Consider the following 128,639-nt stretch of genomic DNA (forward strand, 5'->3'; position numbering starts at 1 on the left):
TTGGTAAACCCAGCTATTGGTAGATATGACTACTAGCGAATGTAGCTGTACGTGGATGTGTGGCTTTGTGTGGATGTAGATGTGCCTCTATGGGATGAATGTGTCTATCTATCATCACAGACACAAAGGCGACTCTCTCCCATGGTCCCACTGCTGTCAGAGGGAGTAGCTGTTCCTTGCGCATTTCTCACCGCCACTGTCAGTAAAGGGGATATAAACCCACAAAGAGCTACGAGTTGTTCTCTGACCTGTTGAAATCTGGATCTGCTTGTCCTGGGTCTTAAGCCCCAGGCATCCAATAGTTCCAGACATCTCTCTTATTTTCTTGTGACTTGGTAAAATCACTGCTTCTTGCCAGCCTCATTTGACAGTTTGAGCCTTTGACCTCAGTAAGACATACTGAGTGTTAAAAATGACTTTTCACATGTTTTCAAGTATGAGATAACTTTCGTCTAATCTTAAATGCCACTTCACCCTAAGCAGATCCAAGTTGTGTGGTGCTTACTGCTCTTAAAATTTGGATGATCTTCTGTAAAAAATGAATACAAAAGTAAGAACAAAAGTGAATCATGAAACTTAAAAATTTCAAAAAAAACCTGATGATACCACAAAATCCAGAAAAATAACATAATACTTTATTTAGGTGCTTGCACATCCCATAATACTTTTTCCTTTTTTGGGCTGTATGCTGTAAAATTTAGGGGAGGTTGTGGATTTGGAAAGGGCACCTGCACTGGACCAACAGATCCAAGTAACATAGATTCTAATTGCAGTGAGTTTTGGTTGGTTGCAGAAGGCCCTGTAGCCAATTAACAAACTAAGCTGTAAACAATTGACTAATTACACTGCAACCAATTGACTAGTTGACTGAATTGTAGCCAGTTAAGTTGCTTTCTATGCTTCACCTCCGTTTTGGTATAAATACTGTCAGATCACATTTTTTAAAAAGGTTTAGTTATTTGAGTCATTGTTATACAGAGAGAGGAGGAGAGGTAGAGAAAGAGAGAAGGGTCTTCCATCCGCTGGTTCACTCCCCAGTTGACCTCAATGGCTTGAGCTGCGCCAATCCGAAGCCAGGAGCCAGGAGCCAGGAGCTTCTTCTGGGTTTCCCACATAGAAGCGGTGACCCAAGGACTCGGGCCATCTTGTACTGCTTTCCTAGGCCATAGCAGAGAGCTGGATCGGAAGTGGAGCAATCCGGACTCAAACCGGTGCCCATGTGGGATGCTGGCAGTGCAGGCGGTGGCTTTACCTGCTATGCCACAGATCATATTTTTGGTTGGAATTTTCAGACTCTGCTCTGGTTCTACAAGCTGCCTAATTCAAGAATTGTGTTTTGTTTTGCTTTGTTCAAATAAACTCTAATAGATTTAACTTGTTTAAGGAATTGCCTTTTTAACAAAAACCTTTGCTTCTTCATATAAAAATTACTTTGCAATACTCATATATTCCATAGAAAGACAAAATTCAATTTCTTCTCTGTTTATCCAGATTAGCTTTTAAAATATAATTTAGGAATATAGTTCATCTTGATAATTCAATATAAGTGTTTCTAATTGTTGTCAAATTTGGAAGGACTGCTAATAAGTCCTGTTTAGCCTGCATACCAAGTCAGTGGGCTTGGGTTTGAGTCCCTACTCTGCCTCCTGAATATAGCTCCTTGCTAATGCACCAGGTGATGGCTCAGGTGACTGGCTTCCTGCCACCCACACGGGAGATCTGGATTGAGTTCCATGCTTTTGCCTTGGGTCTGGTTCAGCTCCTGCCATTGTGAACATGTGGGGAGTGAACCAGAGGATGGGAGCTCTCTGTGTAAGTATCTCTTAAATAAAAGCAAACAGTTTATGGAAACCTTATATTATGAGAAAACTATGCATGAATTTAAACATTTTTGCACCAAAATAAACATCTTTCAATTCCATTCTCCATGATCTTTTTGAAGTATCTTCATATTTCTGGACTCTTGATTTTATTACATTGATCAAGCACCACACTGATCATTGCATCTTTGTAGTAAGTTTTGAAATTAGAAAGTCTAAGTTATCCAACTTTTTTTTCAAAACTGTTTTTATTCTGGGTCATTCGAGTTTCCCTGAATTTTAGGATCAGTTTGCCAAATTCCATAAAGTCGTTTGGTTTTGACAGGGATTTCATTGGATCTGTTGATCCATTTTAGGAATAGTGTCTTTTTATTAATAAGAGTTGGGAAACACTGTTTTTTTTTTTTTTTATTTGATAGGTAGAGTTATAGACAGAGAGAGAGAGAGAGAGAGAGAGAGAGAGAGAGAGAGAAAGATCTTCCTTCTGTTGGTTCACCCCCAAAATGGCCGCTACAGCCAGCACTACACCAATCCGAAGCCAAGAGCCAAAGGAATAGTGTCTTAATATGAAGTCTTTAAACTCATGAACATGGAATGCCTTTCAATTTTTTGGGGCCTTTAAATTCTTTCAGTAATTTTCCATAGTTTTCAGTGTATAAGTCATACAATTATTTTATTAAATTTATCCCTAAGTATTTTATTCCTTTTAAAGATTTATTTTTGGGCCAGCGCGTGGCAAAGCAAGTAAGGCCACCGCCTGCAGTGCCAGCATCCTATATGGGCACCAGTTGGAGTCCCGGCTGCTCCATTTCTGATCCAGCTCTCTGCTATGACCTGGGAAAGCAGTACAAGATGGCCTGCTCCTATGTGGGAGACCCAGAAGAAGCTCCTGGCTCCTGGCTCCTGGCTCCGGATCAGTGCAGCTCTGGCCATTGACATCAATTGGAGAGTGAACCAGCGGATGGAAGACCTCTCTCTCTCTCTGCCTCTCCTTCTCTCTGTGTAACTCTTTCAAATAAATAAATAAATATTTTTTAAAAAAAGATTTATTTTATCTGAAAGGCAGTGATGAAGAGAGGGACAGAGAGACCGAGCGAGTGCTTCCATCTTCCGGTTCACTCTCCAAATGCTCACAACAGAGGCTGGGCTAAACCAGGTGCGTGGAACTCAATAGAGGCCGCATACTTGGGTGGCAGGAAGCAAAGCACTTGGGCCACCCTCTGCTGTCTCGCAAGGGCATTAGCCAGAAGCTAGATTGGAAGTACTAATTAGCTGGGATTCAAACCAGGTACTCTACTATGGAATGCAGGAGTGCCAAGCTGTAGCTTAACCCACTGTGCTATACCAGCCCCCCGAATTTTTATTCTTCATAATATTGCAAATGGAATTTTCAGTTTAATTCTTGAAGTATACACTGTGTGTATGATTTTTATATGTTGCTTTGTCTATCTTGCAACCTTAACAAACTCATTAGTTCCGGTAGCTTTGCTTTAACTTCTTTAGTTTTCTATTTATAATGATCTTGTATATGTAGAAACTTCACATTTTTAAAATAGTTTACAGCTTTTGGAAATTCTAAAAATTATATTTAAATTTGTTTACTTATTTTTTAGGTAGAGGAATAGGTAATAAAGAAAATATTTTCAAGAATAAACCCACACACTGCATTGAGATAAAATTTCACAATGTGAAACGGAAATGAGTTGAAGAAAAGGAATACAATTTGCTCCTGCTAAAGAAAAGCTTGCTCATGTATCTTGTACATTATTATGGACATCACATTGTCTAATGAGGGTAAAAATTCATCTGAAACAAGTCACTGCCATCCCTAGACAAGTCACTTAAGCATGTTTAAATACCAGGGCATCACATACAGATTTATCTAAGGAAGGCTTATTCACAAGTATGAATCTGTCATCACAGCATTGTACCACTTTTAAAGAACTTTTGAGGAAAAGTAGACAGGATGTTTACTTTTTTCCGTTTAGCATGCCATATTCCTAAATGGTATGGGCAAGACTGCTCCTTTATCCTTTGGAGTCCGAAAGTTAACTTCTTGCGGTACGGATACGGATGTTTAGCGCAAACAAGCAAACTTTGAACCTTGCTGCTGTGGGCAGCCTTTTGGAGACTCAGCGCGGTCACAAGGACAAGGTTCCAAGGGGAGGATTAGCCATTGTTCTCCCAGGTGCAAAGTGTTCAGCTCTGTTTCCAGCGGCCGCAGGCCTCGCAGCCTACCACCCCGTCCTAGTCTCTCCCGAGACCGCGGTGAGCGGGGCAGAGAGAGTGCGCAGGCGCGGGGCGGGCTACACTGCCGCTGGAAACCCCGGCTGGGGTCCCGGCCGAGCCGCTGACTCCGCGAGGTGCTCGCAGGCCTCCCGCGCTCGCTCTTTTCCCCTCCTGGCGGAGTTTCACAGCGACTCCTGGGACTGAAGCTGACTGTCGTCTTCCCACGCGGCAGTTGGAAGGTCAGCGTGGACTGAACCTCGTCTGGGCGGGCTGGTCACAAGTCCGCGGGAAACCGCCGACCCGTGAGAGCAAGTCTGCGACAGCCCTGCCGCGCGGTTGCGGGGGCTGGCGCGCGCGCGTGACGTGGCGCCGCCGGGGGCGCGCGGCCTGGAACACTTTGTGAGCCCGCGGCGGGCGCGCGCGCGGGAGGGCAGGGCGCTGGGCACCTCGGGACTGTGGCGGGGCGGAGCGCGGCGCCGCGGCGGCTCGTCCGAGGGAGCGGGTGCTGGGCAGCGGCGGCCGGGCGGGGGACACTCGGGGCGGCGCTGCGGTCTGGAAGGCACAGGTGGGGCGGGGAGTGGCTCGCCCCTGCGCGGCTTCCGGGGCGGGAGGGCGGGCGTGGGTGCCCTGGGCCCGGTGGACTCGCTGTGGGACGGGGAGGGCCGGTCTAGAAGGGCGGAGGAGGCCGGGCCGCTCACCCGGGTCTCCTTTAGGGAAGGGGAGCAATTCCGAGAAAGGATAGTTTGAGAAGTTGTTTCTGTTGCTCCCCGTCTCGTACGAGAGGCACCCCACACCCCTTGCGCCCCAGTTTGCTTTCTGCGTGGAAAGTGCCCCCGCCCCTCCAGGAGCATCCCTGCCCGCCACTCCCCGCTGTTTGTTTTGGCTTTGGAAATTTTTGTGATTGTTCACCCTCCCCCCAGCGCCTGGGGGTCTTTGCAAAAAGTCCCCAGCCTGCTGCAGTTGCTTTTCGCCGTGGAATACGTGTGTTCCTGTCGACTAGGGGGCACAGCTCAGGGGCCGTCGGTCCTGGTTCTGCGTGCGCAGAAAGTTTCTGTGGGAACGCGCATTGCTTCGTGACACGGCATTATTGCGTTTGCTGCAGGCTCGGCCCAGTTTCCGCGCTCAGATTGCAACAGATTTCTCTGGTGGTCTCTGGTAGGTCCCCGAGGTGTGCTTTGTTGTATTGTAATCAGTCAGTTTGCGTTCTAGAGCCTTGTTGCCTCAAAATACTGGCTTGCAATATATTTGCAAATCAGGAGGCGATACAAGAAGGCCCAATTATAAACAGATTTTCTGAATCCTGATTCTTGCTCCTCTACAATAATGCTCTTAATTTGGAGGCTTTGTACCGGGATGACCTGTTCGAAACAGAAGCCCTTGCGTTACCTGGTATGTGGTTTACTTCTCACCTGTGGCACATAGTTTCCCTAACAGGTCAAAATGCAGTGGGACTTGGCAGTTGCATCCAGGTTTTAGAAAAAGCCCCCTGACTATCCATCCCTCATTCTCCCCACCTCAGTAGGAGGATTAGGTTTGATTTTTCTTTCTGAGATACATTGCACAGCGTGGTGAATGTAGCTAATAGTTGAATACTGTATGTTTCAGTACTGATGAGAGTAAATCTCAAATCTGTTCTCATTTCAAAAAATATCAAATATTTGACTTGATGGATAGGTTAGCTTTATTTAATATTAAAATCAAGATCGCTCTGTTTACTGTAAATATAACTTGTCAATTAAGAAATAAAAAGCCCCTTTTTTGGTAAAGGTCCAGATAGGTGGACGTTAGAACAACTTTTGTTGCTAGCTTTAGAGAGGTAAATGCTGTATTATAGGAGACTGCTTATGTTCACCATTAAGCATGATTATTTACCACTTCCAGTGTTTATGAGATTTGAATTAATATGCTAAATATTTTGATTTGGAATTTTACCTTTGTTGTTGAGCTTTTTAAAAAGCATATACACAGAAATATGAGTAGCTCCAAAAAGTTCATGGAGAATGTATGTTATGAAAAACCTACATGGCTTTCAAAAATTTTGCATCAAATAAGGTTGTAATTTAATTTTCCATAAACTTTTCAAACCTCATATTTATGTTTGAAATGTGTTTTTATTAGAACATTTAAAAATCATAACTTAAGGTCATCATTGGTATCTGGTTTTGATTCTGATTTAGATTTAACTATTATACTTTTTTAATACTTCAGGTTGACATTTCAAAATTTTTTTCAGCTTTGAAAATTAAATATTTAAAGTCATTTAATAGTTATTTAAATCTTTCAAAGATACTTAATCAGCGCTTACTTATGTTTAGGAATATGATAAGCCTTGAATGTATTGCTTAATTTCTTAAGAGCTCTGAAGGTTGAGCTTAGAATTCTTTTTTTTTTTTTTTTAAGACTTATTTACCTACTTGAAAGGCAGAGAGACAAAGATTGATATCTTCAAAGGCAGGAGTCTGGAACTCCATTCAGGTCCCCTATGTGGGTGGCAGAGTCCCAAATACTTGAACTGTCATCCATTCCTTCTCCAGGAGCATTAATTAGCAGGAAGCTGGATCAGAAGCAGAGTAGCTGACACTCCAGCCAGCACTCTGATACTGGATGCTGGCATCCCTAGTGACTAACCTGCTGTGCCACAAGGCCGTCCCATGTAGTATAGAATTCCTTTTCTGAGGGAAGAAGAGGGAATTGGGGTCTATGGAATAGAGAAGGGGTTCCAGTGACACAACAGGACAAAATTCCAGGGAAGGGGAATGTCAGCTTTGATAGAATTCACATAAGGCAAATAAGGAGGGTCTGTAAATGATCATTTGTATAAGGTATTTTCTCAACCATGTACTGAATATATTCTGTTGATTATCATGAAATTGCTGTGTGATAAGAGTGATTAATAGCTTATTTTTCAGGTTAGGAAGCATAGCTTTTTATCACTAACGCTAGATAACAGTTTCTGCAATGCCTTCATGTTCCTGCCATGATAAGTTCCAATGAGAACATAGGAAAAGCATCTCTGAAATTGCGGTGTCCAGTATAGGTAGCCACTAGACACATGTGGGTATTGAGAACTTGCAATGGAGCTGGTTGGCATTGAGATAAACTTTTTTTAAACAGGACAAATATGATCTTGATTACTGTCTCATCAGTACTGTTTTTATTGATGACATGTGAAAATAATATTTTGGATGTGTTTGAATAAAATACTATCATTGGAATTAATTTTACCTGTTTCTCTTTGACTTTTAATGTGGTTATTAGAAAAATGTGTTAATTACATATGTGGCTTGCATTATAATTCTGTTGGACAGCATGGAATTAAAATGTTTACATCATTCACATAGTTTAAAGAACTAAATATTTTTACAAATTTTGTAGTGAAAATCAGAAATCCAACTATTCTAAACCCTCCCCTATCTCCTAAGACAGCTTGTATCAATTTCCCTATCGAATTCTTTTGGACTTTCTATATCTCTATAAACATTATGCTTTTATTGCTACTTTTTATTTTGTTTTAGGCATTTTTCCACTAACATCCTAGTAGGAAAGATGAAGTTCTAACTTGCTCTTTCTTTACCACATGCACACAAAACTTTATTCGTTGGTCTTCCCATCTTTTCAATATGATATCATAATTTTATTAATAAGACAGTAAGTAATCAAAACTGAAATATACTGTCTACTGGGGTTCCTTTTTATTTCTGCCTCCATATCTTGTTTTTCTTAGAGTTAGTAACTAATAGTCTTAATTTTCCATGCATTTGTCACAAATTAAACCCTGAATCCTCCCACAGTTGTGTATATCATCTTAAAACAAGGAAATACATTGGGTGTTTCATCAATTTTAGTTTCTGGGAGAAATCTATTCTGGAGTTTTATTTCTACTCTGGACAAGTTACATATTTGCCATCTTCAGAACTCTATCATCAGCCTTGAGATTTCTTTCACCAAACATGGTGTCCAGGAAATGGAGGATACAATACCTGAGCAGTCATTTGACTGAGTTTGGAAGTTTTTTGTTTTTACTCAGAATTATGAATTAATTGTGCTATTTGAAATTTTAGTTGCTATGTAGAAATTTCTTACCGCTTATAATTCTCACTTTTTGTATAAGCCGTTTTAGATGGTCCTTTGGAGCCTAGTGTTCTGACTTCATGGCCTGTTACTTGGCAGGTTTTTTTTTATTATTATTTTTTATCCATTTATCTTTAATGGAAATTCATGTTTTCCAGTTAATGAGAAATTCTGTGAATTATTTCTTAAGGTCTTTCATTCTTTTTATATCTGGAAGTTTTATAATTCAGGACCTTGGGTCCTGATTTTCTTACGTGCTCTTTTCTATTTTTTTTTTTAATTAAATAATTATTTATTTGAAAGAAAGGGAAAGATCTTCCATCCGCTTAGTCACTCCCCAAATGGCCACAGCAAAGCCAGGAACCAGGAGCTTCCTCTGGGTCTCTCAAGTGGGTGCAGGGGCCCAAGCACTTGGGCCATCTTTGACTGCTTTCCTGGGTGTGTTACCAGAGGGGGATCAGAAGTGGAATAGCTGGGACTTGAACCTTCTGTGCCACAGCACCAACCTCTCTTTCCTGTTCATCATCTCTATATTTTGCTCTGCTTTCTGAGCTTTTTAAAAATAATTACATAATCTTATGTTTTCACCCCTGTATTGAATTTTTCTTTCCAAATATTTTATATTTAGTTTTTAAAAGTTCCATTCATTTTTTTGAATGTCCATTTTTGGGGGTATGCATGTTCTATTTTTATCTTATGAATGCAGTCTTTCTCTTCATGTTGATATAAATGATAGGGTTTTTAAAAAGTTTTCCTATACATTGTCAATTTCAACAAAACTGCATTATTCTTTAGTACTAATAAGAATAATGAAATACTGTTTTATCTGTAATACTTTCCTCAAATTTGTGATTCTTGGCCGGCTGCATGTGCATGTGTGTGCACACACACACACAGTTACTGCTTGTCCTAAGGAGAGATGTCTCAGGATCACCAGTGTGTCCCTGAAACCATAGATAATATTGAATTTTATATCTATTATATTTTTCTATACACACTTAACCTGTGATAAGGTTAATTTACAAGTTAGGCACAGTTATAGATTGACAATAATTTTACTAATAAAACCTTATAACAACATACTGTAATAAAAGTTATTTGAATATAGTCTCTTGAAAGAGTCAAAACAACTACAGTATGTTTTCTGACTGTGGTTGACCTTAGGTAACTAAAACGACAGAAAGCAAAACTAATAAGGGAGGACTACTGTGTTTGAATGATTGGGGCACTGGGAAGCTGATTTGAGACACTGATGTAGAAGTTATCAGCTGTGGCTTTCTACTGGGGAGTTACCTTGACAGTTTTCCTTGGGGAATGCTCAGTGTCACTGTCTGGATCTTTTTTCTTGACATGCCCCAGACAAGACATTTCCAGCCTCCTTTCTGGAGAGGTCTAGGACTGCCATAGCTCCTAAGAACAAAGTTGGGGAAGAAAGTTGAGAGTTTAATATCTACTATGTCATATTTCAGTGAATCACCTTGCTTTTGGTATTTACCTTTAATCATGCCTGATAGCCTCCCAGCCAGAGACTTCATTTTCCACCTTTCTGGTTTAAAGCTTCCTGTCTTCCTTCCAGGCTGTAGTGAAAGTGTGTCCTAGGTGCTCAGGGAGGAGAGATCTGAGGGTGCTGCTTTGTAAGAGGTTTCAGTTCTCTGCTTTTCAGCTATTCCCTTTCCAGGCAGAGATTGGATTCCATCTATTTCTGTGCCATGTAGAGGTTCCTTGATACTGATGTAAATGGTGCTGCTTCTCTGATGTCTTCACTGATAGGATAGTTTAAGCTTCTGCTCTCTCAAGTCTGTTTTAGGAGTTGCTGCTCGTCTGCCTCCTTTTTTTGTACCAGGCACGGTTGACTCTCTGTCCTCCCTCTTTGTCTTTACGAGTGATGGCCTTATTATTCATCTGTTTTGTTGAGGGATAACATAAAGTGCATACACTACTCTTGCTGTGCTTCAGTCTTTGCATCCAGAATTGTGTTGGAAACTGAATCCCCAGAGTCATACTATGTTAGTGGTATTTGGAAGTGGGGACTTTTGGGAGGTGACTGTGTCATGGGGCTTTGTCCTGAAGAGTAATTAATCCATGATTGGATTAATGGGGTAGTGAGGGAGGGAATGAGTTAGTCATCATGAGAGCATGTCGGTTAACAAATTTGGCTGTCTCTCATGAGTCCCCTCGTGACTTAGACAGTTTCTATTTACTATAACTGCATACTACAGACTAATTTATAAAGAAGTTTGTTTTCTTATGACCTGAAACCTGAGAATTCTAAGGTTGAAGAGCCACATCTGGAAAGAGCCTCTTGCCGGTAGGGATTCTCTGCAGATTCCAGGTGGCAGAGAGCATAACATAGTGAGATGGACAAGCTTGCTAACTTGGGCCCTATTCCTCCTCTTACAGAGCCACTAATGCAGTCATTGGTCTCCATACTTTAAAAAGTTCATGAGAATATGTGTTCATGAAAATGTGTACTATCTCTACCTTGTTTCTGCACACTGTTGAAGCCCCTTAAATGTGTGCTTTTCTTTTATATGATCAGTAATGGAGTAGGTTTGCTTAGTAAGGAGCATCACCAAAAACACATGAGTAATGTGTTGAGCTACAATGAATCTAGGCGATAGGAGCTTCTGAATTCCACTTACAATCTTATGGGAACCATTGTTGTATATATGGCATATTACTGACCAAAGTGGGAAGCATGACTGTAAACACCCATGTAATCACCCAGAAAAAGAGAACATTTCCAAAGATCATAGAATTTTGTACTGTCCCTTTTAAAGTCTGTGTCCTCCACCTGTAGGCACTATTTTGATTTCTGTCATCATAGACTAGTTTTGCCTGTTCTGTAATTCATTTAAATAGAATCATACAGTATGTAGTTTCACAATGAAGACTTTTGTTCTCCTTTTTTTTGTTCAAAGAATTGGTGAGATTCTTTGGTATTGTTAGCATTAGAGTTTTTTTGTTGTTTTGTTTTGTTTTATTTTGACAGGCAGAGTTAGAGAGAGAGACAGAGAAAGGTCTTCTTTCCGTTGGTTCACCCCCCCAAATGGCCGCTATGGCTGGCACACTGTGTCGATCTGAAGCCAGGAGCCAGGTGCCTCCTCCTGGTCTCCCATGCGGGTGCAGGGCCCAACCACTTGGGCCATCCTCCACTGCACTCCTGGGCCACAGCAGAGAACTGGACTGGAAGAGGAGCAACTGGGACAGAACCGGTGCCCCAACTGGGACTAGAACCCAGCGTGCTGGCGCTGCAGGTGGAGGATTAACCTAGTGAGCCATGGCACCGACAGAGCATTAGAGTTTTTTGATATTAAAAAATTTTCTGTGTATTACTGCATTCTGTGAATGTACCACTTATGTATCCAGTCTCCTCTAACTGGGTATTTAGATAGTTTCCAACTTTTAGCTTTTGTGAATATAGCTGCTGGCAGTATTGCCATAAGGTGACCCCCCCCCAATCCATTCCAAGACCAACAGTGCATATCTGAAACTGGATAGTACTGAACCATGTATGTGAATATCTTATGTGTTTCCTGTACATATATACCTGTAGTTAAGTTTAACTTAGAAGTAGACACACTAAGAGATTATCAATAACTAATACTAAAATAGAACAATCATAAAAATGAGTATAATGTGATAAAGTTATGTGAATGTGATATCTCTCAAAATAGTTTACTGTACTCTCTTCACCCTTTCCCTCTTTGTTTTGGATGATGTATGATGATATAATACCTGTGTGATGAGATGAATAATGTAAGCATTATAATGTAGTGTTAGGCTACTGTTGATTTTCTGACTGTCAGAATGGAATATCATCTGTGCTATGGTTTAAACATGATTTGGGTCTCAAACTCATGCAGAACTTTAAACCCTAAAGTTTAAGTTAATGACACAAAGTAGGTAGAAAATCCATTTATTACATTTAAGGGGTGTGCCTAATGTCAGGTCCTCAGATCATTCGAGACAAGCCCTGAGAAAGTGGTTCTTGGGAAAGGGTTGATTATAAAGGCAAAGCTCAGTCTCGCTGGTCTCTCCAGTTGGCTTGCCATGTGATTCCTCTACAAATGCTACGCCATTGCCATCTACCACCTTTACCAAACCAATGGGGCCACATGATCTTGAACTTGAACCTAAATAAGCATTTTCTCTATGAATTTAGTTGCCTCGGGTATTTTCTTGTAGAAACAAGAAGCTGACTAATACTGTCTGTTTCCAGTGATCCTGGGTCACCAAGCCATGGCAATGTCCATAGTTAAATGTCATGAGTAAATGATGTCAATGTTTGGAGAACCTTGATAGTTCAAGGATTTTTTTTTTTTTCTGCCAAAACCTTTTGGGACAGTGTATTTAAAAGTTTTTGTCCTTTCATGGTTTTCCCTATTACCTGCTTTGCACTTTTATGAATGTAGGTTCTGTTGGGCTGCTACTTTAAGAAGAGCGTGGTTTCACAATTGAAGACATTGTTTGAATGGCATCCTTTCTCCCTTCATCAACTTTAACTGCACTGGAAATGTGGCATCAACTTCTTAACCGTCAGACACAGCCTCTCCATTTATTTTTACATGTTTTCAGTTCAAACATGTTCCTGGATCTATGTAACATCCCTTACTTGTAGTAAGTGGGTCAGTGACATTTGTTTTAGGGGACCCCTTGCTGAGTCTTCATATAGATTCAGTGTTGTCTGGTACAATAAGCTGCCATCAATCAGAACGTATTTTCTGTTCATATCTTTCAGCCACAAATTTAATGTCTTTTCCATGTTACCTGAGCACTTAACCAGTTGCTGTGGCTGTGACTTTTGTTGTTTGTTGTGTCACAACAAAACAAGTGCAGATTTCTTTTTCCTTTTTCAGTTTTGCAGACAGAAGATTCATTCTTACCACAGATCTTAATAACCTCAGCATATATAATTTTTCTTTTCAAATCAAGAACTTTCATGTTTTCACTTACTGGAAGCCCTTACAGTTCCTCTTTGGCACATCCAGATTGTTGGCATCACCACTTTGGCACTCTGGAACCATTATTAAATACAAGTATTACTTGACATAAGCATTGTTATACTGTGATTCTCAATCTGGTTACTGAGACAGCTCTATAGGACTAATGGGCATATAGTGATACAACATGGAAGCACTGGACAAAGGGATGAGTCACAAGATTTCATCACACTAAGGTCAAAATTGAAAACTTGAGAATTGTTTTTCTAGAATTTTCTACATAATTTCTGATCAGGAATAACTGAATCCATTCGAAAGGAAATTGTGGGTAGTGAGGATCTACTGTACATGTCTTTGGCATGCATATGTATCCATTTCTCTTGGCTATATATCCTGCAAGTAGAAGTGCTAGGCAATAGAATAGGTATATGGTTTAACTTTAGTAGAAATTGCCAGTTTTCCAATGTGTCTATACCAATTTTAGCCTCCACCAACAATGTATGAGAGTTCCACTTGTCATGTCTATCACTAATCAGTGTTTAACTATCCAGTAAGTGTTGGTATTGTTACGGATATCAATTTCTTCTTCCTAGAGAATAGTGTGTTGAGTGCCTTTTCACTTGCTATTTAAATACTGTTTTGTGAAGTTCCCATTCATGTCTTTACTTATGCCTTTTTAATCATTTTAAAGTCATTTTAAAGGGATTAGGTGAGGGAAGCAGACTAAGTGCATGTGGGTAACCTGCCACCTTTAAATGGAAGTAAGGTAATGTTAAAGTTTCATTTGGATTTTCTGCCATTTCTGTCTTCCCCAATGTGTGGTTCAACTGTCTATAGTCTGGATTTATATGATAATAAATATTAGAATGAGTCTTTTGTTCTAACCCTAATTATACCATGATTTTGAGAAACTAGAGTAAGAAAATTATTTAATAGATTTATTTTTTATTTTTAAATTAGCTTGTTCAAAACCAAAAGCACTTACTTATCTGTTCAATAAATACATATTCATAGCTTTCTTTATGTCAGACCTAGTGGTAGGCTTAGGGAATGCAATAGTGAACAAGACTGGAGATAAGCAAGGCTCCTGTTCTCTTGAAATATATTTGGGTAGGAGAGATGGGTAATGGATAAGTAAACAGATAGCTAACCAAAATCATTAATGATAATATTTCCTGTTTTGCAGAAATGGAACAAGAACCACAAAATGGAGAGCCTGCTGAAATTGAGATTATCAGGGAAGCATACAGGAAGGCCTTTTTATTTGTAAATAAAGGACTGAGTACAGATGAGTCAGGTCAGAAGGAGGAAGCAAAGAGTTACTATAAGCAAGGAATAGGACACCTACTCAGAGGAATCAGCATTTCATCATCAGCTGCTGAACACACAGGCCCTGGGTGGGAATCTGCCAGACAGATGCAGCAGAAAATGAAAGAGACTCTACAGAATGTACGCACCAGGTTGGAAATTCTAGAGAAAGGTCTTGCCACTTCTCTTCGGAATGATCTTCAGGAAGTGCCCAAGTTATATCCAGAGTTTCCGCCTAAAGACCTGTGTGAGAAGGCACCAGAGCCTCAGCCCGTTAGTGCATCTCAGCAAGCTGAAGAAAATGGAAGCGCTTCGGCTGCAGGGGCAGGGTCCCTTGCTCTGCCTGCTGCTTCATCCTTACCATCTCAGAGTTGTCCAGCAGAAGCTCCTCCTGCTTATACGCCGCAGGCTGCTGAGGGCCACTACACGGTGTCCTATGGGACAGATTCCGGGGAGTTCTCATCAGTTGGAGAAGACTTCTACAGGAATCATTCTCAGCCGCCTCCTCTTGAGTCCTTAGGGCTAGATGCAGATGAGTTGATTTTGATACCAAATGGAGTACAGATTTTTTTTGTAAACCCTGCAGGAGAGGTTAGTGCGCCTTCATATCCTGGGTACCTTCGAATCGTGAGGTTCCTGGATAATTCTCTTGATACAGTTCTGAACCGTCCTCCTGGGTTTCTTCAGGTAAGCCAAAGGAAAATGTGAACATAATTTGAAATCTGTGTAGAATATAGCAGTTTATTAATATTTGTGTCCAGGGTGATTTCTACTTCCTTTTTTTTTTTTTTTCAGGCAGAGTTAGAGAGACAGACAGAAAGGTCTTCCTTTTTTCCATTGGTTCACCCCTCAAATGGTCCAGTGCGCTGCGCCAATCCGAAGCCAGGAGCCAGGTGCTTCCTCCTGGTCTCCCATGCAGGTGCAGGGCCCAAGCACTTGGGCCATCCTGCAGTGCACTCCTGGGCCACAGCAGAGAGCTGGACTGGAAGAGGAGCAACCGGTACAGAATCCGGTGCCCCAAATGGGACTAGAACCTGGGGTACCGGCGCTGCAGGTGGAGGATTAACCTAGTGAGCCATGGCGCTGGCCTCTACTTCCTTTTAAAATGTATTTTATGAGTCTTGTACATCTATGTTTTGTTTGTAGTATTTTCTGTTTTTTAAATTGTGAAGTTTTGCGTTGGTGTTAACTCTGTGAGGATAGGACCTGCGGAAAGTCAGAGTCCATCCTTAAATTTTTAATTCTTTATCTGAAGAAGAAATCTAATAATCTTAATTTCAAGAAGAAATTGTGTAATTCATGTTGGTGTATAACTATTAATACCACAGATGTCTGGCCGGTGCCGCAGCTCACTAGGCTAATCCTCCGCCTTGCGGGGCCGGCACACCAGGTTCTAGTCCCGGTCGGGCCGCCGGATTCTATCCCGGTTGCCCCTCTTCCAGGCCAGCTCTCTGCTGTGGCCAGGGAAGTGCAGTGGAGGATGGCCCAAATCCTTGGGCCCTGCGCCCCATGGGAGACCAGGATAAGTACCTGGCTCCTGCCATTGGATCAGCGCGGTGTGCCGGCTGCAGTGCGCTGGCCGCGGCGGCCATTGGAGGGTGAACCAATGGCAAAGGAAGACCTTTCTCTCTCTCTCTCTCTCTCACTGTCCACTCTGCCTGTCAAAAAAATAAAAAATAAATAAAAATTAAAAAAAAAAAAAAAATACCACAGATGTCATCAAGAGCCAGCTAGGATCTGAACTGGGCTAGTCAGAGGTTCTCATCCAGGGACAATTTTTACTTACTCCAGGAAACATCTGACAATGTCTGAAGACATTTTTGCTTGTCACAACTGAGTGGCGATCGCTACTGGCCTAGTAGGCAGAGGCTAGGCTTGTTTCTGATCCTTCACATTTATATTTTTTTGATCTGAGGTGATGGCAGTTTATCAGAATTTCTCATCTGGATGAAATCTCTCATACACTTTGATTGTGTTCATTGCACAGAGTTTTGATAATGGATTAATCAGTCTCCCAAGTTCCTTAATAGTTAGGCAATGTAGTGGATATTATCAATATTACATTTTAGTAACTCATTTGAGTTGCTGGAATTTCTGATTTAAACTTAGTCTGTTCTTAATTCAGATAGCCAGCTTAAGTCTGCATGTAATGAAAAGCTGACTTCCCCAGATGACATTGCAAAAGTATGTTATTTTGCTTTAACTTCACGATAGTGAATCCAAAACATGCTTTACTCTAGCTCTGTAATGTCAAGTTTTCTAGAGACTAGCAAAAATCATTCTGTACTTTAAGTGCTGGGTTTCTAATTAAATTAGTTGTTTGGTCCACACTGCATGTGGTCCAGTGCTAGCTCCATTTTTTAGCTGCTGACTGCACAACCTAGTGGCCTTATCTGTGCCTCAGTTTTTTGGTACATAAAATGGCAATATTAACTAATTTCATAGGATTGCTGTGGGAATTCAATCAGTGAATATGAGAGTACTTCAAAAAGATATCTTGGGGCCGGCACTGTGGCGTAGCGGGTAAAGCCGCCACCTGCAGTGCCAGCATCCCATATGGGTGCTGGTTCGAGACCCAGCTGCTCTACTTTCAATCCAGCTCTCTGTTATGGCCTGGGAAAGCAGTAGAAGATGGCCCAAATCCTTGGGCCCCTGCACCCGTGTGAGAGATTCGGAGGAAGCTCCTGGCTCCTGGCTTAGGATTGGCACAGCTCCAGCCATTGTGGCTAGTTGGGGAGTGAACCAGCAGATGGAAGATTCTCTCTGTCTCTCTCTAACTCTGACTTTCAAATAAAATAAATAAATCTTAAAAAAAAAAATATATCTTATTTTGATGAAAAAATTCAGAATTATGACTTTTTCATAATGCACATTTTCTGTTCACTTTTTGAAAACCCTCATACATATATAGTATTGGGGAAAACAGTTTGAGTTTACCACAGAGTGATGTCTAATTTGAATAATTTTTTTAAACCTTGATTTACTTTGTTATTTATTTAAAGCTAGAATTATCGGTTAACACTGGACTGTTTAATGCCATCAATGTTGAGACTATATAATTGGTAAAGTAGTGACATTTTTAGCGGTTTTTTTATTGAATGATTTTATGAACAAATGTTTTTATTTCAAACTTATAAATACTTACTTTCTAATAAAACAGTTTCATTAAAACCATGGTGAAAATCTAATTTCATTCATTTTTTGTTGTTCTGGCTAATCCTTTCAGGTTTGTGACTGGTTGTATCCTCTAGTTCCTGATAGATCTCCAGTTCTGAAATGCACTGTGGGAGCTTACATGTTTCCTGATACAATGCTGCAAGCAGCAGGATGCTTTGTAGGGGTCGTCTTGTCCTCTGAGCTACCGGAAGATGATAGAGAGCTCTTTGAGGATCTGTTAAGACAGATGTCTGACCTTCGGCTCCAGGTAACTTGAGTGATTATCTTTAGGATGAAAATCTGCTTTAACATCAGCACTTCTGCTTTTAAAGACGTTGTAATAACCTCTAATGTGATCAGAGTTAGGAGACAGAGTATATAATTTGTATCTTCACAACTATATGTTGGGAATTTGCTGTAAATACTGTTTAACTTTGTGTTCTGGAATCAAGTTGCCTGAGTTTGGATTCAAACTCTTCTACTTAATAGTTATTTATTAACTCAACTATTACTGATCATCTCCATACTTGAGTTTCCTAATCATAAAATGTGGATGCTACTAATAACGTCCACCTCATTGTACTATGGTGAAGATTAAAAGTTAATCCATTAGGGGCTGGCATTGTGCACAGTGGTTTAAGCCATGGCCTGCAGTGCTGGCTTGCCATATGGGCGCCAGTTTGAGTCCCGGCTACTCCACTTCTGATTCATCTCCCCGCTAATGTGCCTGGGAAAGCAGCAGAAGATGCCCCAGATTCTTGGGCCCTTGCACCTCTGTGGGAGACCTGGAAGAAGCTCCTGACTCCTGGTTGGCCCTGCCCTGGTTGGTCGTTGGGACCATTTGGGGAGTGAGCCAGTGGATGGAAGTTTCTCTCTTTTTCACTGTCTCTCCTTCTCTCTCTCTTTCAGTCTGACTTTCCAATAAACAAATATTTTATTTTAAAAAAGGTTAATCCATTAAACCATTTTTTTCAATGCTAACAGATTAAAATGATTATCTGTCATTTTCTGTTTACTTCTTGGTGGGGAAGGGGGACTGAATGGTGAAGTGAAGGTAATTTTAGCACATGGCTTATATTGGACATTTTGGGAATATGATTGGCATTTTGAGAAAGAAACATGTTTTGTTTGAGAAAATCATCTTTTTCTGGTACATGAAGACCAAATATATGGAAAATACAATGAGATTTAAAAATAAGATCATCCTGTGAACTTTAGCCTTTTCTCTGCCCACATGCTTATTTGTCACAGGAAGTTCTAATAGGTTGTTATGAAGAGGCTTTCTTTAGGTGTTCTGCCCATCCTACCATATGGTAAGAAGAGTGGAATGTTTTGATAATGATTAGTGACAGTTATCTGAGGTTGAGTGAAACTGACAGCATGATAGCATAAACTTGTATTCTCTCCAGTCAGTAGGTGTTTGGAATCTTTTTTAACCAAACATTAACTGCTAACATGGTGGGATGGGAAGAGTGAGAACATGAGAATAAAACAATTTATAGAATAGCTTCTGTTCCCAAGTATGTGAGCATGACCTGGTGATCAACAAGCCAGTACTCTAGGACAGCCAGCAATAATTTAATCTGTGTTAACAAAACACATGGATTGCCACACAGAAGTTTGTAGCCTCAGTGTGCTCATGGAGAGTTCAAAGGACATGGTAAAATGCATCTGGATTCATCTTAGTTTTGCTGTGTACTGAGTGAAGTGACACTCTAGTGTGGAGCTACTTCTCCTTTCATTCATTGACCTGGTTTTGTTGAGCTTTAGGAAAGAAATTAAATAGACTTTTACATTAATGTATATGTTTTGTCTGTTAATTTTATTTTAATTAACATGTATTTTTAGTTGGCTCTCTTGTCTCAGAAATTCAGCCAGAAATAAAAGCTAGTTATCGGCTATAGTTTTTACTTTAAAGCATCATTTAGCAGAATATGTACTTGCAAAGTACTTTAATGCAAAAAACAAAGAAAAGCAAAATAAGGCTTTCAGCAATGCAGAGTAGTTAAGACCTAAGTTTTGCTAATTACCCTTAAGCTTGTTTTAGTCATATATAATACATATGTGTTTCCTAAAATTTATTATCAATTATTTAATTAAATTCAAATGTAGTTGCATCTGATTTAAATATTACTTACATTAACAACTGTTTTATGTTATCTCTTATACTTTGACATTTATTTTAAACCATGTTGTCTGAACCAAAGAACTCAGAGGTTTGTCAATTGGTGATAAGATGAAACAAGAGTTTAGGGATAGAAGTATAAGTGGTTGTTATTGACAATTGAACAAGTGTGTCACTAAAGCATAACGCAACACATCCGGAGAAAAGTAGTCTGAGAAAATTCTGGTTAATGCTTAGCTTAGTCCTTCACTCCTTAGGCCAACTGGAACAGAGCAGAAGGAGAAAATGAATTCCAGATCCCTGGAAGAACAAGACACCCTTCTGACCAACTGAAGGAAGCCTCTGATACTGATGTGAGACAGTTGGGTCCTACAGACCAAGGCAGTAAGGATGTGCGTCTTAAAGGAAAACGTGGAAAAAAGGTAAATAAAGGAGCAGTGATAGTGTGTTCTAGTACCTTTCATCAGTTTCATGTATTATACGATCTTTTCCTCATCTACTAGAGCAAAGAACTTGTTAAGAAGTGAGATGAGTGACATAGGCCTGTATCATAGTGCTTATGAGTTCAGTTAACCCTCACTTTACTAATATTGGCTCCAGAGCAAAAGACTTGGTTGGAAATTTGGATATGCCAAAGAGGAGCCGTAGCGTTTCCTCCAAGAGAAAAAGTGAAAGTTCTGGACTTAATAAGGAAAGAAAAAAAATCTTATGCTGAGGTTGCTAATGTGTCAGATAAGAACAAATTTTTGGTTTGTGAAATTGTGGAGGAAAAAGAAATTTGTACCAGTTTTGCTATTGCAAAACATTCTTATAATTGTTCTATTTTTATCATTGGTAATCTTTTGCTGTGAATAATTGTTAAGTAAACTTGATCATAGGCTAGTATGTGTAGGATATATCTATATCTGTCTGTCTGTCTGTCTATTTGGGACACAGAAATCAGTACTACCTGGTTTCAGCATTCACTGGGGGCATTGGAATGTGGAGAAACGAAGACTACCACTTTCCCTGTAATTTGGCCAACAGAGTGGGTACTCAGTCTTTCTGTGTTTGGGCAGTCTGATAGATCAGAATGATGTATTAAAATATCTAAATTTGTGTTGATTTCAGTTTGAATAATGTTGAGCAACATGCTTAAAGTTTCTTTGAATTTTGTGTTCTGTATATGGTCTTTTCATAACCTTTGTCTGTTTTTATGAGTGGGTTGTTAGCCTTTTTTTTCTTCTCAGTTTCCAGGAGCTCGTTATAACTTAGAGATATTGGCCCATTGTCAGAAGTTGCAAATATTTTACCCAGTTTGTCTCTAGATTTTACTTGTGTGTTATTTTTCCTTCCATGTAGAAGTTTTAGTTTGTTTAAGGTGTGTGTATTTAAGTGAAATTCTTTATATTTCTTTAAGCACTTTGATTTTTGAGTTAGTTTATAACTCTGTAAGGTCTGAGCTCCTAAGTACTTAAAATGAATTAATTTAACTTTGAGATTTTTGGTGCTGACCCTTGCTCTTATTGCTGTTAAATTAGCAAGGTGCAGGTGTTTCTGTTTCCCATTTCCATTTAAATGGAATAGCAGATTCTGTATTAATATGTATTAGTTCTTGTTTCAAGTTGGATAATTTGCTTGCTCCATATAAAAATCAGTTATTTGGATAAATCCTTACAGATTGAATCATTTGACAGAAATCTTTTAACCTTACTGTATACTTGTGTACCTAGTAATACACAGGGTTGGTATCAGTGTGAAAAGAACTCTGTCTAGTCAAGAAAAGAAGAAAATAATTAATTTAAATATGATTTGACAAATGCTATATTGGAGTTAGTTTAGTATTTAAATCTTATCTGTGGGGTATTTTATAAAACCAGAACAGTTTTCTGCTTCATGGCAGTTCTGTTATTGTGCTTAAAAATACATAAATTATATATTATAAATAGTATTTGTTAATATTTTATTACATAATACTTACCATTTACCTGTTAGTACTTAACTAACTCATATTTTGAAACATTTTTACTATTTAGACTAAAGATACTTCAAGTGAAGAAGTTAATCTGAGTCACATTGTACCTTGTGAGCCAGTTTCAGAAGAAAGAGCAAAAGAATTACCTGAATGGAGTGAAAAAGTGGCTCAAAACATTTTGTCAGGTATTATAATAATGCTAATTTTCCCCCCTATAGCTTGAAACCTTTGGAATGCAATAAAAGTATTATTTATGTAAAAGAGAATACTTAGAAAGACAGTGTTTTGGGGTTTTTGGTTTTAATTAACCAATTTAGAAAACTTAAGAGTAGAAGATTCTAGTCTTAGGACATCACCTACTACCATATGGGGATAAATTCTTCCTGGCCTATTATTCTGTTTTACATTTGAGAAAATTGGTAATGAGAAGCTTCAGGAATCCTCACATCTCAGAATAGCTCTGAACAGAAAACCAAGCTGCCCCTACCTCTGCCCCTGCCAAATTTGGTTGAAATCTTCTCTCGAGGTGATGATATTAGGGGGTGGGGCCTTCAGAAGGTAGTGGGTTTGAGGCAGGAGCCATATGAGAATGAGATCAGTCCCCTTTGAAGAGGCCCCAGAAAGCTGCCTTGCCCCCTCTGTGATTTGAGGGCACAATAAGAAGGCACCATCTGGGAACCAGGAGGCCCTCACCAGACTGCAAGTCTGCTGGCACCTTGGTCTTGAATTTCCCAGTTTCCAGAACTATAAGAAGTAGATTTCTTTTATTTATAAGCCAGCCACTTATGGCATTTTTTTGAGTGGCATAAGTGGCATAAGTGGACTAAGACACTCACCAAAAAAATGAAAAGATATTCACCCATGTTTGGCAGCAGAACAGCACTTCCTGACTGCACAACAATGCAGGCATGAAAAGATCAAGTCTTAGCCGGCGCCGTGGCTCAATAGGCTAATCCTCCACCTTGCGGCGCCGGCAAACCGGGTTCTAGTCCCGGTTGGGGCGCCGGATTCTGTCCCGGTTGCCCCTCTTCCAGGCCAGCTCTCTGCTATGGCCAGGGAGTGCAGTGGAGGATGGCCCAGGTGCTTGGGCCCTGCACCCCATGGGAGACCAGGAAAAGCACCTGGCTCCTGGCTCCTGCCAGGATCAGCGCGCTGCGCCGGCTGCAGCGGCGGCCATTGGAGGGTGAACCAGCGGCAAAGGAAGACCTTTCTCTCTCTGTCTCTCTCTCTCACTGTCCACTCTGCCTGTCAAAAAAAAAAAAAAAAAAAAAAAAAAAAAAAAAAAAGATCAAGTCTTGACCTATCATTTAAACAACTGTCAATTCAAGTTTCTATCTTTGTAATAAAGCAGAGGAAATAGTCAACATAAAAAAAAGAAAACAAGCTAGAATTATTAAAATGAAGGAGGTGGTACAATACTTTTTATAGTGCCAAAGAACTGTGCTTGAGACAAGAAGAAAAGATAAAACCAAATTTTCTAATATATTTGCAATACTTAAAATTGAGCCTTGAAAGAGATTTGCAAAGAAAGATGTCTTCACTCTTAATGCCCTGCCCTTAACTTTACAGGCTGCTGAGCATTATCAGATGGCCAGTATTCAGAAGACTTTGCACTCACACAGGTAGATTTACTAGACTCCAAGGTCATTTCCCCATTTGAGTTCATACTGCTACAAGTTTGTTTCATTTACTATCTTTTTAAAGATTTTATTTATTTATTTGAGAGGCAGAGTTACAGACAGAGGGAGGGAGAGACAGAGACAGAGAGAGAGAGAGAGAAATAAGAGAGAGAGAGAGAGAGAGAGAGAGGTCTTCCATCTGCTGGTTCAATCCCTAAATGGCCACAACGGCTGGAGTTGGGCCAATCTGAAGCCAGGAGCCAGCAGTTTCTTCCGGGTCTCCCTTGCAGATGCAGGGGCCCAAAGACTTGGGCCATCTTCTGCTGCTTTCCCAGGCCATAGCAGAGAGCTGGATTGGAAGTGGAGCGGCTAGGACTTGAACTGGCGCCCATATGGGATGCCAGTGCTGCAAGCGGCAGCCTTTCCTGCTACACCACAGCGCCAGCCCATTTGCTATTACTATATGACAAACCAGAGGTGTAAAATAGCAAACTTTGGTTTCTGCCTAGGAGTTCTGTGAACCAGGTGTTTGGAAAGGTCACAGTAGGGATGGCCTGCGTCTGTTTGTGACGTGTAGGAAGTCAGCTGGAAGACTCAGACCTGACTCCACAGCTAGGGGCTGGAATCATCTGAAGGCTCCTTTGTTCGTATTTCCAGCATCTGGTGGGGAAAAGCTCCAAGTTAGGAATCTCCTGATAGATTGCCCACATGTGGCCTCTCACAGATTGACTTCTCATAGTATGATGGCTTCAGTCATGAATTGCCATGAATTGGCCAGAAAACAGGCAGAAGTTCTGTTACCCTTCTTATCCATTCCTGGATATGTATAGTAAGTATTACATGGTTATAAGCAAGTAACAGCCTGTGACATAGACTCTACTACTCAGTGCAAAAAAATGTCAAAGTCATGTTGAAAGAACAACATCTAGAATAACATACTGTTCTGGGCCATCTTCAGAAAATACCACGTGCCATAGTCTTAAGCCCCTTAGGACACCATGCATATTCTAGCCACTGATACCGCAGGAAGAGGTAGAGCATCCCGAAAGCCAGTGAAACCGGGAAGAGATCTCTCTAGACATTTCAGAAGAACTTTCCGCACTGTATCTTTTAAAATGAGCAAAGACTACATTCTGGTAATACTTTCAGAGGCATTTCTTTATTACTAAAAACCTCAGTTTCTTCATGTCAGTAATTCTTCCTTTTCATCCTTTATCCTTAGGGCTGGAGTTCTACCAATAGCCCTCACTGTTGATGACAGTAAAATCATGTAGCTACCTATTGACATGTCTCTTTGTGAACTTTTTGATGGTATAGAATAAATAATAGCTACTTTACCAGATAGTAAAGGTACGAGTCAAAAGGAAGAAAGAATGTTAAAGTTTTACTCCAAGGGTGAAATATCTGACATGTCAAGTGACTATTTCTACCTGACTCCATGTGGGATTAATATAAAAGTGAGTGGCTAGGGATCTAAATTGAGTTCCTTCACCCTAGCCTGTGGAACCTGTCTACTGTCAAAGAATAAGTAAAGATTAGTGAAAGCTAATTTTAGATTTTATGAATGTAAAATATGGAAAAATGAAATAACTGTGCTTAAAAATAACCTATATAGAATATTTGCTAGAGAAGCCAGTACTAAGAAGGTAACTGCTATTCATTTTTGATGGAGTTGGGTCTAGTAAGCTAATTTGGGAGGATATAGAGAGTTGGTAATAATAGACTGAAGGCCACCATTGGAGTAGCCTACCTTAAACAGTTCTGGAAATAAAGCATTCTTGGGATGTCATGTTTAGATTGGGCTTCTTAGTGAATTAATACAAATGATAGGAGCAGATGTTTTAGAGGTTGTTAAGAGAACAAAAAAATCATTAAGGACATTTGAATGTGCTTTCTCAACTCCTCAGTTCAAAGAGTGTGGATGTAGGACTCTGGAACTCTGCAAATAGTTGGTATGTCGTAAGGGGGAGTGATTACTTTCTGCCCACCCTTCTAGCCTATCATCCTAGGACTAAGAGCAGAAGGGAGCCAATTATAACGCACCCTTAAAGTTTCTCCAGAATTACGGTGTTTTGTTTTGTTTTGTTTTGTTTTGTTTTTAACCAGCATTCTGTGCCCGTAGATCCTGGCAAGGAGTTTTCTTGCTTGGTTAATTCAGTCAGTTAAAGAATAGCCACAAAAGGGTGGGTGTTGTGGAACACTGGGTTATGCCAACTTGACACCTCTGCTGCACCCCCATATCCCAGATCTGAATGCCACTGCAAGCCCTGGCTGCTTCACTTCTGATCCAGCTCCCTACTTAATAAGCTTGGGAAGCAGCCTGTGATGGCTCAAAAACTTGAATTTCTGTTATCCATATGGGAGACCCAGATGAAGTTTCTGGCTTCAGCTTGACCCAGACCTGGCTGTTGAAGCCATTTGAGGAATGAACCAGCAGGGAGAGGATCTCTCTCTCTTCTTCTCTTTCCCGCTCTCTCTCTCTCTCTCTCTCTCATTTTCTCCCTCCCTCTATGTATGTATGTGTGTGTGTGTTGCTCTGCCTTTTAAATAAATACATCTTTAAAAAAATAAGAGTGCCCACAAAAATACCCTCTTCTTCTTCAGTAGGTTCTTTGTAGGACTCCATTGGCATAGTGTAGTCTTCTAGCTGTCAGGTCTACAGAGATCTTTATTCTACTGTGGGATATCTAGAATAACACATCATCAAAGATCAATCATATTTTCAAACAACTTGTACTTTTGATGGAGTACAGGGTGATTGTTAAGATAAATTTGTTAATTTTTCAAAAACTAAATCAAATATGGTAAGAAAAGATACCTATCAGATGATTGGAAATTCAGTAGTAGTGATGTGGTGGTCAGTACACTCGCTCAGCCAATTCTGCCCCTCCACAATCCCATGAACCATAGATATAGAGTATCAAAAACTGAATATGAGATTAATGTTTTAAAATTCATATTTCCTAGGAAAAATTTTTTTAAACTTACCAGAAAAGTCAGGTTCTGTGTCATCATAGAGTCTAGTCAGCCTAACCAGAAGAGTTATGATTTGGGACTTTGTTATTTAATAACAAACATAAATGGTGGATTTATTTTTTTTAAAAAAGGTTTATTTTATTTATTTGAAAGAGTTACAGAGATAGAGACATAGAGGTCTTCCATCCACTGGTTCTCTCCCCAAATGGCTGCAACAGCCAGAGCTGAGCTGATCTGAAGCTAGGAGCCAGGAGCTTCTTCTAGGTCTCTCATGTGGGTGCAGTGGCCCAAGGACTTGGACCATCCTCCTTGCTTTTGCAAGTACATTAACAGGGAGCTGGATTGGGACTGGAACAGCCAGGACTCGAGCCAGTGCCATATGGGATGCCGGCACTGCAGGCGGGGCTTTAATCTGCTGTACCACAATGCTGGCCATAAATGATGGATTTCTTTAGTTATAAAAGTGATCAGTGATCCACAAACTGTAGTGGCCAGGCTTGAATTAGATAATTTTAAGTTATCTACAACCATTCCTTTATTCAGCAGCAACTAATATGACAGCATTAACTGGGTACATGGATGCAAACGTGAATGTAAAAAAAATCTGTATCCGGCAGTATATGTGCCATTTCAAAGATACAAATAGCTTCCAATACAGTTTTACCTATCCTTCCATTGCAGTGTCTGTTTAACATATTTACTGATATTATTATCTTTCCTGGTAATATTTTGATTATTCACATCTTACGTTTTTCCTTATTCTATGATTTTTTTTCATTCCTGTCATTTCTGTTTATTTTTTCCAGTTGTCACTAGACTCCATCCCTTTTGTTTTTAGAGTTCCAGTGTAGGATTACAGTTCTTTGTTTTCATTGTCACCTCATTATGGTTTCTCAGTCTTCCTTCTGGTTTTTTACTTTTTTAAACGTCCCCACCTGTAAGTTAGTATCTCTAAAACCTATTTTGGAATGAATATCTTGAAGCCTTTTATTGTTATGGAAGTCTTTTTATCTGGTTTGAGACCTGGTTCTCCCCAAGAATTGGTTGTCAGGTAAGGCAGTGGGAATAGTATTAGAGCTAATAATGGAGTGTTGACTGAAACAAGAAGAGAAATGCATACAATTTTCTTACTAGTTACTATTTATGACTTTATTGTTAACATTTAAAAAAAAACAGGTATGATTTCACATGATTGGTGGATGCTTACTCACTCATGGGCTGGAGTAATCAGGTAAAACCATGCCACAGGCCTTGAGAGAACATATTTGAGTGTCTTGTATGCCCAGCTTTTAAAAAGCTTGTCATTTCAAGACTAGTCATAAAGGATCTATTTTTGATTGTAAGTTTTCTACAGAGGAGTGTAACACTTTGCTCCCCATTTTAGAAGAGTCTGTTCTTGTGTATCTTCTCTTGCCTCTCCCATCTCTCTCCCATTCCTCCTTTTCCCATGTGGCCACTGGCTGAGGACCTTCTCTTCTGACTAGAGAAGGTTCATCCTGCTATCTCTTTGGCAACCAGTTCTGTCATTCATGTTGCAAGTAGCATGAGCAAAAAGCAAAGCCTAGGGCTTGCTGTCTTAAGAAATGGCAAAATCATCTAGGTCTGCCTCTCCTCTTCCATTTTCTCTTCTCAAGCATTCTTTGCGTGTTTTAATATTTTTCTCATTTAAGTTTATATAGCAAGTTGAAAGGTGCTGATAATTCCGGGGGTTTGGCTTTAGACTTGAGGAAGGAATAGGACCCCTGCATGCGTAATGCATTTACCCTGAAGCAATCAAGAGTTCTGCCTTAGTATTGAGATAGAGGTCCTTTGGTTTCCAGTTTGTATTGTTTGTGTCTTTCTTCCTCAGGATTTCATGGGGAAAAGTGGTGTGGTGCCTGGACTAAAGCAAAAAGAACAAGAATGTCTGGGTCCTCCTGCCAAATACTATTTTAATGGCACCCAAACTCAAAATTAGTACCTAACAATAGTAAACCGTGGTAAGTAACATACAGAGATAACTACAAGTTGTAGTGGCAGAAATGCAGAACTCTGTCATTGTCAAATGACCTAAGTAATGAAAAAAAATTTAGTTAAAAAGGTGGATAGTCTAGGCAGAAAACTGTAGGTACAAATTTGGTTTAAAAGTATATGGCATGGCATGTTTGGGCTCTGAATATCACACTCCTTTTATTTATTTATTTTTTTTCCTGCTGGAGGTGTTTGTTAAAGATATTCAAGTATAACTGGCTCTGATACTATGTAATTTAACTTTTGCCTTTAAAAAGGTGCTTCCTGGGTGAGTTGGGGTTTAGTCAAAGGTGCTGAATTTACTGGCAAAGCAATCCAGAAAGGTGCTTCTAAACTCCGGGAACGAATTCAACCGGAAGAAAAACCAGTGGAAGTTAGTCCAGCTGTCACCAAGGGACTTTATATAGCAAAGCAGGCGACAGGAGGAGCAGCAAAAGTCAGTCAGTTCCTAGGTAAAGTAACTTTATATCTGTTTATTTTAATTAAAAATAATCTCTTAATCTGAAACTAATGTGAATATTCATTTAAATGTTTTAATCTCAAAAATATAGAATTAGTACAAAGCATTTTCACCTAAGTACTTCTGGTGGCACCTACCAATCAGCAACATCAGCCTATCTAGAAGCCTTAGAAATGCAGGATTTCAGGCACCTGGCTCTACATTTGAATAAGATCCCTAGGTGATTCTTATTTGCATGTTAAATTTGAGAAATTCTGGTGAAAGGGTTGTTTTGATACATTAGAGTGTGTGTGTCTGTAAGAGGAATGGTAAATGTATTCACTATCCTTGAATTCATCTGAAGCATGAAACCTTTGTGTTTGTAAGGGCAGCAGCACACTGCACAGTAGTTGAAGGTCAAGAGAGAGGGTCCTATTGCTTGAGAAAAGCTGACTTAGTGGTTCTGGAGCCAGTGTTCCTAAAGCAAAATACTTCTACCCCTGTCCCAAGTAATATACAAGTACTTCCAACCCCTTGTCTGTTAAAGTTTGCTGTTTTAACATGGTTGGATAGGTCCTTAATGAATTATCAAATTTAGTAAGATTATCTTTTTTGGTACTTAGCATTCTTTTAAATATTTACTTTTATAGAATTAAATACCTTATTATTATTTCACTCGTCTATTTGCTGATAGAGAGAAAAAATAAAAATATACTTGAAAAACACTGAAGGGGTACACCTACCAGTCATGTGGCAGTCAGAAAAGGTGGATGGTTTGCTTTTAAGCCAAAATTCCTAGAACTTGTATATCTAACAGAGAAGGTTATAAATATCAATAGAGTTGGCAGACACACCTCTAAACCAAAGTAGCCTTTGTTTAAAAAATAGCCAGGCTAGCTTTTCACCCTTGAGCAGAATAGAAATATGCAGAAAAACAATTTTAGATGCTCATTTAAGAACTTTGCTAAATAAGAATAGTAAAATCAAGGGAAGAATATATTTTTTTCTAAGTCTTTTTCTTTGGGTTACATTAGTTGATGGAGTCTGCACAGTAGCAAACTGTGTTGGAAAAGAACTAGCTCCGCATGTCAAGAAGCATGGCAGCAAACTCGTGCCGGAATCACTTAAGAGAGACAAAGATGGAAAGTCTACCCTGGACGGTGCTTTGGTTGTTGCAGCAAGTAGTGTTCAAGGTAACAAACAGGCCTAGAATTTTCACTCTGAGAGTCTGCTTTGGGCTAGATTTACTGACTTTTAAATGTATTTGCAGGATTTTCTACTGTCTGGCAAGGATTGGAATGTGCTGCAAGGTGCATTGTTAACAATGTTTCAGCAGAAACTGTACAAACTGTCAGATACAAGTAAGTGGAATTTTATCATTTTAATGACTAAAATTTTTGGAGCATTTGTAAAAATCTATCAAGAGTTAAGATGATTATATAGTTGTTTTTGTTTGTAGCTGATAAAAATGTTTTTCAGTATTTTTCCTAAGGAAATTACTATTTTAATATAATAGAATTCCTGTAACTTTGCTTTAAATTAATTGTTATAAATATTTATCATTATTGAATAGTTTCTGTATACCTTATTAACAACATGTTTTTGAAGAGTGATATTTGCCTGAAAAATTTTGAATTATAATTAAACTGTTGTACCTCTTATTAGCATTAGCCTAAGCTGTATACGTGGGCTATTGAATTATGTTACATCTTAATTTGACCCTAATTGCCACTATATTTAGGCAATTTAGGCCTTCTGACAGAAAAATTGTTTATCCTAGTGGATGCCTTATGGCTCTTATGAGACCTGTGTCTAGTTTATTCCTACTAAGATAACTACTCTCTTAGAAGAGCCGTGATTATAGGAAGAGCTAGGCTTAAACAATATCTCAAAGCACCACAAATCCAGGAAATAACAGAAGCACTTTATTACGGATCCACAAGAGCAGAGGGATTTCCACAAGGGCCAGTGGGAGTCAACCAGTAGGAAGGGTGGGGAGACAAAGAGACATGAGAGAGAGAAGGGTGAGAGGGAACCTATCAGACTATACCTGCATTGAGGTGTTTGGGCATTACCTCTTTGGCTTTCCAGTGCAGGGCATGGATTTTAATTTAAAGAAAATATACACAAGGGGAGAAATTAGTCTTATGACTCTATAGTGTTGACCATTAGGTTTTGCCATGTCATTGGCTGTGCAGCATGTTGGATTTTAAGACAGTATCATTAGATACAAGTGGGCTTTATCACAACCAACCACACAGGGAGGGAAAGATGATAGGATACTACTGGATTTCAAACAACTTACGTTAGGCCTGAATGTGAATGCCAAGGCAGCAGCAAATAAATTTTGACAGGTAGTATTAAAGATGAAATTTAAAAAAGAATCTAACATTTAGCTCTTCATTCTTTCTACCTGCATATACTCTCTACACAGTACTACCGGAATCAGGTCTAAAAACTAAATCTAGTATGAAGGACCTGAGTTGAGTTTTAGCTTTGAATTAGTTTGAATCTTACTGAAAAAAGTAGAATAATATTAATTTTAATGGTGTTCAGTACTCTAGGTTGTGTTAGTTTTTCATTCGTTGACAACATTTATTTCATGTTTAAAAAGCCTGTCAACCATTGCCCTTGGTAGGTTTCTATATTCAATCTGGTTTTCCAGATAAATTCTCCAGCACTGTCCAACATCATGTTTTTAGATTCCCTTCCATCACAATATATTACCTTGGCTTAGGAAATACTAGCATAATTTCCATCCTAAATTGGTCTGGTCTGCTTCCTCTTGGGCATGATACTTTTGAGTCAAAGCAAGATGGTACATCATCTTGGAGTGTCAGTTTTACATTCACACTTTTATCTTACTTTAGGTTCAGGAACATGAGGACAAACAAGCACAGTGAAAAGTAATAAGTAACTTTAGACCTGCTATACTTAACTGCAGTGTAGTAACTTTTAAATAATTCATCTCTCTTCTGCATAGCTTCTAAATTTCACCTTTTGTTCCATTTTAAATTATTTAAAGGAAAATAATGTAACATCAGGAAGCTAGACCTTAGAAAAGATCCTTTCTGTTTCTCAACCAGCTTACAGCTTATTTCTTCACTGTTTCCTCTGCTTCCTTCTTATAATCTTAGAATTCAATAAAATAAATTTGGTGATGCTATTCGTTTGCTGCAATTTTGTTTGTTGATTTCAAGGTAAAATATAAATACATTAGTTTCATGTACAGTACCCTTCTTTAAAAGAAAATATTTATTTTTTGCAAGGCAGAGGGAGACATTTTCTCTCCGCTGGTTTACTCCCCAGAGTAAACTGATAATAAGACCATTTATCAGTTACGATGATTTTAGTTTCTCCAATGAAAATTTTCTGTTAACTTTTCTGGAAGAAGAGGATTTAAAAAAAAAAAACAACCTTTATTATGACTTACATTTTATTTATTTTTTAAAGAGTTTATTTATTTATTTGAAAGTCAGAGCTATACACAGAGATCTTCCGTCTGCTCGTTTAGTCCCTAAATGGCCACATCTGCCAGGGCTGGGCCAGGCCGAAGCCAGGAGTCAGAAGCTTCTTCCAGATCTCTCACATGGGCACAGGGGCCTGAGCACTTGGGCCATCTTCTGCTGCTTTCCCAGGCACATTAGCAGAAGCCAGATCAGAAGTGGGGTGTCTGGGTCTCGAACCAGTATCCACATGGGATGCTGGTGTCACGGGCCTTAGCTTTACCACTGTGCCACAACACCGGACCCTCACATGCTGTTTTTACAAAAGGAAATAACACAGCTTTGTCACAGTATACTTGCTTTTCTTCTTCTTCTTCTTTTTTTTTTTTTGAAGGCTTTTATATAATGAATACAAATATTCATATGTGCAGCTTTTAGGGATATAGTGTTTCTTCCCCCCATTCCTACCCACCCACACCACTCCCATCCCACCTCCCACTCCTTCTCCCATTCCATTTTCCATTAAGATTCCTTTTTAATTGACTTTATATACAGATGATCAATTCTATACTAAGTAGAGATTTCAACTATTTGCACCCACACGGACACACAAAGTATAAAGTACAGTTTGAAGACAAGTTTTACCATTAATTCTTTGTAGTACAACTCATTAAGGACAGAGATTCAGCATGGGGAGCAAGTACACAGTGACTCCTGTTGTTGATTTAACAGTTGACACTCTTCTTTATGACGTCAGTGATCACCTGAGGAACTCCATTGGTTTCTAGACAGGGCCATGGGCAAAGTGGAAGTTCTCTCCTCCCTTCATCCTCCTTTGATGGCCCCTTCTTCACAGTATGCTTTCATTCTCTACCAAACTGAAAACATAAGACTTGCTTTTGCTTTCAGGGATAAGACAGTTGTCATATTTCTTACTTAATACTAATTCAGAAAGCCTTATTTTATATTTATAATTCCATTGTACTTTAATATTTCTTTCAAAGATATGGGCATAATGCAGGAGAAGCTACACACCATGCAGTGGATTCGGCCATCAATGTTGGTGTAACTGCCTATAATATTGACAACATTGGTATCAAAGCAATGGTGAAGAAAACTGCGAAACAAACAGGGCACACGCTCCTCGAGGACTATCACATAGTTGATAATTCTGAGAAGGAAAATCGAGAAGGAGCAGCAAATACAACGAGAGAGGAGAAAGATGAGCAGACGGAGGGTACAGAGAAGAAAGAGGCAAAGAAGAAAGTGGCAAAGAAGAAATAAATGCTGGATGTGCTCAGGATCACCTATACCAAAGCCTTATTAGATGGAGGGAATTTTGTTAAATAGGCAGATATGCAGTTCCCCACAGAGTAACTGGTATTTTTAAAATGTATTCATCTACAAAATGACTGTCATAAATTTATGGCATGTATTCTATATACAAGGAAAATAATCAGTATTCTTGCATCTGACCTTTAGAAATATGCAGTGATATTCTCAGTAAGTTTATTTTTTTTCCTAAATGTGGCTAAAATATTTTTGCAGTTAAACCTAATAATGCTTATGCTATAAACCTCATTAAAACCAATGTTAAACTATTTTTGTATGTCTTATCGCCAGAAAGCAAAGTAAGAAATTATATATTTACATAAAATTTGGCATTTAGTAACCATAGATCTATTTATACTGGTAAGGAATGACTTAAAATATTGTCTCTTTTTGCACTAATTGTGGATTTTTTTAAATGTTTGTTAGAATTTTCAGCGTGTAAGCTAAACAAAAACTGTGAACCTAAATTAAAAGAATTAACATAAATATTTTAAAAGACTTCCATTATAGGGAAGACTTATCATGAAAAATAAAGTCCTATATTATTTGGTAGCTTACCTATTTGTTGGGAAATGGGATAATCATTTTGATCTAAAATAAATACAGATAGACCTTTGTCTTTTGGCTTGAGACTGACATTAGGAGCATAGAGATTATTATCAACCTAATTAGATTAAAAAGTACTTTAAGGAATCATAGCTTTTGTTGGTTTTCCAAAATGCCAAAACTTTAAAAATCTAAACAGGATTGAGTTTACAGATGGTAAATTTATTTTTATTTTGGGATTCAGTTTATCTTAAACCAGTTATTAGAAAAGAAAAATCTCTGGCCGGCGCCGTGGCTCAATAGGCTAATCCTCCACCTTGCGGCGCCGGCACACCGGGTTCTAGTCCCGGTCAGGGCGCCGGATTCTGTCCCGGTTGCCCCTCTTCCAGGCCAGCTCTCTGCTATGGCCAGGGAGTGCAGTGGAGGATGGCCCAGGTGCTTGGGCCCTGCACCCCATGGGAGACCAGGAAAAGCACCTGGCTCCTGGCTCCTGCCATCGGATCAGCGCGGTGCGCCGGCTGCAGCGGCGGCCATTGGAGGGTGAACCAACGGCAAAGGAAGACCTTTCTCTCTGTGTCTCTCTCTCACTGTCCACTCTGCCTGTCAAAAATAAAAAAAAAATAATAAAAAAAAAAAAAAAAAAAAGAAAAGAAAAATCTCATTCATAATCAAGATAAGGAATTTGAGCACATTAGGCTTAATTTGTTCTGGATATGCTTTTTTTTTTTTTTTTTTTACTTTGGCTGAAGCCAGTATTCACAGATCTTTCCAAACATGTGAGTGAATACTCAATTGCAGTTTATTGTTGTTTGCTGATTTTTTAAAAGATTAGGATTGGTTTTCATAGTTACAGTCCCTTCTAATTTCTGAACTTCTAGTAGCTACTTAAATTTGTTAGACTTTATTTGAAACTGTCTAATGAAAGCACTTTGCAAATAAAATACTCCCTGAGTTGTGTGGCCTAAAATGTATTCACGGGCTTGTGTTTTGGGAATATTGGTGGAGCCTTTTCCTAAAGCCTAGGATTGGTAAATGGCCTCCAGTCAGTCTCTGCTTTTTTCAAGTCTAAGAAATGAAAGGACAACTAGTAGAATCTAAAGTTAAACAAGTACCTTAGACCAAAGGTTAACAGCTAACCAGCTGGCTACCTGTTTTTGTAAAATTGGTGGAACACATCTGTTTACATATTGGCTGTGGCTGATCTCTAGGATAGCATGAAAATTGAGTTGTTATGTGGCCCAGAAGCCTAAAATTCTTAACTGTTTGGCCCTTTACAGAAAAAATATGCTGACCCCTGCCTTAAACCGAAGAAAATGGACTTTTCCCATCATTTCACTGTGTCACTAAGAGATAGACTTCTAAAGAAAATTTTCTATTGTGTAATAACTGATACATAAAATAATTGGATATGCCACATAAGGTTAAGGTATGAAGCATAATAAAATTAATTTTTAAACTCATCACCCAACTAAAGACTTAGAAAGTTGCTGATACATATATGTATGCTGCTTCTCTAGTTGTCTCTCTCTCCCCACCATTATTGTTTATTGTTCCTTTTCTTTTTTCCAGTCACACATATATATTCTCTAAACGTAACTGTTTCATTTTGTAATTTTAAAGCCTTATACATTATAGTATTTTACTGTCAAGTCTTATTCACCTTCTTTCTTGAATCTGTGCTTCGAAGTCATTTTTGTTTGCCTGTATGTTTGTTTAGTTCCTGTACTGTGTGAATTAAATAGATTTTCCATTCTGGGTGTGTGGTAACTGCAGGCATTTCCATTCTTGAGATATGAACCTCAAAGGTTTGCTGTGTTTTGCTTTGTGATGGTTCTTTGCCCCAGCCTCTGGTAGTTCCCTCAGATACATGCATTGGTCGGTCAGTACTCTGCTGCAGAATCTCTGTGCAGCTGTCCTCGCAGTATTTGCTCTGCAAGGTCTGACTGATTTGTCCCAGTCTCGTCAACCGAAGGAAACCACCAGCCTCTGTGTCCTCTCTGCTCTGTGGCTTAAAGGGTTGCCAATTTTAGAGCTAGCCTCATTTTTTCCCATTTGCCAAAGATTACTGTCCCTCATTACCTAGGGTGTTATGTTTTGAAACCATGACTCATATACTCTTTTCAGCTTTTTAATTATTGCAGGCAGGAGAAAAAATTAAATTGCTTTACTCCATCTTGGACGGAAACAAAAGTTAATAGTTTCTGTAGTGGTTGACATTTACTTTATGCTTGCCTTTATTCTTGATTTCCTATTAACAAATCCTTTTAAGAAATACTTTATTCAGCTTATCCATTAGTTTTGTCAGCAAGTATTCAATTTCACTTTTTTTTTCTTAAGATTTATTTATTTACTTGAAAGGTAGAGTTAAGGAGAGACACCTCCCATCCACTGGTTCACTCCCCAGATGGCTGCAACAGCTGGAACTGGGCTGCTACAAAGTCAGGAGCTTCTTCTAGGTCTCCCATGTAGGTGTCAGGGACCCAAGGACTTGGGCCTTTTTCACTGCTTTCCCAGGCATATCTGCAGGGAGCTGGGTTAGAAGTAGAACATCAAGGACTTGGATCAGGTGGCGGCTTTAGCTGCTATGCCATCATGCAGGCTCCACCATTTCTTTTCTTTAAACTATTCATTTGATTGTGAGTTACCTTTTCACATTTAATAGCTAGAAAAAATTTTGCTGAGTACAGCTTCTGTTTGTATTAGGGTTCCCTAAAGAAACAGAACCAATAGGATGTGTGTTTTTGTGTGTGTATACAGAGGTTTATTATAAGGAGTTGACTCAAAATTATGGAGGCTGAGAAGCCCCAAGATTTGCAGTTTCCACGTTGGAGACTCAGGAGAACCGATGTCTGCAAAAGACCGATGTCCCAAGTCAAGCAGTTGGGCAAAGTTCCCTCCTATTCTGATGGTCAGCAGTTTTGTTTGTGTACTAGTCCAGACTGCAGTTGATGAGATGAAGGCCGCCCACATTAGGGAAGACAGACTATTTTACTTAGCTGTCGATTCAAATGTTAATCTCACCCAGAAATAGTCTACTGGAAAACCATTTCTCCATCCAAAACATAAAAACCTTTTTTAAAATTTAACTGCCTTTTTAAATTTTTTTATTTCCCTCTGCTTGGATGGCAGGGAGACAAAGAACTCTCGTCTGCTGGTTTACTCCCGAAAATCCCTGCAACACCCAGTGCTGGGTCAGACTTAAGCCAGAAGCCTGGAATTCATATGGGTGGCCGGGACCCAAATACTTCAGCCATCACTGACTACCTCCCAGTGTGCACATTAGGAAGCAGGACTGAAACAGAGAAGGTGGGATTCGAACCTGATACTCTGAAGTGGGAAGTGGATGCCTCAAGCAGCATCTTAACTGCTATATCAAAATTCCATCTCTACTCACAGCACTTAGCACACATGGGGCAACTCTCCAGTGCTAGAAGATACCAACTGGGTGTCCTGTAATTCAGGTTGACAACTACTGAGAGTTAGTGCTGACCCATGGATTGAGGACTGAGTCCAACAAGACTGTCCCTGACTTCACATGACAATCACAAATAGTGTTTTCCCAGGTTATACTCTGCCCAAGATGACAAATCAGTAGTTCCTACGATCCACTTTTCAGGTTCAATAATTTGCTACACTGACAGAAAACTCAGGGGAAGTTAACATTTACTTGTTTATTATAAAGGATACAAATGAATAGTCAGATGAAGAGGTACAAATAGGCTGGAAGGGTCCCATATAGAGGGGTTCTGTCCTGTATTGGTTGGCTATGCCACTCTCCAAGTATATGAGTATGTTCATCAATCCTCTGAAGCTCTCTGAACCCTGTCATTTGGAAATTTTATGGCGATCTCATTATAAGGAATGTAAGTCATTGGCCATTGGTGATTGGCCCAATCTCTAGCCCCTTTCCCCTGTCTGGAGCTTTGGGAGTACCATATAAGCCAGGTAGAACCTGAAAATTTCAACATTCGGATTGGAGATTTTTTGCTTGGCAGTTTTTAGGGACCATCCCAGTGTTGCTACTGGCAAGTCTGTTGTGATCTCTGTTTTTGTTTGAGAGACAAAGAGAGCTCCCATCCACTGGCTCACTCTCCACGTGTCTGCAACACTCAGGGCTGGGCCAGGCTTAAGCCGGGAGCCAGAAACTCAATCTAGGCTTAACGTGTGGACCGCAGGGACCTAACTGCTTCAGCTAGCACCAGCTGCCTCCTAGTGTACACATTAATGGGAACCTGGCATTGAGAGCCCAGCCGAGACTCCATTGCAGACACTTCATTATGGGATGCTGGTGTTTAAAGCCACTTTTTTTTTTTTTTTTAATTTTTTTTGACAGAGTGGACAGTGAGAAAGAGAGACAGAGAGAAAGGTCTTCATTTGCCGTTGGTTCACCCTCCGATGGCCGCCGCGGCAGGTGCGCTGCGGCCTGCGCACCGCGCTGATCCGATGGCAGGAGCCTGGTACTTATCCTGGTCTCCCATGGGGTGCAGGGCCCAAGTGCTTGGGCCATCCTCCACTGCACTCCCTGGCCACCGCAGAGAGCTGGCCTGTGAAGCCACTTCTTAACTACAAGGCCAAATGCATGCTCTTGAAAGTTCTAGGCTTCTAAGTATGTGGTTGGTTTCTCTGGCAGTCAAATCAATCCTCCAAGAGTCACATGATTAACTCAGATGAGGTTGAAAAGGACTTAACATGAATAACAACATCCCATTACTTGGGAAATTTTGTATCAAATATCGCTGTCATAGAACAAAAATGTTTGCTCAAAGGTCTGGGTACCCTATAGCCTAGACAAGTGGACAAAACTCAGCATTTTAGCCCAGTTTTCATTATCTAAGAAACCTGCCATGATTTGAATATGTTCACTCTAAAATTTATGTTGAAACTTAATCCCTGATGCAATAGCATTAAGAAGTGGGCTCTTGAGGATTCATACCTCATAAAAGCATTGGTGAGATAGGCCCTTTTGCCTTTCTGCTTATGATGCACAGCAATTAGGTGCCATCTTAGAAGCAGAGACAGAGCTGTCATCAGACACCAAACCTACCAGCTCCTTGACTTTGTGCTTACAGCCTCCAGAACTCTGAGAAATATCTGTTCTTTAGTCACCCAGGCTCAGGTGTTTTATCAGCACAAATTGACTAAGACAAGGATCTGTTGCTTAATCTCTGCGTAATTCTTTGAGACTCCACAGACGTAACAGTGCTTGGAAAACATTTCTCAATATTTACTTCTCTTAGGGTTCTTCCTCACTTTCCTCTACAGGCTGCCCGACTCGTACACCATACTGAGTAGTTTTCTGGGGGTCCCTCCAGGCTTTAGAAATAGAGATAGATGATGGAGCAGGAACAGAATCTTTAGATCAACTCTTTGGTTCCTTGTTTATGTGAATGAGAGCAGGTCCTGACCCCTGCTCCACTGAGAAACTTCCCAACCCCTGCATTCTTCCTCAAAACCAGCCAAACCTGCCCAAGGTCTGAAAGCCTGTGCCTGCTCGAAGAGCCTGCACAAACCTGCTTAGCCCGACCCAATACCCACCCACCCACTAGAACTGAAAGCAGCCCTGACCTACTCTGTAGAACTTCGCTTCCACCCTCTCTCAGGTTTGGCTGTTGAGGTTGTGGTCCATCTGCTCTCTGCCTTGTTCCTGCACTCCTAACAGTTAGTGCTAAAACCTGGGAGGGTTTCAGAAACCAGCCCTCTCACCCCTCCTGGTGCCTGAGTCTCACACAACTTGTAGGCAGTTGGGGGAAACTTCTCTCTCCACCTGGTGGACAGCTTATCCTGGCCTGCCCTATGACAAAGCTCTGATACCTTCTGGGTGATGACCAGGACTCTCTCCTCTTGATTTTTCCTTCCTCTCTGCAGCAGACTGGGGGTAGGGACCACGAGTTGACCATGATCATCTAGCTCTCGTGGTGCCCTTCATCTCCAAGGGAGACCCCAGCCACACTTTCCCCAGCACAGCTGAACTCCTGCCCAAGATCTCCCACCCTTCTTTCCTTCCTTCCTTTTTTCTAATTCTGCCCCTTCCTCCCTGATCAACCTGATTAAATCCACCCTTACCTTTTCCTCTTTCTGCTCTCATGAACTCCACCCGGAAACCACTTACTAGATCTCTCCACCACATGCCAACCTGTGGACTAGGTAGACATGGGCCTCTGTCTCCCCAAGGTGCCTGGGGCAGACCGGAGTCAGCTGTTCCCTCTCCTTTTTCACCCTTTGGGGGTCTGATCTGGGGGAGCTCATCCCATGTCCTAGACTAGGGACACCTGTCCCAAATATTTCTCCCGTCAAAAGATTCCAGTTGCAGCTAATTCCTCCCCAGGGGACACCTTGGAGCAAGCCGGAGTCCCCGACTTGGGCCTTATCATTGCCTGTTCCATGGGTTCTGAAATCTCACATTCCTACTGACTTGCCCCTGCCTGACTCCTAAAATACCTGTCAGCCTTGGACCTGAAAGGGAAGATAAAACTGAATCAATTTTCTTCTGTACTACATCTTGATTTCAGTATAAATCGGAGAATGATTCCCTGTGGCCAGAATTCAATGCTTTCGATTTCCAAATTCTTCACGACCTTGACAACTTTAAATAGAGAAAGGGCAAATGGCCAGTGGTGCTTTATGTTCAGGTCTTTTTCTTCCTCTGAGGTTGATCCTCTCTCTGTAGCTCTTGTTTCTCATTTCAAGTTCTCATGGAGGATAAAGGCCTGAAACCTTCTATCGAAGCCTCTGCCCCACTGCTCCTCCTCACACCCTCTGCAATCCTGACCTGGCTGAAGACCCTCCACTGTATCACCCCCAGGGCCCTCTCTGTCCCACACTTAGCACATCACCTGACTCCACTTGATCCCCTTCCCTCTTTTTTTTTTTTTTAAGAATTTATTTATTTATTTGAGAGGTTAAGTTATAGACAGAGGGAGAGACAGAGAGAAAGGTCTTCCTTCAATTGGTTTACTCTCCAAATGGCCGCAACGGCCAGAGCTGCGCCGACCCGAAGCCAGGAACCAGGAGCTTCTTCCCAGTCTCCCACACGGGTTCAGGGGCCCAAGCACCTGGGCCATCTTCTACTGCGGTCCAAGGCCACAGGAGAGAGCCGGATTGGAAGAGGAGCAACCAGGACTAGAACCCGGTGCCCATATGGGATGGCGGCACTGCAGGCGCAGGATTAACCTACTGCAGCACGGCGCCCCCTCCCCTTTCTTTCACCAGCTCTTGAGGACTACAATCCCAGCCAGTTCTCCCCCTGAAGGAAGTGGTCAAAGTGGAAGGTCCACTCAGGGTCCATGTCCTTTTCTCCTTAGCAGACTTTAGTCAAATTGAGGAAGGCTTAGGCTTATTCTCACAGAACCCCTCCAGATATCCTTTACCTACAGTTTTACTTGGCAGGGCCTCTATCTCATTCTTTCCTCCACTTTAACTCCAGATAAATTAGAGCACGTTTGGCATGCTGCCTAACAGCACATAGATGATTTACAACACCAAGCCCCAGATAATAACCCAGGGGCCGCTCAGGTCATCCCTGGGGCCATTCTTATCCTGGATTGGACATACCAACCCAGAAACCTAGGGATATGGGCCAGAGACCACATGATTTCCTGCCTGTTGGTAGCTGTGGATAAAAATGGCCATAAGAAGGTCAGCTATGACAAGCTTCATGAAATCACTCAGGGGCCCAAAGAAAACCCCACTCTCTTTATATTGAACCTTACAGAGGCAGAGGTAAAACCTATCAACATGGGTCTCAATTCCAGAGAAGGACAGTTGTTTTTTTTGTTTGTTTGTTTGTTTGTTTTGACAGGCAGAGTGGACAGTGAGAGAGAGAGACAGAGAGAAAGGTCTTCCTTTGCCATGGGTTCACCCTCCAATGGCCGCCACGGCCAGCGCACCGCGCTGATCCGATGGCAGAAGCCAGGTGCTTCTCCTGGTCTCCCATGGGGCGCTGCACTCCCTGGCCACAGCAGAGAGCTGGCCTGGAAGAGGGGCAACCGGGACAGAATCCGGCGCCCCAACCGGGACTAGAACCCGGTGTGCTGGCGCCGCAAGGCGGAGGATTAGCCTAGTGAGCCGCGGCGCCGGCTGACAGTTGTTTTTACATCTCCAATTTATATCCAATTTGGATCTGGATATCTGGTCTGGTGCAAACTCTGAAAGTTGGAGGATGGTCCACAAACCCTTCAAAAGAACCTCATCTGTGCGGCTTTTCATATCTTTAACAATAGGGATGAAGAACCAAAGATTCAGGAGAAAAATACAAAATTAAAGTATCAGATGCTTGCCTCTCTAATCCAAACCCCTAACCACAAGGCAAGTCTCAGACCTCTAGGAGCCTGATTTCAATGTGGCAATGGTACTGGGCTAAGACCTGTCCTAACCCAAGGCCTCCTACTAAATCATGTCCCAACTGCAGACAGTGGGGACACTGGATGATGGACACCCTCCCCATCTGGGACAGTCACCCATTCTGCTGGCTCAGACACAGGATATCTCATCTCTGTTAAACTTAACAGAATGAGGCCTGGGTTCAGTAGCCCTACAGCAAATGAGTTCACAGATACGAGGTTGATAAGGACAGTGGCAAGTGTATATGTTTTAAATGCATATTGTGGCCCACTCCTTCTTCCATCTGTTTCAGCTTTTGGCTTAGAGGGCCTCATTGAAACACCATACAAAACTCCTTTACATTGCTCATCTGGAGATATTACCCTCCTACACTCCTTTCTTGCACTCCCCAATTTCCCCACCCCTTTTTGGGGCAGAATACTCTCACCAGTTAGGAGCATTTGTCTCTGTTCCTACAGGGGACAAAACCTGTATTTGTCCTCCATATCAAGGTCTTTCCCATACCCACCACTTCATCTCAGGCCCCTTCCCTCCCTTTCATTTTTTCTTTGATCAACCCTGTAATTTGGGATGTCCCACCCCGTGATCACCACCTACCATACTCCTATTCACACCTCCCTAAGGGATTCCACAAAAGCTACTGTTCCTCAATACCCTTTAAGTAAGAAGGCCATAGAGGCCTAAAGCCAGTTATATATTGCCTCCTTCAGGGCTGTAGCTTTGTCCCTACTCACTCACCTCACAACTTCCCATAAAAAAAATTGGGTGGCTCCTTCCAACTAGTACAAGATTTCAGATGCGTTAACTCTTCTGTTCATCACACCTAACCAATCATTCCTAACCCCTATATCCACCTCTCCCAAATACCCCCCAAAACTTTTTTCTCCATTTTGGACCTAAAGGATGGTTTATTCATGATTCCTCTCAACCCATCCTCACAACCCTCTTTGGCTTCACCTGGTCTGACCCTGATTCCCACCTCTTCCGACAACTTACCCAGATTGTTTTACCCGAAGGTTTCTGATATGGTTCCCATTACTTTGGACAGTCCCTCCAAGCAGACTTAGCTTCTATCAGTCTTTTATCCAGCACCCTTCTGTAATATATTGATGAACTTCTACTCTGTAGCCCCTCCCAAGAAACCTGTCCTCAGCATACCACATGTATGTAAAATTTGATAGCTAATAAGGGCTGCAGGGTATTTCAGAAAAAGGCTAAGCTAATATCTACTTCTGTTACCTTTCTGGGGCTTCTTATGACATCAGACACTTGAATAATTCTTCTGGCCCCAAAATAGGCAATACATTCCCCTCCTTTCCCACAGAGTGGGACCTCCTCTCTTCCTTAGGACTTGTGGGATATTTTCACATCTGCATTCCAAATTTCTTCCTTATTGCTAAACCTTTCTATGAGGTTACCAAAGGTGATCTAAATGAACCATTACAAGAGACCTCCTTCCTAAAAAAAAAAAACATTTCAAACTCTAAAAAATGCTCTTCTATAACACTCACCCTCAGCCTTCCTAACCCACATAAACCATTCCTTCTCTTTATTCATAGTTCTAAGGGACAAGTACTTGGTCTACTGGCCCAGATGGCAGGAGACTCTATCACCCCTGTGGCCTACTTCTCCAAGCAATTGGGGTTTATCAGAGCTGGCTCCTGTGCCTAACAGTCCTGGCCACTGCTGCCCTCCTCATTCCTGAGGCTCAAGAACTCACCTTCCATCAACCACTACAAATCCGGTGCTCCCACAGACTATAAGACCCTCTTAGCCACCAGGCTCTTCAATCCATGTCGCCATCTTACACCCAAATTCTCCATCCCACTCTTCTCCAGTTTACTGTCACTGTCCATCACTATACCTCTCTTAACCTGGCTACTCTTATTCCTTCTATATTATGTGATTCCTATGAACCCCATTCCTGCCCTGATTATCTCAACTTCTCCCTAACCACATTTAATCATATCATGGACACTTACATTCCCCTAGCCTCTGACTGGTTTATTGATGGTGGTGCCTCTACCACCACTCCTTTTTTTGCTGGACATGTGATAATCAGATATCATGATACCCTCTCTCCCTCCTCACCCCTTGAAGGTCATCAAGCCTTAACTCCTACCTCAGTGCACAACCTCCCAACAGGCCAAACTATTGGCCTTGACTAGAGCCCTGACTTTGGCAAAGAGAAAGACCATTAACATCTACACAGAATCTCAGTATACCTATAACATCATCCACTCCAATGCCCACATATGGCAAGAAAGAGGCTTTCTGACCACCTGAGGGGCTCCTATGATAAATGGCAAATAGATAATAGCCCTTCTAGATGCTACTCAACTTCTTATAAAAGCTGTTATCAGCTACTGTAAAGGACAACAGAAAGACAAACTATTTATTACAGACTAACAATTAAGCTGACCTAATAAATAAAATGACTGCCCATGGTGAAGCAGTCCCTTTGTTTCCCTTCAACCCTGATCCTGTCTATTCAGATTAAAGAGATCTCTCATTTTCAACAGTAACAAGACTCCAAGGAAGACTCATGGCTTCTAGATAACAAACTAACACTCCCCTCTTCTTTCCAAATTACCTTTCTAAGAAACCTCCACTCTCTATCTAATTTATATCAAATTCTCTTCTTTATTTTTTTTAAAGATTTATTTCAAGTATTTGAAAGGCAGAGTAACAGAGAGAGGGAGAGACAGAGAGATATACTCCTCAGATTGCCACAATGGTCAAGGCTGGGCCAGGCCAACCCCAGAAGCCAGAAGCTTCTTCCAGTTCTTCCACATGGTTAGCAAAGACCCAAACTATTGAACCATCCTCTAATGCTTTTCCCAGGCCATTAGCAGGGAGCTGGATCAGAAGTGGAACAACGATATCTACTGTCTGCTGCTTTTAACCTGTCCCCATTTTGTGGTCCCAAACCCCTAAAAATCTCCCATCAATGCTTCCTCCCCAAAACCCTTACATTCTACTCATCAGGGCTTCCTCTTGTCTACTATTTGCATATAATCCCAATATCTCTTCATGTTGGATCCATACACACTTCTCCCCACTTCCTACCACTCTGGGAAATGGCTGAGGTCGGGGTGGTTGTAGGATCCAAGATCCTGCCTATCCAAGAGAAATTCAACCTTTGTATTAATTACACCAAGGCCTTCCTGAAAAAAAATCCCTAAGGTTACATTTCCTTTGAGTTTCCAAGACATCTACCAGGATACAGAAAACTCCATCTTTTACACATATCCAATGCACAACAACTGTCTCATCTCCAACAAATAAGTCCCTTGGCAACAGTGGTCCTTCCAAACTACCAAGCTTAGACCGCCTCACCACTGAAAAAGAAGGATTTTGCCTCCTTTAAGGTGAAGAGTGCTATATTTACACCAATAAGTTGGGCTTGGTTTTATGAACACATAAAACTTGCTAATAAAATCTATTCCCAAAATAGCCCTGCCTCATTTTGGCTGTTTCTCCACCCTGGGAAATGCCTCTACTATCTCCTTTTCTCCTTGTATCATAGTGATTTTATTCCTACCTTGTATAATTGACATATTTCAAAAGTTCTCACAGGAATGAATGACTGCTGTATCCGAAGCCATCTTGAAGACTTTTCGAATCAGTCTGATCCAAAGAACAGACATGCTGCCCCTCTTCAACAGGAAGTAGCTTAGGAGAACGTACAACACTCCTTCTCACTGTCCATACTCAGATTCAGACTGATGGATCAAGAACAAAAGTTTTAGGCCCACTTTTTGGTTCCAAAAATCTATCTTGGAACCAGAAGTATTTCTGATTTAGTATTTAAAAAAAATATTTGCATATATATAATGAGGTCTCTTAGGGATGGGACCCAAGTCTAAACATGAAATTCATTTGTTTCATTTATACCTTATATAAAGCGGGATCGTAATTTTACATAATAGTTTCAGTGCGCCTGCATTTTTATTAGAACCTGTCACATGAGGTCAGGTGTGAAATTTTCCATGTGTAGCAACAGGTCAGCACTGAAACATCTTCAAGTTTGGGAATGTTTCAGATTTTGGATTTTTCAGATTAGGGCTACTGAATCTGTGTTAACTCATTTTATCCTCACAACATTCCTACGAGTGATAGAATAGTAGAATCCATCTTTATAGAATAGGAAACTGGGACACAGAGAGGTTAAGTATTTGTCCAAGTAATAATGATGGGAAAGAAGAGGTCACATAGCAGCCTCAAAAATGAGAGAACTATGAACTACAGTAACTGTGAGGTCAGTCTTTTTCATAAACGGATGTAGATAGGGAAGGACGAAAGGTCTTTATAGATTTCCTCTGATTCCAGCTGCTTAATATTGTTGGTATTTTTTAAATTACAATTCCATTAGTTTGATAGGTAGTAGAACATTTCCCAAGAGATTAGTAATGTATCATCATCCTAGATTTTCTTGATGGTATGAGTTTTTTCTTGTTTTATATCTTCATAGGTATTTTAGAGTAAACTAAAGGCAGTCTTTTCACCACTGATTAGCCACATAAATATGGGCCTTGAGCCTAGAACACTTCCTTATCTAGAGTAAAGGGCCCACACAGCCTGTGCTTGTGTTTCAGGCTCAATGAGTGTCTGAGCCTTTGGTAGCCTTAGGCATGTGTCCATGGCCCTCAGGTACATCCCCAGCTTTAAGTATTTCAGACTCCATGTGCGGGAGAGGGTATTCCTGCAGCACAAGAGAAGTGTATAGAGCCAAAATGCTCTGTGGCAGCTGCCTGGAGAACCTCCTAGTCACGAGGCACCTACGAACACCACTGGAGCTAATCTGGCTTTGTTTCTTGTCTGTGTAACTGCATTGTTCCATTTAATGCTTGCTCGTGTTGTTTTTCCGTGGTAACTGGCACCAAATATAATAGGCAGAAGTGTTTAGAGTCTTTCCCTGGAATTGATAACTGTGAGTGGTATTCTACTTAACACTAAGAAAAATAAAATTTAGGGCTTGTAACCTAGAAATAATTTTATATTCTATTCAGGTAAGTTGGATAAATGATATTCCTCTCATACATAAAGTAGTTCTCTCTCTCTCTCTCTCTCTCTGTGTGTGTGTGTTTAACCTAACTAGGTGTTTTTAAACAAATTTCCTAATAGATTTTGCTATTTGGTTTTTACCTCAGCAACAGGAAAACTTAAAAGAGCCCGTTTCATTGATTTCTGAAGAGGTTTTTTTAAATGAACTGCTTTTACATTCATAATATATTTGAAAGATTCAAAAGAAAAATAAAAAGCACTTTAAACAGAAAGATCAATGAAAAAAGAAGCCTGAAATAATGTCTTAAAAATACATTCCATGCAAAAATTTGTCACATATAAAGGAATAACTTGATCACTCTGGAGGCTGCTCCTTGGAGGAGACAGTTACTCTTAGGGGAAAAAGTTCTCTGCTCCACCCCCTTAATCTATTCTGTTTAAATTTAGATGACAATTTTGCAAGCCAGCCAAGTGCTAGAGTGTATTATGCTACTGATTCAAGTAGGATCAGACATAGTCCCATAATTTACACACTAAAAAGCTCCCTGGGTCAGAGATGGCGCTGTGGTGTAGCAGGAAAAGCCACCGCCTGTGGTGCCAGCATCCCATATGGGCATCGGTTGGAATCCTGGCTACTTCTGATCTAGCTCCCTGCTAACGCACCTGGGAAAGCAGTGGAAGATGACTCAAGTGCTTAGGCTCCTGCACCCACATGCTGGAGGAAGCTCCTGGCTCCTGGCTTTGGATCTGCCCATCTCTGGCCTTGATGGCTAGTTGGGGAGTGAACCAGCAGATGGAAGATCTCTCTGTCAATCTGTAAGTCTGATTGCCTTTCTAAGAAATGCAATGACTACATTTCAAACAAACAAACAAACAAACAAACAAACAAAAGCTCTCTGGGGTAGCAGCATTGTGCCATAGTGAATTAAGCTGCTGTGTATGATACCAAGCAGTTGTTGGGTCCCTCATTGCTCTGCTTTGAATCTAACTCCCTGCTAATGTGCCTGGGAAAGCAGCAGCAGATGGCTCAAGTATGTGGTTATCTTCTACCCATGTGGGAGAGCCAGATGGAGTCCCAGGCTCCTAGATTTGGCCTGGCACAACCCTAGCCATTGTGGCCATTTAAGGAGTGAAAGCAGTAGTTGGAAGAGCTCTCTCTGTAACTCTGGCTTTTAAATAAATAAATCTTAAAGAAAAGAGAGAGAGAGAAAAAAGACACTCTCTGATCCCCATAGTTAATAAGACACTGTTGTGTAGGAATTAAGCATGTTGGGAGCTGAAAGAACAGGTGGCTTTACTATAGAGTGGTCGGTGAGTTTGAGGTGTCTGAGGTAAAGCTGCTTTGAGTGATGACAGGATTGTGTGGCTGTGCTCAAAGTGATGAGAGTTGAGAATTGAAGGATGAGGTGGTAGAGTGGGGTCAGCTAAGATTTAGAGTGAAAAGACATTTTTGTTGTCATAGTCAGTAGATAACAAATGATTTCCCAGGATGAAGCAAGCAGGAAGAGTTGATACAGATGATGTTATACTGAGAACACATGTGGATCAGGTGTGTATGTGGTGCTAGTGTTTGGGGGGAGTTACTATGTTAGAAGCAAAGACATGCCGGCGCCGCGGCTCACTAGGCTAATCCTCCACCTTGCGGCGCCAGCACACCGGGTTCTAGTCCCGGTTGCAGCACCGGATTCTGTCCCGGTTGCCCCTCTTCCAGGCCAGCTCTCTGCTATGGCCAGGGAGTGCAGTGGAGGATGGCCCAAGTGCTTGGGCCCTGCACCCCATGGGAGACCAGGAGAAGTACCTGGCTCCTGCCATTGGATCAGCGCGGTGCGCCGGCCGCAGCGCGCTAGTCGCGGCGGCCATTGGAGGGTGAACCAACGGCAAAGGAAGACCTTTCTCTCTGTCTCTCTCTCACTGTCCACTCTGCCTGTCAAAAAAAAAAAAAAGAAAAAAAAAGAAAAAAAAAGAAAGACGTAAAGACACACAGAGGGACATGAAGAGTGACAGGTCCAATCTGCTAGCTCATTCTCCAAGTGCCTGCAATGGCCATGACTAGCCAGGAGCCTGGAACTCAATCCAGGTCTCATTTAAGTCTCAGGGGCCCAAATATATGAGCCATCACCACTGTCTCCTAGGGTCTGCACTGGCAGGAAAAGTGTTAGGAGCCAGGGCCAACTACTGAAGCCAGGTAATCAGACATGAGATTACAATGTCATATAACAGGAATCTTGACCGATAGGCTAAATATCCACTTTCAAGGTACAGGCTTTTTCCATGTGGATGAAAGAGTAGTGATTTGAAAGTGGCATTAGAGGTGTGGCAGGGAAAGTGATTTTTGTTTCTCTTTGAACCAAAGGAGGAGGGGGGGTGCTACAGAAGAATTGGGGAACAAAAGCATCCTAATGGCTTTTGACACTTCAAAGGCTATGGTTTAGGTATATATCAGAGGAGACAAAACCATAACAGCTGGAGCAGGTGTTTGATGCAGCTGTTAAGACACCACATAGTTGAGTGCCTGGGTTTCATTTCTGGCTCTGCTTCTGATTTCATCTTCCTGCTACGGCACACCTTGGGAGACAGTGTTGATGGTTCCAGTGGTTGGGTCCCTCTCACACACATGGTAGACCTGGATTGAGTTTAGGCTCCTGGCTTTGTCTTGTCCCACCCCTGACTGTTGGGGAATTAACCAGCAGATTAACCAGCAGAAGCATTCTTTCTTTCTCAAATAATAATAATAAACCAACAAATTATAGCACTGATTGCATCTCTCTATTCGAAGATGGAGATGATGGAGGACATAAAAACAGATATATAAGGAGTAGAATACAAAATTTGTGAGTAAAAATATAATGAGATTTCAAGTTGTGGAGCGCAGCTTTGAAGTGGTTCACCAATTTTCCTAAATTCCAAGACAGAATAATCCGGAGTGGAACCTCAGAAGTCCAGAGTTCAGTATTTTTTTGTTAGTTTTTTTTTTTTCTTTCTTGGCTTTTTTTTTTTTTTTTTTTTTTTTGGTCAGGCAGAGTTAGTGAGAGAGATAGAGAAAAAGGTCTTCCCCCAAATGGCTGCTAAGGCCTACGCAGCGGCGCCGATCTGAAGCCAGGATCCAGGTGCCCCCTCCTGGTCTCCCATGCAGGTGCAGGGCCCAAGCACTTGGGCCATCCTCCACTGCCTTCCTGGGCCACAGCAGAAAGCTGGACTGGAAGAGGAGCAACCACCGGGACAGAATCCGGCGCCCCAACAGGGACTAGAACCTGGGGTACCGGTGCTGCAGGCGGAGGATCAGCCAAGTGAGCCGAGGCGTCGGCCTATTAGTTTGTTTTTTAAGATTTACTTATTTCAAAGGCAGAAACTTTGGGCAGTTCTTTTGGGCAGGAACTCTCCTGAGTGTCCCACGTAGGTGCAGGGGCCTAGGTGCTAATGCTCCTGCTTTCCCAGGCACATTAGCAGGGAGTTGGATTGAAAGCCCAGCTGCTGGGACTACAACCTCCGCTTCTCTGTGGGATCTGGGCTCAACTTGTTGCCTTTTTGAGGCCTGCGCCTCCTCCCGCGCTTCCGGAGCCTCTACTGCGCCTTCAATTGAAGCAAAGGCAGGCGCAGCCACTCTTGAATCCTGCGTTTCCCTAACCCTAACCGGGGCTCGGCGCAAACTCAGCAGTGTTCAGGAAAACTAATGCCAAAAGAAGCCAAGAAACAGGAAGCAGACGTTCTCCAGCCCCTTACGCGCCACGCTATTTCCCTCCACCAGCGAGCGGAAAGCAGTGAGGCAGAAGTTTTCCGGCCCGGAGATCTCGAGCGCTTCTCCAGGGGAGTTCCCCAGGCACCCGTGGCAGCCCGGGGCGACGCCCTGTGACGTCGCGGCGTGACGCGCCAGGGCTGCCGAGAGCCCGCCACTGCGAGGCCTTTCGCATTGGGTCGGTGCCTCGCAAGGCCGTCTCCTTACCCACTTCGGGGTGTGCTGTAACCTGCGCCGAAGGTCTCTGAGCGGCCGCTATGGGGGAGGGGAGAGGTGAAAACTTCGACGGTGTGAGCACCGACCGCCTTAAGCTGGAGTTGCTGGAAGAAATCCACATGAAGTGAGTGGGGGTGGCGCGCGCTGTGGAGTCCTGACCCGCGTCCTGGCCGCCCTGGGCGCGAGCGCCGGTTCCTGCCCCACAACCTCTCAAGGCTGAAGCCACGGAGGTGGATTTGAGACCTGCGTCGTGATTAATGTCCGGACACATCGAGCGACTTCCCCAAACAGTATTTTATGTGAAAGGTTCATTTGACTCTAACTAAGCACTCACTATTTTAAATAAGCAGGCTTTCAGGATCAAATTAAGTGACGTGTATTATCTCCATGTATTATGATCCTAAAATACGTGTTTGGTGGTTTTTTGCTTTTGGCAGAAAGTTTGAATTTATTTTGCAGTTCTTTTCATCTTTATCATTCGAAATGCGCAAACTACCTGTTTTTATGTTACTTGGAACTTCTGTACAGATAATCCACCAGTTTGCTTGTCAAGTCACATTTGTTTCAATTTTTGTAGAGTTGTATTTGTTTTTACATTCTAAAAAGATAACTTTTAATAGACTTATTTATTTGAAAGGACAGAGCTAGAGAGAGAGAGAGAGAGAGCTTCCATCTGCTAATTCACTCCCCAAATGGCTGCAATCCCTGGTTGGAGCCAGGAGCCTGGAACTCCAGGTCTCCCACCTGGGTTGGGTGGGCAGGGGCCCAAGCACTTGGGCAGACTTCTGCTGCTTTCCCAGGAGCACTAGGAAGGAGCTGAATTGGAAGTGAAGCATCCATGACCCCAACTGGTTCACATGTGGGATGCCTACAAGGCAGTGGCTTAACCCCCTGTGTCACAATGCTGGCCCCTAGAAAGTTAAATTTTTAATTGACAAAACTGGTTTTGGTGTACATCATGATATTTTGATGTGTATATACTGTGAGTATATGAATGAATATGTATACACTGTGAATATATGAATGTGATGGCTAGGTAAAGGTATTTAATGTGTAATTACCTCACATTTTTATTTTTTTAAATATGTATTTTTTATTTATTTGAAAGAGCTATAGGAGAGGAGGAAGAGGAGAGAGAGAAAGAGAGAGCAAGCCAGCTTTCATTTGCTGGTCACTCCCCATATGACCGCAATGGGCTGGTCAGGCCGAAATCAGGAGCAGGGAGCTTCTTCTGGACTTGGGCCATCTAATGCTGTTTTCCCAGGAGCATTAGCAGGGGGCTGGATTGGAAGTGGAGCAGCTTGTTCTTGAGCTGGCGCCCGCATGGGATGCCGGCATCACAGGTGGAAGCTTAACCTGCTATGCCACAATGCCAGCCCCACATGTTTATCATTTAAAAAAAAAAATATTTGTTTTGTTTATTTGAAAGTCAGAGTGGAAGATAGAGAGAGAGAGAGCGAGAGAGAGAGAGAGAGATCTTCCATCTGCTTCTTTACTCCCCAGATGGCCCCAATGGCCAGGGCTGGGCCCTGCTGAAGCCAAGAGCCAGAAGCTTCATTTGGGCCTCCCATGTGGGTGGCAGGGGCCCAAACACTTGTGCAATTTTCTGCCGCTTTTCCTAGGCCATTAGCAGGGAGTTGGATTGGAAGTGGAGCAGCCAGGATGCAAACCGGGGCCCATATGGAATATTGGTATGGCAGGCAGTGGCTTAACCTGCTGTGTCACAACACTAGCCCCATGCTTTAATGGAGGGGCCAGCACTGTGGTACAGCAGGTTATAGCTCCAGCCTGCAGTGCCTGCATCCCATATGGGCGCCGGTTCTAGTTCTGGCTGCTCCTCTTCCAATTCAGCTCTCTGCTATGGGCTGGGAAAGCAGTAGAAGACGGTCCAAGTCCTTGGGCCTCTGCACCCACATGGAAGACATGGAAGAAGCTCCTGGTTCCTGGCTTCGGATTGGTTCAGCTCTGGCTATTGCGGCCAGTTGGGGAGTGAACCAGTGGATGGAAGACTTTTCTCTCTGTCTCTCCCTCTCTGTCTGTAACTCTACCTCTCAAATAAATAAAGAAAATCTTTAAAAAAATTTTAATGGTGAGAACAGTTGCACTTTTCAAATATACAGATTGTTATTAACTGTAGTCAGCATCATGTACAATAGATCTCTCTCTCTTTTTTTTTTTTTTTTTTTAAAGATTTATTTATTTATTTGAAAGGCAGACTCACAGAGAGGCAGAGAGAGGTCTTCCATCTGCTGGTTCACTCCCCAGATGGCCGCAATGGCTGGAGCTGAGCCGATCTGGAGCTTCCTCTGGGTCTCCTACATGGGTGCAGAGGCACAAGGACTTGGGCCATCTTCTACTGCTTTCTCAGGCCCAAGTAGAGAGCCACATCAGAAGTGGAGCAGTCGGTATTCAAACTGGTGCCCATAAGGGGTGCTGGCACTGCAGGCCGCGGCCTCACCCACTATGCTACAGTGCTGGCCCCACGATAGATCTCTTGAACTTGTTCCTCCTAGCTGAAATTTTGTGTCCTTTGACCAACATCTCTTCAATCTTCTTACCTCCTCATCTTTTATAGTCAATATTTTCCTGCTATTTTTATGACTTTTATACACTCCACATATAAGTGAGATCATGCTGTTATTTGTCCTTCTATGCCTGGCTCATTTCCTAATGTCCTCCAGAGTCATCCATGTCGTCCCACATGACAGCCTCTCCTCCTTGTTTGAGGGCTGAAGAGTCTTCCATTGTGTATAAACACCATTTTGTTTACCCATTCATACACTAATGGGCACTTCGTGTTGATTCCTTATCTTGGCTGCAAAGAATATGGGGATGTCGATATCTTTTTAACGTACTGGCTTTATATCCTTTGGATATATGCAAAACAGTGGGATTTCTGGATCATATGGTAGTTTTATTTTTTTTAAAAAGATTTATTTATTTATTTGAAAGTCAGAGTTACACAGAGAGAGGAGAGGCAGAGAGAGAGAGTGGTCTTCCATTCGATAGATCACTTTCCAGATGGCTGCAACGGCCAGAGCTGAGCCGATCTGAAGCCAGGGGCTTCTTCCCGGTCTCCCATGCAGGTGCAGGGGCCCAAGCACTTGGGCCATCTTCTACTGCTATCCCAGGCCACAGCAGAGAGCTGGATCAGAAGAGGAACAGCTGGGACTAGAACCGGTGCCCATATGGGATGCTGGCGCTTCAGGCCAGGGTGTTAACTGCTGCGCCACAGCGCTGGCCCCTGTAGTTTTATTTTTAATTTTTCATAATTTTTCAAATTATTTTTAAAAATTTAGCAGTTGTAAAATTGTGGTTATTATGGGGTACTATGTGATGTTCCATTATATACTACATGTATGCATTGTCTAACATCAATCAGGGTAATTTATCCTCTCAAGAATCTAACATTTCTTTATATGTTTGGTTTCTGTTTAAAATTCCAAAGATTTTATTTAATTATGCATTCCTTTCCTCCCTTTAGAAGAACTTCAGAATTGGTGACATTTGGTTAAAATGGAATCCTTCCTATATGCTTTTTAAAACACTTTTGGTACTTTACATTAAATCTTTGAGACATTTTAAGTATTTTTCAAAGATACTGCAAACCCTACGAACAGGCCTTATGAGACTTAACCTCCTGTGTATGTGGAATAGCATCTATGCTTTCGTCCATTGTAGCTCCATCAAGCTGTTTTAATTGTGGGCCTATTTCTTGGTCTTGTACCAAAGTATGAATATTCGGAAGCCAGTATGTTCTGAGGCAGTAAAGGATTAGAGCAGTATTTTGAAGAGATCCTTCGTAAATTCAAATACCAGCTCTTATCACTATTAACCACTTTAAGCCTCAGTTTTCTCAATTCTAAGACTGGAATACAAGTAGTTAGATCTTACCTATCTCAATCCTGTTGCCAGGATGGAGTGAAAAGTATAATAAAACACTTAACTGGCTTGTAATAAGCATTCAGTGGAAGTTAGCTGGTATAATTGCTATTGTTCTAGTCACTTGTCCACTGTAGCATCTTCAACACTTAGCCTATATAGGTATTCAAAATACTTACTGAATAATTATCTGTTGTCATATGGTGTTGTGAGAATTAATGTGCTTTTTTTAAAAAAAAAATTATTTATTTGAGAGGTAGAGTTACAGACAGAGAGAGGGGGAGACAGAGATAAAGGTCTTCCATCCCCAAATGGCCACTACAGCCAGAGCTGGGCCGATTTGGAGCCAGGAGCCAGGAGCTTCCTCCAGGCCTCCCAGGTGGGTGCAAGGGCTCCAGTACTTGGGACATCCTCTACTGCTTTTCCCAGGCTGTTTCTTAATAGCCTAAATAGCTAACTTCTGAAATGCTTTTTAAAAAATTTCTATATACGTGTGTGTTTAGTGTTTCGTTTTTCCTCTTTGTTTCAGGTTGTTTTTATCTATTGCCTTGATTGTTCTTTTTTTTCTAATGATTTTCAACTCCTAATTTTGGTGGGATAACCAGCTTCTTCGGAATTATACATTTAAGTTAATAGTAAATGGTTCAGTGGTTGCCTGGGGGCTTTGAGTTTTAGTGTTTACTTGAACCCACCTGGAACTGGTTAATCAAACCTTCATTTGCCTGATTATTGATTCTCAATCATCCATAAATGATATCTTACAATAAAGTATTACTGAAATAGTGGTAGATTACTATGTATCATTTTTGTCACATTATTTTTAATTGATTCATAATTAATAAAAACATTTTTTAATGACAGGGATATTGTGCAACTCTCAATGCTTGAAATAAGACACAAGATAGCAGAACTGGAAGCCAAACTCAAGGGTGACGATGAAGGTATGTAAGTAACAATTATTGTTCCCTTTACCAAGATACTTATAGTCTATTAAATTATATATATTAAATAATACTATCAAGATTTCAGTGTTTCTTCTGGGTAGCATTAATAATTTATTATAAAAGGCCTTAAGACTGGTATTTCAGAACATCCAACCTATTACTGTATAATTATTTTTCTATATATTACAAATTCAAAATGTTCATCAATTAGCAAACATTTTGCTATGTGATACTGATATATTATTTCCTCAGTAAATAATAAAATACCATTTTTTATATTAAACTTAAGTCATGCTCTTTTAACTTCTGGATTTAGGGTATAACTTCAAAATTCATATCTACATTTTGGCTATTTGTCAGAAGAATGTATGTTGCAGGGGTGGGAGATTATACACTCACACACACATACACCATTTTTATTTATAATATACACAGACTATTAATTTCATTCTGTAAATATTGATTGAGATCTTGTCATATTTGAATATTTTGGTTATAAAATTTGTCTTTTCCCTATGAAGGCATGATGCACAGTTCATGTCAGCCGGAAATGATGGATGTCAAGCAATTCATTGATAAACTCCTACCTCCAATTGATTGACATGATTAAGAGGCCTTGTGTAGAAGTATACTAGCATCATTGTAGTAAAGCATAAACTTTTCCCTGTGCCCAGTCTTGAAACTTCTAATGTTTGCAAGTGTTAAAATGTTTTGCAATTACACACCAATGACACTGACTAAATAATGTCTCCTCATAGGAAATATATGATATTTCAGTTTCTGTGGAGAGCAGCTCGGACTAGACTGTTGCTGGAATTAGGACTTATTCTATGCATCTGCTCTCCCACAATATGGCGCTGAGAAGGGAAACAGCTTCTACACAGCTGCCTCCAGTTCAGCCAATAAACTGTAGGACTTGTTCCTGATTGGAGGAGAGCAGCGTACTCGGCGTGTGGGCAGCCGAGTTAGGATTGGCGGAGGAGGACTATAAAGGAGGAGAGAGACCGCATGCACCAGGGAACATCTAAGGGGAACACCTAAGGGGAACACCTGTGCAGCCCCCGAGAGAGCCGGCCGGCGGTGTGCCGCTCCCCTGCGGAAGTGGGGAAAGTGGCCAGGGGGCACCGCCCTTCCACGGAGGTGGAAGGGACGGCAGCCAACCCGGGAAGAACCAGCAGCAAACCCGGGGAGGGCCGAGCAGACGAAAGAACAGCGCAGGGTCCTGTGTCGTTCCTCCACGAAGAGGGGGAGCGACAGTTTCTATACGTATATTTGTAAAATATGATCCACAATATATTGGTATTAATATAGGTGAAGCAGCTAGCTTCTTTTTCTTAACTGTAACTTAGCAAAATAATAAAATACTTCAGTCAGATTTTTTATTACATGATTTGAGAATTAACAGTATGCTTAAGGAAAATTTATGCAGATATGAATAAGCAGTTAAGATATAAGATTTTTGCATGCTGTGACTTAGTCTGTGGATTTATTCCGAAGTTGCTTAGTCACCATGCACTGTCTGATTTTTTTATATATGCACTCATATGTAATGATTGTAATACATAAGAAGGAGAAGGTATTACATTATTCCTAATAATAGGAATAATGCTTTTAAGTGTCAGTAAAGAGTAATATTGTGGCCGGCGCCATGGCTCATTAGGCTAATCCTCCGCCTTGCGGTGCCGGCACACCAGGTTCTAGTCCCGGTTGGGGCACCGGATTCTGTCCCAGTTGCCCCTCTTCCAGGCCAGCTCTCTGCTGTGGCCAGGGAATGCAGTGGAGGATGGCCCAAGTCCTTGGGCCCTGCACCCCATGGGAGACCAGGATAAGCACCTGGCTCCTGCCATCAGATCAGCATGGTGCTCCGGCCGCAGCGCGCTGGCCACAGCGGCCATTGGAGGGTGAACCAACGGCAAAGGAAGACCTTTCTCTCTGTCTCTCTCTCTCTCAGTGTCCACTCTGCCTGTAAAAAACAAACAACAACAACAACAACAAAAAACAAGACAAAACAAAACAAAAACACCACAAACCTTATAAAAAAAAAAGAGTAATACTGTTCTCTTCAAATAATGGCCCTTTTATTTTGGGGACCAGACTTTTCCCTGATGTCATTTCTCTTTAATATTCTTTTTTCCCCTCAAGAAAAAAAGTGTTCTTTCTTGATTTTGCTTTATAGCAGACCAAATACTGTTTTCCTGCCATAGAATCTACTGTCAATAATGCTGTAATTTGATATTCTGAGTCACAGATCTATGGTATTGAAAATCTATTTACACTTTAAAAGAAAACAACTGTTACATAAAACTTTCTGTATAACTTATTTCAAACAACTGTACATTAGTGTAAACTTAGACCTGGTCAGTGATTAGAATACAGTCTTCAATCCAGGTAACAAATCATTCTGTGTTTTTATTTTTCTGTATGTAAGTGAAAGAATAATTAGGTCATATTGTAGTATTTTCTGAGATAGTTAAGAACAATCTAAAAAACTAATTTCTGAAATTATTTCATCTCCTGGTAGCATAGTTTGTTTTTTGTATAGTTGTTTCAAACCAGCTACTGTGGGAAACAAGCAGTCCATTAGAAAAAGTTGTTTTTTTCTGTCAGTGAACTTATTTTAAGTTTTCATTTAGTCAAATGATTTTTAATGATTAGTTTTCTGTACTGACATAAAAACAGCAATCATCTGATTTTAAATAATCAAAATTTCAAGATTACTGAAAAAAATTATTGAAAACAAGTTTATGAGTAATAAACATTAATCAGAACCATGTACTGTGGTATATTTACCACACAGTTTAATTTGTAGCAAAAATGAATGCTTGATATTTCTGAACTGTGTTAATTTTTCTGCTGTATTTCAACTGACCAAACAATGTTAAGAATGCATCTTTATAAATGGGTGCTAATTGGTAATGAAAATAATTATTAATGAACTATATAGGATATATATATATGTCTGGATTTAAAAATTTTAAACAATCATTTACTGAGTAATTTTGCTTTACCTTAAAGAATATAAACTGTTGTTTCAGTTATATAAGTCAGCAAAATCTTATTTATGGCAAGAAATATTCCATTGAAATGTTATGCTGTGATGTGGGAAAATGTAAATGTTTTCCACAGTTTCTATCAATGTGAAATAAAATTTAATTCTGAAAAAAAAATTGTCTTTCCCCTATTCTAAAGAGATTCACTGGGAGAACTTGTTAAAGCAAAATATGAATGTAAGAAGTGATATAAATTCTGTAAAAGGAGAACTGGGAACTCTGAAGGCAAACTGACACAGCCTGGGTGTGGGCATAAAGACAACTTTTCCAGGGGAGGAAGCACTTGAACTGAATATTGAAGAACAGTAGGAGTTTATTAGGGTTATTGGTGGACTTTGATTCTTACACCTATTTATATGGTTTTCTTCCTCTGTTAGGGAGCCATAAGCAAAAAGGGTTAGTAGTCATATGAGAGATTAAAAGCCATTTTTTATAAATACATAATGCTTCCATTAACCTTGGTTAGAGAGGCCAGCATTGTGGCGCAATGGATTAAGCCACTGCCTGCAACACTGACATCTGATATTGGATCACCTGCTGCTCTGCTTCCAGTCCAGCTCCCTCTGCTATTGCACCTGGGAAAGCAAGTGAAGATGACCCAAGTACTTAGACCCCCATCACCCATGTTGGAAACCAGGATGGAGTTCCAGGCTTCTGGCTTCAGCCTGTACCAGCTCCAACCAGTGCAGCCATTTGGGGAGTGAACCAGCAACCAGCAGATGGACGATATTCCTCTTCCCCAACTCTGCCTTTCAAATAAGTAAACTAAATCATTTAGCTAAAAAAAAAAAAGTGCTTGGTTAGAGACTGCTGCTTTTTCCCAGAGTGAAGCAGCCTCCTGTATCTCTACATCTGTATCTTAGAAGCAACTAGCCTTATGGGACAGACTGAATACATTTAACAAGTGCACTGGCAGAGAGCTGGAATTTCCTCACCTACCCAGTTACAGAAAAAGCATAAGCGATGGTCACAGATATATATGCAATGCAATAATTATGCTTGCTGGAAAAACATTGCTCAACAAGTTGTTATCAATCAACAGCTCTTATGTGGAGGGTTAGTTTGTTGGTCTAGAGAAAAGGTCATTACAATAGTAGGAGAGGAAGTTCCTTTCCCTTTAGGCCAAAGCTAAAAGCCTAAGATGAACTGCAGAAATATTTACCCCTTCCTTAACAATGAATCAAGGTTAAGTGAGGAGGTTATTATTAGCCCCAGTTATGGAAAAAAGAAATTTAATCAACTTCTAAGGTTATATAGCCAGGGAGTTTCAGATCCATGATTTGATCCTAGATTACCTATCTACCATTACTACTATTATTGCTACAATTACTGTCTACCAAATTAGCTCTCAAAATAGTACTGCTAATACAGTGCTGTGTAGCAAACCACCCTATAACTTTGGAGTTTCAGCAACCAGTTAGCTTTCACAATTTGGTGAATTGATTGTGTTCACATACATGAGTTTTGATTGGGGTCTCACGTATGGTTTCAGTCTGATGTTGTATAGGGCTTAGTCACCTGAAATTTCAACTGGGCTGTTCATTCCAAGATGACTCACTCACATGGTAGGCATCTGACACTGGTTGTTAACTGGGAGCCCAACTAGGACTGCTTATCATAAATTCCTCTTTTATCATTTATTTTGCACAATAGGGTCTTTGGGTTTCAAAAAGATGTATCCCAACAGCAAGCATTCCAAAGACAGAAGTAGAAACTTCCAGGCCAATTAAGGACCATTCCCCAAACTGGCACTGTATTCTATTGGTCAAAAGAGTCACAAATTCAAGGAGATAGAGAAGTAGAATCTGCTTGTCAGGTTCACATTACAGAAAAACATATGGGATGTGATGTGTTAGTGTAGTCATCTTTGGAAAATTACAGTCTGTCAAAGGGCATTAAACATAAAGCCATTAGGGGAGAGTACAAAGTAATCAATGAAGATGGAACATAGGTTGTCATGACATATCACGACAATATGATGGGAGGTGAGATTAAAGTTTATGAAGGAGACAAATCAAGAAGTCCTTAATATGATGCTAATAGTTTATACTTATCCTGAAGGCAATGGAACCCATTAAAGTACTTGATAATAAATGTATTTTTAACATGTAAAGGAAATACATGCACAAGTGATAAATATTAACATACTCATTGTTAAAATAATTCTTTCAAAATTTGCACTGTCCTCAAGCCTGTACCCCTCTGGCCATTCTTATGCTCAGTTGAATAATTTACCCTTCTCTTTCAAAAAGGAAAGAGAAGCAATCAAAAGAGGTCACCCACATGATTCTACTGACAAAGCTAGCCTCCCACCTGCATCCTTGTACATCCTCTTCCCTCCTGTTTCTGTCGATAATCGGTCTCTATTCTTATCTTTGGTTAACCCTTCCATTTATGTAATCAGACATCCACTCTCTTATATTCAGAACCGCCATGATTTTCTCTCTTTCCTGCACCATCTGTTTCCCCTGCTCCCCTGGATCATTCTCAACAACACAGAAACATGGAGAATTTCTGTAAAGAAAATGCCAAACCATTCCCTTTCTATTATATCTCCTTTCACTTTGCCTCATGTACAGCAAAACTCTTCTACTCTTTCTCATTTGTTTATTTTTGCTTCATCTAATCTGGCTTGTAACTGGATTAGTTTTTAATCACAACAACTCCAAAGGATTTCACATTCCCACGGTGACCTCTTAAAGTCCTTTGTGATTCATAGAGAATTACAAACAGAAAAAGTGGTTTTATGTTTTAGTTAAATCTGAATTCCATTATCTTAAAGGTTACCAACAAAGAACAGAAAGGAAAGTGTTCAGGTAACCTTTTTGATTTTTTTAAATGAGAAGAGTCAGTATGTGTGTAGAGCTGTAAGTAAGTGCATTAAAAAAAAAAAAAAAACCAACCTGAGAACTTGAAACTGCCCTTGAAAAAAGTATTACTACCACATTTTCAAATGAAAAAAAGCTGAGGTCAGTCCTCACTTGGCTAATCCTCCGCCTGCGGCACCGGTACCCCAGGTTCTAATCCCTGTTGGGGTGCCGGATTCTGTCCCAGTTGCTTCTCTTCTAGTCCAGCTCTCTGCTGTGGCCCGGGAAGGCAGTGGAGTATGGCCCATGTGCTTGGGCCCTGCACCCACATGGGAGACCAGGAGGAGGCACCTGGCTCCTGGATTTGGATCAGTGTAGTGCGCCAGCCGTAGCAGCCATTTGGGGGGTAAACTAATGGAAGGAAGACCTTTCTCTCTGTCTCTCTCTAACTCTGCCTGTCAAAAAAAACAAAACAAAACAAAACAAAAAAAACTCACGTATTCTCAAGACTCTGGAGGTAATACATCTGGAATTTGAATCCAGGCATTCTGGAATGAAATCCCATATTCTTAGCCTTTTTTTCTTCCCTTCTCCTAAACTTCAGTTTGCTCCTCATTTTTTTTTTTTTTTATCTAGAGAAGAGAACTTTGGTTTACTCAGGCTCTGGGATATTGGCTTGTACATGGGTAGAAAAGGCCAGTACACGCAGGGTTGTCTCATTCTCTTGTGAACTTACTACAATCAGAAGTTTTGCCTCCAGTCAAGTGAAACTGCTCTTGTCAAGGTCACCAATGAGTTCCTGTTTGCTAATTCCAATGTCAATTCTGTCTTCATCATGCTTGACCTGTTGGCAGCATTGCCACAATTGATCACAGCCTCAAACTTGAATCCCTTTGTTCACTTGGCTTCTGGGACATCCCACTCTCTTAGTCATCTTCCTATCTACTGGACACTTATCATTTCTCTTTATCTTCCCAGTTTCTAAACATTTGAAGTGCCCAAGGGCTTAGTCCTTTGAATAATCTTTGATATATGCACCCCTACTTAAGTAATCTGTGGTCATATGATGTTAAACACCAAGTGTAGACTGACAATAATCAAATAGGAATTTCCATCCTGAACCTCTCTGTTGACTTCTTTAACATCTTTATTTATAGTTCCTGTTACTAAATCTCTTTGGCTATTAGGTAATCATTTGATAGATCAGACCTTAAAAAAAAGACTTAACCTCAGTCAATGTTAAGAATTTTTTGTTAAAATTCAGTTGGTCTTCCTCATTTAAAAAAATAAGAAAAGAATACATCCATTTATCTCAACCTGGCAAAAATACATAATGAGGAAACAATACAGGCATTTTCATTCCTGGAGAACAAAGATGCCTGCTTCCACCACTGAAATGTAATATTGTTGGTAAAAGTTTTTGACTTACGGATTAAGATACTTTTGTTCCACGTTGGAGTACCTAGGTTCAAGTCCAAGCTCCAGACCTTTATTCCAGCTTCCTGCTAATCCAGATGCTGGAAGCAGTGGTGATAGCTCAAATAATTGGGTTCCTGCCACTCTTTTGAGTTCCTGGCTCCTGGCTTTGACACTGAGGGCATTTGTGGAGTTAACCAGCAGATGGGAATGTTCTCTCTCTCTCCCTCTCTCTCCCGCTCTCTGCCTCCCCCTCTCCTTCTCTCTGTCTCTTTCTCTCTCTACCTGCCACCAAAAAAGAACTTTGTCCAGTTTGGAAAGGCCTTCTGGGAAGGGAATTAGAATCAAAAATGAAAGTGATGGCCAGCGCCACGGCTCAATAGGCTAATCCTCCGCCTGCGGCACCAGCACCCCGGGTTCTAGTCCCGGTCAGGGCGCCGGATTCTCTCTCGGTTGCACCTCTTCCAGGCCAGCTCTCTGCTGTGGCCTGGGAGGGCAGTGAAGGATGGCCCAAGTGCTTGGGCCCTGCACCCGCATGGGAGACCAGGAGAAGCACCTGGCTCCTGGCTTTGGATCAGCATGGTGCGCCGGCCACAGCGGCCATTGGAGGGTGAAACAACGGTAAAGGAAGACCTTTCTCTCTGTCTCTCTCTCTCACTGTCCACTCTGTCAAAATACATAAATAAATAAATAAATAAAAAGAATGAAAGTGATGTTATTAAGTTCTTTTTTGAAAATTGTTATAATAGTTGAAAAAACTATTTAGCTCCTCACTTCATACTTAATACTAAAAATTTCTACATGGATTATGGAGTTGAATATTTTAAAAATATATGAAGTATTCATGACTCTATATCTGTCTATGAATAAAGAAGGCCTTTCTTAGTTTAGGAGTCAGAAAAGAATCATTGAGAAAATTATACGTATGTTTGACTTCAGAAAAGTAGCTGTCCTTTGCTTGAAATGAAAGGCTTATATGAGAAGCCAGATAGCACTGTGGGATAGCCGAGATTATGGACAAAAGGCATAGATTTTTAACTATAGCTATGTTCTCTATAATTCAAGTAGAAAACACTGTTTCTAATAGATAAATATGAATAGGACAAAAAGAGAAAATCTGTGAGTATAGAACAGTCAGTTTGTCTTTTAGTCAAAGAAATTTGAATTGAAACATATACAGCTTGTTAATTGAAAAAGTAGAGATTTTAAAAAAATGAATTAGTCCTTTAAGCATTATTAGTGGCAGTAAAGTGCTATCCCTTTGGAAAGCACTTTTGGGACAAGCTTTTTTCTTTTTTTTAAGATTTATTAATTTATTTTAAAGGCAGAGTTAGAGAGACAGAGGCTGAGAGAGAGAGAGAGAGAAAGAAAAAGAGAGAAAGAGAGAGAAGTCTTCCATCTGCTGGTATAGTCTCCAAATAGCTGCAATGGCCGGAGCTGTGCCGATCCAAAGCCAGGAGCCAGGAGCTTCCTCCGGGTCTCCCACGTGGGTGCAGGGGCCCAAGGACTTGGGCCATCTTCTACTGCTTTCCCAGGCCATAACAGAGAGCTGGGTTGGAAGAGGAGCAGTTGGGACTAGAACCAGCGCCCATATGGGATGCTGGCACTGCAGGCCAGGGCGTTAACCTGCTGCACCACAGTGCCGGCCTCAGTATAAATTTCTTATAATGATGATGAAAATATTAACAACAGCTAATTTTATAGCTTTTTTTTGCATGCTCTACAGTGTTCTAAGCATTTTGCATATTTTAATTAATCTTAGTATCTGCTAAGACAGGAATTTTAATTATCCTTATTTTGCAGATGAGAAGTTGTGGCATAAAAAAGGTAAGAACTTTCTCCAAATCACATATATAATCTGGTAAGTGATGGAGACATGTCTCAAACCCAAATCCTATTTCAGATATTATTTTTTTCCTCCATTAAATTGCCTAGAAATTGATAGAGGAGCAAGTTTATGCATAAGAGATACATTTGCATTAATATATCCCCTCCTGTTTTTTACATGTTGGTTTTTTGGACTTTATTGGTTTAGTTTATGCTGTTCTTGAATTAAGTTCTCTCCTTTTCTGGCTGGGATGAGAGTCATTTCCCCTGCAAAGCATTTAAAGTATTTCCTGACCTTTGATCTCGACCTCTCCATGTTTAATTCTCTCCTGTCACCTTCCAGATTGGATGGCTTGCTGTGTCTTCTGTAGCAACCACTTAACAGAAAATTATCTCTAATGTTCTGACATTAGAAAACATCTTTTTTTTTGTCTTTTTCTCCTGACTAGTCCTACTACTGGTTGACCACACATACTGTTTATTTTTGTATCCCTACTGCCTGGTACAGTGCCACAGGAGGCTTTTTCCTTCCCTTGTTGAAAATATTTTATTTTCCTGAGTATTTTTGAAATAATATAACTTCATTGCTCAAATGTTTATAAATGCAGTGAGCCACACATTCTTGAGTTATTATTAAAGTCTGTGTAGGATGCTATGGTTAAATGTATTCCTTCCAAAATCCAGTGATTATCATATGATGGTACTGAGAAGTGGGGCCTTTTAGAGTTGATTAGGCCTTGAGGGTTCCTCTCTTGTGATTGCGATTAACGCCCAAATGAAGAGGGCTCCTGTAGTATTGGGTTAAATTGCTCTTCTGCTTTCCCTAGTGTGAGAATACAGCAAGGCCCTTACCAGGCCAAATGCCAGCCCCCTGATCTTGGACTTCTGAGAAAATGAATTTCTGTTCCTTATAAATTATGCAATCTCAGGTATTTTGTCCACACAAAACAGACTAAGACATAGAGTCAATTTTCAATGAATTATGTTCTTTTTAACTTTTAAAGAATATTACTTGACATTATTCTTCATGGGGCCTTTTTGTTTTGTTAGCATTGTTGCATTGTCTCCATGGCAAAAAAAAAAAAAAAAAAAAAGAGAGAGAGAGAGAGATAGAGAGAAAAGAGCAAAAATCCATGTCTAAGAAATAGGGCTCTACCTAATTTTCTTCTTGATGAACCTCCCCTTCCAAAGACAATTCACAAAATTGACCATTTTATAAGTTTTCAATTTTTTGTATTGTTTTTATTTTTCTTGAAGTAAGCCTAGCCAAGGATTGCAAAACCATTTGACTTTTTCTTTATTTTAGAGTTGCTACTGTAGGAGCAGTGATTTACTGGAGTTATTACTTGGGTATTTCTTTTCTCTTTTTTTCCCCCTCGAAGAGACACAAATATTTCTAATAAATCTAACCTTTTAATCTGTATTTTAAAGGACATCTTATTACAAGTACATCTTAGGCCTTGTTAGGTTGACTGCTGTTGTGTTCAAGGTAAGGGATTTTCTTTTTTGTTGTCAAATTCATCGTGGCAGTCTCAGAGACTATACCACTCCTTTTATGTAGGCTGGTTGCAGGAGGTACTGAACTTCCTTTAGTATCAAGTCTGTTCCAAAACATTGCTATTTTTAGCTCTCAGTTTTATTCCTAGGAGAAAACATAAATATCACTGCATTTTAAAGGCAGATGAAGAATGATGCAAATATTACAGACCTTAGTATTTTCAGTATTCTTGTGTAACCACAGAACAAAGTATGGTAGGAAAAGTAAGACTCAGTGTGGCCCTGTTTTAGAAAAATAAAACAGTTGACAGTTGATAATTAGGAAGTTGACATCATTTGTGGGATCCAATGCTGTCGTGTGAAAAGAAAAAATGTTTTTAATCACCAGTTTTGTGGGCTTCCATTCATTTGTAAGGTATCAGAAATTCCAACAGATTCACTTTGTTATTAGTCATGTAAGTCAACCATGGCTGCAAGTTTTGGCAGGCTGTATACTCATTATTTTTATGCAATTACATATAAAGGTCTTAATGAATTGTTACCTGTTTTGGCTCAATTGAATCTTTTGGATAAGTGTGCCGACTTCTCACTCCATAAAGCATTTGGAATAATGATTTTCAGTTTCAGTTAGGGAGGGTGTTTTTCCCTTTCTTTGGTAGACCACGTTTGTGAGGAGGTGAATGTGTAAGGGAGACCTGTGTCCCAGATGAGGAGGTTGGTAGTGGTGTGAGCTAGTGCTCTCTCTCAGACTCCTCTATTAACATGTAGCAGAAGTTATCTCAGGTATCTGAAATTAAATAAGCTGTCTCTCCCCGACCTCCTTCCAAAGCCCAACTTTGAAGACTCAGGAAAGTTAGCTTTGGGCCTTAAAGCTGAACAAAGACCCTTTCAATTCTAGGCTGTATTATTCTTCCCCTTTTAGAACAAAAAGACAGCCAAAGGAGTTTACTGAAAGGAACCTGCAGAAGGATAAGAGAAAATGCTTGAGTGGAGAGCTAAATGTCTGTGTTACTGTAGCTTAGAAGTTTAAAGGTTAAGAAAGATGTACTTTCTAGTCAGATAAAACTAGGTTTAAGCTCCAGTTCCCCCGTTTATTAGCTCTGCCATCTTCAGAATATTATTCAGCATCTTTGAGCCTTGATTTCTGTTACCAGTCATGGAGGGGAGGGCAGTTGCAAGAGCAAGTTTCATAGGTTCTTTTCCTCAGCCCAGTATAAAAATAAAGAGACAGGAAACAATTTTCAAAGAAGTAGATACTTCTATTTGATTGGCAAGTGACAGAAAAGTGTCTGGCCTGAGGATATCAGGCGGAGTGCCCAACCAGGATGCTGGCTTTCAGGAAGTGCCCAGGGTTTTATAAGGCATTCTGTGGGGGTGCCCATTGGACAGCGGCAGTGGGAGGAGGAGGAGTCCATATACTGGATGTTGATTGGCTTGTGGCTCATGGAGATAGCAGGGGTCCCCTGGAAACAGCCCACCTCCTTAGGGGTTCAGCCCCCTCCTCTGCTAGTTCTGGGTGGAAGATTGCAACTAACTTGAAGGCATGATTTAAAACCACAAGGTCACACATGCAGCACAGGCAGCTGTTAGTGAGGGAGATACCAGAGGTCTGGAGACAGCTTTCCAGCCTCAGCTGGCAGCCTGCTTGTGAAGGACATTCTACCTATGTCTGAGGGGCCCACAGACCGCCCCCCCCCCCGCCCCAGCCCCACTGGACAGCCTCAATTTCTTAATTTGTAAATAGGTTTTTAAATTGAGGATTAAATCAGTTAATATATGTAAAACATTATGTGTAGCACATATGCAGGTGGCAATCATTAAACTGATTTCAGAGTTCTTTTGCAAAGAAAAAGATGAGTATGACATTGGATGGAAGGTTAGTACTGTTTAGGGTTTTTAATACATGGGTTTTCAAGTTCCAAGGGAAAAAACACATTCCTGATACTCCATCTAATGGAATTCATTATTGGAATACTCAAGGGGGAGAAAGAGAGATAGGAAGAAAGGAAGAACATTGAATCACAGTATTTGTGGTGAGATCTGGCTGTATGGAAACCTGAGTGTAGGTCTAATCCCTACAATCTGGAAAATCCTATCTGACATAGAAATAAACTTGAAAACTTGCCTTATGCTTCATCTGTATTGCTGATAAAGTCTAGTAACAGAGTAAAACTGAACTTATTCAGGTTACTGTAATAAATGAGAGTTGGTAGGATGATCTTAATTTTCCTCCTTTTCATTCAGGTGGTGAATGGAAAATCCGTTATGAGACACAACTTGAACTAAATGATCAGCTAGAAAAACAAATTGTTTCTCTGGAAGACAAAATGGAAAAAATCCGTGGAAATCCTTCAGGTACGAAAGCAATCATATATTTGTGTTATAAATTGAGTTAAAAATAATAAAATAGGGGTGGGCATTTGGTGCAATGGTTAAGAAGGCACTAGGGATGCCCACATCCCATATCAGAGTGCCTCACCTTCTTTTTTTCTGTTTATTTTTTACAGACTTTTTAAAAAAATTATTAAAATCTCAGCTTTTCTGATTTCAGCTTCCTGATAATAAGCTAGGAGGCAACAAGTGATGGCAAAACTAACTGGGTTTTTGTCACCCATGTGAGAGACCCAGATTGAGTTCTTGGCTCCCAATTTCAGCCTGGCCAAGATCCAACTGTTGCAGGCATTTGGGGAGTGAACTACTGGATGGAAGATTTCTATCTGTCTCTGTTTTCTTTTGTGTCTCTCTGTCTTTCAAATAAATAGTAAAAGGATTTTAAATATTTCAAAAATAATAGAAAAGTCTGATAAAATATCAATTGCTCACGTGTGCTTCATTTTAGATAGACTGTTTTCTATTCGTGCCTATGAACGAATGCCAGTGGTGAGTAAAAGATGATTAAACATAAAGAATAATTGAAGGAAATTATGTGGTTTTTTTTCTAGATAGATTCCAACAACGGTTTAAAGACTGTCCAAATAAAATACTTTGTTCAGGAAAGCTGTTCCCTGAATGTGAGGAATCCTGTTACAAGGCCATCAGCTTAATCTGTCTTCTAGAGCTGAGCAGGGATGTTGGTGTTGGTACCAACAAGCAAAATGTCAGACAAGAAATCTCAGTAGTTAAGCTGGGTGAGAACCCTGAGTGTATCTATTTCTTGTGCTTGAAAACTCTATTTAACACAGACTAAAAACATTCTATTCTAGTTCCTCTGTATAGAAATACACATGTACATATGCACATGAACACTCATATTTGCACATCCATATATTCATACAGATGGAATATGCATGAAATGTAACAGAGAAGCTATAAAATTATCCTACAGTGAACATGAAATCTCATTAGCCTGGCCTATCTACTTTTTCTTCTAGTTTCCCTTAGTGATATATTTCCCTTTGAGAGTTCATTTTAATTCCTAATAAATTATTTAAATTTATCTGTTTCACATGTTATGGAGTATATTCATTTGCTTTTCATTTGTTTAAATATTTATTTTTTAAAATATGGAGAAGGCCCAAAGCATAACTTACATTGGGTCCAGAGCATACTTAGAAATAGCCTTTTCCTCAAAAGACTTTCTGAATTTTAATTTCATAAAAACTCAGAAAAAACATGGAAATCTTGTGGAAAACCAAGGGTGTTTTTTTAAAAATGAAAGTACTATACTCAGTTGAATTGGTAGGATTTAGCATTGTAATAGTAATAATATTAATAGTTTGTCTTTAATTAAACTTACATAGTATGCAAATTAATTTCATGTCCTTTATCTCAGTTTTGCAATAACCTCCTCAGATAAAGTGAGTATTATTCCCTTTAATGCATGTGACACTAAGCTTGAAGAGATGAAGGGATATACTCAGGCACACACAGACTGGAAGTGTGGAGCCAAACTCTCCTAAAACAGTCTGCACCCATTTTTTTTTTTTACACCATGCTAACCCAACAGCCTTTCTATGATGATTATCAGAAATAACAACAAATAATTTTTGAATGGCTATAGGTAGAGCACCAAGTTGACAACTTTATTACTACGAGTCCTGAAGACCAGAAGAACACTTACAGATGTTGCTTTGGATGACTGCAAATCTTTAGTGAAAAATATAGAGAAGTGTTTCATTTTTGCTACTAACGAATCCAGGAGAAATAAGTCCTTTTGCATACATCATCCCAGAAATAACCATTATTTTTATGTCTTGGAAATCTAGAAAATACTTTTTTCATTTGAAAAATTGAAGTTCTACCCTCTACCTTTTCTCCCAGAGAGTCATATCCCCATCTGGTGGCGCTTACACATTGGTGCTTGAACTATTTCAAAATTCAGTGCCCTTTTCTTTTCTAATTGCAGATAGAATTTTGAAATTTCCCAGAGACTACCAACTACCACCTACAGAATATAAAATAGTCTGGGTACCTCCTTCTTGATAACCTGGCCCCAGCCTAGATAGAGAAATTGGATATCACTGACATGGAGAATCCAGCAAGTGCAGCTGTGATGTAGTGAAATCCTTTATAGCATATCTAAGGAGCACTCAAATGGTCCTGTTACCTCAGACACTGAAACATAGTCATTTTGGCAAAAACCTTTGTTTTTCTTGACAAATTTGTGTCATTCTTGATGAAAGTGGTTTTCTGAGAAGTTTAGATCTGGAAACAGAGAATTATACATGTGTTTCTCTTCAGCAAAGGACTAAAGAAACAATAAAACATCTAAAAGAGGGGCCAGTGCTGTGGTATAGTAAGTTAAGCCTCTGCCTGTGGCACCAGCATCCCATAGGGGCGCTGGTTCATGTCCAGGCTGTTCCTATTCTGATCCAGCTCTCTGCTAATAGCCTGGCAGTGGAAGATGGCCCAAGTGCTTGGGACCCTGCACTCACGTGGGAGACCTAGAAGAAGCTCCTGGCTCCTGGCTTTGGATCAGTCCAGCTCTGGCTGTTGAGGCCATGTGGGGTGTGAACCAGTGGATGGAAGACCTCTCTGTCTCTCTGTCTCTCCCTCTCTCTATCTGTAGCTCAGTCTCTCAAATAAATAAATAAATCTTAAGAGGAAAAAAAATGAAGAAAGGAAAGAGAAGAAAGTCCAGGCTCTTGTGAACTGTTGTCTGTCTTCTCTGGGCAGACACCCAGCAGAAGCATTTGGATTTTGTTAAATGATGGAATCCAGGAGGAGTTTGCCAAAAAGCACTGGCATTCAAGAACCCCGCTAACAGGTCAAGAAATTTCTTCTATCTAAGGATAAAAGATACATCAAGTCTTATTCTTTGATGGAAATGAACTCTATTTGTAGAAAGCAAACATATTTGTGCAATACAAACTTTTTTTTTATTTCCCCGTAAGTTTATAATTAAAGGGCTAGAATCAGTTGCTTTTGAAGGCTGAAGTAAGAATTCAAATACCATGTGTAAATTTTCTGACTCTTTTTTTTAATTTTATGTAAGTTATTCAGGTTTTATTTATTTCATATATATAGATTTAGGAAATTTCCTGACTCTTTATCCTTCTTATGGGTTGTTTGATCTTTAGGAATAATAACCAAATGAAACTAATGTCATTTAGTCTGAATACTAATTTTGAGTAACATCAAATTACAGATTTTCCTATGGTTAACAAAAGGATGAACACTATTTTTTTAGCACTATATGTAATTTTTAGGAATGCTATTTGACAAAAAACATATGAAATGTTAAATAAATTATTTTCAAACTGGGTCATGAAAGTAGACTTGATTTTAGTGTTTGGGAAAAATTAATTTCTATTTTTTGTTCTGACACAGGCTGGTTTGGAGCCTTCAACATTTTTGATGAAGTTCATTTTTTTCTCATCTGAAAGTGGTACAGACAATATATCACTTTGAAAGTGTCTTTCAGTGGTATCACTTGTTAAAATTTCATTGTAACAAGATGAATCAGTTGAGGGTGGCATTGTGTTTCCGAGAGAAAAGTATAAACAGTTAAGGTGTTAGGTTTTGTTTTTGTTTTTGTTTTTGTTTTCATGTACAGGAAGGATTTGAGGTTCTCAGTGCAGGGTTGGTGCAGTGGTGCTAGAATGCCCACAGGTACCTAGGTTCCTCCTGGCTTTGCACCCTGTCTGTCCTTCAGTAAGTAGTAGCTTTTGATCTGTGCTCATACCTAAGTGCTGCACCTCTATACATGAAATTACATTTTCACATTTTTGTTCAAACAAGGAAGTAAATGAAAGGAGATGGGCAAAGGGGAAGGCCTGTCAGGCTTGCTTTCCGTCAAAGGGTTTTCCAAAATGCTGCATCCATCAGTTTCCCTCCCTGTTTCCTTGATCAGGACTCTGCCATGTGACCACCTTCGTAGGTGAGAGAGCCTGGGAAATGTAGTGCTTTGTTGAGCATAAGTAGGATGAAGGGGAGAATGGATATTGAGTATGCAATTAGCTCTGTCTGCCACTCAAGTTCATTTAAAATGAAGGTCAAAAATATGCATTCATTTGATATTATTTGGAACATAAGAGGTAAAGAAAAAGAATATCATAGAATCAAACATATCTACTATTGATGGTTATTTTTTATTTAAAAAAAAGTAAGTCACCCAACAAACAAAGGAATGAAAATGATTACATTTAGTATTTTTTGTTGTATTTTTTCTTTTTTAAAAAAAATTACTTGGGGGAGAGCCAGAGATACATCACTGTTACCACTGCCTCCCAGGCTCCGCATTGGCAGGAAGCTAGAATTGGGAGTCAGAACCAGGATGCAAATCCAGGTACTTCTATATGGAATGTTGACATCTCAACCAGTATCTCAACCATTTGTTATAATATACAGGTGGAGTTGAGTTCTGTTTTGTTCTTTTCCCTGTCTCCTTTGCTATGATTCCTTTTCACAGGAAAGAACTATTATAGATTTGGAATATGTCATCAATTTTTATTTCTATGTATATTTTATGTGCATTGTCTAAAAATACTCATAAAATATGCTGTACATATCATTCTATTACTTGATTTTTTTCTCTATGCTAATACATAAAGATCTAGTAATACACAAAGATCTAATAATTTTCACCTGTCATGTGGTATTCCATTATATGCATTACCATCATCTATATGTTTATTCTATAATATACATTGAAGATTGTTTAAAATCTCATGATGACAAGCATTGCCAAAGGAAATGTCCTTATATATGTGTCCCAGGACAAAGTGTTTTAGAGTTGGCAAACTTTTCTGTAGAGGGATGTATAGTAAATATTTTCAGTTTTGCAACCATTTGGTCTTTGGTCTCCATTGCAATTAGTCAGCCTTGCTGCTTTAGTCCAAAAAGAGTCATAGATGATACCTATTAGGTGGACAATATTCTAACCAGTCTTGGTTTACAAAAACAGGGAGTGGCTGGATTTGTTTTTTAGGATGTAGTCTTTTACCCTCTGCTTTAGGGCAGTGGTCCTTAAACTTTGTTAATAGAATCACTTAGCATGCTTTATAAAAATGAAAAGGCTAGGCAGATGCTGTCCTTCAACCAGCTTGCCACCTCTGTATTCTTTATTAATCATCAGGTAATTCTAATATACACCAAAACCTGAAAACCATTGCTCTAAGCATAGATAGTTGTAGGATTTTAAAATCACGGATTATACACATTTTCAGATTTTCATATATGATGAAGTCTCTCTGTATTGATATAGCTAAGGACATCCCAGATCTATAGTTAGTCCAGTATTTCTGAAATAAAAAAGAGGGGGCATAACATTATAAAGTAGTAACCCCTATTTCTCTATGCTTCTATGCATTCCCCCTTGCTTCCCAACTATACCCAGAAAGCTTGGCTCCCTCAGGAACACCCCTCACCCACTGATACATTCTACCAATAAGATGCACAGAGTATGGGGTCCTTTTTCCAAAGCTGACAAGACTGGTTAGCTGGTCATGGGAGGCCTGGGGCAGATGGCACTGTAACACAGAAACATTATTTAGGAAAATACTTCATCTTGGGGCAGGCACTGTGGTGCAGCAGGTTAAGCTGCCACTTGTGTTGCTGGCATCCCATGGTGGTGTCCCAGTTTGAGCTGTTGTGCTTGGGGAGGCAGCAGGAGAAGGCCTACCTTGGCCCCCACCAACCTTAAAGGGAGACCAAAACTGAGTTCCTGGCTGCTAGCTTCCACCTGACCAACACCTGGCTATTAAAGCCATTTAGGGAGTGAACCAAAAGATGGAAGATTCTCTCTCTCTCTCTCTCTCTCTCATATTTCAAATAAATAATCTTTTTTTTTTTTTAAAAAGGAGAATACTGAGTTTCAGACATATTTGGAGGACTTTTGACTAATATGTAGAAGTAAATTCAAAGGAAATCAAGTTGCTGAAATTCCAGTCCATGTATTATGAATGTAACTTTATGTAGTAGCATTTTAAGGAATCTTAAATTGATTAAAACTTAAGACTCATGGAATAAATCTTTAAAAGGGGGGGGGGGCAGCACCGTGGCTCAGCTCACTGTGGTTAACGCCCTGGCCTGAAGCGCCGGCATCCCATATGGGTGCCCGTTCAAGACCCAGCTGCTCCACTTCTGATCCAGCTCTCTGCTATGGCCTGGGAAAGCAGTAGAAGATGGCCCAAGACCTTGGACCCCTGCACCTGCATGGGAGACCTGGAAGAAGCTCCTGGCTCCTGGCTTCAGATGGGTGCAGTTCTGGCCATTGCAACCAATTGGGAAGTGAACCATAAGATGGAAGACCTCTCTTTCTCTCTCTTTGCCTCTCCTCTCTCTCTCTGTAACTCTGACTTTCAAATAAATAAATAAATCTTTAAAAAAAAAAAGACTCATGGAATGGCTTAGTATATGGTACCATCATTGAAAAACATACTCAGATGAATGTGTTCAGGCCATAAGTTTTTTTGATGGATTCACTTTAAATTCAAAATTTTGGTGAATTTATAAACTTGGAATCCTGGGAAAATTGGTCTGTCTGCAGGTTAATCCTTTGATGAATTGGCTTCTTGAAAAATTAAGTTTTGGACATTTTTCTAGCTTCCCTTAAGAAATATGTTTCTCCCATAGGACAGACCAGAAGACCTCTCTCCTAGCTTTGCTTGATGAGAGAAGCTTGAAGGAAGAGATGGTTTTGTGCCTTACAAAATTCTTTTAAACTGTTGGGTCATTTACTTTATGATGTACCTGACCCTTCATGGAAACAAGCTTTTCTCTCATATTGTTCTTTATATTGGTCCATTTTCTGTTCCACACTCTGACTTCCATCATCCTGATCACCCGTGACACTTTCCTGTCATTTTTATTTACTATGGACATTTCTGTCCTTTATTGTGGTTCAGATTCTTCTTTTAGTTATGTTGCCGCATGGGGCCCAGGTTCTCACCACACACCCTCTTTTTCATGCTCCTGCTGGACTCACTCTGGTCATTTCCACCTCCAGAACATTTTAGAAATTTTATTTTTAAAATTACTTGTATACATTTTAGAACCTGATAGCTAGGCATTAAAATTAATGGCCCCAGAGCACTATCTATAGCCATAAGTATATTTTATCTAAAGTAAAGTTAGTGAAATAAGCCACCACTTGTGATGCCAGCATCCCATATTGGAGTGCTAGGTTGAGTTCTGATTCCTCCGCTTCTGATTGAGCTTCCCGCTAATGCATCTGGGAAAGCGTGGGTCATGGCTCAAGTGCTTGGGTCCCTACCACGTATGTGGCAGACTCAGGTAGAGTTCCTGGTTCCTGGCTTTGGTCTGGCCCAACCCTGGCTGTTATAGCCATTTGTGGGAGTGAAGCTGTAGATGTAAGCTTCCCCACCCCACCTCCCATCCTGCCATGCCATTCTCCTTCTCTGTCTGTCATTCTGCCTTTCAAATAGATTAAATAAATAAATCTGTAAAATAAAATGTCCTAAAGCTATGTATCACATCTATAATAAAAGCATTAGTGAGAGGATCTTGGCAAAGAAGTGGAATTTCCAGTGCCCATCTGGCTTTAGTGGATCTGTAGAATCCATGTAGGACTTTCTCCTCAGGTATTCTGATACAGACATCACTAGGTCTGTTTTTTCCAAAGTTCAGAACGGTCAGGCTGGAGACAGGTTTGCAGCTTTAAATCAGAAAAATTAGATTTTATATAAAGTTTAATAGCAGTTTGTCCACAAGGGGGCACTTGGTATTTAACATTCAGGATGCTGTATTTCATTATTGCAGATGCCTTTATTGAAAAGTTCTGTTTATCTGGGAGCTGTGATGAACTAGATTATATTCTTGTCTTTTTTGCCTGTAAGCATTCAATTGAGTGCTTTTTTTTTTATTTAGCTCTTTTTCCAGTATATGTTCTTTAGTATATCAATGACCATTGTGTATGTATGGTTTTTGTTTTGCCTTTTAAATAATGGCTAGTAGAGCTTCATTACTTAGAAACAGATGAGTGAGACTTTTTTATTTTTTAGTCCTAAATATATTTTATTTCAGTTGTGGAAATAGTGTCCTGAAATTGCCTGTTCTTACTCTGTTGTATCAGTGACCCTTTAAAGGCAAATCAAATCAAGAATGTAGGTGAAATATGATGCTGCTTAGAATGCAGAGAACTGATTCATGTCAAAAACAAAATATCTCTTTCATGATGGTAGAATTAATTTGTGTGTGTGTGTGTGTGTGTGTTTCCTTTGGTTAATTTTTAGTAGAGACTTCAATTTAGATATGTCTCTAGTTTGTCTTTCCAGGCTGTGCTTTCTAGCATGTGACCATTGATTACATAATCAGGTAAAGTAGCTCCTTGAGAAGATTAAGAATATAAAATTAAGGGTCTTGAAATGAATTGGAAGTGATAGGATGAGAGAATCTGTTTCTCTGATAAAATCTTCAGATAACTTATTCTTCTAAAGTCAGTAAAATTAAGGAATCAAAATTTAGATTAGCTAAGACTTAGAGTTGTTGTAGTATAGTTTTACAATTTCTAAGGATTTCTAGTGTGTATAATAATTTTACAAATGGATAATTACAAATATCTTGCTGCTGATGACCACGGGTAGTTAATAACTGGTGCAGTTTTTGTGAAATCCAGAGTGTGTTCTTGTCCTCTCTCCAGGATAATTAATTTTTATTCTGGACTTATTTCCATGAGATTGCCACAATGAAACATCCAGATTTCTTGAGTTCTTGTATAATTTCTAAGTATAGTGTCTCTAAAAGGCAACTCATTAGGAAGCAGGTGCAGCAGAGGGAGGGTGAGGTGGGTCTCAGGAATTCTGGGCCACACCAGCTAGAAGTGCTTGTGGCCACAGTGCTGAGGCTAACCAGAGAAGATAAAATACATTGCATCACAATGTTGAGCTTAGAGGGAACAGACAGATGCAGACTTGGGAGACAAGTGTTGTGTTAGAGGCAGAAGGTGGTAATGAAGGAAGTCAGAGCACAGGATGAGGGATCCACATCTGATCTAAAGCTACTGCTGAATACATTTTCTACATGGTACTTATTAGGTTTATGACATTAACACATTATACAATGTTTTTAAATAAAATTATTTCAACTCAAATGATAGAACTGTTTGTAATTCATAGTTTTGAGTACAAAATTATCAAATAAATAAAGATAAATCTTTTTAAAAAATAGGCATCCAGGGCTCTACTCATATTTTTAGATCTGGATATGATATTAATTAGCAGAAAATGATCATTGCTAATCGAAATGAATGGATAAGATTACTAGAAAAGGAAATCTCAGTATGTAAGAGATTTAAGTAAGCTTTTGAAGGCTACCTCCTGGAAGAATAGTAATTAACTTGAAGTTGAGGGAGCAGCAACAAAGTGCCCATAGATAGGGATACCATAAAACAAGGTATTGGCTCTTCAGCCCTGCTTAGAATTTGGCAGACTTAGTCACAGAAGAAAGTTAGGGCAAGAATAGAACTGAAAACTGAAGATCATTAAACATATATACATGGAACAGTTAGTTACTGGGTCCCCACTGTCACCCAAGTAGCCAGGATACGCTCCTTTAATTAAGAGTATGTTTTCAGGAGAAATGACAGTGCCGTAGCTCTCTGGACTTTGGCACTCTTGTAAGGTCTGAGGATGATGGACCAATTGAAAACATTCAGTCCGAATAATGTAACTCTCATCTCTCTTTCCCTGCCCTATCCCCAGAAGAACATCAGCTAGCAGTAAACCTTACAGGGTAGGATACAGTAGGATTCTTCAGTTGAAATACTGTGAACCCTTAAGACAAAACAGTTAGTGAAGGCCCAGATAAGGCACCTCACAGACTCCTCACAGCACAGGAGGATTAATTGACTGAAGACTCCAAGTGCTGGGCTTGGAAATCCATTGCTGCTTTTGTGTCAAGACCACACTTCCAACAGGCTGTTCTCTTCCCATGATCAAGTGCTAAGGCAGACCATTCCTGGGAAACAAGGGACTCCATTGTTGGCTGACTTTGCTGTAGGTTCCTAGGTGCCTTTGCTAACTTTTTGTAGACTTCATTACAGTCTAGAATGCTTCTATATCCAGCCAACTTTCCCTCCATCTCCCCAGCACTAGGGCTTAGATTTATGTTGCAATCAGACTGCTCTTCTGGCCCCTCCTGCTCCTTCTGATTTAAATGGCATGGTTTTTGCAAATTTGATTTAATCTCAGTGTCTGCTTCTCAGAAGGCCAGGTCTAAATCTAGGAGTACTGAGTATGATAGGAGAAAAAGAGATAAGACGGGGCTCTGTAGCTGGGTCACTCACTGGCTGGCAGAGAATCTTGCTCTTTTTGATAGATGTGACAGCTGTAGATCCTGGCCCAGGGTGTCAGTTCAGTTACTGAAAATCTCACTGATGGTCACCATTGAAAATGTCCTGGTAGAGGGGAATAATGTGGAAGAAGCTATAATGCTGGCACTCGGAAAATGTGGGGTTACTGTTTTATTGATAGCCTTCATAAGGATAATGAGAGACTGGAAACTGCTAACAAACATGTGGTATCTAAATGTGAAATGAGACAGCTTTGCTCGTAGCTTCTGTATACCAGTAGTAGAAGGATGCACACAACAAAACAGCAGGCTGAGATCCTAAATGTGAAAGCTTTAGAACTCTGGAGATGTGTGAATGCTCAGCCCCGGGAGCTCTGTTGTGTGAAGGGCAGGGCTGTGACCGTGTGATCAGGGATCCTGAAAACTGTGATAGAACATCTGGAAAGATGTTCCCAAGAATGTTGACCCTAAAATTGCCCCTGGGCTCTCTGAGCATGCGCAGTGGTACATCCTTCTCTAGTAAGGGCTGATGTCTCCACTGTGCTAGAAAATGCTGCAGAGGCTCTCCCCAACAAGGCAATAGGTGTTCCACCCACCAGGAGCTCTCCCTGCCTCCTCTCCTAGCTACCTTTTTTTTTTTTCTGGAAGATTTTTTTCCCCTAGAGACCTTTTATTTAAGGAATACAAACGTCATGTATTTCTTAAGTACGACTTTAGGAACATAGTGATTCTTCCCACTGTGCCTGCCCTCCCACCCCTCTTCCTCCTACCTCTCCCATTATTTACTAAGATCTATTTTTAATTAACTTTATACACATACTCCATACTAAGTAAAGAGTTCAACAAATAGTATTATAAAAAAAACCCAAAACTGTTCCTTAACAGTCAAGACAAGAGCTGTTCAAAGTCATTGCATCTCAAAGTGTCAATTTCACTTCCATAGAGTACCTTTTAGGTACTCTATTAATTATCACAGATCAGGGAGAACACATGGTATCCTGAAAGATTTATTCATTTATTTGAAAGGCAAAGTTACAGAGAGAGAGAGAGAGAGAGAGACAGAGAGAGACCTTCCATCTGCTGTTTTACTCCCCAAATAGCAATGAAGGCCAGGGCTGGGTGAGACCAATGCCAGGAGCTTCATCTGGGTTTCTCATGTGAGTGACAGCAGCCCAAGTACTTGGACCATCCTCCACCACTTTCCCAGGTGGATTAGTGGAGAGCTGGATCGGAAGCAGAGCATCAGGGACTTGAACTGACACTTACATGAGATGCCAGTGTAGCTGATGGCAGCTTAATCTGCTGCCCCACAATACTGCCTCCTCCCTCCCTTTTTTCCCCTCTCATTTTTGCCAGTTGTATGCTCTAGCCTACATTGATCAATATCTTTTAAAAGCTTGTGAAGCCTTCATTGTTTGTGCTTCACATGTTGGCATTAAATCTCATACTGCCTCGAATTTTAACTGCTATTTTGTACTTTTTTGTATGCATTCCTAGCATTTTGAATCTTAATCAGGTAATATTTAATATAACATACTTTGTATTCTAGTGGGTTATTTGTAAGCTTAGAGTGCATTTTTCCATTTAAACAATAGTTAAAGGGGTTAGAGTCTCTTTCATTTCTATAAATGTATTATAGATATAAACAAATTATATTAACAAATGACATCACTGTCAACTAAGCTGGGAATCCTTGGGATAAGAGATCCATGCATCATAATTTTGAACTGTTTCCATTACTGTCTGACTATCCCTCAAAAGTTCTTCATACTTCAGCAGTTTATTTCATAAAGGTTTAATTTTCTATGAAATAACACAGTTTATCCTCTTAAATATGTTTGGCTTTTTTTCATTTTCTTCTGGAGCAATATTTGGGGGAAGGGAGCTGGAAGCCTTTCATGTTGCCAGTATGTAATTAATTTTCAAAGATGAATTACGCCTGCCTAAGAACTATCAGCCGATTATGTTTTAACAAGTATGTTAAATATGCGTTGTGTAGAATCATCGCTTCTGAGGGATTCATTTTATCATATGGCCATAAGTTGCCATTTTAGATGACCTAATTGTCCTCTTAATACAAATTTTAAAACTCTAATAATTATTAAAAAGTATCTAAGAAAAGATAGTTTAATGAATTAGTTGTGTATCAGGAAGGCATGAGCTCTAAAATACCTTGCAATTTTACTTTGTGAAAATTTAAATCAACTGTTTCCGTTTTTCTTTGTTTCTTTTAATAGATGTAGTGACCTAGATCGTAACCATCAAGAGCTGAGAGAATTTTACTTGAAGATTTGTAAATTTAATTTGTGAGAATATGAGAAATAATTGAGGTTACAGGAAATTATCAGTTATTAGTTTAGGGATTAAGTTTTAAACCAAGTGTGTTTAAAGCAAATACGTTATTGCTCTGGTCCCTGGCTAGCCCTTTTTTCTACTTTCCCACCAGTATGTTGGGGACTTGAGTGTAAATAATTCAGTCAATGCTATAGCCTCACAGTTCCGTGAACTGCAGAATTCCACTAATCTTTCCCTTCCCCACTTTCTGCAACCTAGAAACCATGGCCAAACCCAAGTCATTAAAATCATCTTTGTAGAGAGCACATTATTTTGATTTGTTCAGCATCCCCCTGCCTTCTTCCAGAACAAAACTCCCTTTCTTCCAAACATTGCATTTTGCCCCATATTTCAAACATATGTTTTATAGTGAAGAAGTTTTCACTGCTTTTTGTGTGAGGACCTTAGATTGTCCAATCATAATATCTCATCTGCACTCATCCTCTTCAAAATTGGTTGATTCAGGGCTAGGCACAGATAATGGACTTACAATGAAGTGGTTCTTTTATACAGAATGTGGAGTCCGGAACATACTTCCCAGATAGTATTAATTGTGTAAAGGCACTACAGTGGACTAGCCAGTAAACATCAACCCTCACTCCTCCTGTCACCCTTTTTCTTTTTACTCGGGGCAGGGAATCTTCAGGTTTTCTTGACTGAAGTCTTGAGCCATGATTAAGAGCATGTTGAGGCTGGCGCCATGGTTCGCTTGGGTAATCCTCCGCCTGCGGCGCTGGCTTCCCGGGTTCTAGCCCTGGTTGAGGCGCCGGGTACTAGTCCTGGTTGTTCCTCTTCCAGTCCAGTTCTCTGCTGTGGTCCAGGGGAGCAGTGGAGGATGGCCCAAATGCTTGGGTCCCTGTACCCGCATGGGAGACTGGGAGGAAGTACCCGGCTCCTGGCTTCAGATCGGCGCAGCTCTGGCCGTTGCGGCCATTTGGAGAGTGAACCAATGGGAGGAAGACCTTTCTCTCTGTCTCTCTGTCACTGTCTATAACTCTCTCTCTCATTGACTAACTCTGCCTGGCAAAAAAATTAAAAAAAAAAGAGCATGTTGAAAGCAAGACTTGAGTTCGTAGCTGTAGTTTAAGGCTAGTAGCATGTTCATTCATTTAAGTATTGTAATTAATCTTCGTGGTGCATATTAAGAGTTCTAGACAACTGGTCAAGGCTGATATGAAATTGGATCTAGCATTATATCAATATATTATGTATTCTCCACACCCAGAAAGAGATGGAGGTATTCATTATTAATTAGGTACTGGCACAATGATGCGAGTGTTTATTATTTATGCAGTGTTGGCACTCTGATGGTGGTATGTTCAAGTAGCATTATGTGACATTCAGGCTGATCTTAGAAGATATTTTTATTTATTTCCTTTTTGTGTAAGGATAGGATCATATTGCTTCTCAAAGGTTGCACATTTGGTAATCTTGACACTTTGTCCCTATGCTGATGTATTGGCAGATGTTATGATTTGAATGTAGTTTTTCCTCTCTCAAATTTGCCTTGCCATTGTGGCATTGTTGGGAGGTGGGATCTTTGAGAGATGAAGAGTTCATTAAGAAGAACCTTAGTTTGTGAAAAACTAGAGTGAGTTGTTATAAAGCAAGGCCACCACTTGTGTTTTCTCTTCTGCACATGCCTACGTTTCCACCATGTCTTAAAGCAACACAAGTGCTATACAAATGTAGCCGCCTCACTGTGGATTTCCAGCCTCTGCAATTGTGAGCTAAATTAAATTTTTCTTACACATTACTCAATTTGGGGTATTCTTTTCTAGCAACAGAAAATAGACTAAGATACCAGGGGAGGTTCAAATGTCAACACTAATCACTCTGGATGACAAATTTTAGTTGGACAAAAACTGCTATTCAGGATGGGGAATCATTTTATTGCCAAGGGCCATTTGAATATTTACAACATCATTCATAGGTCATCAAGATGATCAACTTAAAAATTAGCCAGCTTTAGATTTATTGAATTTCGAGTTCTACCTGCAGTTGCCTTGGCAGGGCCAGACCAAATGATTCTGTGGGCCTTATGTGGCCCATAGGCTGGATGTTCCCCACCCCCATTCTCTCTATGTATAGTCTTTCTGAAAAAATGTTCACATATAAAAGTCTCCCATGGGGGGTACCTCTTAATGGGGTTCTCGGAGTGTGAGTAAAATGTAAGGGTGATTAATCAACCCATAAATAAACCATTCTGTCACTTGCATCCGTCAGGTCCATTGGACTAAAACAACCTCATGAATTTATCTGAAGTGACAAGTGTAATACAGTAAGTTCCAATAGAAAGTTCCCAAAGATATGTTCCAATGTCCAGTCCTGTAATCATGGGGAAGGCAGTGGGGACATATCTAGTAATAAAGAGCCCAGCTTTCTATAGAGTAGGTGGAATTTGCCTAGTAGTGAATGTTATCCCATAGATAAGATTGTCATTTTTAGCCCTTGTTTATATTCCTGTGGAACTGTGGTCTTCTACTTTTCATTTATTGAATATTATGGTTAGTGGTAAATTAAGCCTTTGATTATAGAGTGGATTGAAATTATGTCTTTGCAAGAATAATGAAGGGAAAGGAAGGGACAGAAGGAGGGAGATTAGGGGAGGGAGGGAAGTATGGTTATCTTCTTAGAACTATACCTATGAAGTACATGAAGTCTGTTCTCTTTATATTAATAAAAATTTAAAAATTAATAAAACATGGAAAATTAAAAGCCTTTTCTCAGTACAGATAATCAGAGAAGAGACTATTAAATTTGACATGAATTATGAAAAATAAGAAAGAATTTAAAAAACCAAATATTTTTAACCTAGGAAAAAATCTTCTTCCCTCAGAACTAATAGATTACCAAAGTATGTTGCTGGCTGAGGTACCATAGGTAGGAAAGGTAAAACTGTAATCAGGGACACGCATCAGGATGAACTATTGCTTCTTTGAGGGTAGAAAGCAATGTATGTAATCAGTTTACCCCCAAGATGCTGTTTCTCTCCTTGAGAGGTGGGACCATATTAAGGGCTCATGTTGGTGTCTCTTGCTGGCAGGATAGACACTGAGCAGCACCATTACTAGAACCACCTTGGTGAGAAGGAACCCATGCTGTTTAGCCATTGCAAAGTCTACATCTTGTGTTGGTTACTATGCTCACAAACTCATTATCCAAGTACTGGGATGAACAAGGACTGACACTGGATGATATTTCCTGACCAAGTCATTGATCCATTGGATTAATGGCTCCACTAGAGTGGGCACTTTATAGTGAGAATTCTTGTGCAATGTAGAGATCTTACCCTTTGTTCCCACTTCCATAGTTTCACCTATATGCCTCTCTACCGGGCCTCCTTGGCCCCAGTTATCAAGTCTGTTTATGTTTCCGCCCTGCAAAACGTGATGGTCAGGTAGAGGGAACTTAAGATTATTGAAAACTTCTCCATATTTCTATACTCATATGTGGTTCCCAGGAAATGGCATACATCTAGGTCCTCTCAGAAAAGCTAATGCAGATGCAATAGGTTGCTCTTGGGCAAAGTAACATTCAGAAAACAACGTTCTAGAGTTTGTGAGAGATACACTGGCATAAAAAGGAGAAAATATGAGAGCAGAAAAATAAGATTATTCCTCAACCTAAAGGAATAGGAAATAAAGTTGATAATCAGAGGAATTGTGAGACTATTAAATAGTAGGACAGTTATAGAAACCAAGACTTCTGTTCAGATAACTCTTATCATAAATAGCTGAATTTTTTACCTGAAGGTTTGCTCACATTTGTTTAACAAATTGCTAAGAAATTAATGTAACTCAGGTTTGGAATACATTTCAATTGTGCATTTCTCCAACAATTCATAATTTTATGTATGTACAATGTTATTGCTGTGAATCAAAATAGTCCACTCCATTTCCTTTTTTCAAAACACAAAAAAAAACAGGTTTTATTTATTTATTTGAAAGTGAGTTACAGAGAGAGAGAGAGGAGGGAGAGACGGAGATCTTCATCTGCTGGTTTACTCTCCAAGAGGCTGCAATGGCCAGTGCTGAGCGTCTGATGCCTGGAGCCAGGAGCTTCATCCAGGTCTCCCTTATGAGCAACAGGGGCCCAAGCCCCTAGGCTATCTTCTGTTGCCTTTCCTGGGCCACCATCAAGGACCTGAATTAGAAGTGACATAGCGGGGCTGGCACTGTGGCATAGTGGGTAAAGCTGCTGTCTGTAGTGCTGGCAACCCCTCAGTTTGAGTCCCAGCTGCTCCAATTCCAATCCAGCACTCTGTATGGCCTGGGAAAGCAGTAGAAGATGACCCAAGTTCTTGGGCCCCTGTACCCACATGGGAAACCCAGAGGAAGCTCCTAGCTCCTGGCTTCAGATTGGCCCAGCTCTGGCCGTTGTGGCTATCTGGGGAGTAAACCGGCAGATGCAAGACCTTTCTCTTTCTCTGCTTCTGTCTCTGCATCTCTGTACTCTGCCTTTCAAATAAATAAATTAATGTTTAAAAAAAAAGGAAGAAGAAGTGACCATAATTGGATGTTGGTGTCATAAGGCCATGGTGTCATCCGCTATACCATAATGTCAGCCCACATTTCCACTTTTAATGAAAAATGATCCATAAGCTTTTTCCTTTATATTGGGATATGTACTGTCTCATTCTTGTAAATCTCTGAAGTAGTTTTCAGGAGGAAATAATTGACAAAGTATGAGTATACAGTTAGAAATAATATATAGTCTTTAAATGTCTTTGCTTACAACTTGTTAACAATGATAGCAATGGTAAGAACAGACACATATTAACTGTTTAGCATGTATGTTCTTTGGAGTAACTGGTTTTGTATTCCAGTTTCCAGTGCCAGCTCTACCTTTTATTAGCTGCATGTCTTTGGGCCAGTTATATAACCTCTGTAAGCTGTGACTTTTTCAAAAGTAAAGTGGAAATAATAACCCATCTTAAGAAGATTAAATTAAGTAATGTATGGGAATCACTAAATACAACACATGACATTATTTTGGGTTCAGTCAATATTATCACTATTACTTTTAAAATACATAGTATAAAATTATGAATTAGTGAAGAAATTGATAGTCATTTCTTATGGTTGTTTAGAACATGAGTACATATAAAATTTACTATTTATATTTTCAGGAATCTTTAAATACATTACTTAAACAGCTAGAAAAGCAAAAGAGGAGTCTTGAGAATCAAGTCAAAGACTATGCACTTAAATTGGAACAAGAATCAAAGGTTTGCTCTTACTCTGTTTTAAGTAGTTTATTTGAAACTGCCATGCTGGGTAACTGGTACCCAGTGTTACCTATAAACCTTAGCTTACTAATAGACTTTCTAATATGGCTAATCTTCTCTTATGTTGCATTCTTTACTTTGTTTCATGCAGGCTTACCACAGGACCAACAATGAACTCCAAATATACCTTGCTGAGATGTCTCAGGTAACTTTTTTTTTTTAACTTTTATTTAATGAATATAAATTTCCAAAGTGCAGCTTATGGATTACAATGGCTCCCCCCCCCCATAACTTCCCTCCCACCAGCAACCCTCCCCTTTCCTGCTCCCTCTCCCCTTCCATTCACATCAAGATTCGTTTTCAATTCTCTTTATATACAGAAGATGAGTTTAGCATATATTAAGTAAAGATTTCAACAGTTTGCACCCACATAGAAACACAAAGTGAAAAATACTGTTTGAGTGCTAGTTATAGCATTAAATCACAATGTACAGCACATTAAGGACAGAGGTCCTACATGAGGAGTAAGTGCACAGTGACTCCTGTTGTTGACTTATCAAATTGACACTCTTGTTTATGGCATCAGTAATCGCCCTAGGCTCTTGTCGGGAGTTGCCAAGGCTATGGAAGCCTTTTGAGTTCACCGACTCTGATCATATTTAGACAAGGTCGTAGTCAAAGTGGAAGTTCTCTCCTCCCTTCAGAGAAAGGTTCAGGTAACTTTTAACTTCCACATTCCAAGGGTTCTCCCTTACTGTTGATTGTTTTTCATTTTTCTAGGGTTTTGTTTGATTTTGTAGATAAATAGATATTGGAATTATGGGAGAGAAGACATCAAGGTTTTTTATTTTTAACATATTTATTATATTTCTTTGAAAGGCAGACTGACAGGAAAGGAGGGAAGGATGGAGGGAGATGAGTACAGAGAGAGATAGAGATAGAGAGAGAGAGAGAGAAACTCTTTCATTGTTGGTTCATTCTGCAAATGTCCACAACAGCTGGAGCTGGGTCCAGGTCAAAGCCAGGAGCCCAGAACTCCATCCAGGTCTCCCATGTGGGTGATAGGGACCCAGGCACTTGGGCCAACTTCCGCTGCTTACCCAAGTGCATTCACAGGGAGCTGGCTTAGAAGCAGAGCAGCAGGACTCAAACAGGCACTCTAATACTGGATGCTGGTCTCCTAAGATTGTATGCACAACAATGCTGGCCCCAGTACCAAGATTTTTTTTTTTTATTTGACAGATAGAGTTAGACAGTGAGAGAGAGAGACAGAGAGAAAGGTCTTCCTTCTGTTGGTTCACTCCCCAAATGGCCGCTACGGATGGAGCTACACCTATCCGAAGCCAGGAGCCAAGTGCTTCTTCCTTGTCACCCACGCGGGTGCAGGGGCCCAAGGACTCAGGCCATCCTTCACTGCCTTCCCAGGCCACAGCAGAGAGCTGGACTGGAAGAGGAGCAACCAGGACTAGAACCAGGCGCCCATATGGGATGTCGGTGCCGCAGGCAGAGGATTAACCAAGTGAGCCACAGCACTGGCCCCAGCACCAATGTTTTTAAATATGAAGTGTGAAAATGGAAATATATAATTTTCATTAAGACGTGAAAAGGAGACAAACAGTTCCCTAAATGAGATTATTTTGCATATTTTTATTGTTTTAGTTTGATTCATAATTACTAGACTTCAAATAGATAAGACACTATCTCTCTACTCCCATGAAATTCAAGACACTTCACTTCATAATTAGGCATAGGAGGACCAAAGATAGGTATAGTATTGATACTTGTAGAAATTATGTACTTATAAATACATGACAGGGAAGTGATGTGTAAATTATGAAAGATGTTGCATATGTTTTCCACGGTTGTTCATTCGTATTTCATTTATGTTGCTCATTCATATTTTGTTTATGATGTTGTTAGATATTATAGAGTTTTGATATCACAGTTATTTTTATTTATGACTTCTGATCTTATTGTTTAAAAGACCATGTTCATTCCAATGTTTCATAGCATTCACCACACCTACTTTTAGCATTAATGTGACTTAATATTTGCCACTTAAATATTTAAACCCTATTAACTTTATTTTGGTATATGTTTAAGATTGGGATATGAGTTCAGTTTTCAATATGTGTTATCCAAACAGCAGATGGATATATGAATCTCAGGAAATTCCAGTTGGATTGGAAATACAGATTTGGAAGTCAAAATTATTAGCATATAGATAGTAAAGTCATGTGAATGACTGGCGAATGTATCAGAAAATGCAGGTCAAAATGAAAGATAGGCTAGAGTATAGTTATGAAGAGCTTCCACAGTGATGGTCAATAAAACAAGAGCTAAAAGGAGTATGGAAGTCCTCAAGAGACAGGTAGGTTAGATGAGCATGTGACAGACCTTGACACAGGTAGGTTAGATGAGCAAGTGGATGAACTTGACGTGAAGGGTAATCTGATGTCGCTGACCTAGAGCACTCACTGGGGAGACACTACCTCTTCCTGAGCACAGGTATCTTTGCAGCTTTACTCAGACTGTGTATAGTAGTCTACTTGGGATATTAAACAGTTCCACTTTGTTTAAGGTCTAGCTCAAATACTACCTTCTTTATGAGGCCAGGACATGATGAGAGACCACAGACCACAGAGCCATTCCAAGGCTGGGTTTGGATTCTAGCTCTGCACTTATCTGTGTGACCTTTCTGGTTCTTAATCTCTCTGCACCCTTCCTTCCCCACTACCTGCCCCAGAAAGAAAATACCAGTAGCTGACATTAGTGTTAGAGACTTTGTCAGTGTTTAGAGATATAATGTGTGTGAACTCTCTAAGATTCAGTAAATGGTGAATATTTTTTCCTGTTTTTCTTTCCTGATCTCCCTAGCACCCTCTCTTTGTGACAGGGCCATTCGTATTTCTACTTGCCTTATGCTTCCTCCTGTCCCTTATTGCTGATACAGCTGTTTGCTTCACCCAGCAGCAGGCTCCTCCCTGAGGTCAGACATAGTGCCTCTTTCTTTCCATTCCCTTACACTTAAAGGTAAGGAGGGGCAAACAGTAAATGTTCAAAATTTTTTACTGAATTAAACATAATTTGGAAATTTATGTTGATAAGGGTAAGCCCGAATCATTAAGACAAAAGTTATATATAAAACAAATCGAAGGATTTTTTTAAGGTTAGAAGGAAAGTCTTTTGCCCTCAAAGCATTCATTTATCTTTGTTTATCTGAAAAAAATCATTTGGGTAGAATAATCCTATTCTGACTATTCAGGATCACTGAACACACAATAAACGCCTATTTTAACTGCTTCCCAGGAAGATGTTAATCCTATCCCCAGTATAAATGTTAATAAGGATTTCATTCTAGAGTGAATTGTTAATCTTTATAGTCAAGGACAGTCCTGACCATGTAGATACTCCAGTGACTGGAAAGGTTAATGGATGAGTTGCAGTTTTCTCCATGCTAGATACATAAATAATTGATTATTTGGTAGATAACTAGAGCTATTTGCTGAGTCTGCTGTTTATACTTCTGCTGCCGCCTCCATGGCTTTGTCTCACTTGAGATTCACTATTTTGATGGAAACTGAGTTTCTCATCTCAAGATTCCTCTACTTTGCACACTGTGCATACAGCATGGTTGGTGCTTTTTAAGAATATATAGGTGGCCGGCGCCATGGCTCACTAGGCTAATCCTCTGCCTGCGGCGCTGGCACACCGGGTTCTAGTCCCGGTCGGGCGCCAGATTCTGTCCCGGTTGCCCCTCTTCCATTCCAGCTCTCTGCTGTGGCCAGGGAGTGCAGTGGAGTGCAGTGGAGGATGGCCCAAGTGCTTGGGCCCTGCACCCGCATGGGAGACCAGGAGAAGCACCTGGCTCCTGGCTTCGGATCAGCACGGTGCGCCGGCAGCAGCACGCCGGCCGCGGCGGCCATTAGAGGATGAACCAACAGCAAAGGAAGACCTTTCTCTCTGTCTCTCTCTCTCTCTCACTGTCCACTCTGCCTGTCAAAAAAAAAAAAAAAAAAAAAGAAAAAAAGAATACATCGGTACTCTGCATTACTTGAAAGTCAAATAGAAAGATTGGCTAGAGTACATAATAAGCACAGGCTTTAGCTTCTATCCCCATAAACAGAGACTTTTTTTTTTAACTTTTATTTAATGAATATAAATTTCCCAAGTACAGCTTATGGATTACAATGGCTTCCCCCCTCCATAACTTCCCTCCCACCCGCAACCCTCCCCTTTCCCACTCCCTCTCCCCTTCCATTCACATCAAGATTCATTTTTGATTCTCTTTATATACAGAAGATCAGATAAACAGAGACTTTTAGCAATGGATCTGAGAGATCATCGAATAAAATGTTGATTTATAGGTAAGTTCTGTTTTGTTGTCACGTAGTTTTTAATTATGCTGCTTATTCTCCTTTCCTGAGATTTATTTAAAATCTATCATTTCTAGTTCCATCCTCTGAAGAATACAGAAGTATGCACTCACTCCATTATAGCTTTTCAAATGTTTGAAACAACTCTGTATTGCTACAGTTTGTTTTGATTTTTGTTTTCTGAGCTACACTATTAAATTGCATTAGCCTGCAAATCAAAACCATAATGAGGTTTCACCTCACCCCAGTTAGAATGGCTTACATACAAAAATCAACCAACAACAAATGCTGGCGAGGATGTGGGGAAAACGGGACACTAATCCACTGTGGGAATGCAAACTGCGTGACTCTTATTCATCACCACCGGAGAATTAAGCAGGCTGCCTGCAGTTTGCCTTGGCTGAGGAGGGGAAGTGCGCCACCTGCCACTCAGCCTCCCAGGGGGACAATCAGACGCGCGGTGGGGAGTCCAGTCGAAGCAGGATCTCACTTTATTGTAAAAGGGAGGTGTTTATATAGCTGCAGTACAGAGCAGATGCGGGCAAGGGGTGGGGTGATGTGATGCAAAGGGGTTTTAGTCACTCTTATTATACTACCTTAATGATCCTTAGGCAAAAGCGCCCTGGGGCTGAGTCCTTTATCCCCAGGGATTTGAAACTTAAAGACAGGTTTTCAAATTAGAGGCAGGCTTAGGAAATTCCTCTAGTCCTCTCCAGATTCAGCCTCCCCCACAGCAGACTGGTAAAGCCACTATGGAATTCAGTTTGGAGATTGCTCAGAAACCTGAATATAACCCTACCATACAACCCAGCCATACCACTCCAAAGGAAATTAAATTGGCACATGAAAGAGCTGTCTGCACCCCAATTCTTATTGCAGCTCAATTCACAATAGCTAAGACATGGAATCAACCTAAATGCCCATCAACAGTAGACTGGATAGAGAAATTATGGGATATGTACTCTTTAGAATACTATACAGCAATAAAAAACAATGAAATCCGGTCATTTGCAACAAAATGGAGGAATCTGGAAAACATCATGCTGAGTGAAATAAGCCAGTCCCTAAGGGACAAATATCATATGTTCTCCCTGATCGGTGACAACTAACTGAGCACCAAAAAGGAAACTTGTTGAAGTGAAATGGACACTATGAGAAACAATGACTTGATCAGCCCTGTCCTGACTGTCGAGGAACAATTTACTATTTTATTCCTTTTAGTATTTTTTTTGTTCTACTTAATACTATTGGTTGAACTATTTAATTAACACACAGTTATTCTTAGGCATTTAAATTTAACTGAAAAGTGATCCCTGTTAAATATAAGAGTGGGAATAAGAGAGGGAAGAGATGTACAGTTCAGCACACGCTCACTCGGACTTACCCCTAACGGTAGAGTTAGAAATGTGCCAGGGGATTCCAATACAGTCCCATCAAGATGGCCCATACCATGTACCCTTTGCCATCTCACTAGTCATACTGATCACTTTGATAGGATTAAGTGTCAAACGGATCACATAATCAAGACTAGTGTGTGCTAATACTAACTGATAGAATTAAAAAGGAGAGAACGATCCAACATGGGAAGTGGGATACACAACAGACTCATAGAATGGCAGATGGCCTAAACAGCACTCTGGCCTCAGAATCAGCCCTTAAGGCATTCAGATCTGGCTAAAAAGCCCATGAGAGTTTTGTAGTCATGGAAAGCCAAGACACTGTGGCAAAAAAAAAAAAAAAAAAAAAAGACTTAAATGAAAGATCTCTGCGAGTGAGATCCCAGTGGAAAGAACAGGCCATCAAAGAAGGATGTACCTTTCTCTGAAGGGAGGAGAGAACTTCCACTTTGACTATGGCCTTGTCTAAATAAGATCGGAATTGGAAAACTCAAGAGGCTTCTATAGCCTTGGCAGCTCATGACAAGAGCCTCAGGTGATTACTGACATCATAAATAAGAGTGTCAATTGTTAAATCAACAATAGGAGTCACTGTGCACTTACTCCCCTTGTAAGATCTCTATCTTTAATATGTTGAAATATGTGAATTAATGGTAAAACTACTACTAAAACAGTACTCTCTACTTTGTGTGTCTGTGTGGATGCAAACTATTGAAATCTTTATTTAGTAAATACTAAGTAGATCTTCTGTATATATAGATAATTGGAAATGAATCTTGATGGAGAATGGGATGGGAGAGGGGGTGAGAGATAGGATGGTTGCAGGTGGGAGGTAGGTTATGTGGGGAAAAAGCCACTATAATCCAAAAGTTGTACTTTGGAAATTTATATTTATTAAATAAAAGTAAAAAAAAAAAAATAATAAATTGCATTAGCCATTGCTCAGGACATAGGTTCCAGAGTGCCCAGGAATTTCTGTTGCATTTTTGTAACTGTTTTGTAACTATTCATTTAAAAATGGACTCCCAGTTCTAGACCTAGTACTTGAAATATAACTTCAAAAATAATAGCTATCAAAGACTTGTCTCTACCACACCCATTTTTCTTCTCAGCTGCCTGAGCAGTCATTCTGAATACAGATAGCATGGTACAGTTTCCTGTTAAAAACATTCAATTTGCTTTGCCCAGAGAATCACAGTAAAGCTCCTTGGTGTGGTCTACAAGTTCCTCTCCAACATATTCGCATGTGTTTCTGCTTCGTATCCATGCTAACTTTCTGTGCTGCAGCCAGAGCAAATGCTAAGTGCAGTTCCTGCATATACTGTCCTACTATTCCTGAGAATTTTGCTGTTCCTTCTTTCTAGAATATCCTTTCCCTAGTTCCTGATGGGCTCTCTTCCATGTGGGGACTTCCTCCAGCCTGAGTTAGTGGTGTCTCCTCTATCCTGTGCTGTTTCTCCAAAAGAGCACTGCCTTATTTGTCTTTGTATCCCAGTGTTTCAGGTAGCGATAGCACGTAGTGGACTCTCAGAAATGTTTACAAAATGAATAAATGAGTGAATTCCATTTTCTGTTCCAGTGTATCCAAACCTGTCACTCTTAGCAAATCATCCAATATCTTACAAAGAGAAGAGTGTATAACAGGTAGGAAATGCAATTTTTCTTCCTTTCACCTTCAAATTTATCCACAATCTTTATCCATCATTCCTGTTGTTCCTCTTGTTCAAAAGAAAAAGTTTCTAATCTTCCCAAATCTATCTGCTACTAAAACTCAAAATTTCTTCCCCTTTTCCTTTTTTAAATTTCACCTTTATTCTCTGTAGATTATCCTGTACTTATAATATGCTCTACTTTTCACCACAACAAGAACAAAACAAATATTTTACCTCAACTCTCTGTCCTCAAAAGTGACCTTACCTTTCTTTCTCTCAGCTGAACTTCATGAAAGAGTGGATATACTTAATGCATTTGCTTCTAACTCCTCAATGTCTTTTGACCCTGCCATTTTGCTCTGGCACAGTTTAGCTTTTTTTTTCTCTTTTGAGAGATTTTATTTATTTATTTCAAAGGTAGAGTTACAGAGAGTGAGAGACAGAAAGGTCTTCCATCCACTGGTTTACTCCCCAGTTGGCAACAACAGCCGAGATGAGCTGATCTGAAGCCAGAAGCCAGGAGCTTCTTCCGGGTCTCCCACGTGGGTTCAAGGGCTGAAGCACTTGGTCTATCTTCCACTGCTTTCCCAGACTATAGCAGAGAGCTGGATCAGAAGTGGAACAGCTGGGATGCGAAGTGGCACCCATATGGGATGCTGGCACCACATGTAGAGGCTTAACCCACTATGCCACAGTGCTACCCCCTAGTTTAGCTCTGAATAGCCACATGCAATGACTCCTCATCAAGTTTCGGGTATTAGCCGTCTCTGAGGCATTTCTCACTGCTAACTATTCTCACTTCTTAGAACATCCCCCCACACTTGACTTCCTTGACAGCATTCTGTCTCCTCTTTTGTCCCTACTGTTTAAATGTTGGGCCTGTCTATCTTTGATAAATCTCTCATTCCTTAAAAGTTGCTTTCCCCATGGGCTGACATTGTGGAATAGCCGGTTAAGCCACTGCCTGTAGTGCTGGCATCCCATATGGGACTGGTTCCTATCTTGGCGGCTCCACATCCAATCCAGCTCTCTGCTAATGCGCCTGGGAAAGCAGTGGAAAATGACCCAAATATTTGGGGTCCTGCACCCACATGGGAGACCTGGATGATATTTCTGGCTCCTGGATTTGGCCTGGCCCAATCCTGGCCATTGCTGCCACTTGGGGAGTGCATTAGCACATGTAAGATCTCTCTCTCTCTCTCTTTCTGTCTGTCTGTATCTCCTTCTCCCTCTGTAACTCTGCCTTTCAAATAAATAAATATATATTTTTTTAAAGTTGCTTTCCTAAGTTTATATCATCGATTCTCTTGCTTCTCTCTGTGCTTGTTAATGAATGATCTCATTCACTCTTGGCTTCAGTTGCCATCTGCAAGGCCATTGTTTCTGAATTGCAGATGATGTTTACACAATCCACAATAAATCTCCTCTTTCAAATCCTGGGGAATGGCAAAATAGAAAAAATGAAAATTTTTTTCTATTTTTGCTCAACTTCATCTACTACTTTTATTGTCTTGTCTACCTTAATGCAGGGTATATGTATCATGCACATTTATTGTGTACTGCAGAAACTTTTAATGATTCATACATGGATGGCATGCTTTCATAGTCTTCTCAATATTTTAAAAAATCACATGGACTATGGGACCTAGGGGAATTTCCAGAATCTTTAGAAATTGAAGACACTGGAGAAGGCCGAAGTTTCCCATTATTCTTCAGCTTCGCTTATACATGCTATTAAAAGACCTGGCTGTGGAGGAATTAATTGAGAATTGGCTTTTCTTCTTATCTGTGAAATCAATTATGCAACAAGAGGATAAAAACTCAGATTTCTGTGTTTCAGGCCTCAGGCTCACATCAGGTTTCTAAAAGGCAACAACACATGGAGCAACTGCCGAAAATGAAGGAGAATCTAGTGAAAATGTAAGTCTAGCTGTGTCTGTTCTTTCTCCTTTACTGTATTGCTTGTAGATTGTACTGATAAGACTGGTTCCTGTTATATTTTTGAATGTTGAACTTCTAGATTTTATAGCAACAACATAAAATAGCACATAGTAGGAAAATTTAAAGAAGTTTGAGATCTCCATTTGCTATCTGTACACTCTTTTTTTAGAGCCCAGAAACATTTTTGGTCCTCAAATGTAATAATACCTTATTTTTTTGAACTAAAACAATACTCAAGAAGAGCTTAAAACTACATCATTATCAACAGCATAACTATAATTATAGTGTCAATCTTAACCTTTTTAGTAATAAAATATGCTTATTGCATTGGAAACTAAAATAAATGTGATAATAGTGCAGTTTAAACTATGATTTCTCATATAAATAAAACCAGTTTGTTAATAAAGAGAAGAGAATTGTTTTATTAAGGTAATACCTACACACAATTTTTTCTGGTTCTGTTCTAAGTATAGAAGAATTACTCAGGTAATGGTTGTTTCATGCAATTTTATCCACTGTAGGGGAATGTGTTCTTATAGAACTTAACACTAAAAAGTTACACCAGGGCAGGCATTTGGCACAGCTTTTAAGACACTGCTTGGGGTGCCTGCATCCCATATTGAATGCTTGGGTTTGAGTTCTGGCTACATTCCTGCTTCATGCTTCCTATTAATGTGCACCCTGGGAAGCAGCAGGTGATGACTCAAGTAGTTGGGTCCCTGCCACCCATGGGGGAGATCTAGATTGATTTGGGGGCTGCTGGTTTTGGACTGGCCTGCTCTGGCTTTTGCAGACATTTGTTGCAGTAGATGAGAGATCTCTTTTGTCTCTCTGCCTTTCAAATAAAATACAAATTAAAAAATTTAAATTTTGGATTTTCCTAATAAAAATAAATATTAAAAAAACTTAAACCAAGATACAAATTAACTGTAAGTCAGAATCCTTCTTGGGACCATTGTTGTGGCATAGTGAGTAAGCCACCACCTATGAAGCCAGTATTCCATATGAGTACTGACTTGAGTCCCAGCTGCTCAACTTCTGATCCAGCTTCCTGCTAATCCAGCTTTGTGGCAGCAGTGAACTAAGCTGACACCTGTGAAACCAGCATCCTGTATGAGCACTGGTTTGAGACCCAGCTGCTCCACTTCTGATTCAGCTTCCTACTAATGCACTTGGAAAAGCAGCAGAAGGTGGCCCAAGCACTTGGGCTCATGCCAACCCTGTGGAACACCCGAATGGAATTTCAGGCTCCTGGCTTCAGTCTGGTTCAGCCTCGGCCATTGTGGCCTTTTGGAGTGTGAACCAGAGGATGGATGATCTCTCTCTCTCTTTCTCCCTCTTCCTCTCCCTCCCCCTTCCCCTCATCTTTTTTTTTTTTAAGATTTTATTTATTTATTTGAGAGGTAGAGTTATAGACAGAGGGAGAGACAGAGAGAAAGGTCTTCCTTTTGTTGGTTCACTCCCCAAATGGCCACAGCAGCCGGAGCTGCACCGATCTGAAGCCAAGAGCCAGGTACTTCTCCCCTGTCTCCCACATGGGTGCAGGGGCCCAAGTATTTGGGTCATTTTCTGCTTTCCTAGGCCATAGCAGAGAGCTGAATTGGAAGAGGAGCAGCCAGGACTAGAACCGGTGCTCATATGGGCTGCCAGCGCTGCAGGTGGAGGATTAACCTACTGCACCACTGCGCTGGCCCTACCTCCCCCCATCTAACTTTGCCTTCCAAATAAATAAACAAAAATAAATCTCGGGGCCCGCATTGTGGTACAGTGGGTTAAGCCACTGCTTGCAATGTGGGCATCCCATATGAGCACCAGTTCAAGTCCCGGCTGTTCCACTCCCTAGTAAAGTGCCTGGGAAAGCAGTAGAAGATAGGTCAAGTGCTTGGGTCTCTGTTACCTACATGGGAAACCTGAATGGAGTTCCAGGATCCTGATTTCACCCTGGCCCAGCCCTGTATGGGCCATTTGAGGAGTGAATCAGAGGATGGAAGATTTCTCTCTCTGTGTCCTTCCTTCTCTCTCTGTAATTCTGCCTTTCAAACAGATAAAGTATATCTTTATAAATCAATCTTAATAAATAAATCTTTAAAAAAAAGTTATGCAGAGAGAGAAGGAGAGGCAGAGAGAGTGAGAGGGGTCTTCCATCTGCTGGTTCCATCTGCCGGTCTTCCACCAGCCCCAGTAAATAAATCTTAAAAAAGAATCCTCCTCACACATAGGTAAATATAAGAGTCACTCAAAGTATATTCAATATAAAAATTTCTTTGCTGGAAATTGATGAGGTAGCAACATTTCAACCAATATTTGAATGGATAGATCAACTTATCCTTTCTTGAATAATCAAAATGCTTTAATTTATAATTTGTTATCTCTTTAAAAAGATTTATTTTATTTATTTGAAGAGCAGACTGACACAAAGAGAGGAAGAGACAGAGAGAAAGAGATCTTCCAGGGGCCCGTGCTATGGCATAGCAGGTAAAGCCGCCACCTGCAGTGCTGGCATCCCATATGGGCGCCAGTTTGAGTCCCAGTTGCTCCACTTTTGCTCCAGCTCTCTGCTATGGCCTGGGAAAGCAGTAGAAGATGGTCCAAGTCCTTGGGTCCCTGTACCCACGTGGGAGACCTGGAAGAAGCTCCAGACTCCTGGCTTCAGATCTGCCCAGCTCGGGCTGTTGCGGCCATCTGGGGAGTGAACCAGTGGATGGAAGACTTCTCTCTTTCTCTCTCTGCCTCTCTGTAACTCTGCCTTTCAAATAAACAAATAAATCTTAAAAAAAGAATAACAAAGTCATGACAACAGTTTAAAAAAGAGAGAGAGAGAGAGAAAGAGAGGGAGATCTTCCATTTGCTGATTCACTCTTCAAATGGCCCGAATGGCTAGAGCTGACCAGGCCAAAGCCAGGAACCCAAAATTCCATGCAGGTTTCCCTGTGGGTGGCAGAGGCCCAAACATCTTGGCCATCTTCTGCTGTTTTCACAGGTTCCTAATGCAAGGAGGAGGATCGGAAGCAAGACAACTGGGACTGAAACTGTGCTCTGATGTGTGATGCTGGCATCACTACACCATAACACTAGCCCCTAATTCATTACATTCATCTATTTTCACCACTGGAAATATAAAGTACATTGAATGTTGAAGTAAATTTTGATAAAATATTTCCCTATAAGAGCTATTGAACCATTTGGTCAGAGTTCCTCAAGACCATTCCCAATTTCAGTGATTCACTAGAAGATCACAGGACTCAGTATAATTGTTTTATTTTCTCATGGCTAAATTTTATTACAGCTAAAATATACAAAGCAAAATCACCGAAGGGAACAAGGAGCATAGGATGAAGTTTGAGAAACCTAGGTACAAATTTTCAAAGTACTGTCCTGAGTTATGACTAACTATTGTGACAGCATGTAAAGTTTTATCTACTAAGGAAACTCACTAGCTACTTATCAGCCAGGGTTTTTATTGGAGGTAGGTCACATGGGCATCCTTTGCCTAGGTGGTACCAAAATTCCAGACTCCCAGAAGGAAAATAGATATTCAGTGTAAGCCATGTTTTTTTGTACTTTGTTAGCACAGTCAGCCATTCTTGTCACTAAGGGAAATGTCTATATCAGGGAAGGGAACAGGAACAGTTTACCTGTAAGTTCCTGGACACCAACCAAAGCCTAACCTTGCTAGCAGGATTTCCCCAGGCCAGCAATCCCAAGCTTTTATGTTAACTCTTTCCTGCATAAACACCCTAAATAATTATTTTATATTTTTATTTATTTTCCAATGCAAAGCTCTTTTAAAAAGATATCACTTCTGTGATAAATAGTGAAGGGGGAGATATTTTGAAAATAAAACCTTCATTTTCATCATTTATTAGCACACATACACATATATATCTTGAGAGTAGTGGTCTTTGAGAACAGTTTAGCTTTCCATTGCACAGTGTCATTGGCTGAATCTCTAAGGAATGGACTCTGAAATGGGAGTTAGCATACTGGTTACCAGTTTATTTATTGGTGTTCTTAGGATGAACACCTGTGTAAGAAGGGAACAAAACAGTTTTGGACAGTGAGAATAGGGTTATTGTGCAGCTGTGGTCCCACAAACTAACATGACCCATCCATGACCCAAGTGTGGGCTTTTTCTTCCTCTGGTGAGGTAACTCAGACCCCTATCTCTGTGTAATTTGAATCCCTATTTATCATGTCCTTTCCAGGTTAAGATCCTTCTCCACTGCTCTTAAAATTCGGCAGGTAAATACTAAGGGTCACCCAGATAGATAACCTACATGCCAAACCCACCCCCTCTTGTGTCTTTATATTATAATAGCAGTTGCATATCTTGTGTGAAGGGCTCACCGTGCCCGACGTCTGAACCGAGCATGAGATACAGGTACATAGAGATGGACCACATAGCCTGGGATCTCTGTTGATGCAAGCTACTCATGCTTAATCCTAGATCTATCATTTCTGCCTCAATGAAACCTAATGTCGAATCTGTGCTTGGCATAAATTATTGTCCAATAATTTGAATTAATGGTTAAAAAAAACCCTCCATCTTCTGAAGTTATAAATAACCCAAATAATACTTCAAATAGAAACATTTCACTAAACTCATAGTCTTCTAAATTAGGTATATATAATTGGTACTACTTTAAATATTGTTTTGTTGAGTTCCTGACTTAATTCTGGAAGTTAGTATCTTTCTGTTAATGATTAAAATTTGAGTCTTAAAACCAAGTTGGAGTGTTAAGCACCTCAAAAAAGAGGATATCTAAAAGGCCAATGGATATATGAAAATAAATTAAATGTTGTTACTTCTCAGTAGAATGAAATTAAAATTATGAAGTGCAATTATAAGTTTTGAATAATAATGATTCTAGGTGTTTTTAATGGTAAAGAGAAGTAGGGGGGCTCTCATACTCTGCTAGCAGGAATGTACATTTATAAACCACTTTGGAACACTCCTTACTATTACTTTCCATATTGGACTGACCCAATAATGTTACTGCTAGTTATATATATAACAGAATGGTCTATGCATTTACACCAAAAGACCTGTACAAGAACATTGACAGCAGCTTTATTCATCACAGTCCAAACCAAAAACAGCCTAAATGTCCATCAGTTATACAATGTATAGAAATTTTACACATATATATGAAAGCAATAAAAACAAACTATTCCTTATACAACATTATGGCTAATTCTCACAGTGTTGGCTGAAAGGGGTCAGAAGTGAAAGAACATGTACACAATATGATTTCATTCACATAAAGTTCAAAGAAAGGCAAAAGTAAATTGTGGTGTCAGAAAATAAGATAGCAATTATCAGTGGGAAGGATTAAGGGAATAATAATCGGGAGGGATGTGAATGAGTCTTCCATCATGATGACAATATTTTATTTATTGACCGAGGTAATGGTTTCATGAATATTTGCTTTATTTTAAATCATACAGCTGTGCACTTATGTTTTTTGCACTGTGGTATGTAAATATAAAAAAGTTTAAAAATATTTAAAATTAAAGTTGGAGTGGCTTGAATATTACCGTGGTTGAGTCTTACATGTGCTAATCTTTTTAAGATTTATTTATTTGAAAGTTAGAGTGTCGCTCCCCCTCTTCGTGGAGGAACGACACTAAGCCCTGCCTAGGCTTCATATCCGAGTCACGGCACCATTATGTCGCTCCCCCTCTTCGTGGAGGAACGACACAGGACCCTGCGCTGTTCTTTCGTCTGCTCGGCCCTCCCCGGGTTTGCTGCTGGTTCTTCCCGGGTTGGCTACTATCCCTTCCACCTCCGTGGAAGGGCAGTTCCCCCTGGCCACATTCCCCACTTCCGCAGGGGAGCGGCACACCGCCGGCCGGCTCTCTCGGGGGCTGCACAGGTGTTCCTTCAGATGTTCCCCTTAGATGTTCCCGGTGCATGCCGTCTCTCTCCTCCTTTATAGTCCTCCTCCGCCAATCCCAACTCGGCTGCCCACACGCCGAGTACGCTGCTCTCCTCCAATCAGTAGCAAGTCCTACAGTTTATTGGTTGAACTGGAGGCAGCTGTGCGGAAGCTGTTTACTTCTCTCCCAGTGCCATATTGTGGGAGAGCAGATGCATAGAATAAGTCTTAATTCCAGTAACTCAGTCCAGTCCGGGCTGCTCCCCACATTAGAGTTACACAGAGAGAGAAGGAGAGGCAGAGAGAGAGGTCTTCCATCTGCTGGTTCACTCCCCAGTTGGCTGCAATGGCCAGAGATGTGTCGATCCAAAGCCAGGAGCCAGGAGCTTCTTCTAGGTCTCCCATGCGGGTACAGGGACCCAAGGACTTGGGCCATCTTCTACTGATTTCCCAGGCCATAACAGAGAGCCGGACTGAAAGTGGAGCAGCCAGAACTCCAACTGGTGCCCATATGAGATGCTGGCACTGCAAGCAGCAGCTTTACCTGCTACATCACAGCACCAGGCCCCAATAATATTTTGACTTGAGGACTGACAGTCTATCAATTGATGGACATTCTCTTGATTTTTCTCTTTTAATAAAAAGTAATTTAAAATATTATAAAATGTACATATTATTATAGAAAATGTTCAATATAATCTATAATCTCACTGTGGTATTTTATATTATATTATAATTTTATTTATTATTATTCCTAAGATTATCCTATATATACTCCTAAATGTAATTTTTGCAATTTCATAGTAACATCACAGTTTATTGACTTATTCCTTTAATGTTGGACATTTTGGTTGCATTTACTGTGGCTCATTTCTTGTGAAGAGTAAGTTCCTCTAACAATCTGTCTCATAAAAAATCCTAGAATCAATTTCCCTCAGGTCCTTTTATCCCACTACTACTTTGTTATTGTCTTTTTTCAGGCCTTTAATCACCCTACAAAACCTTTTATAAGCAGAAAAGAAAATGAAACTGAATTATCTGTTATTCCAAGAGTCACTGCTGTGGAGTATCAGTGTTGAGCTTCTTGCTTGCAGGAAAATGATTTTTCAAAATTAATATATGCCATGAGTCACAGTCAATAAACTTACCTAGTAGCTTCCACAGAGTTTTTTGACAGCATTCAAACCTCATCCTAAAGAGTCTACCCACGTGGAAGACTCAGAAGAAGCTCCTGGCTCTTGGCTTTGGATCGGCACAGCTCTGGCCATTGTGGCCATCTGGGGAGTGAACCAGCAGATGGAAGACCTCTCTCTCTTTCTCTCTCTCTGCCTCTGCCTCTCTGTTACTCTGCATTTCAAATAAATAAATAAATCTTTAAAAAATATTGTAAATATTTGTGTAACTAAGACAATGCACCAGTTTTAAAAAATAATGAGGAGCAAGAGGGTAAATGAAAATTTGCATGACATTAGAGTAGACAAAATGTCACTTTTGCCTCTACCACTTATTATGTGGCTTTGTATAAGTAACTGCTTTCAGAATCAGTTTATTTACCTATAAAATGGGGAATAGGAAACCTAAATTGAACAATTGGTTTGAGAATTAGATTATTGAAAATATTTAGTTTAGTAAAGATTAACTATTATCATTAGGCTTCAATCTATAGTATTTTATTAAATGTAAAGAATCAGCAAAGTAATGAAGTACTGATTTGGGAGGAGGGAAATGTACATTTATGGCAATAATTTGAAGCTATAAATGATGAACTACAACTTTATTATTCTAGTATAAGCTTGCAAAGGCCTTAACCATTATCATTTATTTAAAAATTATTATACTAAGGAACATAAAATGGTTTCCAAACTTCGTTGATCATGACAGATACCATATTGTGACCCTGTTTACCCACAAACAAAATATAACAAATAATTTATGAAACAATATTTACCCTATTAAGTGTGATGCATGTTGATTTTCTTATTATTTTCTATTTATTTTTATATTGCTGTGTTAACTTAATCAATCTACTACTGAGTTGCATTTTTTAAAGATTTATTTTATTTATTTGAAATACAGTTACATAGAGGTAGAGCCAGAGGGAGTGAGAGAGGTCTTCCATCTGCTGGTTCACTACTCAGATAGCCGCAATGGCCAGAGCTGTGCCGATCCGAAGCCAAGAGCTGGGAGCTTCCTCCAGGTCTCCCACACAGATGCAGGGGCCCGTTTTTAAGTTTGAAAAACACTGCTCTAAGAGACTTCTAGGAGACTGAACATATTTCAAGAGTGAAGTCTCAACTTCATGATTAGAGTCATCATGTCAGATCTTTTAGAAATGGGTCCTATTTCGGATTGATTCCACATTCCACTTCCTGGACCTAGCATTAGAAGACATGTCCCCCACCTGGTGCTCTTAGGACAGAGTACAGTAAATGTCTCATTTAATAACATACTCCTTTTTGAAAGTTGCCTTTTTTCTCCACCCTTGAGTAGATCCAGTCTTTGAGGAAACTCATGGAAGTGGGTGGAGCCTGTCTTGCCCCTCCTCTTTTCTAGGATGCACTATATGTGACTGTGACTTTCAAGGAAATTTGTTTGCCATTTGCTGATTTGGGGGGAAGTTAATCTCTAACTTCTTTCACGGATAAATGAAAAAAAAAAAAAAGCATTGCACCTTTTAAAATACACCATATGGGTTAAGTTCATAATTAAGAATTTTTTTCCTGTCAAAAAAATGAGCCATATTTACAAAGCTACTTAAAACATTTTTTAAAAAGATTTATTTATGTATTTGTAAGTCAGAGTTACACAGAGAGAAGCAGAGAGAGAGAGAGAGAGAGGTCTTCCATCTGCTGGATCACTCCCCAATTGGCCACAATGGCCAGAGCTACTATGATCCGAGCCAGGAGCCAGGAGCCAGGAGCCAGGAGCTTCCTCCAGTCTTCCCACATGGATGTAGTGGTCCAAGGACTTGGGCCATCTTGTTCCAATTTCCCAGGCCATAGCAGAGGGCTGGATTGGAAGTGGAGCAGCCGGGAATATGGGATGGTGGTACTGCAGGGGGTGGCTTTACCTGCTACGCCACAGCGCTGGCCCCAAATATTTCTTAAAGTAATAGAAAGCATGAAGTACAGTAAGCAATATAATTGAACAATTTGTGATTAATTGTATATTATACCAGGAAATGAAATTATTCTTAAATATTATTATTTAATGAAAAAGATTTTAATTGGAAATAGTTTATTCACAAAGCATGTTTAGAAATATTTTTGTTTAAATATAATTCTCATCATTCCTCTATTTTAACATCTGATAATTACTTGTCTATTTTCTTTCTCTATGGATTTTTCTGTTTTTATTATTTTTTATAAGTGGACGCATACAATATGGGGCATATATGTCTGACTTCTGTCATTTAGCATAATGTTTTTAAGTTTCGTCTATGTTAGAGCATGTATCAGTACTGTATTCCATTTTGTGGCTGAGTATTATTCCAGCTTTGAAATATACCACATTTTGTTTATCTAGTCATCAGGTTTATACATTTTCACTATTTTATATAATGATGGTGTGCATATTCCTGCATAAGTTTCATGTATATGCCTTTGAAATGGAATTCTGGGTTAATTCTGTTTTATCTTTCTTGAGGAAGTAGGAACATTTTTTCCGAAGTGGCCATACTATGAGGGTTTTAATTTCTCCAAATCCTTGTCAATACTCATTCATTTTTGTTGTTGTTGTTGCTGTTTTTGGTTAGAATATGGGCAACTATCTTATATTTTTTAAAGAAAATTAAGCCATCCTAGTGGATGTGAAGTGGTATATTATGGTTTTTATTTACATTTCCCCAGTGACTAATGATGTTGATTATTTTGTCATGTATTTGTTAATCATTCTTGTAATTTCTTTGGAGAAATGTCTATTCAAATCTCCACTGCTTGTTTTCAAGTTGGATTTTGTTTGTCTTTATGCTGTTGTTGCATTGTGGGAGTTCTTTATTTAATTTGGGCACTTGATGTTATTAGAGCCATGATTTGTAAATATTTTTCCCATTCTGCGGGTTGTGTCTTCATTTTATTAAAGGTGCCCTTTGAAACACAAATTTGATGAAGTCTAATTGATCTATTTTTATTTGGTTACTTGTACTTTAAGTGTTATATCTTAGAAGCCATTTCCTAATCTAAAAATATGGAGATACAAGCCTTTGTTTTTTTCTAACAGTTTTATAGATTTAGCTCCCTTTTGAATTAATTTTTTTAAATATTTATTTATTTATTGGAAAGGCAGTTACAGAGAGAGGGGAAAGACTGGGAAATCTTCCATTTTCTTGTTCACTCCCCATATGGCTGCTGTAGGCGGAGCTGGGCCATGCCAAAGTTAGGAGGCTGGAACTCCTTCAGTCTTCTGCATGGCTGCAGGGGCCCAAGGCCTTAGGACATCTCCTAAGGCCTTTATCAGGGAGCTGGAACATACGTGGAGCAGCCAGGACTTGAAATGGCACCTTTATGGGATGCTGGCATTGTAGGTGGTGGCTTAACCTGGTGCACCACAATGCTGGTCCCTGAGTTAATTTTGTATATGGTAGTAGGGGTTCAATTATGGTCTTTGTATGTGGTGCAGTTGCCCAGTTTTTTTTTTGTTGTTGTTGTTCCCCAATTAAATTGCCTTAGAATCCTTTCAAGTCAGTTGACCATAAACATACAAATTTATCTTTAGACTCAGAGCTGTTTCACTGACTTGTAACTTGGAATTATGTCATACATTGTCTTGATGACTATCTTTTTAGTAATTTTTTGATATCAGAAAGTGCAAACTCTCTGGTTTTATTGTTCTTTTCCAAGATTGTTATTTAGAGTATTTTTATTTCAACATGAATTTTAGGATCAGCTTGTCAGTTTCTTCATAAAAGGCAACTGGTATTTAAATGGAGATTGGGTTGAATCTATAGATAATTTTGAGTAGTATTGCCATCTCAACAGTGTCAACGTATTCAAGTCAATGAACATGGAATGTCTTCCAATTTATTCAGGCTTTCTTTAATTCCCTCCAGAGGCATTTTATATTTTTTGTATAAAATCTTTCATTTGTGAATTTTGTTTTGGTACTATTTACTGCTGGTATCTGTAAATACAATTGAATTTTGTAGATTGATTGTTCAAACAGAAGCCCTGACAAATTTATTAGATCAGTTAGAGATGTGTATGTGTTCTTTAGTATTTTCTATATACAAGATGATGTTACCTGAAAATGGAGATAGCTTTACTTTGTCCTTTTAAATTTTTATATTAATTTATTTTTGTTGTCTAATTGATTTGTCAAGAACTTCCAATACAATGTTAAATAAAAGTGTTAATAGTGAACATCCTTAACTTGTTGCTGATATTAAATCTTTAGGCTTTATGTTAAGTATGATATTGGCTGGAATTATTTTCAGAGATGCACTTTATCAAGTTTAGCGCTTAGAGGGAAATCTATACTTGTAAATGTATATCTTGAAATTAAAACTCTATGTTCAATCTTAAGAAATTTGGAAAGAAAAGAGCAAACCAAACCAAAAGCAAGTAGAAGCAAGAATATAAGGATAACACAAGAATACTTTGGGGGCCAGCAACTTGGCGCAGTAGGTTAATCCTTCACCTGTCATGCCAGCATCCCATATGGGCGCTGGTTCTAGACCCCCTAGCTGCTCCTCTTCCAATCCAGCTCTCTGCTATGGCCTGGGAAAGCAGCAGAAGATGGCCCAAGTGCTTGGGCCCCTGCACCCATGTGGGAGACCTGAAAGAAGCTCCAGGCTCCTGGCTTTAGATCAGCACAGCTCTGGCTGTTGCAGCCATTTGTGGAGTGAACCAATGGAAGGAAGACCTTTCTCTGTCTCCCTCTGTCTGTAACTCTACCTCTCTAATAAATAAATAAAATCTTAAAAAAGGAAAGCATCTACATTTAAAAAAATACTTTGAAAAGTTTGTAGAGAATGTAATTAAAAGATAAATTTATTTGTGTGAAAAAAGATTGAAACCATGCATAGGTTTTTTCCCAACATGCATTTCCATGAACTTTTTGAAGACCCCTCATACAGTCAGCTGTTTTCCACATCTGTGAATTCAGTCAAGCATGCATTGAAATATTTGCGGGGGAGGAGGGCATCTGTACAGAACATTTTCTTTGTCATTATTCCCTAAAAATACATTTTAATGTGTATTTACATAATATTTTCATCATTAAAGGTATTATAGGCCATCTAGAGATGATGTATAAAGGTAGACATATGTAGGTTACATGCAAAGACTGTGCCATTTTATGTAAGGAATCTGAGCATATGTGGATTTGGTATTCATATTGAGTCCTAGAATCAATCCTTTACAGATACTGAGAGAATAACTGTAGTTGCTTTGCAGAATAAATTGGGAAGTATTCTCCATTGTGTGATCTTTATGAAGAGTAAGTAAAAGAATTGGGAGAATGAATGAAGCTATTTGGTTCTGGTCTCAATTACCATTAACATTTTTAACTTATAGCAGTCTGCTTTACATGAAAACAAGTTTAATTTCAATAGTCTATCAAAAATTTCTTTTGCATAGCTCTAGTTTCTCCTTCTTAATTTGTATTGTTATTGTCATATGAATTGCTTCTTTATACATTGTTTTCATCAACAGATTTATAATTATTGCTTCATACAGTTATTTTCTGAATCTTATAGATTTAAAAAGAATTACAAATAAAATATACATTTTGTTACAAATAAATTTAAACAGTTACAAATAAAAATACATTTGTACTGTCTTTTATGTTTACCTATTTAGTTATTGTTAACAGTTTTCTTTATTTTTCATGTAGATTTGCAATACTGTACCCTGTTCTTTTTTCTTAACTTGAAGGGTTTCCTTTAGTATTTTTTATAAAGTAGGATTACTAGTGACATATTACTTCAATTTTTGTTTATCTGGGAATGTTAGTTTGAGTGATAGTTTGACTATAATGTGTTTGCATATTGATCTCTTCATGTTATCTTTATTGGCATTTGCTTAACTTCTTCAACTTGTAGATTAATATTTTTCATTAAATTTGGGGAATCTTTAGCTATTATATTTCTACTGTTATTTCTGCTCTTTTCTCTCTCCCTGTTGCTTCTGGGACACTCATTGTTTATATTTTGATTAACTTTAGCATGTTCCATATATATGAGGTATATGAGGCTTTTGTTTTTCACTTTGTTGTGTTTTGCTTAAGCTGTATAATCTTAATTGACCTATCTTCAACTTCACTAATTTTATTAGCTATAATCTGCTGTTGAGCTCCTCTAGTGAAATTTTCATTTCAGTTACTTCATTTTTTAACTCTAGGATGTCTGGTTCCTTTTAAAACAATTAACATCTCTTTATAATTGATATTATTTATAGAGACATCATTCTTTATAGGTGGTTTCCTTTAGTTCTTTGAGCATATTTAAATAGTAGATATAAATTCTTTTTCCAATAAGTCCAATATTTACACTTCTTCAGGGAATTTTTATCAATTACATTTTTCTTGTGTAAGAGCCATACTTTCCTGTATCTTTGCATGTCTTATAATTGTTTGTTTAACCTGGACATTTTAAGTAATTTAATGTGTGCATTATGTATATAATAGTCTCTCCTGTCTCCATGGTTTGTTGTTGTGTTTTAGTGGCTTCTGAATTATAATTGTGTCAAGTCTCTGGCTACTGGAATCTCTGCAAAGTTACCTTAATAGTTAGCTAATGATTGGACTTAGATTTCTTTAAATACTGAATTAAATAAGTTTCCCAGACTTTGTTGAGTTGCTCCATGTGTGTGTTGTGTCATGCCATCAGTACTCAGTCACAAATTATAACTCTCCCTTAGCCTTCAATTCCTGCTTGTGAGAAATCCTAGGATCAGCCTGAGGCAAGACCTTAATCCATCTAAGGGTTTTGCTTAGTAGGCACAAAGCCCTATGCATGCACACAGTTATACCATGTATGACCACCTGGATTCCAAGAAATATGTTGCAACTTATGAGTGCTCATTCCCCAACTTTTTCTTTTAGACTTTCTGGTTAGCCTATTTTAAAAATCATCTCTTATTTACTGATTCATGGAGATACGAAATTAAATAGTAACTTCTATTTTTCCAGGAAATGCCCCTAGTAAAAATATTTTTCATTTTGGATCATCTTTAGGTCAGGTCAAATAAAGACTACTTTGTATGTGGAGTCTTTTAAATAATCTCCAGACTGTTTAAATAATTAAAATAATATGGGAATGTAAGAGGCTTTAACAGAGCACTGACCTTACTGTATCCCCAGCCAACTGGTTTTTGCTGTGATTATGGGCTGTTGGTTTTCAAGGGTAGCATACAGCTGGGAAGAGGGTAGGGTGGGGACAACAGATAGGAAGAGAGCAAGTTACAGTGCCACAAATCTCTATGTGCTTACTTTGTTTCAGTTGTCTTTTGAAAAAATAATTTCTCACAGATTGTTGCAAGACTTCAGTGAGTGCCCAGAGTTCTGAAAATTACTTCTGACCATTTTTCCAGTTTCTCATGGCTTTTGTGGAGGGGATGATGTTCTTCATAAGAAAAGGAGAAAATGATGTCTTACCCAGTCATTTTGTTGATAGTTCCCCTTTAACTAAAATATTTTAAACTGCATTGTAGGGAATTGAAGTGGCCTCTTACTACCCCAAGTAAGAGTGTAAAGAAGGTTAACTTTATAAAGATATATAGGTCAAAAAGGGAAAGAGGATCCTATTAAATTCATAGATCCTTATAGCTTTATTGTCCTTGATCTACTTAATAAAGTCAGCCTCTCTCTCTCTTTCTCTCTCTCTCTTTCAATTCAAATTCCAGTGGCAAGTATCAAATGGTCTATTATCCATTTTAGGGCACCTGGTGTACTGCATTCCAGTCTTTGGATCATCTACCTTTGTGTTGATTATCTCTATGGTTATGGCGAGATGATGTGGTATAACATGTTTCTGTCTAAGATTGTGCTGTAAGCAGAAAATATGAAAAAGAAGATTCCATAAGAAGGATTGGGAGAATTATTCGCAATATACAGTTCTCCCTGTGGGGCATATAATGTTTCTGTGATACACAATGGTGACTGAAAAATCACAATCAACTTATTTTATTTCAGGGGAAGATTTAATCCAGTTCACCAGAAGATAGCGAATGCCAAGAGAGGACCAGTAAAAAAGGTTACAAGATCAAACCATCTTCCAAAACTCAATCCATGATTCCAGAACTAGGCGGATATCTATTTCTTCCCCTCTTTTCACTATTTAGAATATTCAGCTTGTTAAGCTAAAGTTAAACACATTTTGTTTTTCAGGGAATGAAATAGATAAGAAAGAACTGTGAAACTTCTCTTTAGCTGTCCCTCCAGTTTGTTCCTTTGTCTGCATGAAAATAATTTCCCTATGACCTTAAAACAGTTAAAGGAAATACTTGTGATTTAATATCCTAGAATATCTGTAGGTTGACATCATTACAGTTGGCCTTTAATAATATATCTATGATCTACTGTAATAGTAAAATTGCTATTATATCTGGCTATTAGCTGAAATGTGAATTTATAGAACTTTTTGCTACTTTAAACTATCATGATTAGTGTTTTAAGCCCTAGGTTTAACAAATGCATTTTTATGCATCTAAATGCATAAAAATGATTCAAAATATCATGGTATCATAGAAACATCCTTCAATTGTGAATTAGCCTATTTATAGCCCAGTTCCTGTTGATAGTCTAGCCCCTTGCCCTGAATTTAGGAGATCTTTATTACATCTTTCATCTTGTCTTAATTTTCCATACTTGCAAAATGACTTAAGTAAAATTTATTACCAGTCTAGAAAAATCAATATTTATTCATTCTATCAGAGTCTTGCCACTTAGCAAATGATGATTTAAATAATTTTTTTGATGTTTATTATCTCACAATGATAGCCTAATTCATTGGAGCAAACTTTGCATGTGTTCAAAATATTTAAATCTGGAAGTGGAGATAGATTGAGGACAAGAGAAGGCATTTATAATTTTTTTAAAATATCCAACTTATGTTGAGATTATTTTTGTCATTAAGACATTTTTATGTCATCTGAGTCTACAACACACCTATACTTTATTTGCGTACTTTAATAAGTTTTAAGTTTTAATTCACTTTAATAAGTGAAATTTTTATATTTCCAGAAGTCACCCAGAGGTAAGTAGAGTTTCCAGATAATGGTGTTTCCACCTTCTATCTGGCACTAAACTTAGTTCTATTCAGTATCACCAGTAATGATTATCAAATGCATTTCTAAAGCTACCTCTACATATGTTTATTTCTTTATGAACAGATGCATGCATTTCATAAGGCCAAATAATTCTTTTATGAATTTAAAATGTAATACAGAAAATATAAAGTAATTTCCTTTAAGTTATTCTACATTGAAACTATAAGTATTTGGAAATATTTTCTGATTGTAAGCTAACTACAGATATCTGGTACTATGACCCATATTGCTAGATAAGTACTAGATTTTTATATCTTATATCATCTTTCTTAGCATTAGCAGTCAATTGATAATGTAAACACCAATGATAATTATGAATATCAATGAAAAATAAACAAGTTTGTTTCCTTTAATATAGAGCTAAGCTATTTTGGGGATTGGACTAAAGAACCTTGAAGATGATCTCAGTCACTGAGATGGCATGCATATTAGTGGACCATCTTAAGAGGAGAGTCATGCTTAATAGTTCTGCAGAAGCTATTTTGGGATACTTCCAGATGTCAGAAAATGTCTGTCTTAAACAGAATGATGGAATGTTGGTGATATATAGTTTAAAGAACTGAAACAGAGGACTCTTAAAGATTTGTATTCTAATATCAGTTTTGCCACCTTTAAATTTCTGACATTGAGTAAATCACTTTTCTTTGCCTCAGTTTTATCAGTTATATAGTTGGGAATATTTATTCTAACAACTGCCTTGGGATTGCTGTGCAGATTAAATATATTTATCACATATTTATTTTCTTCCTTTTATTTGTTTCCTTCTAGAAACAATGTTAATTAGCATTTACTAGATACAGAGATAAAAGAACAACATCCACAAAACAAAAGATGAAAATAAAAGTTAAAGTTTTGCAAGAATTACCAACTAAGAAAAGCTCTAGCTTTAAGTTTTCTATCAGTCAATACAAAGAAGGAATCAGTTATATAGTTCTTTTTTTTATTTTTTGACAGGCAAAGTGGACAGTGAGAGAGAGAGAGACAGAGAGAAAGGTCTTCCTTTTTGCCGTTGGTTCACCCTCCAATGGCCGCCATGGCCAGCGCACTGCGCTGATCTGATGGCAGGATCCAGGTACTTCTCCTGGTCTCCCATGGGGTGCAGGGCCCAAGCACTTAGGCCATCCTCCACTGCACTCCCTGGCCACAGCAGAGAGCTGGCTTGGAAGAGGGGCAACCGGGACAGAATCTGGCGCCCCGACCGGAACGAGAACCCGGTGTGCCAGTGCCACAAGGCGGAGGATTAGCCAAGTGAGCCACGGCGCCAGCCTAGTTATATAGTTCTAATTTTTTTGTGCAAGGAGTATTAAAGTAGAAAAAAGTTTTGCCTTCTCCTAAGCCTGGAAAGTAATGATTTTCTTTTTTAAGAAAATTCAATTATTTACTAGAATAGTTAGTGCAAAAATGACGGTAGAGTCTTTATCTCATTTTATATTCAAATATCTATTAATATGAATACTTGTGTTTTTATTGGAGTGTACAGAATCTATACAGCAAAAGTTCAGTAAAATACTGTTTAGCAAAATAATATTTAATTACTTCAAATAATTAATAATTGTTGGCAAGGATGTGGACAAATAGGAACCCTCATACATTTCTGGTAGGTATGTAAAATGGTACAGTCACTTGGGAAAACCTGTCACTTCCTCTTACCATATGACCCAGCAGTTCCATTCCTACGTATACACTCAAGAGAAATGGAAGACTATCTCTATATAAAAATAGGTACATGAATGTTTATAATACCATTATTCATAATAGCCAGAAAATGGAAACTGATGAATGGATAAACAACGTACAGTTTATTCAAACAATGGGTACTATATAGCAATAAGAATCGCTGAAGTACTGATATATGCTAAACAATACATAAACTTTGAAAATGTTCTTAATGAAAGAATCAGATCACAAAAGTCCACATATTGTGTGATTCCATTTATATGAAATGTTCAAAACAGGCAAATTCATAAATTCATAGAGATTAATAAAGTAGAAGCTAGGGTTCATGGGAGGGTCAATGGTGAGGAGTGACATTGATATTGGGTACAGGGTTTCTTTGTGATGAAATTTTTTAAGATTTATTTATTTATTTGAAAGGCAGAGTTACAGAGGGTCAGAGGCAGAGAGAGAGAAAAAGAGTGTGTTTGACAGAGAGATATTCCATCCACTGGTGTACTCCCCAAATGACTGCAACAGCCAGGGCTGGACTAGGCAGAAGCCAGGAGCCAGGAGCTTCCTCTGGGTCTCCCATGTGAGTGCAGGGGCCCATGCACTTGGGCTATCTTCTGCTGCTTTCCCAGATTGTATTAGTGGGGAGCTAGATTGTAAGTGGCACAGCCAGGACTCGAACTGGAGCCTGTATGGGGTGCTGGTGTTTCAGGTGGTATGCCACAGCACTGGCCCCTGAAAATGTTTAAAAATTGATTGTAGTGACAGTTGCACAACTCTGTGAATATACTAAAATTCATTGAATTGTATACTTTAAGTGTGATAATTGTGGAGTTATATCATTATTGAGAATAGGACACTTTTTATAACAAATTAATATTCAAGTATCAATTTAAAAATATTGAATTTATAGAATCCTTTTACCTTTACCTAAAGATTTTCATTTTTACTATTTCAGTTACAGGAAAATTGTTATTATCTGGAGAACTCTCCATAAAGTTTGTCATCAGTAGAATTCCTTAAGCAGTCTATGCGATCCTTTTTCAGGGATATTATAGAAAGGGTTCCTATAATGGTGAAAGTTTGAATACAATAACTCAGTATCGGTTTTTATTTTTTTAGATGTATTTAGTTGAGAGGCAGAATTTCAGAGAAAGCAAGAGGAGAGAAAGAGAGAGATGTCTTCTATCTGCTGGTTCAATCCCCAAATGGCCAGAGCTGGGCTGATCTGAAGACAGGAGCCAGGAACTTCTTCTGGGTCTCTCACATGGGTGCAGGGGTCCAAGCACTTGGGTCTTCTTCTATTGCTTTCTGACTTGAACTGGTACCCATGTGGAATGCCAGTGCTGCAGGCAGAGGTTAGCCTACTATACCACATTGTCAGCCCCTCAGTATCCCTTTTGATGCTATTTGGATTCTGTCATTCCTTGATCATTTATCAGATAACAAAACTGAGCCAAAAACAATTCCCTAAAATATATGTTGAATGTGTTATATAGGCAATATATTTATAAGTCATAAATACTTGACTAGAATTTCAAAAACATCATTGTTGTACCAGTATCCAAAAACTAACAAAATCAGGTTCAATATTATTAATGGCCATTTGTTAAATGTAAGCCAAATTAGGTACCATTTTTCATCTGTAAAATAAAGTTGTTTTCAAAAAGATAATTTTCGAATGTGAACAACTCTGAAGTTTAAAAATAGTTCTAATATTCTGCATGTGGAAGAATAAATTAGTATAATTTATTTGGAAAACAGTGTTCATATTATCAAATAAATTTAATGTTCATTTATCAACTGAATTATACCTCTAGTTATCTACCCAAATGAGGAATCCTGCATGTAGAAAACACAGGACAAGCAGTTTAACAGCACTATTTACAGCATCAAAAATATAGGTTTCCTCACTGGAAAATTATAGGGAAATGCTTATGTGAATGGAGATTCATCCACATGTTGACTACTATGCAGCAATTAACTTTTGATAAATCAAAATTCTCTTCTTCCAAGTGTTTCCTGTATTCTGAAGCTTATTGGTGTTATTTATCTCTAGCATTTTAATTTAATAAACAGCTATATTCATCATCTGTCACTAGCTAGCTTAGTACCCAGCAGATGACAGGCACCTACTACATTTTGTTTAACTTAAATATATGTTTGTAGATTTTATGTCACAGGAGAATCTGATATTAGATTGATACAAAGTTCTTCATACATATATTTTTAAGTATTTAAAGATATCAATAGGGGGAGCCTACAGAAAGGGAACTTTGGTTCACTGATAATACCAAAAGATATAGTTCTTCAATATACACAATTTCTTGTTTCACTCAACTATTGTCCAGAAATAGGGAGAGAGGGAGAGGAATAAGACTTGTGGAACAGAAAAATGCAACATGTTTTAGCAAGCTGTGTACCTCAGGGAAGCTTACTGAGCTTTCCTGTCTGTAGAATGATTTAAAGATACCTATGTGTATGTTTGAAAGGGTAGTGTGGGAGGGAGTTTTATTGAAAATAACCTGATATCTTAATGTAGTAAAGATAAGCAATAGGAATCACAGAACACCAAAAAGAACCTAGAAAATATATATTGACAGGGCCGGTGTTGTGGTATAGCCAGTAAAGCTGCTGCCTATGGTGCTGGCATCCCATATGGGCATTGGTTCATGTCTTTGCTGCTCCACTTCCAATCCAGGCCCTGCTAATGTTCCTGGGAAAGCAGCAGAAGATGGCCCAAGTGCTTGGAACCCTGTACCCACTTGGGAGACCTGGAAGAAGCTCCTGGCTCCTGAGTTTGGCCTGACCCTGCCCTGTCCACAGTGGCTGTTTGGGGAGTGCACCAATGGATGGAAGATCTTTCTCTCCTTTTCTATCAGTAACTCTTTCAAATACATATTTTTTTAAATAAAGGTTTATTTATTAATTTATTTGAAAAGCAGAGTGGGGGGGGGGAGAGAGAGAGGGAGAGAAACAGAGGTCTTTCATCTACTAGGGCTGGGCCAGGCTGAAGCCAAGAGTACAGAACTCCATCTCAATCTCGCACATGCGTGGCAGAGACCCAGTAATTTGGACCATCATCTGCAGTTCCTACAGGCACTAGCAGGAAGCTGGACAGGAAACAGAATACCCAGGACTTGAACTGGCACTCTGATATGGGATATTGTTCCAAGTGGCAACTTAACCCACTACACTGCAACACTTGCCCCTAAAAATCATTTTCTGCTTCTTGTTATAGCTCTGATTTTATTATTGGACGCTGGACTTTGGTGATTTCAATTGTTTGTTATAGATTTTGTTGTGCTTGTCTTATAAGCAGTTAAGTTACTTGCAGTTTAGTTTAATCTTTATAAGCCTTTGTTAGGATGGATATAGAGTAATCTTTTCCCAAGAGATAGTTTAGCCTCATTACTAAGACTAGTTAATATGAGATCTCCATTTAGTGGTGTGATTGATCAATGAGGATGCTCTGTCTATTTGGGGTCAAATGCTTCTAAGCCTTTGTGGGCCATTTGCTTGATCTTAGCATTTCCTTCTAAGCTCCTGGCCCTTCATGTTCAGACAGGGGGCTCTTACGCAGATTTCTAGAATCTTGTTTTGTATAACTCCTTCCTTTCTGACACTTTGCTCTGCAACTTCTAGCCACTGTAGCCTCCCTGAACTCCAGCCTCTGCCTCCTCAAGTATGTTAAACTGCCATGCTTTGCTTGGGATTTCCCTTCCTATTCTGATATCTTTAATGTAACTTCAGGCAGAAACATTGAGCAATGCTAGGGCTCACTTTCTCTCAGGAATCACAGCCTTGTGGTATATGTTGCTCAATGTCTGAATTCAATTACTTAATCTTTTTATCTGTTTTCTATTTTTTCACAACAAGTGAGTGCTAAAAGAAAAATGGAGACCAGTTCAATTTTTTTTTAAAGATTTATTTATTTGATAGGCAGAGTTACAGACAGAAAGAGGAAGAGACAGAGAGGTCTTCCATCCGCTGGTTCATTCCCCAAATGGCTGCAATAGCTGAGCTGGGCCAATCAGAAGCCAGGAACCAGGATCTTCTTCCAGGTCTCCCACACAGGTGCAGGAGCCCAAGCACTTGGGCCATCTTCCACTGCTTTCCCAAGCCATCAGCACGGAGCTGGATCAGAAATGAAGCAGCCAGGTCTTGAACTGGTGCCAATATGGGTTGCCAACAACGCAGGTGGAGGCTTAACCTACTATGTCACAGTTCCAGCCCCAGACCAGTTCAGTTTAGCAAGAAAGTTTCTAGAATCCGGCAGCTTTCTAGGCTGAAGATGGTTTAGCAGGTCCCATTTCCTTACAAAATGGTGAGCTATTTTTATAGGTAAAAAAATAGGAAATGACATACAGAGATTACTTGATTGATAAAGTCTGGCCTTTGCCTTATTTGGGTATAATTTGGCAACCTTCAGTCTGTGATTGGCTGAGACTATGCTGCTTAACCACAAGAATATTCTCTTAGATTAGGTTACAACCTGCTAGCACATCAAGCCAGCTGCATAGTTCACTATAAACAGAGGCTCCATTAGACTAACTCAATTATTCAGGTAGGAGGCTGGTTGAGGCCAATGTATTTCTGTCCAAAAAGGGGAAGATTTGTTCCTGTTACTCATTAAAGGCCAGAAGCAAAACATCCATCCTTTTAATCAAAACCAAACCACCAACAAAAACAAAGAAAATCTCTTAAAATCCAATGTAAAAATCCATTTTGCTTTTCATCTATAACATATGTATATTATCACCTAAATATGTTTTTGTCACCTCAATTACTGGAATTTATGCTGGATAAAATGTCTGGGTGGGGCTTTGTTTTATCTTCCTTGGTGAGGAGGTGAGTTTATTCTGGCAAGGAAAGACTAAAGGTATTTAGTGATCAAATCAATAGATGGGACAAAGCCTGCTGAATACTCAATAGACTCATTCTTTTTTCTGTGGAGCACACAAATGAAGCTGCATTCACACATGAAATACTTGGTGCGCTACTTTGTTTAGTGAGATATGTGTGAAACTGTTGAGTTGTGTGTGGTTTGTATACAGCTATGTTTAGATATATAGATAGGAAACACTGTGTGTGGCTAGATGTGACCCTGTGACTGACTTCAGGGCAATACAACCTATGTATATGTGATGTATATAATTTCTGTGATCTCGCAGGTGATCCTTACTGGTTGTACTTTAAAAAAAAAAAAAAACTCTTGTTTTATTTTTACATGTTGAGGGTTTAAAAGGAAACTTGGAGGCCCCAGGGGATGATAGATTCACAGGCTGGAAGAGACTAGGGTCCCTGGAACACTGAATATAGCAGATCTATTTCTTTTACCACACCAACCTTCATTTGATTGTGGTTGAAAAGTAAATCCTTTTGTAAGTGTCTATGTATGATAAGCCACAGATTTGGGCTTTAATTGTTGAAGCATTTAGCCTATGTCCACTTATATTGTAACAAACAGTATTTTCAGTAAGGCTTGCAGGTATTTGGTTTTTGTCAGTAGCCTTTCTTAGCAGCTACACAGAGATAAACTCAGCTATTTGCTGATAATGATGCCCATTGGAATAACTACAATCAGATTCTAGAATTTCAGTTGGTAATTTTACTTGTATTTTATTTTTTTCTAAGATTTATTTATATGAAAGTTGGGGAGACAGAGATCTTCCATCTGCTGGTTCACTCCCTAAATGGCCACAAGGGCTGGAGCTGGATGGATCTGAAACTAGGAGCCAGGAACTTCTTCCAGGTTTCCCACGTGGTTGCAAGGGCCCAGGGAATTGGGCCATCCTCTGCTATTTTCCCAGGTGCATTAGAAGGGAGCTGGATCAAAAGTGGAGCAATGGGGTTGGCTCACTAGGCTAATCCTCTGCCTGTGGCGCCGGCACCCCGGGTTCTAGTCCCGGTTCAGGTGCCGGTTCTGTCCCGGTTGCTCCTTTTCCAGTCCAGCTCTCTGTGGTGGCCTGGGAGTGCAGTGGAGGATGACCCAGGTCCTTGGGCCCTGCACCCGCTTGGGAGACCAGGAGGAAGCACCTGGCTCCTGGCTTCAGATAGGCGCAGTGCGCCGGCTGCAACACCCATAGCAGCCACTTGGGGTATGAACCAACGAAAAAAAGGAAGACCTTTCTCTCTGTCTCTCTCTCTCACTAACTCTGCCTGTCCAAGGGAAAAAAAAAAAAAGTGGAGCAACCGGAACTTTAACTGGTGCCCATAATGAGATGCCGGCATCACAGGTGATGGCTTTACCTGCTACACCATAGCACTGGCCCCTCAGCTGGATTTTAAATTGATTCCTTTTTTTTTTTTTTTTTAATATTTATTTGATTTATTTGAACTGCAGAGTTACAGAGAAAGGTAGAGACAGAGGGAGACAGGGCTTCCATCTGCTGGTTCACTCCCCATATGGCCACAATGACCGTGGCTGGGCCCTGCCAAAGCCAGGAGCCATGAGCCAGAAGTTTCTTCTAGGTCTCCCACGTAGGTGCAGGGGCCCAAGGACTTGGCCCATCCTCCACTGCTTTCCTAGGCTCATTAGCAGGGAGCTGGATTGGAAGTGGAGCAGCTAGGACTTGAACTGGAGCCCGTATGGCATGCCAGTGCTGTAGGCCAGGGCTTTAATGGCTGAGCCACAGCGCTGGTCCCTAAATTGATTCTAACTCAGGATATTTTCAAGTCTGCAGAACCAAGAAGCATCTTTTTGCTTTTTCATCAGTGTCTTTTTAGGATGCTGCTCTTTTGAGCATTGATACAAATGCTGTACAATCGGATACAGATATGGCTGGGCCCAAACAGCTGTGGAAAGTACCAGTCAGTGTCTGTGCAGGGAAAGATGAGGTAAATCTGTAAGGGAAGAATGCACCGCATTACTGGTCCATAGCAGTTATACAGTCACACTGGCCAGCATGGTAAAGATCCTCTGCCCCGTGAATGGGGCAAGTTCCGTGATTAGACTCTTGATTCTGCTTCCTGGAAAGAATTTCCTTGTTCATTGCACTCAGCGGCCCCTAGCTCCACTTCATGGATGTTTCTCCTTTCTAGTCTTGTCTACATTTGAAGTGGATGTTAGGGGTTATGCCCTCCTTTGGGGGATAAACAGCTTTCAAAGTTCATTTTCTGTTTGAACAGACTAATGTCTCAAGAGATGTCCTTACAGATAAGTAAAAGGCTTTTTAGCCCAAGTTTATGGTTCCTTGGATAATTCCATCAGAATTGCAGTCAATACCAGGTATACTAATCCTAATTTCACAGCATTACTTGTTTCTTTGGCCCACACCTCCTCATATCTAATGGCAGCTATCATGCAAGTATTTAGATTTAGGGTGTGAAGTTAACACTATAATTGATCTTTACCAGAAGCCCAAGTCTTAATGACCTCTTGTTGCTGAAAACCCTTCTGATTTCTGTCTCATTCTGTGGTCTTGTAGTATTTGGTGTCTCCAACCCTCTAGTGCCCTTTGAGGCTCCAAATTCACACATAGACTCACTTTACTGCCTTTAATTCTTCTTGCAAACTGGTTAATTATATCCAAGCTTGTCTTTTTCTTCTGCATAAGACAGTAACATAGAGCACACATTATTATTAGTTTTTTTCAACGTCTTTCCCTTGACCTACAGACTTGGTAAGTACTTGGTCTGCCATTGCGCAGCAGGGATCTCCATGCTTTCACCTTCCTATATTTGTACCTGTGCCTCCCACTGTGGACCTGCTAAGTTAAGTCACTTGTTTTATTATTATGTTAAGGCAGCACATAAGTTCAAGTCTCTGATTTATGACTATAAGAAACAAGTCCCAGATCTCAGAGGCTTAACTCAAGGAATTCTTTCTCTCACAGCACAATCCAGTCTGGTTTCATTAGTAAAAAGAAATAATAAAAAAAAGTCTTTTATATGAGGTGTGAGAGAGATAAATTGGAATGAGAGAGAGAGACAGAAGGAGTCTAATCTTTGGTTGTGTCCAGTAGACTGGGTGATAATTATATATCCATATTATTATAGCTTATATTGTACATAAGATGTCTTCAAAAAATTCATGGAAAATGTATATCATGAAAAATTATATGGATTTCAAACTTGCACCAAAATAAACATTTTGTAATTCCATTTTGTACAACCTTTTTTTTTTTTTAAGATTTATTTATTTATTTGAAAGAGTTACACAGAGAGGAGAGGCAGAGAGAGAGAGAGAGAGTCTTCCATCTGATGGTTCACTCCCCAATTGGCCGCAACAGCTGGAGCTGCACCGATCCGAAGCCAGGAGCCAGGAGCTTCTTCCAGGTCTCCCACGTGGGTACAGGGGCCCAAGGACTTGGGCCATCTTCTACTGCTTTCCTAGGCCACAGCAGAGAGCTGGATCGGAAGTGGAGTGGCTGGGTCTTGAACTGGCGCCCATGTGGGATGCTGGCACTTCAGGTCAGGGCCTTAACCCGCTGTGCCACAGCACCGGCCCCATGTACAACCTTTTTGAAGCATGCCTGTACATATATACTCTTGGGTTTGCATGAAATTTCTCATAATAAATGAAAATTACTCCATTTGATTGAAATCATGTCAGCATACATGAAAATATTCACAAGGAATGTGCGAATGATTTGTTTACTTACTCCACTTCATCCCTCACATTCACACACAAGAAACTTCTAGTTTTAAGATGTCTGAATTGTTTGTGTAATCAAATTCCTTATGACTTCAACTTCACTGTCACTATGGCTAAAGGAAATAAGTTACTTTGTAGCCGTGTGATTGACTCAGGGAGTAGACCTCTAATAATGACTCTATTGGTTCTGCTGTGTTGCTACTCTAGGAAAAATGCCCCCCAAATTAATCAACTTGGCAGTGCCTGGTCTTGCTCAGGTCCTTGTCTGACATAACCCCGTTGTCTGTAGTTACAGGGTCACTTTGGTTCAGCTCCACGTTTCCCAGCAGACATATAAGGCCCATTTATTAGAACTAAATCCCATTTTTTAAAAGTAAATTAGTGCATTGGACGATGAGAAAAAACTGTCAAGTCTTATTACAGTCTATCACAGAGTATTTCAGAAGTTGGTACTATTCTTTGACCTTTTCACTGCCTAAAGTAAATATTTCATAACTCATTGAGAAAAACATTTATTACTGCCCTTTATAAACTAGATACTAGGGAATGAAGTCAAGCAGAACAATCTGCATTATCATGCTTCTAAAAGAGAGTTACAATATGGAGGAAAGGTGTTAAATGGCGTCCTAAACTGTTCTAGCTGCTACACAACTGTCACAGAATGGTGGCTTATAAACAACAGAAATTTTACTTCTCCACAGTCAGGAGACTAAAATGTCCAAGATCAAGGCATTATCAGATGCAGTGTGTGGGAAGCGCTGGCTTCCTTGTTCCCAGACAGCGTCTTTTCACTGTGTCCTCACATGGCAGAAGGGACTGGTGAGGCTCTTAGGCCTCTTTCACTTAAGGGCATTGATCCCATTCCTGAGGGCTCCTTCCTCATAACCTAATTACCTCTTTTTTTTTTTTTCTTTAGGATTTTTTTTTTTTTTTTTGACAGGCAGAGTGGACAGTGAGAGAGAGAGAGAGAGACAGAGAGAAAGGTCCTCCTTTTGCCATTGGTTCACCCTCCAATGGCTGCTGCGGCCGGCGCACTGCAGCCAGCGCACCGCGCTGATCCGATGGCAGGAGCCAGGTGCTTCTCCTGGTCTCCCATGGGTGCAGGGCCCAAGCACTTGGGCCATCCTCCACTGCACTCCCTGGCCACAGCAGAGAGCTGGCCTGGAAGAGGGGCAACCGGGACAGAATCCAGTGCCCCGACCGGGACTGGAACCCGGTGTGCCGGCGCCGCAAGGCGAAGGATTAACCTAGTGAGCCACGACGCCGGCCCTAATTACCTCTTAAAGTCCCTCTTCCCAGTACCATCATCTTGAGGATTTGAGTTTTAACATGTTACTTTGCAGGTGGTTGGGTGCACAAATATTCATAGATAGAATTAGGAATACATGGGAAATTGTCCTGTTGTCTTTCCAGACTAACCACAAAAGAAAAGGGTGAGTTAGCATGTGTGGGAGAAACCAAACCGAAGATGAATCAGAATGCTCAGGGGGTGATCTTACTAAACCTTAGACAGTGCAGCTGTCAGAACTGGACTTGCAAGTTAGGAGAATTAAGAGGCACAAAGGAGACATGCAAGCAGAAGTGGTCATACTTTGACGTAGAGACTATGGGACCAGAAAAGGTTTTTGTTTTAGGTCAGAAACAAAGAAGACCAAGAAATGAATTAGCAGCTAGGGAGGATCAGAAGGAATACTCAGGGAGGTTCTCAAATCAATGAATTGTGCTCACAGATGCTCGAAGGCTAATGCCTTCTGTAAGGGATTCTCTGGTATCCAGGCGATTCATCCCATCATGTATTTCCAAAGAAAGAAATTACTAGTTGTGCAAATCCTACACTGGGGACTGTTCGGGGTGGAGTGGGGTGGTGTGGGGTAGGGTGGGGTGGGAAGAGGTTGGTCCCAGGACATTATTAGGGAATAGAAACAAATCTAGTTGACTTGATTAAAGTTTATATGCAGAAAGCCAGACTGGAACAAAATAATGTGTGCCCTAATGACATACTAAGGAATGGGAACTTAAGTGTTTTTTTTTTTTTTTTTTAGATTTATTTCTACTTATTTGAAAGAGTTACAGAGAGAGAGGGAAAAGGAGAGAGAGAGAAGGCTTCTATCTGCTATTTCACTCCCCAAATGGCCACAACGGCCAGAGCTAGGCCAGGCCAAAGCCAGGAGCCAAGAACTTCATCTAGATCTCCTACATGGGTGCAGGGGCCCAAGTGCTTGGACCATTTTCTGGTGCTTTCTCAAGTGCATTAGCTGGGAGCTGGATTAGAAGTGGAGCAGCCAGGACACAAACTGGTGCCCATATGGGATGCTGGTGTGATAGGTGGTGGCTTAACCTATTTATGTCACAACACTGGCCCAGAACTTAACTTTGTGAGCCAGGAATTCCTTGTACATTTTTAAATAGGTAAAGGACACATTAAAACTGACCACTCCTCTGCCTGTGTCACCATCAACATAATTTATACCAGTTCTGCTTTAAGATGCTGAGTTTATAATTCTTGTGACAAATACATTTTTGTTTCCTCCAGACCTGTCTTTTTCTTTCCACCACACAAGTTGTGATTAGGAAACAGAGGACAGAGCTGGAAAGACCTGAATATATGGCCACATATACCAAGCAACTACTAAAATAACCGTAATTCATTGCTTTGTTTAAATATCTTAATGCTGATGAGCCAGGTGCTTTTCTAAGTCAATGTAAGATGATGGTAGACAGGAACAATTTTCTGTACTAGAGAGCAGAGGAAGATAAGTAAGAAATAAATATTCTAAATGAGAGACATTCAAAAAGCTCATAGAAATGCATATTATAAATAAACTATACATGTATTTCAAAATGTTTTTGCACTAAAACTTGTAATGTTACTTTTCTGCAAACTTTTTGAAGTACCCTCTGTCGCTCCCCCTCTTCGTGGAGGAACCACACAGGACCCTACGCTGTTCTTTTGTCTGCTCGGCCCTCCCCGGGTTTGCTGCTGGTTCTTCCCGGCTTGGCTGCCGACCCCTCCACCTCCGTGGAGGGGCGGGCCCCCCTGCCACTTTCCCCACTTCCGCGGGGGAGCGGCACACCGCCGGCCGGCTCTCTCGGGGGCTGCACAGGTGTTCCTCAGGTGTTCCTGGTGCATGCCGTCTCTTTCCTCCTTTATAGTCCTCTTCCACCAATCCCAACTCTGCTACCCACACGCCGAGTATGCTGCTCTCCTCCAATCAGGAGCAGGATCAGCTCCTGCAGGTTATTGGTCGAACTGGAGGCAGCTGTGTAGAAGTTGTTTACTCCTCTCCCAGCGCCATATTGTGGGAGAGCAGATGCATAAAATAAGTCTTAATTTCAGTAACTTAGTCTAGTCCGAGTTGCTCCCCACACCCTCATATAACATTAGATAAATGATATAAAGAAAACAGAGTAAGGGGTTAGATTCTGATTGGGAGTGCCCAAGCAAGTGACACTATAACAGAAATCCAAATGAAATGGGAAAATCTGAGGGAAGGAGTAGAGGGAAGAAGAAAGGCAGAGTGCTCTAGCTTTGCATTTTACGTAGTATCTTGGGAACCAACAGAATGCAGCAAGACTAGTGTTCATGAGAAGTGGTTAAACATTGTGGGAGATGAGGTTAAAGAGGTAGACTCAGGATATAGAGCCTTTTGAATTGAAAACGATTTGGACTTTCCCTTAATTAGAGGGCTTTAGAAAGGGAAATTAATATTAAGATTTATATTTTATAAGATCATTCTGGTTAGTTTGATGAGCTGCTTGAAAGAATGGGGGATATGGGAGTGGTGGAAGTAGAAGCAAGAGTCTTAACCTTATGAAAATATCCTTATTGATAATTTTATAATAGTACCTAATGGTTAGTCAAGTTATAGCAGACTCTTGGACTTACTCTTCCGAAGATAGTACAAGCACAATAATTATATATATTTAAAAAGAGAGTTTTGTGCATGAAATATGAAAAGCTGTTGGTGAAAATTGAAATAGTTAATTCTCTGACTTTCAACTTCTGCTGAAACTAATACAGGCTCATTGCTTCTGAGTGAAAAAAAAAAAGCTCAGGATTATTGGGAGGAAGGCACCTCTCCAGTGCTGGAGAGAGAAAAAAATAAATTTCTTCTCTATCTAGAATATGAGTTCAAGCCTCATAAGAAACAACTTATTTTCTTTTTCAATCTCCTAAGAAAAATAAAGCTTACTTTATAGATGAACAGACACCTACTATAAACAATGGCTACCCATCTCCTGGGAAGTAGGGTGGGGGGTTTGTCCCCCTAGGGACATCTGACAGTGTCTGAAACATTTTGTTGTTACAACTTGGGAGTGAACTGACTTCTAGCAGGCAGAGTTCAAGGATGTTCCTAAACACATTATAATGTGCAAGACTGCCTTCTACAACAGAGAGTTATCTGGCCCCTAATCACATTAGCTTGAGTCTGAGAAACTGTACAATACACCTGGTAGAATATTCCATTTGGTATAAACCATTTAATATTTTGTCACCTTTAGCTTTTTTGAGTCATACTCATTTACTGGAGACAAATTGGCAGATGGATATTTTCTGTTTCCCAAGAATGTAAGTATGCTATTTATATTTTTGATGGAAAACTGAATACTGTGAAGTATAAAATATTATGACCAATTCTATATAAATATATTTAAAAACTTGCATTCTTAATTCAGATTTAGAAAATAGTTTTCCAGTCACTTAAAATTATTAACATTCATAGCATATGCCTTATAATATCCCCCTTACATTAAATTATAATTATTTTTCACAGTATGTATATACCCTGAATAGCTTTGCAGATAATATATAATAAGAGGCTCCATTCAAATGAACTTTGATAAAGAACCTATGCCCTTTCGGATCTGGATAAAAAGCCCATGAGGGTATTTCAGGCATGGAAAGCCAAGACACTGTGGCAAAAAAAAAAAAAAAAAAAAAAGACTAAATGAAAGTTCTCTGTGAGTGAGATCCCGGTGGAAAGAACAGGACCATCAAAGAAGGAGGTACCTTACTCTGAAGGGAGGAGAGAACTTCCACTTTGACTATGACCCTGTCTAAATAAGACTGGAGTTGGCGAACTCAAGAGGCTTCCCTAGCCTTAGCAGCTCATGACAAGAGCCTCAGGTGATTACTGACGTCATAAATAAGAGTGTCAATTGTTAAATCAACAACAGGAGTCACTGTGCACTTACTCCCCATGTAGGACCTCTGTCCTTAATGTGCTGTACTATGTGAATTAATGGTATAACTAGTACTCAAACAGTACTTTACACTTTGTGTTTCTGTGTGGGTGCAAACTGTTGAAATCTTTACTTAGTAAATACTAAGTAGATCTTCTGTATATATAGATAATTGGAAATAAATCTTGATGGGAGAATGGAATGGGAGAGGGAATGGGAGATGGGATGGTTTCGGGTGAGAGGGTGGTTATGGGGGGAAAAAGCTGCTATAATCCAAAAGTTGTACTTTGGAAATGTATATTTATTAAATAAAAGTTTTTAAAAATTTTAAAAAAGAACCTATGCCTTAAATGTTTGAAAATTTTCCATCTGACTATTTTATAGGATAAACTGTGTATGTTATATCCAATGTTGCTGACTTGGCTTCTCAAAAATCACAGAAACTTAGAACTTGGGGGACTCTAGAGATTATTTAATTGTCCATCCCTTTCAAAAATGCTAAGACCAAAAGAGAATGCTCTCAAAAGGCTATAACCACAGAAGTAACATGTTAAAACTCAAATCCTCAAGATGATGGTATTGGAAAGTGGGACTTTAAGAGGTAATTAGGTTATGAGGAAGGAGCCCTCAGGAATGGGATCAATGCCCTTAAGTGAAAGAGGCCTAAGAGCCTCACCAGTCCCTTCTGCCATGTGAGGACACAGTGAAAAGACGCTGTCTGGGAACAAGGAAGC

The 128,639-nt window shown here is 39.8% G+C and overlaps 2 protein-coding genes across 7 annotated transcripts; both read left to right on the plus strand.

The window, feature by feature from the left end:
* Nucleotides 1–4,108: 4,108 nt before the first annotated feature.
* On the plus strand, nt 4,109–34,044 carry SPART (spartin). Of its 6 annotated transcripts, XR_016212938.1 has the most exons (11): nt 4,514–4,614; nt 5,152–5,204; nt 14,250–15,058; nt 17,598–17,795; nt 19,910–20,074; nt 21,668–21,791; nt 28,051–28,180; nt 28,469–28,663; nt 29,685–29,843; nt 29,921–30,011; nt 33,101–33,338. XR_016212938.1 is itself a non-coding variant. In XM_089303708.1 (10 exons), exons 3-10 carry the CDS (start codon nt 14,252–14,254, stop codon nt 33,378–33,380), a joined length of 2,019 nt encoding a protein of 672 aa, XP_089159834.1. In that variant the 5' UTR covers nt 4,514–4,614; nt 5,152–5,204; nt 14,250–14,251; the 3' UTR covers nt 33,381–34,044. The 6 variants fall into 6 exon arrangements, 3 of the variants coding, with proteins under 3 accessions (XP_008271776.2, XP_008271775.2, XP_089159834.1); XR_016212937.1 differs by lacking the exons at nt 4,514–4,614; nt 5,152–5,204 and adding an exon at nt 4,113–4,288 and having other exon boundaries at nt 33,101–34,044; XR_016212936.1 differs by lacking the exon at nt 5,152–5,204 and having other exon boundaries at nt 4,480–4,614.
* A 17,196-nt stretch (nt 34,045–51,240) lies between these two features.
* On the plus strand, nt 51,241–112,807 carry CCDC169 (coiled-coil domain containing 169). Its single transcript, XM_070049015.2, has 8 exons — nt 51,241–51,394; nt 56,014–56,093; nt 68,938–69,048; nt 69,533–69,573; nt 86,849–86,947; nt 87,099–87,152; nt 96,213–96,292; nt 111,322–112,807. The coding sequence occupies exons 1-8, from the start codon at nt 51,312–51,314 to the stop codon at nt 111,419–111,421; spliced, it is 648 nt and encodes a 215-aa protein (XP_069905116.1). The 5' UTR covers nt 51,241–51,311; the 3' UTR covers nt 111,422–112,807.
* Nucleotides 112,808–128,639: the final 15,832 nt, after the last annotated feature.

This window comes from Oryctolagus cuniculus, chromosome 9 (genome assembly GCF_051225735.1).
Source record: "Oryctolagus cuniculus isolate XC-2025 breed Fujian yellow rabbit chromosome 9, ASM5122573v1, whole genome shotgun sequence".
NCBI lineage: Eukaryota > Metazoa > Chordata > Mammalia > Lagomorpha > Leporidae > Oryctolagus > Oryctolagus cuniculus.

Excerpts from the sequence above, each read along its gene's own strand:
- SPART (XM_008273554.5), top strand. The coding sequence starts at position 14,252 with ATGGAACAAGAACCACAAAATGGAGAGCCTGCTGAAATTGAGATTATC. Across the intron at positions 17,796-19,909 it reads TGTCTGACCTTCGGCTCCAG|GCCAACTGGAACAGAGCAGA; the intron begins GTAACTTGAGTG and ends TTCACTCCTTAG. Across the intron at positions 30,012-33,100 it reads GTACAAACTGTCAGATACAA|ATATGGGCATAATGCAGGAG; the intron begins GTAAGTGGAATT and ends TTTCTTTCAAAG.
- CCDC169 (XM_070049015.2), top strand. The coding sequence starts at position 51,312 with ATGGGGGAGGGGAGAGGTGAAAACTTCGACGGTGTGAGCACCGACCGC. Across the intron at positions 86,948-87,098 it reads AATTGGAACAAGAATCAAAG|GCTTACCACAGGACCAACAA; the intron begins GTTTGCTCTTAC and ends TGTTTCATGCAG. Across the intron at positions 87,153-96,212 it reads ACCTTGCTGAGATGTCTCAG|GCCTCAGGCTCACATCAGGT; the intron begins GTAACTTTTTTT and ends TCTGTGTTTCAG.